Genomic DNA, 143067 nt, shown 5'->3' with positions numbered 1-143067 from the left:
AAATTAATATCTAACAATCAGATTGGCTATGTCTGAAGTTATGTGACTAGTACGCTACGGCGTGGAGGAGCGTAACTAACTGCAACACATGCAGACACTTATACACACATTTACACAAACATATACACTTGTAATTAGCTCACATTTAAATTAGTTGCAACACATAGTTATTTGTACTAAAATGTAGCAGAGTTTATGGTGAAATATTGTAATGTTATATACACGTTATTTGAGATCTAAGGTTCAGGTCACAGGAAACGTATCTTGTCTGGTATCATTCTAATCCCCTATTTATCCGCAGACGTCCGGTTCAATCGCCGAAAGGTTCACACCTTGCATATGCTAGTTATGGATTATAGGGAATAAATAATCATGTATGGTATTGTGTGTGTAATGCTAATAGACCAGTTTGAACTAGTTCTTGGCGGTAAAATTAAGCATGCATCAGGCTTATAAGAAGGAGTTGGCGCAATATAGACTGGTGTTAAATTACCTTAAGTCTATTACTGGTGGATATTGTGTGACTTTGGCCACCCAGTTCGGTGTCAAATGTTGCACGTACATCACCAATAATACTGACGACCCCAAGGAAGTCGTAGACCGGAAAATGGACGAAATTCTGCAACTAAAATGGGAATTTTGGAGGAAGCATAATTCTTCATTATATGAGGTTGGAGAAAAGGTGGCAGGATGGTTCTCATGGTTGAATCCTGCAAAGTGGTTCTCTGGTCTAGGAGAGTGGGTACAGGAAATGTATGCTAGCATAGGTAAGCGCCTTATCCTTATACTTGGTATCATCTTAGTAATTGGCTTATGTGTCCGATGTGTTCCTACTGTGTTGAAGTGTGGAAAAAGTTCTAATGAGGAAAACACTGAAAATGAAACTGTAATAGTGGTGAGGGATACATGTGTCCTTGGTCAATGAAGAACTGCATTACAATCCTGACATCGAGAACATAATTAGGAGATAGTTTTGTTTACTATCAAAGGGTGGAGCTGTCGAAGTCAGATAATTGGATATGGTCAACGCAAATTAATATCTAACAATCTGATTGTCTATGTCTGAAGTTATGAGACTAGTACACTATGGCATGGAGGAGCGTAACTAACCACAATACATGCAGACACTTATACATGCATTTACACGTATTAGCGCACATTAAAATTAGTTGCAACACATAGTTATTTGTAATGAAATGTAGCAGAGTTTATGGTGAAATATTATAATGTTATATACACGTTAGTGTGATCTAAGGTTCAGGTCACAGGAAACATATCATGTCTGGTATCATTCTAATCCCCTATTTATCCGCAGACGTCCGGTTCAATCGCCAAAAGGTTCGCACCTTGCATATGCTAGTTATGGTTTATAGGGAATAAATGATCATGTATGGTATTGTCTGTGTAATGCTAATAGACCAGTATGAACTAGTTCTTGGCGGGAAGATTAGTATGCATCTTCTGGAGAGCTGACCCCCACCCTTGGATGGCATGGTTTGAACTGGCCAATAACCTGCATTACACTGGACCTTCCTGAAGCCTGAACCTATGGAAACATGCCAAATCATCTGTATTGTTTTCACTGTATCACTGACTGTATATAACCAGGGGCTCTGGGACCAGTGTTCGGTCACATTGACCACAGACTTCAGGACTGAATGACTGTACACTGGATCCAGGGCACCTGCAATAGTAACGGCTGTACTTATTTTATTCTGACTTGTTATTCTGCTACTTTTTGCTATTAAATCACATTGTGCTTTAGAAACACATCACTGGATGTGGACAATCGTTATTGGATAGCGACCAGACGTACATAACAGCAGAATGGGGGGGAGAAGTGACTTTTCCAATTTTGAGCTATGGCAGCTCTGGCTGCTATTAGGAAATGACCCAGAAGATAGCTATCCTGTTTAGAGACAGAAGTGGGAGAGGTGAAGCAATGCTAACGCCTCCTGCCAAAGTGGTTGTATAAGTAGCAGTGTCCTAAAGACATGCAAAATATCAGCTATTTGAGCGCATTGGCGACAACAAAATTTTGTTTGGGAGGGCCAGATGAGAGCCTGACAGGAGTAAGGTAAAGCATGTTAAATAGTTTAACATGCATCTCGGTGTGCCAGCTCCTCTGCGGTACCCTGTATAAAATCTATCACATTGAGGATGTGTCTACTATTGTCTGACATCTGGAAACCAGGTATAATTCCCACCTGGCCTGGATGAATGAGATGGGGGAAGAAACGGATTTAAGCGGGTAGCAATGATTTTGGCAAATATCTTCAAATCAGCCCTCCTTAGGGCTATTGGTCTGTAATTTTTACACTCAGAGGGTCGGAGTCATTAATGAGAGCAAAGCATGAAAAAGGAGTAACTTTGCATCTGGGCAAAACCAAAATGGCTGCTTTTCCATGTAGCACACAAATACTAGCCACATCAGTCTGACTATTTTCAACAGATAAATGACACTTGCATAAGTTCAAACTCATGTCATTTAGCAAAGCACACATTGAGATTGCATTACAAGGTTACATACAATATACATTGTCATACATGAATTCAACAGAAAATAACAGTCATTAGATATACTACATAATCGTCACAGACGCGTCTGATTTTGAAGCTCTAAAGAAGTAAATTCAAGATCTTTTTGGTGATGGAAGTACTGCTTTTTCTTAGGGGCACCTATTTGTATAGCTTTACCCCATAAGACAGCCTTCAAGGCACGCCAATGCGTGGACACAGACATATAATCTGGGTTATTGGTTTTGGTGTAAAAGCATCATGGCCTCCGAGAGGTCGGTGCTTAGTTCTAGAGAGGAGATACGGCAGCATTCTCCAGGGTCTAGGGAAAATTTCTACTGTTTTAACATTTTTACTTTCAAAGATAAAAGCTTTGGATGAAAGGTTTTGGGTACAGTTGTGTCTCAGTGTACCTTCTCCTATCGGCAGCTTTGGAATGTCCCGACGGTGAAGGAGTGTCCCTCTGAATGGATGAAAGAGAAAGGAGAATTTTTGTACTTACATTAAATCCAGATTCTATCTGGGGGACACTGTGCTCCCTCAATTTACGCTCATTGGTTCAGTTAGTGGAGTATTTTCGCTTGTTCTTTCTTTGCCCTATTCTTAGGGTTTTCTTGGTTATAATTGTTAGGAACTCCCAAGCCAGTACAGTGAAACTCGGGGACTACTCTGAAGGCCCGGTGTTCGCTGGAGCCCCTAGTGGTGGGGACAGACTGGGCTGCAGACCGACCGAGGGTCGAGTAACGTATACTGGCTTAAAGGAGTACCCAGGAGTGGAGTGATTGGCGGGCTGCAGTTAAGAAGAATCCTAGGTCAAAGGGTCACAAGCACAGATGCAAAATCCAGAGACAAGTGAAGGGTCAGGCACACAGGCAGAGAAGCAAAATCCGAAATCCAGGCAAAAGGTCGAGGTCAGAAGAGAAGGGTCACAGGTCCAAGAACAAGCAGGGGTCAAAACGCGGGTAGTCAAATCCAAGGTAGCAAGAACCAAACGGATAGCACAAGCAGGCAGCAGGACTGAGGACAGAACGCTATAACCGGCAGTGAGGCTGCAGACCTCACTGCCTTAAATGTACAGGTGAGCCAATCAGAGTCTAGCTCTGCAAATACTCCCAGGAGCTGACTAATGAATTAATTATAGCCTAATAGCCAGCAGGCTATTAGATTCCTCTGCGCACACGCCCAGCTGTCCCCTGTTGCCGGGACGCGGCGCTACACTGCTGGGCGTCCGGCCGTTGCCTCAGCAACGGTCGGGAGTTAGAAGGAAGTGACTTCCTGGTCGTCATGGTGACGACCGGGACGCTGGGGCAGGCAGGAAGCGAGTACCGCTGCGGCTCGTGACAGTACCCCCCCTTGAGGAGGGGTTAAGGAACCCCAACATCCAGGCTTAGTGGGAAACTTCCTAAAAAATTCTTTAATGAGTCTTCCAGCGTGTAGACGTCTCTGTGGTATCCAAGAACGCTCCTCAGGGCCATAAGCCTTCCAATGTATGAGGAATTGAACTTGACCCTGAACCCTCCTTGAGTCAAGGATTTTTTCAATAGCATATTCGTGGTCTCCGTTCACCATCAGAGGCCTGGGCCTGTTAGAGAGAGACCGATTAAACTTGCTGGGAGCAGCGACTTTCTTCAGAAGCGAACAATGAAAGGTCGCAGGTATTTTTAAGGAAGTGGGAAGTTTTAATCTAAATGCCACTGGATTAATTTTCCTCTCAATTGGAAACGGTCCAATGTATCGGGGCCCCAGCTTCCTACAAGGTTGCCGCAACTTGATGTTCCGTGTGGATAACCAAACATGATCCCCCACTTTCAATGAACAGGGTCTACGGTGACGGTCAGCGAAGATCTTGGATTTTCGGGAAGCTTGACCTAGTGCAGCGTGCACCTTTTTCCAGACGGACCTTAGCCTGGCCATAAAAGCAGGCGTTCCGGAATCCCCACAGGGAACAGTAGTAGAGAATGAGTTGGATTTTGGGTGAAACCCGAAGTTGCAGAAAAACGGGGATGTATGAATAGTGGAATGGCAAGAATTATTGTACGCAAATTCTGCCCAGGGCAAAAGAGAGGACCAATTATCGTGGAATTTAGACACATAGATGCACAAAAACTGTTCGAGCTTGGTTCGTCCTCTCTGTCTGTCCATTCGACTGGGGATGATATGCTGAGGACAGACTGATAGAGATCCCGATGGACTTACAAAAGGCTTTCCAAAACCAGGCAATAAACTGGGATCCTCGATCCGATACGATATCTTCAGGAGTCCCATGAAGACGAAAAATATGCGTCAAAAACAAGGTGGCCAGGGTCCTGGCATCCGGTAACTTGGGCAAAGATATAAAATGTGCCATCTTACTGAACCGATCGACAACTAGCAGGATGGTGTTATGTCCTGCGGATACTGGTAGGTCGACAATGAAATCCATCGACAAATGGGTCCAAGGCCTGCTCGGCGCCGGCAAGGGTAACAATAGCCCAGAAGGACGGTTCCTATCGGTTTTGTTTTTAGCACACTCAGGACAAGCCCGAACATAATTCTCCACATCGTCTGACAAAGTGGGCCACCACAACCAACGAGAAAGAACCTCAATAGTCCTACGGATTCCCGGATGGCCAGCAGAGCAGTTGTTGTGGCCTTCAATGAGAACAGATTTCCTTAAATGGACTGGGACAAATAATTTGTTGACCGGTGTCTGAACTGGAGCGATTCTCTGGAAGCGCCGGATAGTTGCTCCTAGATCCTGGGTGAGTCCGAGATGAACAGTAGTTGTAGGAACAATAGGCAACGGGTCAGGAGACTGAGGATGATGGGCCAAAAAACTTCGAGACAAGGAATCGGCCTTAGTATTTTTAGAACCTGGACGGAATGTAATAATGAAGTTAAATCTGGTGAAAAATAAGGCCCAGCGGGCCTGCCTAGGATTCAGGGTTTTAGCGGTCTGGATGTATTGGAGGTTTTTATGGTCCGTGAAGATGGTGATGGTATGAGTAGCTCCCTCTAACCAATGTCACCATTCCTCCAGTGCCAACTTAATGGCCAACAATTCACGATTGCCGACATCATAATTACATTCGGCAGATACATTTTTTTTAGAAAAAAATGCACAAGGATGTAATTTTTTGCTTCTTGGATCTTTCTGAGAAAGGATGGCGCCAGCACCGATATCAGAAGAGTCCACCTCTACAATGAACGGAAGTTCCGGATCAGGATGTCTCAGCACTGGAGCAGAAATGAAAGCAGCTTTGAGTGCCGAGAAACACACCAATGCCTCCGAAGGCCACTTTGCTGGGTTAGCTCCCTTTCGAGTGAGGGCAGTGATAGGAGCCACTAATGAGGAAAAAGAATCAATAAACCTACGGTAATAATTTGCGAATCCGAGGAACCTCTGGATCGCCTTCAGATTAGTAGGGAGGACCCAATCCTGGATTGCTCGAACTTTGGCAGGGTCCATTGCGAATCCTGATGAGGAGATGATATATCCCAGGAATGACACAGTGGCCACCTCAAATTCGCATTTCTCCCTTTTTGCATATAGGTGATGTTCCCGTAATTTCAGCAGAACTTGGCGAACATGCTGACGGTGCTGAAGTAAAGACTCAGAGTAGATTAAAATATCATCCAGATACACAACTACTGTTTTACCCAGGAACTCTCGTAAAACGTCGTTGATCAGGTCCTGGAAAACTGCCAGAGCGTTGCATAACCCGAATGGCATCACGAGATATTCATAATGTCCCGACTGGGTATTGAAAGCAGTCTTCCATTCATCCCCTTTCTTGATTCGAATAAGATTGTAAGCCCCTCTGAGGTCAATCTTCTAAAATATAGTGGCAGATTTTAATTGATCAAACAACACCGAAATTAACGGTAACGGGTACATATTCTTAATAGTGATGTTATTCAGTCCACGGTAATCAATGCATGGTCTAAGACTGCCATCTTTTTTTGACACAAAAAAGCAGCCTGCGCCTACATGATTTAGAAGGACGTATGAATCCTTTTTTCAGGTTTTCCTCCACGTATAGCTCCATGGCCTGAGTCTCTGGAATGGACAAGGAGTATAACCGCCCTTTGGGCAACTTGGAACCCGGGACTAAATCAATGGCGCAGTCATATTCTCGATGTGGTGGAAGGGAATCAGCTTTCCTTTTGCAGAACACATCAGAGAAGTCCTGGTAGGGTACCGGCAACAAGTCTGGACTAGGCTGTAGGATTCTAAGCGGCAGGGTCAAGCAAGACGTGGAACACTCGGGACTCCAACAAATAATCTCTCCACTTTTCCAGTCAATAAGGGGATTATGACTGCGAAGCCAGGGATACCCCAATATCAAAGGAGCAGAGGGACAACTAATAAGATAGGAGAGCTCCTCCGTATGGAGGACTCCTACAGACAACAGAACCATTGGAGTCCTAGCGAGAATCCTTCCCCCAGGCAAGGGGTTACTATCCAAACCACATGTGGTGATGCTTGATCCTAACTTGATATGCGGAATATCAAGCGTCTGAGCCAAATGTATATCCAGGAAATTACCAGCCGCACCACTGTCAAGAAAAGCTTTCAGGTCCATGGATCTCCCACGGAAAATTAGACGTCCAGGGACTAATAAAGAATTTTCTGAAGAGGTAATCTGAAGACCCAAGCGCACCTCTTCACCTGCACTTAGGCTTTGGAGTTTCCCGGCTTGTTGGGACATGAGCGAACTAAGTGGCCTGGTTGACCACAATACATACACAGGCCTAGTGAGCGTCTTCTGGAGCGTTCCTCCGGAGGCAAGCGGTAAGCGCCCAACTGCATGGGTTCAGAGGAATCGGGCAAAGTGTTATCAAAGCTAGTGAACATAGGAGCAGAGGACTCCCGTTCAGCCTTCCTCTCTCTGATCCGACGATCAATTTTTATAACAAGTTGCATCAAGTTCTCCAGCGTGTCGGATATCGGATACTGGACTAAGGAATCCTTAATCTGATTGGTAAGACCTAAGCAAAATGGACTTCGCAATGCTGGGTCATTCCAGGCGCTATCAGTGGACCATCGCCGAAATTCCGCACAATACTCCTCCGCTGAGCGACGTCCTTGCCTTAGCGTTCGGAGATGAGCCTCAGCTGAGGCTACCCTGTCCGGGTCATCCTACAATAACCCCAGAGCTTGGAAAAAGGCATCCACTGACTGCAAGGCTGGGCTTGTTGAAGGCAAGGAGAAGGCCCAAGACTGAGGGTCACCCTGGAGTAAAGAGATGATGATCCCTACCCTTTGTTGTTCTGAACCAGAGGAACGTGGTTTCAAACGAAAGTACAACTTGCAGCTCTCTTTGAAATTATGGAAGGCTGGCCTGCTTCCAGAGAATCGGTCAGGCAAATTCATCTTAGGCTCCAGTGTGTCACCAGCGGGAACTTGCTGGAGCTGCAGGTCTCTAGAAGCCCCTTCTTGGACTACCAGGCGCTGGGATAAATTCTGCACCACTTGGGAAATCGCCTGTATCTGGTTGGCCAGAATCTGGGCTGGGGACAGATTCGACTCCTCGCTGTCCATGGCCGTATGATACCAATCTTCCTTGGCCAGTTATAATGTTAGGAACTCCCAAGCCAGTACAGTGAAACTCGGGGACTACTCTGAAGGCCTGGTGTTCGCTGGAGCCCCTAGTGGTGGGGACAGACTGGGCTGCAGACCGACCGAGGGTCGAGTAACGTATACTGGCTTAAAGGAGTACTCAGGAGTGGAGTGATTGGCGGGCTGCAGTTAAGAAGAATCCTAGGTCAAAGGGTCACAAGCACAGATGCAAAATCCAGAGACAAGCGAAGGGTCAGGCACACAGGCAGAGAAGCAAAATCCGAAATCCAGGCAAAAGGTCGAGGTCAGAAGAGAAGGGTCACAGGTCCAAGAACAAGCAGGGGTCAAAACACGGGTAGTCAAATCCAAGGTAGCAAGAACCAAACGGATAGCACAAGCAGGCAGCAGGACTGAGGACAGAACGCTATAACCGGCAGTGAGGCTGCAGGCTTAAATGTACAGGTGAGCCAATCAGAGTCTAGCTCTGCAAATACTCCCAGGAGCGGACTAATGAATTAATTATAGCCTAATAGCCAGCAGGCTATTAGATTCCTCTGCGCACGCGCCCAGCTGTCCCCTGTTGCCGGGACGCGGCGCTACACTGCTGGGCGTCCGGCCGTTGCCTCAGCAACGGTCGGGAGTTAGAAGGAAGTGACGTCCCGGTCGTTATGGTGACGGCCGGGGCGCTGGGGCAGGCAGGAAGCGAGCCGCCGCGGGTGTGAGTACCGCCACGACTCGTGACAATCTGAAGTTTCTGTCTGTGGTAGTGTTGGGGAGCCTCCCTTATAATAGCTCCTAAGTGTCCAGCTCCAGCGTTGCTTCTATATCTCCAAGCAGTGTCCCCAGATCAAATCCAAGAAATGGATTTAATGTAAGTACAAAAAGCCTCTCTTTCTTTGCTTAAAGGGTACCTTTTAAATTGTAATTTTGGCAAACGGTTTATCTCACATCCTATGGGGGACACTAGAGTATATTTGTGGCATGTTACATAAATCTTTAATAGCAAGTATCTTACCCTGTATATCTCTAATAGCTAATAACTCCTGCTTAGATTAAGTGAATGCAGGAGCTGGAACATTTTCTGGGACTGCTTAAGACACCCTACCTTTTCATTGTTTGTTTTTATTCTTTTATTTTCAACTTATTGTGCTGGGACATATCTTGGTGCTGGGAGACACGGCCACGACAAAATCACAGGAGCAGGTGGCCTACCAACACTCCTCCAAGAGCACATCAACGGCTCATCCAAGTCGTCGCAAAAGAACCCAGATGAACATTAAGGAACTGTGGGCCTCGCTGACCTTAGTTAATGTCAGTGTTCATTCTACCATAAGAATGAAACTGGGCAGAAATGGTATCCATGGGAGAGTTGCAGGGTGAAAACCACTGCTAGCCAAAAGGAACATAAATGCTTGTCTCACATTTGACAAAAACACATTAATATGTTGACACTTATGAGTAAAAAATGTAACTTGTTGAAAGATGTGGGTCCAGTTACATCTGGCGTCAAGTTAACACAGCATTCCACAATAAGAATATTGGTTTGGTACAATCTATCAACAATTAACCTGTCGACAGTCAGACTGTTGACACCAAATGTCTTCTATATGGAGACCTGACTCAACTTCCAATCTGGTTCTACAATGGAGCTAGACTATCTGGACAAAAGTATTTGGCCACACCTGTTAATTATTTAATGGCAGTAATTCAATCAGACCAGAGGTGTATACAATCAAGCACCTAGCCATGCAATCTCCCTTTGCAAACATTTGTGATACAAAATGGGCTGTTCTGGAGAGCTCCATGACTTTAAGTGTGGTACTGTGGGAGGATGCCACCTTTGCAATAAGATTTGTTTATGAAATTTCATCCCTGCTGCATGTTCCCCGGTCAACTGTGATATTAGTAAAGTGAAAGCTGTGGCTAGATCACTTATAACTTATGGTATATATTTATTTAAAGGAAATAGCGCAGGGCGCTTATTCTATATAATTGCAAATGTACTTATTTTGGATGTTGTATTTTGGTATAAGAAAGGTCTTGTTTGGGGTTTTGTAACTTTGCTAGAGGAAATCTCCAATTAGGCATATGTGAGGAGGGTCTGTTTTGCTGATAACAGGAAATGTTAACTAAGTCTTTTGATGCGAAGTGTCAAATGCCTGCTCTGGCCTGAAGGCCGCTACCTGTATCCCGGTTAAAATGAATGGAAATCTCTGATTAATGTGATTTAAGATATCACAGTTTACTGCAAATTTTGTTAAGTATAAATTGCATTTTAAATCCATGTTTGGGTAAACTAAAAATAACTCAGACTTCAGGGGACTGGCTTACCCCCTGCGAGACTGTGTCGAAAACTGTATAAAACAGCACGGGTTTGTACTGAAATGTATCATTCTTGTTTTTTCTGACCTCTTGATCACTGGTACCTTAAACCATTGTGAAAGCAAATAAACATCACTTGCTTCAAATACCTGCTTGACAACTTCTTCCACACTGAAATTCCTATGACCTACAGATTAGACCCAACTCTAATCCGTTCCCGACTGTACTGAGGTGTGTACCCAGCTTTCCGGTACCATCCCTCTGCCAGCTACCCAGCAGCTCTGGCTAGCGTGATAGGCCAGAGGGGATCCATCCACAGCAACCCTGATCTACAGGAAGAGGTCAGGGATACCAACCCAGGTACATCAGCAAGGGGGTACCCTAGCAGCGACAGTTAGCCAGAAAGAATGCGGTTCTGGATGCTGTGAAGGAGTCCAGTGGTGTCAGCATTTGTAAGCCCCTCCTACTGCTGTTAGGGGGTGCATTTGGGATAACAAAAGGATACAGTGGCATAGTAAGCCCAGCAAGTTTCCAGCAACAACAGACAGGGTGGCATAGGTGGTCCATCCTGTCACATATTTCTGGTGGAAAGCGGTGGGATAACCCCAGGCAACGTTTTGTGCACCAGTCAGGAGAGCAGAGTTATTCAGGAGAGAGGAGAATGCACAGGATGTCTAAGTGCAGTGCAATGTCTAAGACGGTCCTCGAGATACTGTGCCAAGCAAAGATAGATATTCCTTATACGGCAAAAGAATGCGAAATGAAACAGGCTCTGAAGGCCTGGGAGGAGCAGCACAGGACAGCAGATAAGCCTGACAGTGACCAGAAGGAGACGGGAACGTCAGCCCTAGAGGCATCTGCAGTGACATCCCAGGACACAGCACCTGTTCTCAACAGCCCCCTCCCACAGAGTGAACCAGTGGCGCAAGTTCAACATCATAATGAGGGTAACTTTTCTGTACTGATGCAACAGCTGGGGTCTCTGGGAGACAAAACAACTGAGGCGAAAGTTGCTTATTGTCAAGTTGTGGGGTAATCAGTGGGCACCGCCTCCTGCAGCGGCCCATGAACAGTCATCTGCTGTGCCCAGATTGGGCGCTCTCCACCGAATTTGATAATGTTAGTGTTACAACTCTGTCTGTTGTTTGTACCTAGCAGCAGTGCCTCATACCACCAGAGGTGCTGCTGTTCTGTTCCTGAACTCTTCTACTTGCCTGAAGGAGTTAATCTCCTTGCATTACGCCTGATTAGAACTGCACCTGCCGCACTGCTTTAAGTACTAGCTGTGCTCTGTGCAGTTCATCCGTTCCTGGCTGCTGCTAACCTGCTCCTGTGCTGTTTGGTATATACCTGCTGGACTGAACTTTGTGTATGACCCCTGCCTGTACCTTGGACCTTGCCTGCTTGCCTGAGACCCCGAATCGTTTGCCTGTACATTGGATCACGCTGTTTTGCCTGTTGCCCTGAACTTTTGGACAGATTTCTGGACCTCGCTAATTTGCTTGATCTCTGCCTGGCTATTTGGATTTGTTTGTCTGATCACTGCTTTATCCCTGGACTCTGTCTGCTTTCCTGGACAGCCTTGTGCCTTCTGGACTGGGGTAAAACTTATAATACCTGTTCCTGCCATTTTTACTATACAGTCTCCTTAGGAACCTGTTCTTATCAGTGGATCAGAGTAATCTTTGTTTGTGTATTTACCTGAATAAAGACACTTTGCTTTACACTTCTGTTGCTCTTCGTGAATACACTGGGATTCATAACAGTTGGAGATATTGATGGACATTTGCAGGTGTTCGAAATGTCTTGTAACCTCCATGACTTGCCCAAACAGGAGTGGGTCAAGTATCTGGTTCCCATGCTACAAGGTCATGCAGTGGAAGCTTTTTGCGGTGTGGCCCCAGACGACTGTGCGCACGACGACATGGTGAAACGGGCCCTCACTAAGCACTGTTATTACCCCGGAGACCTACTGCCAGAAGTTTCGGGACTTGCCTAAAAGCACCCATATCAGCCATGAGGAATGTGCCAACCAGGTGTGGCAGTTGGCAATAAGATGGAGTAATGGATCTGACACCAAAGCCTAGGAAGAATTAGTGGAGTTAATTTGCAGAGAGCAGTTTCACCACCGGTGTGCAATGGAGAAGGAGCAGGTATTTGACCGTAGCCCAGAAACCCTGGAGAAAGCGGCCCAGTTGGTGGATCAGTATGTGGCTGTCAGGCCACATTGGCAGAAGCACCAGGTTAACAGCCAACCCCAAAGAACTGTACAATCGGGGACACCCCTCTCTTCTACTCCTCTCCAAAAGCAAGTACCTAATCCTGAAGAGGAAGTGCTACAACTGTGGAAAAAACGGTCACCTGCGGATGAACTGTCTCACACCACAGACTCGTGCCCCTAATCCGAGTCCTGGGGCCTGGTGGACCTGCTTAATTAGCGAAGGTGAGCCATTAGAAACTGTTTCCACCCCTGCCAGTCCATCGAAGAGTGGCGTGTCTGAAGGTGACTTGGAGGGAAGAGTCAAAAATGACCCCCCAAAAACATGTGAAGGAAACTGCAGTCAGTCCAAGTGGGACCCCTGCAGGGAGAAGGACTGAGAGACTCAGCGACATCTATAACTGTAGTCAGCCCCCATCTTATTGATCCTACTGCAGTATTGCAGAGTTGCACTGCCGTTACTGTGGCAGATGGACTGGACTGGAGGAGGAAGTGTCTGTAGCAAGGGTGTATCTGGACTAGGGAGATGGACGAGAGTTGCAAGATGTTGCAGTTATGCATGGTCTCCAAACTGATGTGATCTTGGGCAACGATGTTGGGGGTGCATTTCTCAACTCTATTATCTGGAGCCAAGCTGCCAAACAGTCTTCAGGATCTACACCTGCACAACTCAATCCAGAGGAAAAGACCACAATTGTTAGACAATAGTCATCGCCAGCAACAACAGCTTCAGCCAGCCCAGAGGACAAGACCACATCTGCTATTTCCTCAGCCCTTTGCCTCTGTAAAGACTACGTACCCTAGCGACGCAGAGGATGTTGTCTCTTGCCAACTTGATCTTGTAGGGGTGCCCGGTGATGCTCCTGTACCTTGCAGTATGCCAGCACCAGCGGGGAGTATAAGTGACCACAGTGACTCCACTTTGACTGACCCTAGTAACCCCAACATGGACCCCCTTGCAGCGTATCCTGACTTAGACGATAGTGAGGGCCGCAGGGAAGAGTTCAGGGCAGGTCAGCTCTCTGATCCCTCAGTTGAAGGCATGAGGCGCCAGGATGGCGGCAGCCTTCCAGCAATGGAGGTGGGGAGTGTGACCTGGCGTAAAGGGTTGTTGTACCGTGTAGCTAGGTAGATGGGGATAGACCAGTCCAGGAATAAGTTCAACTGGTGATACCATAGGGCTTTCGCGTGCAACTAATGTCAGTTGCCCATGAAATCCCTATGGCGGGACACCAGGGAAGAGACCGAACACTGAAGCGCCCGACACAGAACTTTTTCGGTCCGGGAATGTCGGATGACGTCCGGGCCTACTGTAAGTTCTGTGATGTATGTCAGCGTCTTGGGCGCCCCAGTGCTCATGTTCCCCTCAGGTCCTTGCCAATATTTGGGGAACCGTTTCAGCAAGTGGCTGTGGACATAGCGGGTCCCCTGCCTGTGCCCAGTAGATCAGGGAAGAGGTACTTAGTTCAGTAGGAAGCCCGGCCGGACTTCCTTGGTGATGCACCATGAGGACACTGGTGAGCATAGGCCGGTTAGGCAACCCGCTTATCGGGTCTCACCAGAGGCCAAAGAATGTATATACAAGGAGGTACAGGAAATGCTTGAGCTAGGGATGATCCAGCCATTGCATAGTCCGTGGGTGTCCTCTGTTGTATTGGTTCCCAAGAAGAAGAAGGACAAGACAATGTGGTTTTGCGTAGACTACCGCCGGTTGAACGAGGTGACTGTGTCTGATGCTTATCTCCTGCCCCAAATTGACGCTCTGTTAGACAAGTTAGCTAGAGCAAAGTATATTTTCACCTTTGACTTAAGCAAGAGGTATTGGCAGATACCATTAACCCCGGAGGCTCAGGAACTGTCGGCTTTCAGCACCCCATTTCGTCTGTTCGAGTTTAAGTCCAAGTCATTTGGGATGAAGAACGCGCCAGCCACCTTCCAGCGTATGGTTTATTACCTGCTGGAACGGTGTAAAGGCTTTGCTCAGGATTACTTGGATGACATTGCCATTTTCAGTAAATCCTGGGAGGACCATCTGAAACATGTAGGGCAAGTGTTGGAGAAAATTCAGTGGGCAGTTCTGACCATCAGAGCAGACAAGTGTCAAATGGGGATGTCAGAGGTGCAGTACCTGGGTCATCGTGTGGGGGGAGGTAGGGTTAAGCCAGAACCTGCTAAAGTAGAGGCAATCAGAGACTGGCCCCAGCCTACAACCCAAATACAAGTACTGGCCTTCTTAGGGACCTCAGGGTACTACAGACGTTTCATCCCAGACTTTAGCACTGTAGCAAAGATTCTGACAGATCTCACTAAGAAGAAACTCCCTAAAGTAGTTGACTGGACACCCACTTGTGAGCTGGCATTTCAGCCATTGAAGGAAGGCCTGATACGTGCTCCAATACTGTTGGCGCCCAATTATGACAAGGACTTTATTGTGCAGACCGATGCGTAACAGTATGGACTGGGAGCAGTACTTAGCCAGGTGGGGCCAGATGGGCAGGAGCACCCTGTGGCCTATTTGAGCAGAACACTGCTGAACCGGGAGGTGGGGTATGCCATGATTGAAAAGGAATGTTTGGCCATTGTTTGGGCAGTAAAAAAACTTCAACCTTATTTGTATGGACAACATTTTACTGTGATGACTGATCATAATCCTTTAAAGTGACTGCAACACACTTCAGGGGAAAATGGGCGAAGATTGCACTGGAGCCTTGCACTTCAAATTTATAGCATATGACATAATTCACAAGAAAGAAAAGGATCACAGCAATGCGGATGGATTGTCTCAGCAGGAAGATACGGACCCCCCTGGCTCACCTCAGATAAGCTCAAGAGACTGCAGAACCATGGCCCAAATCGTGGGGATCATGGATAAGGGGAGGAATGTGGCTGGATCACTTATAAATAACTTATGGTATAAATTTACTTAAAGGAAATAGTGCAGGGCGCTTATTATATATAATTGCATATATATTTATTTTGAATATTGTGTGTATTTTGGTAGAGGAGATGTCTTGTTTGGGGTTTGTAACTTTGCTAGAGGAAATCTCCAATTAGGCATATGTGGGGAGGGAGTCTGTTTTGCCGATAGCAGGAAATGCTAACTAAGACTTTTGATGTGAAGTGTCAAATGCCTCCTCTGGCCTGAAGGCCCAGCTGCAAGCCGCTACCTGTATCCTGGTTAAAGTGAAAGGAAATCTCTGATTAATGTGATTTAGGATATCACAGATAACTGCAAATTTTGTTAATTATAAATTGCATTTAAATCCATGTTTGGAGAAACACTTTTACATCCTGATACTAAAAAAAACTTAGACTTCAGGGGACTGGCTTACCCCCTGTGATACTGTTTCCAAAACTGTATAAAACAGCACGGGTTTGTACTAAAATGTATCATTCTTGTTTCTTCTGACCTCTTGATCACGGGTACCTTAACCAGTGTGAAAGAAAATAAACATCACTTGCTTGAAAGACCTGCTTGACAACTTCTTCCACGCTGAAATTCCTGTGACCTACAGATTAGACCCAACTCTAATCCGTTCCCGGCTGTACTGAGGTTTGGATCCAGATTTCCGGTACCACCACTGTGCCCGCTATCCAGCAGCTCTGGCCGGTGTGATAGGCCCGAGGGGATCCATCCACAGCAACCCTGAATAGGTTAGGATTACCAGCCCAGGTAGACCAGCAAGGGGGTACCCTAGCAGCAAGCTACCCAGAAGGAACACAAATCTGGATGCTGTGGAGGAGACCAGTGGTGGCAGCATTTATAAGCCCCTCCTACTGTGGTTAGAGGGCGCATTTGGATAACAAAAGGGAACCGCGGCAAAGTAAGCCCAGCCTGTTTCCAGCGCAGAAAGGGTAGCATAGGCGGTTCATCCTGTCACAGAAGCATTTCGGAACAACAGCAACTCAGCCACAAAGCGGAAGACCACGTAAAATCCCAGAGCGGAGTTAAAGACTGCTAAGGCACATGTTCTGCTGATTCTATAGCTAAAGAGTTCCGAACTTCCACTGGCATTGATGTAAACACAAAAACTGTGCGGCGGGAGCTTAATAGAATGGGTTTCCATGGCCGAGCAGCTGCATTCAAGCTTCACATCACAAAAACCAATGCCAAGCGTCAGATGAAGTGGTGTCAAGCACACCAACACTGGACAGTGGAGCAGTGGAAACGTCTTCTGTGGAGTGACAAATCACACTTCTCTGTTTGGCAGTCAGATGGGCGAGTCTGGGTTCGGTGGATGCCGGGAGAACGCTACCTGCTTGACTGCATTATGCCAAGTTTGATGGAGGAGGGATAATGGTATGGGGCTGATTTTCAGGGTTTGGGCTAGGCCCCTTATCTCCAGTGAATGACAATCATAATGCTTCAGCATACCAAGTCATTTTGGACAATGCTATGCTTCCAATTTTGTGGCAACAGTTTGGGAAAGGCCCTTTTCTATTCCAATATGACTGTGCCCCAGTGCACAAACCAAGGACTACAAAGAAATGGTTTCATGAGTCTGTTGTGGAAGAAATTGACTGGCCTGCACAGAACCCTGACCTCAACCCCATCAAACACCTCTGGGATTAACTGGAACAGAGATTTGGAGCCAGGCCTTCTCATCCAACATTAGTGACTGACTTCATAAATGCTCTACACAATGGCTGTGCACAACATTCCCACAGAAACTCTCCAACATCTTATGGAAAGCTTTTCAAGAAGAGTAGAAGCTATTATCACTGCAACAGGGGAACCAACTCCATATTAAAGTATTTGAATACAATGTCATTACAGTCCCTTTTGGTGTAATGGTCAAGCCTCTGAATACTTTTGTCCATTTAGTGTATATTGAGTTGTAATATGTTTGTTTCAGCTACCACATTTTGCTGAATGGAAACCAAAAGGGAGAGCCAGATCATAAGCTAAGGTAGAGCATAAAACATTATCCACACAATAGTTAATGGTAGAAAACATTTGTCCCCAAACACAGTGACATCCTGTTTAGAAGTCCCTGTTACATGGTGTACTAAGCAACATCAAATATTAACTTGTGCCCCCCCCAGTCCCTACTTGCCATACCAGTGTGCTCCAACTTTGTATTTTCTCTCCGGGCTCAGCTATTTCATTCACAAACATGGAACATTTGCTGAGCCTGCAAACAAACCAATAAAGGTAATTTATAAAAGTGCAGCACTTTTATAAATTGTTGTTTATGTAGTCGCAAGTCTATTTTTATGCATATGCATCATTTTTTAAGAGGAAAATTATGCATTTGCTGGATAAGATGATGGCAACATAAGATCATGACATTCCTTGTTAAATGCATGACTGCAACTATTTTTCTTGTCTAGAAATGCCTCACGAGCTTCCTCACTTCTTTTATGACCCTCTACAATCTGATGATAATCTGACAATTCAAAGGTTCTCTTTTCTCCATGCTCATCCTCCTGGACCTCTTACAGCTTTTGACATTATGGACCACCCTTCACTCCGTTGGTGTTCACTTAATTTTTCTCTACTGATGCACTTTCACTCTCTCCAATGGACTTCAGCTCCTCTTCTTCCTATATCAATTGGGGTTCCACAAAGTTCTATCCATGGTCCTTTTCTCTTCTCACTGTACAGCTCCTCCCTCGGCCTCCAGTGCTGATTACATTCACATCTACCTCTCCTCCTTTTTCTTGTTTGTCAAGTTGTTTCTCTGCTATCTCCATAAAGCTCAACATGTCAAACTCATGATCTTCCCTCCCAGGAGTCTCCAAACCTCTACACATTTCTCTACCCATGGATACTACACTTAGTTCTTCACTTTTTACGCTGCCTGGGTGTCACCCTTGACTCCACCCTCTCCTTCACGTCTCACTTCCGGTCGCTCATCCACCTTCAACATCACTAAGATTAGATCCTTCCTCACCCATGATGCTATGAAAAGTCTCAGCTCCTGCCTCTATTAATGCAACCTCTTTCTGTATGGTCTGCGAATGACTGTTGCCTCAACTCCCCACTGAAAACCACATAAAATTCATTGGTCTATTATACATTTCCATGTCCAATCAAACTGCATCTGCCTCCAATGTTTTAAACGCTCATTAAAAACCCACCAGTTCATCAGAGCCTACCGGTCTCTCACCTAACGCCTCTCTCTCTGGTCATCGGCTTCAGCCTTGTCCCTGTCCATTAGAGTATAAGCTCTCGTATCTTCTCTGCTACAACCTATTCATTCTTGTGCTCTCCCATGTCCTTACACTTCTTTTGCACATTGGTCCACTACATCTTTGTAATATGCTTTACACTACACTACTGTACTGCTCTTCGGATTCTTGTGGCATCTTATATACAAACAATAATTGTAATAGGCCGAACTTGGAAGGGACATATTGACTCGATCAATAGTCTAGGAGGACAAATTAGGAAAAGAGCATTTTTACACTTCCAGAAATTACCTTTAATGTCTATCTTCACATGCCTGTTCTTGTCTGGTCTGTGTGTCCAAGGACACCGACCTAAGCTGAAAAATCCATGAGGCAGAAAGGCACCAGTGCCAGCAGAACTTGTGTCAATAAATGTAAGGGAGCAGGTGTAGACCAGAGAGCACAACCCGCAGAGTCCTTCAGCATGACATAATTTCCCTACTCCCCATAACATCTGCAGAACACTTCCTTGGCTCTATGCAGCTCTTCCTTCATACCTTCACATGTATACACAGACAGGCATCCAGTAAGGTGTATGTATGTATTGCGCATATAGCACCTTACCTTCCTTGTGTATCTATTTTGTAGTATACAACCTCACATTTCTATTTATCTGTATCTATTTTATTTAGACTGTAAGCTCCAATGGGGCAGGGAATGATGTGAATGAGTTCTCTGTACAGCGCTGTGGAATTAGTGGTGCTATATAAATAAATGGTGATGATGAGGATTGGTTCTCTCAATTCGGTCTGTCTGTACCGTGCCTCAACATACAGTGATCGCAGGAGGAAATGCACGGTGACACCAGGAGCCATCTGGGTCCTTTATCTTAGTACTCCTTAGTACTAATTAATTCATACAACTCTCCATTATCAGACCCTTTCACAGTTCCAATTATAGATCCCCACCCTCCTTGATAGGATTTTTTACAGGTGGCCACAAGCATTGTGCCACCAATTAATATGAATCACAAGTCGCACACACTTTCTGAAAGGTGGGATATTTTATTATGCAGTGGTTGTTTATTCATTAGTCAGCCTAACATATGACATACATATTAAAAAGGAAGGGTTCCACTTTGTGGCATGTCAGTGCACTTAGCATTTAATAATACCATGGGGTTTACTGTGTTATAGACAATTTGGTGGTTTCTGTAAATGATGGGGACTGCCTGCTAAACACATCACATCTTATGACAAAAACATTCTACAAATTATAATTAAAACCACATTTACTGATAAAGAAAGCACTGTAAGTAACAATAAATATTTTATATATTATATATATGTTTATTGAAATTTCTCATCTGCTTAAAATAGCCAAGTGCAGCTGCAGATGTCTATAGTAGGGGCTGCTTTGGAGTGCAAGGAGGAGGCTGTGGAGTGGAGGACGGATGGAGGTACGACGCAGCTCAGTAGTGCAAAGGGTGGAGGATGCTAGTATTTTGCCGCTCTGTCCTGTCTGTGGGCGTGGGCACAGGGCCTTGCAAAGTGGATTTAGTGTTTGGATTTGTTTGGGGATGACCACCTAGGCCATGTATTTATCACAGGCTGATTGTAAGTCTAGATTTATGGTCCGATTTTAGCATTATAGTGTTATTTGCAGTCTCATCACCAGTGTCTGTCATGGATTAGTTAGGGGCTATTCTGATACCTTTTGAAACACATATATTAACCTATATCTGATCCCAGTGCCTGTAAAGTGTGCATGTGTTTTACCTGAGTTAGTGGGAATAAAGCGAAACATGTGTAGGATATACGCTCCGCCAAGAAGCCAGCGTTTACTGACCTGTACTTGTGGCTTTAGTAAGCAGAGGAGTGCCCCCTGGTGGTATCTCATCTACACCAGGTCTTGCAGGAGTTGGGACATCTGTACATGTAAACAGGACCCTCACAGTCCAAAATCAGAAACAACTCATACAAAAAATACACGTTGGCTGTAGGTAAAGCTGTTGGAAGGAATGGTTTAGCAAAGGCAAAAAATAAAGTAAAATATATATATATCAGAATTAAAAGCACCACAGAAATTATACAAATAAAATAGGCTGCTATGTCTTGTTCTGATGTAAAGAAGAAAAAAAATCAAGTCTAGCTGTAGAGAGCGTGGCCGTTTTGAAAATGAGGTCAGAAGAAAATTGGATTTCAATTAGCCACAAATTGCTGGGTGAAAATTGTGCTACCGCCATGTTCTTTACACAAAGTACAGGGCAGCCGCTTCCTGTACTTGTACAAGATAAGTATAAGCAGACGCAAACCCACCAGCAGCAGTAAAACCGCAGTTACCTCAAGTGATGCAGGTCACAGCTAAGGACCACCTAGCTAGGACAAGGTAAAGACAAAGTTCTAAATCATCCCTGAAAAGGACCCAAGGAAAACCCATTCATGGGAAAGTGCTCGACTGACATGAACTGGGGGAAAAGGACAATTTGAGATGGAATGGTTTAACAGTGTAAGGAAACAAATATATAGAAGACACAAACATTTAAACAAATCATGAACAGAAGGCATTTGTTGGAATGTTCAAGAATCATGCTGAAATGGTGTGGACCTACACTGGAACAACAGATTGAATGTGGACAGGAATGTTGAGAACATGTAAAGTCAGTCTGATTACAGAATCGGAAGTGCAGATTGAGTGTTGAGCCGGTTGTCTGCCTGAGTTGTGTGAAGCAAAAGGTACTATTTGCTATGTTCTGTGCAAAACCTGTAGAAACGATAGCAAGCAGGAGAGGTCAGATGGTCAATATGTGCCTTGGGAAGCTGCGTTTACCTGAAAAAAAGGTGAAATATAGCAGCAATAAGCCAACAGTGTATTAATGATTCAGCTTCCCAGGGATGAATGATGTAGGTTAATATCAGAACTCAATGTTGTCTTGGTTAATGCTCGAACTAGTGTGAAACAACCTGTGTGCAGAATGGTATGGTCCGAGTATGGAAGATGACAAAAAGGTCCTAGGAAACAATGGGAAAATGAACCTGGCTCTGGGTGGAGTGTTTTTTGAGAGAAGAAATAAGGTGAAATGGTGCAGTGAAGCAAGAGAAACTGTGCCATAGTGGAATGGTTCCAGCCAAGGTAGCAGATGGCACCACTGCTGGAGAGATGGAATGACTGTTCAATGCTACAGTTAATTAAAGCAGACCTGTCACCTGCACACAGTAGAGGCAGCCATTTTGTTGACTGACCCAATATTAATGAGCAAATAGTCGATCAATTCACCAGAATTAGTTACATCAGTCATGTATTAATGACAAATTCCTGGTGAATTGTATATTAAATATTGGTTCATCCCACAAATATGGTGTCTCCATTTTTAAAACAGATCCAAATAATTATTTTGTATAAATGAAATAGAAAAACAAACAAAACATTTTCAGAAAAATAAATTACTAAAAGAAGAAATTCGGTTCTCAATAAATATGCAATCGCTGTCCCCTGTGCTGGACAGACCTCAATCTAACAGTAGGGTGCAAAAAGGAAATCTCTTAGTGCAGACACAGAGTCCCCCGATTTCCCAGCAAAACAAAGTATGGCTCCTACTCTGAGAGCAGGTTCAGTGTCTGCGACTATCTGAGGGGCAAAGAGACATCTTTGTCTTATCTCAGTCTTTAGAGCTTGAAGTTGAGGTTGAAGGTCAGCCTGAAACATCAATCAGTTCTGCTGCAATATCAAGTTTTCCAGTTCATCGGCAGAACGCAACAGGAAAGCGGCCGACTCCCGGTACCCAGCTATCAGCTGCCGCACTGCCCCAATCTCAGTAGGGCTTAGCTGGGCACATGGCACTGCCCTGTTGGTAGCGTTAGTATGGGTGCTACCAGAAGCCAAACCTTTAATGCTGAGATCAGTTGGACCTGGTCAGAGAAAGGGGACAATTCAGTGATGAAAGCAATAATAACAGTTTTGCAGCCAAATCCAACCCAGAGATCAGAGTAATGAATATAAAATCTCTGCTTATAGTAGGGATAACAACATGTCTAGTATACCCCAGAGTCACAGATGGCTCCCTTACCATTGCAATGGTTTCCAGTTTGCAGTGAAGTTGGTGGTGGCAGGCTACCTCCAATGGACCCATATCCACGATAAGTATAGTGAAGGCTGCCATTCATGGAGGCCGAATCCTGGTTGTAAGTGCCTGTTGGCAGCGCATATGCAGACTGTGTGAGCCCTGTGGGCTTCTCCACTGAGACGTTCTCGTCCTGTGTGGGACATATAACTACACAGTGACCATGATCCCAATGTGCTATAGCAGCCAGTATTACACATAGAACAGGAATCTGCGAAGAACTGCAAAATGTTGTACACATTTTCAGCTGAATCATTGCCCTTTTTTAATTTTCCATCATGACTCTTCTGAGATTCTGGGCTTAAAGAGGACTTATTACTCTAAAAGCCTAGAAAATAAGTAAACAGTGACCCTTACCCAGTAATGTGTATTACCTGAGCAGTCTGGTAAATCTCTAGTCTCATTCTCTTGGCAGCTTTCCTTGATTCACTCTCACAAGCAGCGGCCAGAATATTTTCTGCCATGGCTGAGGTCAGATGAGGGGGAGTTGGCCTGGCCTGAAAAAGAGAGTAGTAAGTATATCACACCTCTGTTATATCACATACATCTGTTTTATATCATACACAGACAAGTTATACACCCACATGGTAACTAACACACAGGGTTATACATCTGTATACCTGCCCGGCACCGCGCAGAGACACGTTGTGCACCTGCCCGGTACCGCGCAGAGACATGTATGGTATCACACAGAGAAAAAGTTATACACCTTTACTATATCACACACAGACATGTTATACACCTGTTGTTAACTCACATAGACCCTGCAAGTATCCGGTTCGGTTCTCACCATCTCCATGCCGTTCTTCTTCATGCGACGGCAGGATTTCAGGTAAGTGCGGATGCGCTTTCTTGCACGCTCTTGGAATTCTGGGAACTGTCGGCTGCAAGACTCAATGATGGCCTGTATCTTCTCCTTGGGCTGCTTGGAGATTGGAACCATTCGGTCAAGGTTTTCATCCACAAAGAGGCGTACAAACATCTGAAAAAATAAACAAAATGCCCTTTACAGTGACAGTCATTACAGCTAGTGGAACATACAGTGATTAACCTACAGTTGCAGGAACTACTGATCATGTTCCTGTATGAAGGGACAAGAACCTGTCACTTACATTAAAAGCTTTCAGACGTTCAGGGTCCAGCCCTTCTGTGTCTGTGATACGATCATTATCTTCATGGTCGTCGTCGTCATCATCATCAACTGCTGGGGTTCTACCCACCGACAGATCCTCTGCACAGCCACTTACTTCAGTCACTTCTGTCTTAATGGAATCATAACTTCCTGAGCTGTAAGGAGGGGACTGAAATAAAGCAATACAAGTTTAAAAAGCATGCCCACCCATCTGGACCCGCCCCCATATTAGCATTACATTAGAACTCTCACATTTCACTAAGACTAGGGAGGAAATGCTGCCTGGAAAACTAAAAGGTGCACAAAAATAAGCCAACATTTGTTACCAGTGCAAGTGGGTGTCACCAAGACCTAAGATTATGTAAAACAATTTCTATTCTCCAGACAGAGATTTGACTAGAATTACCTCAGATGTGGCTTTAAGGGCATATTTTCCATGGTTGCGTAGGGCCTCAGTGGTACAAGCATCAGAAGGATATGGTGGGACCCCCAGAGTAGGACGTATCTTGTCACTGAGATTGATGGGCTGCTCATCGGATGTGGCAGTGAGCTCCAGAGCAGAGCCAGAGGTATTCCCATTCATGTCCGGGAGAGTGCGGCTTAGGGCAGTGCTGGCAGGGATGGTGGACGGATTTAGCACTGAAAAGACATTCCCATTGCAGCTCTCCGAGGAAGAGTCATCTGAAAGAGGCAATTGAGTGAGTTAGGTGTTCTACGACCATGAGAGTGAGTCCAGCATTATTTTATAACCTAATGCTTGTCATCATCATCTGCCAGGATTCAACTGTGTCATACTTAACCCTGCCGTCTTATATTAAACATAGTTTAATATCTCTAACTCCACAGGTGGACCATGTTCCCGAGATCTGTGGACTAGTCACAGAACAATGAGTGGATTTGTGGGTCACTAAGCAGGGAAAGAAAATATCTGGCATATACTTGTTTATACATTTCATTTAAAAATACTGGTCTGTAGTAATAGTAATAAGGTATATTATTGTCCACATTAAAAACATAAATGAGCAGACTACTGTGTGCATTGTAACAGAGGATTTAATATTTTCCAGTATGAACTAGTCCAGTCTCATTACAAATGTTAAAAACACTTATCTGAGTATGTCTATGAAGTAGTTATTTATATCATACAAGTGTATAACTAGAAAATATTAGGAGCTGTTACACATTAAACTAGGATGTCAGTGTCTATTGTATTCAGTCTGACACTTGTGATGTCTGAGATGGGAAAACAAGTTTCATTATCTTCTACGAGAGGGCTGAAACTGTTGCACCCCAGAAACCTCACACAATACCCATACACCCCCAAAGAAGGGAAGGCCAAAAAAGTTATGTAAAAACTCAAACAAATTTAAAAGAAACCAGACAGGCTCCGTGTGAGGTAGCACGATAAAATAACCCATAGCTTAGCTGACTAATGTGTTGGGGAGGGGAGTCCTCTGGCCTTATGTTGGCAGTCCTACCTGGAGCAACATAGTGCGGTGTGAGAACATGAAGGAAGGAACAGATCATCCTGGGTCTATATAGTGTGGTGTGGGGGTACGAGTCATGTTAATGGCCCCTAGCCTCATGTTGTAGGCTCTAAGCCTTCTGAAGTCGGAGAGGACAGGGTGAAAAAGACGGCTCCCAGCTTAGACAGTCCTATATAAGCAGTGATGCAGAGCACTGAGCAGCAAGTTCAATTCTAGAAACATTCACTGTGCAGCAGAATAAACTGTGAAAATGAGCCTCAAGTAATAAACAACACAGTTGCCATGTTACTCTTGTCTGTTCTAGTGATAATCAGCCTGAGACTACAGCTGGGGTAAGTTATCAAATCTGCAGGGTGGACCACACAGTCCATTTCAAAAAACAAAAATTATTATAAAAAGAGCTGTGTATAACAAAACTTATCTGGAAAGTCTTGAAGATCTGAACATGTACAGCTTAGAGAAGAGAAGGGTCAGCTGTCATATACAGGAATGATATACAGAGTTCAGGAAGGCAGGATTTTTAAACATAATGATTTGTAGAACAAGAAGATACAAGGAAGATTGAAAGGTAATGGGTTTTTGTTTTTTTTGGTTTATAGAAAGTATGAGAGACCCATGGACAATTCTTCCAGCACCTGTGATGGGTACTCAAACCATAATTTAAAAACGCATGCGACAATGATATTACTGTTTAAGAGTTAGACCTAAAATATGAACAAAAAACCTACATACACACAGTTATTATCTATTGTTAATAAGAGAACAATGGATCCTCCTCAGCACATCAAAAATGTGCAAAATATGCACTGAAAACACATATATTTCCGACATGCTTTCAATGCGCTTTTCACACAGTCATGATGCACTGAACCACCTCCCTGCCTTTAAACTTAACTGTGTAGAGGCACATGGGCAACACACCCTCTGTATGAAATCACGTTCATACAACTTGCTCAAGAGCTATTAGCAGACAAAAATACTTGCTGAGGAATGCTGCAGCTTCTTTCCACACCGGCCTGTCCCTCTGGCTGGTACTAACACTGGCTGTTGCACCAACTGTCACCAAGCAAAACATGGAGGAGATTCTATAGCTGCAGTTACTATGGGAAGCTGCGTGTGCACCTGCTATAAATTAAAGGAAAAGGGACCCTGCAACTCCTTGTCATTAACTCCTTGTCATTAATTATTTGGGTCTGTGTGAAAATCCTGGTCGCTAAGAGAATGCAATAATATTCTATAGAAAGTAATAAGCTGGGCAGGTGAAGCTACTTAAATGGCTTGACCACTTTTGGACAACCCCAGCACAATTTAACTTGCCCCTCCTGTAACCTGAAATCAATAGATCATGATGCTGGAGGACTTAATTCTTCCATGCATCTTCATTAGAGCTCACTAGAGGTCCTCCCTGCGTCATGATCCTGATCCAGACCCTGACTTCTGGCAACAAGGGCGGTGTCTGGGGTATATGTGAGGTGCCATTCCAACCTGGGGGCGGCACAGTAAGGGAAGGGGGCAGTCACATACTGTGTTTCTCATATATATATATATATATATATATATATATATATATACACACACACACACATATATACATACATGTACTTTCTCTGTGTGAATATACACACACTCACCCTCTTCCCTTACTGTGCTGCCAATTTAGGACACATTCCAGCAAGTTGTGTGAGCACTGTAGCCTAACATCTGGCTGAATGTCTGTGGCCAAATAACTGGACCCCAGCCCCAGTAGTGGGACTCGATGAGTGGGAGAGTATAAATCAGATTACAGCAAAATACAATCTTATTCATTTCATGTCTACAGTTCCGACAGGATTTAGCCAATTCTGGAATAGAAGAACGAACATGAGATTATTTCCTAGAGACACCGGCTGTTGAAGATCTGAGGGAGAAGGAAGGAAACAAAGGGGGAGGGGAAATCCTGGGGAATCTGTAACATGGATACAAACACTCCAGAATGAACCTTCATAAGTTACATCCTGTTCATCTATATAACAATGTGACATCTGCACCTTATATTAAAATCAACCTATAATCTTCACATGTGGGCAGCACAGTGGCCTAGTGGTTAGCACTTCTGCCTCACAGCACTGGGGTCATGAGTTTGATTCTCGAACATTGCCTTATCTGTGTGGAGTTTATATGTTCTCCCTGTGTTTGCGTGGGTTTCCGTCGGGTGCTCCGGTTTCCTCCCACACTCCAAAAACATACTGGTAGGTTAATTGGCTGCTATCAAAATTAACCCTAGTCTCTCCCTCTCTGTCTGTCTTTGTCCCTCTCTCTGTCTGTCTGTGAGTGTGTGTTTATAGTAAGGAATTTAGACTAAGCTCCAGTGGGGCAGGAACTGATGTGAGTGAGTTCTCTGTACAGCGCCGCGGAATAAGTGGCACTATATAAATAAATGATGATGATGATGATGATGATGATGATGATACAAGCACTCTGGGGGCTTTACTACTGTCAAAATTGCAAGGAACTACTGTATTACGCTATTCTTTTCCTAAAGTTATAATAATAGAGACTTGCTTTTTCCCCCCTGCTAAACATGTCTCTTCCCTCTCATTTGCATAGTGTCACTGGCATTAGGGAGGGGCATGCAGCAAAGCAGAAGCGGATATAGAAAAATATAATTGTAAACATTTATGGGAAATGTGTCCGACATGATAATGAAATGGAAATATGGTATTGTGTACTAGTGAAGCACATAATAGAATTTCATATACCTTTATCTGTTTAAGGACCGGAGGGCTTTTACTTCTTCATGTCTAGACCAATATTTATGTTTAAGAGATGTTGGTTTCACCGGGAATAAATTTTCTATTTTTCAGTCAATTTTTAAACAAATTTTTGTATAGATTTTTTTTCTTGCTTCAGGACAGATGTTGCTTTTTCTGTGGCAGCATACTGGAATAAGTATCTTTTAATTTCAGGTGCTTGACATGACAAGTAATAAAACTACTTCTAGGTAACTACAATGGAACCATCTAATTATAGGGATACCCAATGTGTGTACTTTGTACAAGGTCTGATGCAGTTTTAGGGCCCAGAGACAAAAGGTATAGATTTTATATTTAGAAGTGCTTTATCCTTTTAAAGTAACATAGCTGAGTGCATGAGTCCTTGGCAACAGAGTGAGTTTCAAGCCAGGGGTTGGCCCACAAAAATTTGGAGTGCTGGCACCTATTTTTGTGTATTCTGAGAATGGGTGACATCATTATGGGAGGCTGGGAAGGGACCTAGCGTGGAGACTGGGACCATTGTTCAAGTAATTTTTTTTTATAGTATTTTTAAATGTGTATTTTCTGGAGGATAATATAGGGCAATAGAGGTCTCCTCTGCATCTCTGCAGCAATAGATGTTTTGTAGTAATGGTCTAATGTCAGCTGATATGCTCGCTAACAACAGATCACTATTATCCATACTTGCCGATCTTATGTTGGCCGGGTCCGGGAGATACTGGAGGTCATGAGGGGTGTATGGGCAGGGCTTCGCGAATTGCATCATTTTGGCCCCGGCCCATGTTACGTAATGCCTGTTTTGGGTCTTTTTACAGTGGTAAAAAGACCCCAAACAAGCATTACATCATTGGGGGTGGGGCCAAAATGACACAAATCACGAAGCCCCCCCCCCCCCTCCGCCAGTACATGCTGACTCTAATTTAGTGAAGTGGGCAGATGTGGGAGAATCGCCAGCTCTCCCGGGAGACGTACCTGAAATTCGGGAGTCTCCCGGACATTCCGGCAGAGTTAGCATATATGCTATTATCAATGATCTATTAGTGCATTTCTATTAAACGCAGTGAAACAGTGAAAACATTAGTTTCTGGGCACAGCGTCAGAACGTGAGGCTATCATTGACTGCTTCATCTAGCACTTGATCTGCAACCATGTTTAAGCAATGTTTTAAAAACCGCACTTCAGACTTAACTGAAATCCGAACTGCCACTGTAAGGCGTTTGGGAAGTAGTTACAGTGGTACCATAAAAGGAAAAGTCAGTGGCTAATGCGTGAATAAAAGAGTTACCTATTTCTATTTTTGCAGATATACCAAAAAACAAAACAGAAACAAAATTATAAGGGTTTTTTTGTGCCCAATCGATCAATCCAAAACAATTCATGCTGCAACAGGACACATTTAATGTTACTAACCTCAGGGCAAAATGCTTCCAAATAATCCATTTACTGTCCGATTTAGAGCTGTACATAAAAATGCGTCCGTACAGTTTTAGTGGTATTATTTTGAGTCGCCCGTCTTCATCAATGTGCAAACTTACTGCAGGTTAAAAGGCGTATCTTAAAGTCAAAAGTGAACGCATCTCTAAGGGGCCTGGTTGACTTATGTCTCCACGCCCCTGCTGTAATGGACTTTAATTTGAGTTGGATAAGTAGGTCAGGTGCATTCGTGTTAGACACAAGCTGTGCACATTTTCCGCAAATGGATTTTTGTGCCTTTGTGCATAGGCATATTACTATCTTTGATTTTTAAGGCGTCACAGTGCTTCGCAAAACCAGATAGTGGGGAAAATATGGACATAAAAGATAGGCAAAATAAATTCAGATACGAAAACGAAGGGTTCAGAAGAGGGCACAGTTTAGTGCTTAGGTGTGGGTTATATTGGTGGGAGTAGGGTAATTTCTCAGAGAGTGTTTAAAGATTTGAAGGTTGTGGCAGAGTCTAATCAGATGTGGTAGGGAATTCCATTAAGTGGGTAGCAGCACAGGAGAAGTCTTGAAGTCTTTGTAGGTAAGGGCGAGTAATTTGAATTAGATTATTATCAAAGTGTTCGCCAAGGGAGAAGTAACATCTGTTTATGAGATTTTTTTGTCCATATTTGAGGAGGTAGGAGATATGATCCAAAGTTTTTAGGTCTTAATAGTGCTATACGCTAAGAATGTTAAAACTTCTGATAGATCAAACATTTTTTTCAGTTTGACTGGAAAATATTTCAAATATATTGCACTTATATATGTGATGTGCAGACAAACATTGGCACACTTGCTGCTGTATCTCGCCACTGTCAAAGATGTACCAGGTTATTTGGGTAAGGAATCCACCTCCTACGTGTTTCATGAAGAAACAATGTGGGGCACTGTAGTCAACTGTATGTTGCCTAAGTTGAAGACAAGCACAACATAAAATATTGGGAGCAAATGTTAATGTGTCTCGCTCATGGCAAATGTGTGATTGGATGTTTTATAGGCTTCAGAATTGTAACTTGATAAAACCCCAATTATCTGCTCCTACAATGATATTGATTAGTGCATTTTTTTGCATTTAGGATAAGCTTCCTCCTGCACAGAAATAGTGTCCCCCATATGTAGCATATAGGTGCCTCCACCCTCTTCCTCATAATATTACGCATTTGACTGAGTGTATATGGTCGTCCTCTCCTTTCGCATATAGCATTGTGTGCATGACACAATGTAACAGTACATAGCGGTGTATGTGTGTGAGTGAATTACTGTATAACAGTACACAGCAACGTGGGATAAAGTATTAATGTAACATGTATGGCACAGTGTAACAATACACAAAAGTGTGTTTGTATGTTCTACAATGTAACAATAAATATCATTGTGTGTGTGACACAGCATAACAGAACATAGCATTGTGTGTGTGAGACACAAAGTGACAGCATTCTGTGTGGGCTGTAGCTCAGCATACAGCAGGACGGGAGAGTGACTGAAGAACCACCCCTCCCCCATGTTCTTCTTTCACAGAATTCTCACTTGATCTTACATGGATTAAGCTGCATAATCCCAACTCCTCTAACAATGCACCCAGCTCCCCTACAACTGACAGGGGCTTGCTGACAATGCCACATGTCTGCCTGCAGTAAGTACAAAATAATACAAAACTGTGTCTGCTGTACTTGGACAGTACAAAGGAATATCCTTAGCCACGGTGAAGAAAATTAACCTGCTTCTCTCCCCCTCAGCCACCAACATGGTGCCTCAATCCCAAATTTACACCTCCTATCCTACAGCCCACTACATTAACCATAACCTCACTTCACATATTCTGTACCCCACTACCTCAGCCTCCACACCTCACTGTAACTATCATGAACACCACTGCCTCAACACTGCCCCCAAACATCACTACACCTCACTGCCTTAGTTCTCATTTCATTGTATTTACCTTGCAGCCTACTGCCTAAACACTCGCTGCACAGCACCTACCCTGCACTTCACTGCCTCAACTTACACCTCACTACATCTATATTGCACCTAGACATCCCACTACACCCCCAATGCCTCAACTCTCACCATGCTGAACCTATCTTGCATCTCACTGTTTCAGCCCTCACCTCACTGCACCTATCATGCACCCAATTCCCTCAACCAACCCCCCCACCTTACAATACCTATACTGCAGTCCACTGTCTCAAACCTCCCCTCAGTGCACCCTACTGCCTCAACTTTCACATCACTACTTCTATCCTGCCCCCCACCCCAGTGTATCTATACTGCACTAACTGCCTCAACTCTCATCCCATTGCTCCATCCTGCACCCATTTGCTTATATTCTTAATCTCCATGCAACCAACTTTCCCACACCAATCTCCCCACCTCACTTTAGCTCTCCTGTAACCCACCACATCTATCTAACTCAATCCTTAATGCACCTATTCTGCACCCCACTACTTTAACTCTCATCTAACTGCACCTATCCAACATTCTATTGCCCCCACATCTAACCGCATCTATACTGCACTCTACCTCAAAACACCCCACCACCTCAGTGCCCCTATCCTACATCCCAGAGACTCAACCCTCATCTTGTTGCTTCTATCCTGCACCCCACTATCTCACCTGTGACCTCACTACAACAATCCTACAACCAGTGCCTCAACAATCATTTCACATATCCTGCATCCCACTAACTCAACTTTCATCTGACTGCTTTAATTCTGCTCACCCCTGCATATCTACTGCATTCCACAGTATCATTTCTAACTCTTTCAGCCTAAATACTAGGTTATAACAGATGATTAAGCTGTTTTGGTTACTGAGCATTGTCCAACACCTTCAATGGAGCATTTTTTTATTTTATGTTTTTAACATTAAGGTAAATTAGGTGTAAGTACCTGCTTTAAGTATATAAATACCTATTACAAAAATACAAAAAATTGTTTTTCCAGTTTCATGAGAATACATGAACAACACTGGAACAAGTAAGGCTGAACGTTGTAGTGACATTTCACTCCCACTATGTGCATTGCAGCTTAACCTGCAATCGTGCAAAAAAAGTCACAGGGTGATTTTACAGGGGCAGTTCCCAAAAGTGAAATGTAACCGTGCACCATTGCATGTTTGAGGCGGGTAGATATACACATTTCCACAAATAGAAATGCACACCAGGGGTGCATTTTTGCATGGAAATGACATTGAATGTGTATATTTAGCCTATAGATATACACTGCAAAACACATACAATACCACAAAATTCTTATCATACCACTAAAAAAAACTTGCACTACAAATAACTGCATAGTCTCTCAGTTCACTGCATAACTCTCCCAGAAACAGAGCACACAAGCAGCGGTCTCCTCCTATCACCACAGCACACAAGCAGCGGTCTCCTCCTATCACCACAGCACACAAGCAGCGGTCTCCTCCTATCACCACAGCACACAAGCAGCGGTCTCCTCCTATCACCACAGCACACGAACAGCGGTCTCCTCCTATCACCACAGCACACAAGCAGCGGTCTCCTCCTATCACCACAGCACACAAGCAGCGGTCTCCTCCTATCACCACAGCACACAAGCAGCGGTCTCCTCCTATCACCACAGCACACGAGCAGCGGTCTCCTCCTATCACCACAGCACACAAGCAGCGGTCTCCTCCTATCACCACAGCACACAAGCAGCGGTCTCCTCCTATCACCACAGCACACAAGCAGCGGTCTCCTCCTATCACCACAGCACACAAGCAGCGGTCTCCTCCTATCACCACAGCACACAAGCAGCGGTCTCCTCCTATCACCACAGCACACAAGCAGCGGTCTCCTCCTATCACAGCACACAAGCAGCGGTCTCCTCCTATCACCACAGCACACAAGCAGCGGTCTCCTCCTATCACCACAGCACACAAACAGCGGTCTCCTCCTATCACCACAGCACACACGCAGCGGTCTCCTCCTATCACCACAGCACACAAGCAGCGGTCTCCTCCTATCACCACAGCACACAAGCAGCGGTCTCCTCCTATCACCACAGCACACAAGCAGCTCTCTTTCTATCACCACAGCACACAAGTAGCGCTCTCTTTCTATCACCACGCACACAAGCAGTGCTCTTTCTATCACCACAGCACACAAGTAGCGCTCTCTTTCTATCACCACGCACACAAGCAGTGCTCTCTTTCTATCAACACAGTACACAAGCAGCGCTCTCCTCCTATCACCACAGCACACATGCAGCGCTCTCCTCCTATCACCACAGCATACAAGCAGCGATCTCCTCCTATCACCACAGCAGACACGCAGAGCTCTCTTCCATTCACCACAGTACACAAGCAGCGCTCTCTTCCACTCACCACAGTACACAAGCAGCGTTCTCTTCCTATTACCACAGTATGCCCCACACAGTTTGGCTACAGCTGGCACCCTTCGTTCACTCCTTCACTCTGTACTATCTCAGCTGCAAAGGAGGCCGGCCCAAACTCCATAGAAACGATCTTTGACCTAAATTGGAATATGTCTATTTACCTTTTACAATCAAGCTCATCCAGATGCAACACACCCCTCCATAGCCCTGACCTCTTCCTCCTGCACATTCCAGACACAGTGTAACCCTTACCTTCCCAAACCAACTGACAATCCATAGTCAATCATCAGGGGCAGGTGGAAAATGCGATATGCTACACTGTACTTGCACACAAAAAAAATATTACACACACACACACATATATATATATATATATACTCACCATCCTCAGGGCCTGGCATATTCTGAGGACTCCTCATCTTTTCGTCCTCACTGGGGCTGCCAGACTTATCTACCCATGTGCGGTCATTCATATCCGGCTTGTTCTCACTCACCGAGATTTCATCCTGAAACATATAGCAGTGTGGTAAGTTCAGCAGTCAAAATAATCCTATAGGCGCTCTCCAGCTGTCTGACAATCCATAGCTTAGAAGAAGTGAGCTGCTTCGTGACCATGTACTTCCGTGGTGCCAAAAAATATGCACTGTGGGGAACAGGCAGAATATCTGTTGGTTGTTATAGATACTTCTCAGACTTTGTCCACCTCACCAGCATGTAATAAAATTTAAATCCGGAAGTTTGGTGCAAGCTAGAGACGTCCCAAAGAGACCTCTGCTCAGACACTTACCAAATTGCCATTCCCAGACAGGAAAAAGAGCAAGAAATAAACTGTGTACTATGAGTCTGATGCTAGTGGATAACTATAATTGTTCACTCTGCCTCTCCATTAGCGGTCACACACTAGCTAACATACATCCCTGCCAAACTTATCTCACAGTACAGCACTTTCCTTTAACTTTTCCACTGTCACTACTCTTCCTGCCATTTCCATGTCAATGCTTTAAGTATCAGCGAACTGTATTTCTTCATAACTAAACCATTCCTACCAGCCTCTTTCATTTAAACCTACTCCAATCTCTACTCACCACCCCTGTTCTCTCCCCTCACCTTTTTCACAGATGAATCTTCATGACCTTCTACAGTGCACACATCCTTTACACAGCTAAACCTGTTGTCATCTTTCTCACTGTCCAAACATATAATTGTCCAATGTGGCCAAATATCCCATCAATTTCCTCAATGTCCAAGCTCTTAGCGTCGGTTTTCACAGCTATCCCTGTACCAGATGTCAAAGTACTTCAAGTCACTTTCCTCACTTCTTTGGTGCCACCTTTCTAATAACATGCCCAAATCTGCAGCCACCCTCAAAGCCAGCCTTTTTCTTACCGCTTTCATTATTCCAATGTTATACCAAATAATTCACTTTTTATTCAAATTATCAAACAAACTGGACCATCCAATTAACCAGTAGTATCTTTTACTGTAGTCAAATGTATTAAAATAATTTCGGCCATATGGAGTATAGACCAGAGATATGCAAATCTGGATAACAGCTCCAATGATCTATACAGTATCCATATTTACTTATGACACCAAATTATGTATGGTTATTAACATAGAGCAGGTGAATTTTGTACTCATTGTTACACCCCTTTTCTACAAGACACAGATGATGAGTTTACCCTTAGGTAAAAAAAACAAAAAAAACAAAACAAGACACATACATTCCTGGGTAGGTTGGTCTATATACCTCTCCAGCCTTGGAGAAAGAGGTTTAATGGCAAGTTGGAAAATGTAGTTTTCTCGTCAACAGTAGAAACCTCCCTTAATGAAAACATCCTGGAGGACATTCCTTCAAAAGGCAACATTTCAACAGAGAAAGCAATCCTCAGCATCACCATTTATTTATATAGCGCCACCAATTCCTCAGTGCTGTACAGAGAATATTTGTATATTTTCCATCACTCCCTGCCCCAATGGAGGCAAACACACACACATACTTGGGTTAATTTTGTCAGCAGCCAATTAACCAATTAGTATGTTTTTGGAGTGTGGGAGGACACTGGAGCACCTGGAGAGACCCCACGCAAACACAGGGAGAACAATGTAGACTTTCTACATTTTAGGAAAGGCACCCCATGACGTTCGGCCCAAGAAAGACCAAAAACCTTGGTTACATATCAGCCAAGACAGGATCACAGAACAGACGTGTCAGATTGCCATCCTGATTCAGTGGGAGAACTCCTGAATCCTGAACTCCTGAATCCTGGACATAAAGATCTATAAACCATTTAACACATTAAAGGAGTAAAATGCTGCCTCCTTGGAATTACTAGGATGAGGGCACAAGGAGACTTATGGGAAGGAGCTGCCAGTTCAGAAACCAGCCTAGCCAAAACACTAGCTAAAATAAAAACAAACTTCCAATTGAAAAAATAAAGGGAACAGATTTAATGGGGCTCACATAGATCAAGTTGAATGTTCAGTGTTAGTTTCTCTGGATGGACCTTCTCTTCGCTTCCTTTATCAGTTGGAGAACCACAAGGCTCAGTCCCAAGTCCTTTGCTCTTCTCTTTCTACACCTTACTCTTGGAAAACGAACTCCTTTGGATTTCAGTATAATTTCTATGCGGATGATACCCAAATTTATCTAACCTCTCCGAATCTCTCACCGTCGGTGTTGGACTATGTTACTGTCTTTCCTCTATTTCATCTTAAATGTCCCAATTGTAAAGCGCTACGGAATTTGCTGGCGCTATATAAATAAATGTTGATGATGATGATGAAATGTCCTCTGACCAACTCAAACTCAATCTTTCAAAAACAGAACTAATAATATTACAACCAGCCATCAGATGTTACCTACTTGACATTTTTCTCTCTGTTGACAACAGGACAATAAATTATACCCCACAAGCTCACTGCCTAGGTGTAATCCTTGACTCAGAACTATCCTATTTTCCCCACATCCAATCTATATCAAAATCCTGTTACATACATCTAAAAAACATTTCCAGAATATGCACATTTCTCACAAGACACTGCAAAAAACTTTAATTAATGCACTCATGATCTCCCACATTGACAATACCATCATTACTGGTCTTCCCGGAATCAAACTCTTACTCCTACAATTTATTTTGCACACAGCGGATAGAATGAATTTCTTTGCAAATCGATCTTCCACTGCTGATCCACTCTGTCAGTTTGTATATTGGTTGCCTGTCTATTACCAAATCCAAAATAAAATACTTCTACTAACATACAAAACCATCAAAACTGCATCAGCACGCTCACTTGTTTCAAAATTGTCTCACTACTTGTCTCCTAATATCTTCCAACTCGATACCTCCATTCTGCGTCTCTCATCACCTGCTCCCATTCCTGGTTAAAAGACTTTTTTCAGGCTACACCCAGTTTGTATAATTCCCTCCCTCACACAAAAAAGACTTTCCTCTAGTCTTCAAACCTTCTCTGAAAACCCACCTCTTCAGGCAAGTTTATGAAATTTCTCAACCACCCTCTTAACCTCCCTATTACCACCCTTTACAGATCACACAAGACAACAGCTCTCCAACCAGGCGCGGGCTGGCAGATGTCAGCCCGGGGGGCGCAGAGGCAGCCGCATCCCATGACACGCGATGCGACCGCGTCATTGATGACGCGGCCGCATCGCGTGTCAGGGGATGCGGCCGCCTATGAGCTGACGCGGCCGCATCCTGTGTCATTGGATGCGGCCGCCGGTAAAAACAGGAGACAATTTATCCGGGAAGCGGCCGGCCTACCGCCCGGCCCTATCAGCGGCCCCTGTCTCCAACCCCCTGACCAACATTGCTGTATGGCTGGATCATACTGTCCCTAAGCACTCTTTACCTTTGCAATCCGGTGGGACCAATATGCAAAATGCAGCACTTATCCTCATGTATCAAACTCCTATTTTCCTATAGATTGTAAGCTTGCGAGCATGGTCTTCTTACCTCTCTGTCTGTATTACCCAATATTGTTTTACTTCTGTGTTTGTTCCCAATTGTAAAGCGCTATAAAATATATTAGCGCTATACAAATTGATGATAATGATGATTCATGATTGATGATAATGACAAATGGAACGACAGCCTAACATGCCCAACTTCTTGTAAAAACACTAACATTAGGAAATAGCACTGACTGGAGCTGAGAAACCATGAGAGGGCAGAAAACTATACATTGAAGGAGCTCAGAGACATTTTTTTCCAGGTAGCACTGGAGGAAAAAGTAGTAAAAAAAAAAGAAAATATGAAAAATCTCAGGTGAAAAACTCACAGCAAACAAATTAGGATTTTCATACCCTATGAAAGACACAGGAAAGCTATATACAGGCTTCTGTATATGCAGCAAGGCTTCAATAACCAGGGCAGCAAGACCCTTAGTCTTAAGGATCATGGCTTAAAGAGCCATAGCGTCAAAGCAAGCTCTGACAGTCCTTGTCTAAAAAGGACCCCGAGACAGTACGGCTGGCTAAAGAGGAAGAAGCTGAGGATGACTAATTAAGAGAATCAGCGGAACAGATTGAAAACATAAAACAGCTAAAGAACCACCTGTGCATCAATGAGGAACTTTTTATAAATTTAGTTGAGTATGCCAACAGATCTATTTCCGAAGGTGTTGGCTGCTCAGAATGTCTGCCTCCCAGCTGTCCACCCCCAGAATGTAGGTAGGTGATATGGTCGGAACAAAGCCTTTTGTCTACTTCAGGATGCAAGTTGCTCCTCTCATGGCCTGAGGACTCCATATTGCTCCCTGACGGTTCATCAGGGCAGCACAGTGGCTCAGTGGTTAGCAGTTCTTCCTCACAGCTCTGGGGTCATTAGTTCAATTCCCAACCAGGGCCTTATCTGTGTGGAGTTTGTATCTTCTCCCCATATTTGAGTGAGTTTCCTCCGGCTGTACAGTGCTGTGGAATTGGTGGCATTATATAAATAAATGATACAGGTCACTGCTTTGGCATTTTCCATCAGGACTAGGAGTGCATGAGACTTATGGAGCAATATCTTGGTGCTTAAGGCCAGGTAGATGGCTCGGAATTCCATAACATTAAAAGGGACTTCTGAGCAGAAGAGGTACATGAGGAACATGTAAAATCACTCCCTGTCAGAGGAGACTGTGTTCACAGTGACTAACTGCCAAATAAGTAGAGTATGATGCTTGGCCGTGCTGATTGTGTTAAAACACAATCAGAGAGGCCAGACAGGACTCTCTGTCTGTCAGCTGCCGGGAACATGAGTATAGTGAGTTGCTGCTAGATGCCACTGGTGCTAGAGGGGTCATTGCCCTTCCTGCCACTGCCTTGCCACCAAACACTTGCCCACCGTGAATGCCAACTGAGCAATAGTTGTAGGAGAATCTCGCTGCCACAACTCGTGGCATCTAGAACCGCTCACCTCTGGAGTTGCCTCTTTCTTGCGGGTTGACTGGTACCTCCTGACTGCTTACTATGGATCAGAATAGCTGGGTAGTGGGCAGAGCGTTGGCATAGAGATGCTGGGTTCAACACAGGACAGCTGGTGAAAGGATTAGAATGTAAGCTCGTATCTGTTGGTCACAGGATACAGCAGGCCATAACGGTCCGACAGAATCTTCAGACAGTGATGATTATTTTCTCAAGGGGCCCTTACAAGGACCATTACACACTAGTTGGAGGTACTAGTGGTCATCCAGAAGTACAGATGGTATAATACATTACATGGTCAAACAGAGCTCTTTATATACTGTTTCTGACACACGTTAGCAGGGGATAAACCAGCCCCTTTCCTACCCGGCACCACAATGTCTGAGATATTACATTCAATGATTAGCATCAGGGTGTAATATGTTCTCTAGACTTGGATTTAACAGCAACTTAACAAATTTAACAAAAGTTACATCAATCCGTGATTCCCTATCTCTCTAAGACACAGGATAAAAGTCCAACACCCCCCTCCCCAGTGCATTCAGGCTAAAGGATGTCTTGGTCACTCACAAATGAAAGGGCCTAATTAGCATGGGATTTTCCTTTTTCCCTTCTTAAAAAAAACACATTTTCTCCAACACATGCCCACTGCATCAGAAATCAATACATTTCTAATACAAAAATCAGTACATCTGCAATGATATACATCGGCGCACTGCACCAATAATTGAAAGAAATGTATACAATGAGTTACTTATAAGTGATACAGCCACAGGTATTAATAAGATGATGACGGTCAGCATTGAATGACACAGTTATATGATTTGTGGGATCATACCAGCATAAACACATACAGGTAATCCCAAAGGGAAAGCTGGGAAAATAGGGGAAAGGGAAAAACCGCTCCGCACTAGACAACAACCAACCTCACTCTTGAATTAACTTTGCTATGTGAGGGGGTGCTAAGGTCATATATATAAAACATATGAGTTTGAAAAGAGAACAGAATCTTTACCTATGTAGCACTCCAGGAGTGCTACATAGGATTCTGTTCTCTTTTCAAACTCATAAACACATACAGGTCCAGGAGGTGTAGGGGGAGGAGCACAACACATACAGGTCCAGGAGTTGTAGGGGGAGGAGCACAACACATACAGGTCCAGGAGGTGTAAGAGGAGGGGAGCAAAACCAGGCGCGGGCTGGCAGGTTTCAGCCCGGGGAGCGCTGACGCGGCCACATCACATGACAAGTTAACGGTTAAATTAAGATATTACTCCGTCCACGGGGGGGGGGAGTAAGGGGAGGGGAGCACAACACACACAGGTCCAGGAGGTGTAGGGGGAGGGGAGCACAACACACACAGGTGCAGGAGGTGTAGGGGGAGGGGAGCACAACACACACAGGTCCAGGAGGTGTAAGGGGGAGGAAGCACAACACACACAGGTCCAGGAGGTGTAAGGGGAAGGGAGCACAACACATACAGGTCCAGGAGGGGGAAGGGAGCACCACACACACACAGGTACAGGAGGGGGAAGGGAGCACCACACACACACAGGTACAGGAGGGGGAGGGGAGAGGAAGCACAGCACACACACAGGTACAGGAGGGGGAGGGGAGAGGAAGCACAGCACACACACAGGTACAGGAGGGGGAGGGGAGAGGAAGCACAGCACACACACACACAGGTACAGGAGGGGGAGGGGAGAGGAAGCACAGCATACACACACACACAGGTACAGGAGGGGGAGGGGAGAGGAAGCACAGCACACACACAGGTACAGGAGGGGGAGGGGAGCGGAAGCACAGCACACACAGGTACAGGAGGTGTAGGGGGGAGGAAGCACAACACACACAGGTACAGGAGGTGTAGGGGGGAGGAAGCACAACACACACAGGTACAGGAGGTGTAGGGGGGAGGAAAAACAACACACACAGGTACAGGATGTGTAGAATCACTATAAGACACACCCGCTATGGGAAGTGTAGGATTAGTATAACACTGACAGGTATGGGAAGTATAGTGTCAGTGTAACACAGGCAGGTATAGGATATATAGTGTCAGTATAACACAGGCAGGTATAGGATGTATAGTGTCAGTATAACACAGGCAGGTATAGGATGTATTGTGCCAGTATAACACAGACAGGTATAGGATGTATAGTGTCAGTGTAACACAGACAGGTATAGGATGTATAGTGTCAGTGTAACACAGACAGGTATGGGATGTATAGTGTCAGTATAACACAGACAGGTATGGGATGTATAGTGTCAGCATAACACAGACAGGTATGGGATGTATAGTGTCAGTAGAACACAGACAGGTATAGAATCAGTACAATAAAAACATGTAAACACTATAGGGCCAGTATAATACACACGCATAAAATGTGTAGGATTAGTATAAGACAAATGTAAAGGATGTGTAGGGTGAAGATAATACACACATGTATTGTTGGGATTTAAATGCCTGAAATGGATCCTCCCCCTACACAATGCCGGTGGTACACGCAGTACAATTATGATATAACACGATAGGAACATGCAGTTATTATGCACACACCCGTCAAACCCGGCCTGTACTCTACACATGATGACCGAGTATGTTCTCTGGGCTCCGTACACCCCTCACTGCTGCCCCAGGCCCTGCTAGTCACAGTTCTATGTACCCAGCCTGCTGCCCTTTACACACCCGACCATGTTCATCCGTCATTCTCCCTCCCATCACCCGGGTCGCACCTCAGGCCGGATCCGGGTGTTCGGGCACCGTGTGACAGCTGCGGCTGGGCAGGGACTGCGTGACGTCACAAGCGGCTTGTCCCACCCCGGCCACCGTACATAACGCAGGGCGGGGTTCCAACTTACGCTATACAGCACTCCATATACACTGCCCCTGTAATCTCTGTATATACTGACTTCAATGTAGAATGCCACATGTGTATTGTACTCTGTGTATACCCACATAACTCGATATACACTACTCCCTGTAATCTTTGTATATAATGTGCTCAATGTATACTACCTCCCGTATACTGTACTCTGTATACAATGCACTCAATATACACTGCCTCTATACTGTATGTAAACACTACATTCCATATATCCTACTCCCTGTAATCTTATTACAGTTAACTCTATACACTGCCCTCAATAAACTCTGCTACTTGTATACAGTACCCTGTTGTATACACTCCACTCAATATGCACACACCCCCCCCCCCCCCCTTCCTATATCCTGTACTCAATATACACTGCCCCCTGTATACTGTCGAAGTCAGCTAATTGGATATGGCCATTTCAAATCAATATCTAACAATCAGATTGTCTATGTCTGAAGTTATGCAAATAGCTACGCTACAGCGTGGAGGAGTGTAACTAACCACAACACGTGCAAATACTTATACATGCATTTACACGAATGCATACTCATGTAATTAGCTCACATTAAAATTAGTTGCAACACATAGTTATTTGTAATGAAATGTAGCAGAGTTTATGGTGAAATATTCTAATGTTATATACACGTTAGTGAGATCTAAGGTTCAGGTCACAGGAAACATATCATGTCTGGTATCATTCTAATCCCCTATTTATCTGCAGTCGTCTGGTTTAATCGCCTAAAGGATCGCACCTTCCGTATGCTAGATATGAATTATAGGGAATAAATTATTTGAAATGGTATTTTCTGTGTAATGTAAATAGACCAGTTTGAACTAGTTCTTGGTGGGAAGATTAGTATGCATCTTCTGGAGAGCTGACACCCACCCTTGGATGGCATCGTTTGAACTGGCCAATGACCTGCATTACACTGGACCGTCCTGAAGCCTGAACCTATGGAAACATGCCAAATCATCTGTTTTGTTTTCACTATATCACTGACTGTATATAAGCAGCGGCTCTGAGACCTGTATTCAGTCACTTTGACCACAGACTTCAGGACTGTATGCTGGATCCAGGGCACCTGCATAAGTAACGGTTGTACTTATTTTATTTTGAATTGTTACTCTGCTGCTTTTTGCTATTAAATTGCATTGTGCTTTGGAACCACATCAATGGAAGTGGACAATCGTTATTGGATAGCCACTAGACGTACATAACAATATTCTACTCTGTGCATACAATGCAATCAATATACTATGCCTGTGTAATCTGTATATACCTTTCACTCAATATACACTACCCCCAATACTGTGCGTACACTGCATTCAATATACGCTGGCACTTGTTAATAAACTGCACTCAATATATATATATTGCTTACTGTATATTATACTTTGTGTACACTGGCTCCTGTAATCAGTTTATACACTGCACTCAATATACACTAACCCCTTTAATCTGTGTGTACAATGTACTCAATATACACTGCCCCTGATTTGTGTGTACACTGCACCCTATACTTTACTATGTATAAACTACAATCAATATACACTGTCCCTTGTAGTCTGTATATACAGGGTGATTCAAAAGTCGCAGTACACCCTTTTATTTCAAAAACTCTACAGGAATTGGGCCTATTGGCCGATTTCAAGATGGCGCCCATGTTTGGTACATACCGTAAAAGAGACCACGTCACCCATACCTTACAGGAGTATTCAGGTTTCCCAATTTCCTGTAGAGTTTTTGAAATAAAAGGGTGTACTGTGACTTTTGAATCACCCTGTACATTTCAGTCAATACACAATGTACCCAATATACACTGCCCCGTGTCTACATTGCACTCATTATACACTGCTCACTGTACTGTTTCCTGTAATCGGTTTATACAATGCGGTCAATATACACTGCACCCTGTATAATGTACTATGTGTATACACTCCCTCAATATGCACTGGCTCCCTAATCTGTGTATGCAATGTACTCCATATATACTGCCCCCTGTAACGTGTGTATACAATACACTCTATACAGACTCTCCCTGTGTGTATACTGCCTCAATATACATTGCTTCCCATATAATAAACTATGTCTACAATGTACACTTTATGTTGTATACATTGCACTACATATAAAATGCGCCTTGTATACATACACTGTGCTCTGCATTTACACTGAACTTAATATCCACTGCCCCGTCTACTACATCCTATGTATACCCTGTACATTGTACTCTGCACATACACTGTCCCCCTGCACATAGTACTGTGCATATATATTACACTCAATATTCACTGCCCTGATACAGGGTACTCTGTGCATACACTGTACTGAATATCCATTGCACTCGTATATTGCACCATGAGTATTCACTGTCCCCCGGTACTGTGTGTACACTACACTCAATATACACTGCCCCCGATACTATACTGTGTACTCTGTGCATACAATGCACTTCACATACACTACGCCCCTGTACAGTGTATTCTTCGTATTATACTGCCTGCCCTCATGTACAATGTACTCTATGTATACACTGCCCCCTGTATACTGTACTCTGTGTATAAAATACACTCACAATATACACAGCTTCCTCTATATTGTACTCGGTTTATACACTACCCTCAGTGTCTTTCCAATTGTTTTTACATTAGAAATTCCGAACTCACGGAGATACAGAGTACCCTCAGCTACCACATAAGGCTGTCTCCGGTGGACCAGCTAGGCTGTGTACACAAAAGAGCTCACATAAGACTGGTATCCTCACACACACACCCATGCAATTTTCACTTTTCTTCCCCCCATCCATGCACTGCCTCGCTCCCTCTCCTCCATGTGTCCATATCTTCCCCGATGCACTCTCCTGTCCCCATTTTTCCCCCCATGCATTCCACTACCTACACTTCATGTGATACAGTGACATTCCAATGATGATTGCCAGACATGAAGTCAATTAATGGTAGAGCTTAGTTCATAGTGCTATCGCAAGAAAAGAATGACATCAAATCGGAATGCAAGTTGCAGTTTAAAAAATAGCATGGAACGACTGCATGCAAATCCAAGCGGATATCAAGATGAGTTTCAATTTCAATCTAGGTGGAAGTACGCTCTGCCTAAACGGTTCTTGCCATATGTTGACAGAACAGAGTGCAATATACGTACAAAAATATGTACAATATAAGGTCATATCAGAACGTATAAAAATATTATAAAATAAATAAACAACTCTAAACAGTATAATCCTTAATAAAAATATGGTTGGTTTACAAAATCTATAAATATTTTTACATTAAAAACATAAATCAAGATTTTCTTAATGCGTACTGTACATACAGTGCATTTTCTATAATATATCTTAGTTGCATACACATGTTCTGAGCTAACAAGTGGCGCACATACGTGTACTTTCCCAAAGAAAGACTATGCCGTGCCAGTCCTCATTCGGCACACCGGCCCTGTAGCAGGTGCAAATGATACAGCTGAAACAAGTGTACTTAAGAGAACCCCAGAATTTGAATTGTCCGCACCTGTGTCGGCATGCCTTTACTGTACAATGCCTACATCCATCTGCCCATTCTGCCCTTCAAGGCGTAGGCAGGTGGAAGTGTCATTTGCATTCGGACATGAATTGCATGCAATTGCGCTCACTGGTGTAAGGTACATATCTGAGCACGAGCAGAGCTATTTCACGTAAATTATAGGCTACGCAAACTTACATCCAAACATGAATGAATACATTTTTATTATTCAACATAATTTTTATAGCACAAATTATAAAATCAACTTATAACATGCATAAAAAATAACATTTAACTGTAGTTATTTTCTATGTATTCCACATAATTTGCATTTCATTATTTTTTTTTATTTACTTTAAATCAAAACTGACAGGGGTACCCTCCTGTCTTCTGCTTGCTCATCATGGTGTTGTTGAGCTGGAAAAAAGGGGAAAAAATGTGTAAATACCAAATCTAAACATCACAACATTACTACATCTTACAAACATATCTTTGCTCTATGGGTGAAGTTTGTTCCCACATTTCTCAAGGCCTAGAGAGTTGACAGGTGTTATATTATTATAAATTATCTTAAAGATTCATCTTATTGGTAACACAGTATTAGCCAGAGGACTTCATTTTGGATGCATGTGCAGATGTCGTTGTTGTGGTGATGTTTAACTTAAGGGCAAACAGTTATTATGCCTGTTAAATTCATACACCTGCTATTAAGCTAGGCTATTTAGGAATCACTATACACAAAATTTTACTTTTCAACACAAACAACACACTAAAATATATTACTATATTATTAAATCAAGATGCTTACATTCTGCCTCAAGGGCCTGGGACTGCTCCCGGCTCCTCATGGCCCTCCAGTTGGGCCTTCAGGCACCTCCTTTGTCTCCTCCCCATGCCCTCCTGGTGAATATACATACAGACATACACACACACTATATGAACAAAAGTATTCGGACGCTTGGCCATTACATCAATAGGGACTGTAATGACCTTGTGTTCAAATACATATACTTTAATATGGAGTTGGTCCTTCTTTTGCAGCGATAACAGCTTCCACTCTTCTTGGAAGGCTTTCCACAAAACTTGGGAGTGGTTCTGTGGGAATTTGCAGCCATTCATTCGGTAGAGCATTTATGAGGTCAGGCACTGATGTTGGACGTGAAGGCAAGGCTCTCAATCTCCATTCCAGTTCATTCCAAAGGTGTTCGATGGGATTGAGGTCAGGGCTCTGTGCGGGCCAGTTAAGCTCTTCCACACCGAACTCATGAAACCATGTCTTTGTAGTCCTTGCTTTGTGCACTGGGGCACAGTCATGTTGGAATAGAAAAGGGCCTTCCCCAAACATTGTCCAAAATGACTTGGTATGCTGAAGCATTAAGATTGTCCTTCACTGGAGATAAGGGGCCTAGCCCAAACCCTGAAAAACAGCCCCATACCATTATCCCTCCTCCACCAAACTTCACATTTGGCATAAAGCAGTCAGGCAGGTAACGTTCTCCCGGCATTCGCCAAACCCAGACTCGCCCATCTGACTGCCAAACAGAGAAGCGTGATTCGTCACTTCACAGAAGACGTTTCCACTGCTCCACTGTCGGTGTGCTTTACACCACTCCATCCAACGCTTAGCACTGGCCTTTGTGATGTGAGACTTGCAGCTGCTCAGCCATGGAAACTCATTCCATTAAGCTCCCGCCACAGTTTTTGTGCTTACATTAATGCCAGTGAAAGTTCAGAACTCTTCAGCTATGGAATCAGCAGAGCGTTGGCGACTTTTACGCATCATGCGCCTTAGCAGTCGTTGACCCTGCTCTGTGATTTTACATTGTCTTCAGAGTTGCTGTTGTTCCTAAACGCTTGCACTTTCTAATAATATCACTTACAGTTGGCCGTGTAATACCAAGCAGGGATGAAATTTCACGAACCGTGTTATTGCAAAGATGTCATCTATCACAGTACCACACTTGAAGTCACTAAGCTCTTCAGAACGACCTAATTTGTATAACAAATGTTTGCAAATGGAGATTGCATGGGTAAGTGCTTGATTTTATTCACCTCTGGCAACTGGTCTGATTGAAATACCTCCATTCAATAATTATTGTGTGGCTACAAACAAACACCACACATGGAGCATTACTCCAACATTGCACAATCTTTTAACCACTTGCATATGAACTTAGCATAAGAGCTGTTATTAGAATTAAACATCTTTTTTTTGTGGAAACGTTTTTTTATTGGTTTTCAAATGAATACATTCGGTAATAGCAAACATATAAATTGGGTATGCAGAATGGAAGGCTCAGGACAGAGATTCTGGTGAGGCTATGTAATATTCTAAGCAGTATGTATTTTGAAAGGTTCAAATACAAGCAAAGGAGGAAATAAAATGGGGACAAGAAGGCAAACATGGGAGGTAGATCATTAAGGGGGAAGTGGGGGGAAGCTGATTTCAAAATACCCATGGTATGAGGGTTAGGAGAATAGATGTAAGATAATAGCCAAGTCATAGATTGTCTATGTGACAATAGAGACGGCCAGGTTCTGCTCTATTGAACATGAGAAGAGAGATTTAAAAAAAATAAAAAAAATAAAGGGGGTGGGGGGCTTGGTGCACTTAGAACATCATCAGAACAAGAATATATCTACAATCAATTGGTGGTAGGAGAGAGGTAGGAACTGTAAAGAGTCCTTAAAATCTAACCAGCGAAACAAGGTGTCACAAAAGGATTTATAATTGTCGCCTGCAGCAGAAGGTCATCCATATCCATAAAGAAGTCAATTTTGGAAAACCAATCAGATATATTTGGAGTAGAGGAGGACTTCCAACAGGCTGGAATCACCACCGCACCAGCATTATAAAGGTGTTTTAAGAGGGCTATTTATAAATCTGGAGATTGGCATCTTTGACCAATTTGGGAGCAAAAACATTGGGTCGTCAGGAAAAACTACCCCAGGGTTCTCACCAGAGAAATGCAGTATCCCAGAAGGGTTCCAGTGTCAAACAGCCCCATCAAATATGAAGAGGTTGCCGGATTCTTTAAGAGATCACCAACATAAGTTTGGTACGCCTATGCCCACGGACGTAGACCCAGTGACGTGCAGCCGATGCAAGTAATCACATGGGACGGCACCTGTCACGAGGTGCGCGTCCCACATTATTACGTGCATAGGCCGCACATGACTGAATATCCGTCTGCTGAGTAGCGTGCAGGCAGGTGCTGCTGCTTGAGGCGGACATGCGGATGGCTGGATCGTGAAGTGAAGCAGACTGTGCGTGTACGGATGTAACAAGGTAAAGTGTGTGTGTGCGGCCATGTTAATATAGCATGTGTGCGCAGCAATGTTAATATAGAGTGTGTGTGCGCAGTATTTTAATATAGCGTGTATGTGGGTGCAGTATTTTAATATAATATTTGAGGGAAGGGAGGATCTTAATATAGTGTGGGAGGTAGGTTATTTAATGGTGGAGTGTAGGTGGGGGCTAATTGTTTAAGATGAGGTAACAGAACCTTTAATTTAATGGTGGGGTGGTTTGGAGCTATTAATTGAACATAGGGCTGATTTTGGGGTGGAGGGCTGTTTATTAAATATGAATATGAATTTTTTAATGCCAGTGATGGTTGTGGAAAATAGCTATATTTATTAAACGTTAATGCTATTTAATTTAATGCTGGGACTGTTTGGAAGGAGTGAAATAGGTTTTTTAGCAAATGGGTATACTGTTCATTTAATGTTGGGGCTGGTTGGAGAGAAATGGGTCTACTTATTAAATGTGAATATTATTATTGTTGGGAATGGAGGGAAAACTAATTATAAAACGTGAGTGATATTGATTTAACACTGGGGCTGGTTGTAGTTTTTTAAATCTCATGTACACTTTTTTTTTTTTCAAAATAGTGCATCCAACATTCCAGGATCAAGACAAGCAGGAACTAAGCTGAAGAACCAGTTGCAACAAGTGGTGAAAGTGACAAGAACAGGTAGTAGAGAGCAAGACAGTGTCAGGCGCCGACTCCGCACTGACACTTGGTGCAGGAGACGGACGCCTGCACCTTCCAAGCAACCACGTCCTGTTGCCTAGCAGCGGGACGCTATCTCTGCTCACCTGTCTGCAGCCAGCATGTCTTACCGCCAAAATCTCCCTAACCCTATCAGGAGGCACCTTAGGCTATATAAGGCAGCCTCTGACACATGTCTAGTGCCAGAGTATTTGGTCTTTAGCCTTGCTCCAGCATTTGTTCCTGTGTTGCTGTTATTTGGATTCTGACCCCGGCTTGTTCCTGACTTCTCCTTGGTTCCTGATTCTGGCTTAGACTTGTATTTGGTATTGACCCGGCTTCCTGACCATTCTCCTGCTTCTGATTTGGCTATATCTGTTCCTCTAGTTTTGACCCGGCTTGCTGACTACTCTTCCATCCTGCATCCTGGTGGGCTCTCACCGCTTGCCTCAATTGTTACCTCGCCAGCTGACTGATACTGAGGGCCGCGACCTGCACGTCCCTTGCAACGAAGTCCATACCTCCTTGCGGGGGTTCCTGGTGAAAACCAGGGACGTGTTAGACTCCGCGCCTCAGTACTCAGTAGCGCCAACTGCTGGCAGGTATCATCAATTCCACCTAGTGATTCTGACAGACAGTCTGCCAACTGTTCTGAATCTGGTGGGGAAGTTCAGAATTTGGGTGACTGTCTCGCTTATTCAGGATTTAGTCCGACTGCAAGGATAGTTGGGAGGTATGTCCAGCTTCACAACGTACTGCTTGTGAAGGCAGAGCTGTGTGCATCTAACAGTAGTGCACACAGTATTGCCTGTGTATTTGTCTAAAATGATAACCATGTTACATAATAGGGGCCCTGCTGTATTAAAAACTCTGGGGCCCCCCGAGCCTTAATCCAGCTCTGGTTAGGGGAAGGGAGCTGATAGCTGCTCCCAGTCCTTGGACAGGACACAGCCTGCAGAGCAAGCCGAGGAGCTCTAAGTATCATAAGATTTGGTAATCTCGTGAGACAAAGAGCTTCCCTGCTCACTATACAGGAAGTTACTACCCTGATGGATGTCAGCACCATCAGAAGCATAAATAAATACAGTGGACTGGGGCCGGGCGTGTCATAATGGGCTGGAAGGGTGTGATAAATGTAATGTTTTATTACAATATATGTATCAATGCCCCATGTTGACCCCACCCCCAGCACAATGTGGCCACAACATAAACATGACCTTTGCGAAAAGCAATATTATTATTACCATCTGGCACAGAGGTGGGCCTGTGTGCTTTAAATGCCCTGCCTATGCCCATCCTGCTGAGGTATCAGGACATCTGTACCAACTACGGAGCAGTTTGAATTGAGTTTCAACTACGCAGGTACTTGGATAACTAGCGTGCGTCATCTGAAAAAAACACTTATTCTCCCCTATTTCGTGTCCCAAGTCTCTCTCCCAGGCTTTTGTGTATCGTGGCAGAGAGTCGTACAGATCTTATGAGTCTGTATAGTGTAGAAATTGAGTGAGAGGGATTATGAGGGCCAGATCATAATTGTTCAAATGTGTGAGGTCTCTGCGAAGCTCATTGAGAAACACCTAGAAAGCGCTGAAGTTGTGTTTCCACTCTCCCATGTGGGGAAGGTTCCAGTGCAGTCAGATTTTGCTAAAAGGATGTATCCCATTTTTACCCACCAGCAGGACCCCACCTTCAAACAAAGTGGAAAAGAAAAATTAAGCATTCACTACAAATGACATTAAGGGGGAGACCATTGATGAAATAATCTTCCAATATCTTATTTTTTTCAGCAAGCAAGAGTGGGGGAAATGACGGAGTCTGTAATCCAAGGTATAGAAGATGTCCATGGAGTAATCCTAGCTATAATTTCCATGACTTGTTCCTCGATCTCTATCTACTGCTTCGCAGCCCCACCTCTCGTACATTCCTATATCCTAGTTAACTTAGTGGCTTGATAGTGGCCAAAGATATCAAGGATATAGGGGGAGACCTTCTCTGTGTTTCGGTCTATAGACTACTTTCTAGCTTCAAATGGGACTGTCTACCACCCCAAATGAAATCCCATATTATTGTTTGGATGTCCGAGACCAACTTGAGGGAATGTGAATGGGTAACGTCTGAGCAATATATAATATTTTAGGTAGCAAATTCATTTTGAGAATGTTTGTCCTCCCTATCCAGGTAAAGTTCTTAGATTTCCAATCAATTAGCTACTTACGAAATTTGGACAACAGTGGCAAGAAATTCATATGAAAAAGTTGGGTTAAATCGTCTGTGATATACACTCCCAAATATTTGATATGGGATTTAGGCCATACATAGGGGAAGGGATGTTTCAGACACACTAACACAGGCGACGTGGCAAGGATAAGCACCACGGACTAAGAGCAATTCACTTTAAAATTAGATAATGTACTGAATTCTGTAAATTTAATTAACAAATTGCGGAGATATCACCGGTTTAGTGATTGCCGCAAGCAGATCGTCTGCAAAAACATCAAATTTATATTTTTTATTCTTTATTTTAATATCAGTGTTCATTCTGATTGACAATGCTAGAGCTTCCATACAGAGGACAAAGATCAGCGGGGAAAGAGGGCAACCCTCTAAAGGTCGACTGCTTATTTATGTCCCTGGGAGAGCTAGTATGTCCAAGTAAATTATATTTTGGAGTAAAAGAGCAAAAGGACAGTTTCAAGGTGCATTTTGCCCTTATCATCCTTGATGGAATGAAAAATGAAACACTGGAAAAATCTGCTACAACATTTTTGATCTGACAGTTCGATTCCGTGATTAAGTAGTCTGTTGAGTGCAGACCTTGCCGCTGTTAAATCTGCAAATGTGTCCCTAGAAAGGGAGAATTTGTGGAAGGTTTCAAGTATTTTGATTTTCTGTAGTAAAGCTTCCCTCTGGGCCTCTCTTTGTTGCTTAAGGAAGGTACCTAAATGAATACATTTACCCCGAATAACACATTTATGTGCTTCCCAGAGTTTAGATGCATCAGGTTATCATTCAGTTGGAAATATTCATCAATGGTCTCCCCAAGCTGTGTTTTACAGTATGTGTAACAAATATTCATGTAATTTTCATGACCACTGTCAGAGTGGCTTATGGCACAAAGAGAGATAGACGCGCACACGTCTGGCCAATCAAAGCCTCCTGCAATAAGTGTCTATGGCTAAGAAGAATATAGTCTATTCTACAGTAGGACCCATGCGGATGAGAATAGAGTGAAAAATCTTTTACATCCAGATAGAGGATCCTCCAGAAGTCAGCCAGCTGGTAAGTATGAAAAACACGTCTTATCCTGTGAATGATCTTCTTGGCATGGCTCAACCACTAATTAGATGTGTCAAGTTGCGAGTCAAACGTCCAACTGATATCTCCATCGAGAACCAGTACACCCTCTTGAAGAGAATCAACCCGCTTGATCCCATTTTCGAAGAAGACAGACTGACTGATCTTGATTAGGGGTGTAAATAATGACAACAGTGAAAACCTGATTAAAATATTAACTATAATCACAAGGGAAGAAGGAATGAAACAGGGAGGTACAAAAACAGGACAAGAAGACAGAGATTAAAACAGTAAAACAGAGAAATGTGAACAACAACAATCCGTTTCTGGAAATCATGGTGTAGAGAGAAGAAGCCTTGTCCAAAGAGTCTAGCAAAGTAGTGGGGGCAAACTGGGGGGCACCAAATCCGTAAATCTAATTAAATCAGATAAACATACAATAAACAAAAAACAATAGTTGATAGTTGTGAAACACATAAACATGACATTGTAATGTAACATCTAACAGGCTGCTGTATACCCGTTATATAAACAATAGACGTAACACACTATAAGAGGTCCCTGTGGGTGGACACAAGTAATGTAGAACAAGTTATCAGCTGTAAATAAAACAGTAAAGTATGTTTACAGTTGCAATAAAGGATGACCACCAGAGGATTGTCCAGAGGGGGGGGGGGGGGGGCACCTCGAACATTGTCAAGTAATAAGTCCACAACAGTGAAATCCTTGTATTGTGCTGCAATAGATGTGGAAGAAGAAAATATGGCTTCAAAACGTAACAGCGAACAAACAGTAACCAAACCAACAATAAGCCATATATGCTGTAGGAAAAATCGGTGTCCCTGAAAACAATGGGAAGCATAGCGAAATAGCAACTTAAGAAAGTTCATCAATGTTCGCTAACAGTTATAGTAAACTTTTGCCCAATAAAGGAGTTACTGGAAGAAGGACACATTGGTTATGTGCTAGTGAAAAGAAAGATAGCCACGTGTACCCAAAAAGTCTATGAAGATGAAACGTTACACTCCACTGCAACAGAACATTGTGATGTGTTCATTCAGGTAGTGTCAGTGTTTTGGCACACAGCAGAGTTTGCAGAGACTTTTTGGGGTGGCTGGATGTCTGCCACTTCTCCCTCGTTGGCAAGACCACTGGTGTTTCCAAATGAATGTCTAAGTCTTGCCAGTCAGGGACTTCAAACCTGTTCAGACCAAAGGCTGAGCAAAAGTCATCAAGGTCCTTTGGGAACTTATATGGCAGTTTCCCATTATGAATCATGTGAAGACGGAGTAGAAATCTCCATCAGTACTTGATATTGTTTTTATGTAATTTGTCTGTCAAGGGTCTCGGCATTCTGCGTTGCTGCAGTGTGCGCCAAGAAAGATCTTGAAAGATCTAACTTGGTGCCATCTGGATTCCTAATTTTCTACAGAATTTCCACATTTTTTTGTTTTGGAAAACAATGGAGTTGACAAATCACATCTCTCCATTTTTCAATCGGCGGACCCTTTGATTTTAAGGCCCTATGTGCCTAAATCAAATTCAATTTCATTATGAGGGTCTAGCTCTAAAATTTCACCAAAGATCTTGTTTAAAACATTTGTTGGGGTATATCTTCAGGGAGCCCAGGAATTCTAATGTTATTTCGGCAAATCCTGTTCTCAAGATCATTGAATTTTAGCTGCATGGCGCTCAGACCCACGGCTTATTGGTCCACTAAGTCCCTCAACTGTGAAATAAGCATATCGGAGCTATCCTTTTCTTCCTCAAGAGTGGTAAGTCTGTCTTCAGGTGGAAGATGTCGGTTTGAACATGAGCCATCTGTTTTTGTGGGGAATCCTGCAGTCTTTGTTCCAAAGCATTCATATGCTGCTCGGATGGGAGCGCGTTAACATGTGCGAGGATCTCACTGATTTCATGTCTAAGTTGGGGAGTAGCCTGTGAGTGCAGTTCGCTGGATTGTAGAGACTGTTCCATTGATTCAGAATGGGCAGGAGATTGCACAGGTGAATCCACTCTGGTGCCGGCGGGGTTTGGTAATTCCAGAAAGGACCGCATATTTGCACGTGGAGATTGATCACGTGGTTTACCAGACTCCCTCCTGTGCGTAATCTTTTTGTCTTTCCCCACCAGGGAGGAGAAACTCTAAAGTCAGTTTAGAAACAAATCAAAACCAGCAGGTGAGTAGTGTAAAGTATTCAGCAGGAGAGCCCTCTTGTGGTAAGTTGAGAGTGTTATACTCTGAGAACTATGTCTCAAAATGGCTGCAGGAAACCCTAAAGTATGAAGAAGGGTCATTTAAAGCAGGTAGGTCTATGGGTGTATGCTACCAGGAGGATACCCACTGCATGTCTGGAATTTGGTAGGAAGCACCTTGGTCTATAGACAGAAAGGCAAGCAGCTGTAATGATCAGACAGCCTCGGGAGTTGGCAGACCCTCTCAGGCACCCTGCGGTAGGGATCCCAGAAGAAAGTAGCACAATCCGGTGGAGAGAGCAGCAAGGCACTCCAGCTGAGTAGCGCGCTCGACTAGTGGTGGTGGGCCTGGTAGCTTTCTCTAATTATTCTGTGACCTTTATTCAATAACGAGATATATCTATATGTATGTCTGCAGCAGTAATTTTCATATAATAGTCACTATCCCTAGCAACATTCAAACATTTGCACATTTCATACAAGTGGCAAGATTTCAAGCAACACTTAAAAGCAAAGATACAGGAAAACCAGAGGCATGCAAGGGGGACATATGGGGGGACACATGGTGTTGTTGAACCGAACACCTCTGGATCGCACAGCATTGGCCTGCATCAATGAACAACAAGTACAGGATGGATAACGTATTAACACCTCAGAAAGTCCCCCACAAGCCAGAGCAAACACCATCAAGTAAATATCATATCATAATACATGCCTTAACTATTCTCAAAACTTTAATGCTCTGAAGAAAAAACATAGCTACACTTGTAAACCCTTGTGAAACTATGTAAAGGTCTTTTTTATCATCAATAATACATTGCCAAATCATGAATTACTAAAAATATTACATAGTAGCTTAAAAACTTTATAAACACAGTTATGTATTATATCTAAAACAATGTCAAGTTTACTATGTATTCGCTGTGATTAACCCTTGGATAATACACAATTAAAATGGCTGTATATGAAAAATTAACAAAGGGCACAAAATTGCACTTTATAAATATTGTAAATCCATTTGTTTTTTTGGTGCTGTAAAATTCCCCTAGATATACACACACACACGAAAAGGTGTATGCATTTGACAATTTTAAAATTATTAATGTGTGCAATGAGGGTTACCAATAATCAAATCTACATGCAATGTAAAATAAATGTGATGGAACCATGTCAAAGTGCAGATGAGGAAGGAGATGAAAAGAAAGTGCAGTATCACTATCTCCCTGTTGGTTATACCTTCTGATGTTCTCCTCCCCACAGCAACATTGTTTTGCAAAATTGCACCTTCCAGATGGATTTACTTCTAACTCTAAATCAGTCAGACAAAATGCTCATGTGAACTGCCTTAGTGTAACCTGTAACTTTGGTTTAATCAATGGTAACTTATTCTTATTTCTTATTATTCTGTATTATATGACCAAAGCTGTGTTAAAAGCTTGAGAAATGGGAACAGTTATTTAGTGCTTTAACACTGCCACCATGTGTGCAATGTGCAGAGTTGTGTTTCCATTTGAGACAAAAATCATGAAAATGGAGCCTATCAACTCACTAGGAAGCAGTTACAGCACCAAGGCACTCCCTTTATGAATATTGGTTCAGCCCAAAAATGACTGATGCATTTTAATTGAAACCAAGTTTTATCCTCTGCCATTTTACTCAAGAGTCCTGAGTTTTTCTGGAAAGGTCAGTGAATGAATTGTCACTTTCAATAAGAAGCGCAGCTTTACCCCAGCACAGATTTGAAATTCCCAACCTTCTAGGGGTGTGACATAGCAGCACAGTGGGGCAGATGCATGATTAGGCTGCTAGCATACACATAACCAATCAAATTCCAGGGACCCAACTACTAATATGCTCCACACTACCAAAAAGTTTCCTTAACAACTCAGTCACACCAATACACACTACCAATTCATCCCACCTACCACTTGCCAGGCTATAGTAGCAGCTTACCCAATGGACAGAGACCCCTAAGGAACTCCAACAAGCTGGTGCACAGCCCTCAGCAACCCAAGATGGGCACCCCCAGGCAGGTCTTGAGAGAGTGACTTTAAGACCCTTACATTGCAATCGAAATATAAGCCACAGTATAAGTATAGCCACAATAATCACCACAAGGAAGCAAGGGGAAAAGTAATCCCTGGTGGCCCACCCTGTTGCGGTGCAGCTTGGACCCAGCACATCACACCACCAATCAACTTAGCACACAGAGTCTTATAGTCCCATCAGAAGCTAGTTGCAGCCTAGTGTGTACATCTGTTCAAGACAAGTTTCGACATGTATAACATTCTGACAATAATCTAAAGAACCTTTCCCAATGAATACTCTCTTATGTTTGTTAATATGCCCACGTCTATGATGTCCATCAATATTCCTGGTTATTGGTATTCTTGAGAGTCTCCCATCAATACTGGTGTGGCGAGCTATTGTCTGATCAGGTAGGTCAGCTTCCCAATTCTCCAGTCTCTTTTCGTGTGAAAAATTCAGACATAACAATAACCTGTCAGGCGCCGTTCCGCACGGCCGCCTGTCTGCTGACAGCGTGTCTGGTTGCCTAGCAACCAGACGCATCCCTTCCGGATCCCCCTGCCGTCCGACCTCTGGGTGTGATGACGCGCCCCGTTGCTAGGCAACGGGACGCTATGAACAGGATTCCCGGCGGCAGGTATGACAGCGCTGCAGCGCTGATTCTGATTGGGTTACCACAGTAATTAAACCTCTTCCAGCCCTCTCACCAGTGCCAGAGTATCAGGTCTTCCTGTCTCCAGCGTTTGTGTATACCAGTTGCTGTATTCGTTCCTGACTATCCTCGTGCTGCTTGTGACCTTTTGACCCGGACCGTTTGACCACCTCTATTTGGATTCTGCCTTTGTATTGTTCTCCCTGAAAGTTACCGACCTGGCTTGCCTCACCATTCTTCTGGATTTCCCTTTGTACCTCTTCTACCTGAACGTTGCTGACCCAGCCTGTCTGACACCTCCTTGTACCTCGCTGTGGACTCTAGGAAGGACCGCAACCTGCGTGTCCCTGCAGCGGAGTCCATACTTCCTTGCGGGGGTTCCTGGTGAATACCAGGGGCACGTTAGACTTCGCGCCTTCCTCTGAGTTGCGCCAACAACAGCAGGTACCCATTATCAGTCGTGACAGTATACTCTGGCCATGACAACGGAGGGGTCTGGTGAACCGTCTGCTCGAGACCTACTCCTGCATCTGGCTCAGCGAGTGGAGCAACAAGAAGCAGCCCAAGCGCATCTCCTACAATGTGTCCAAGGGATTGCTACCCGCTTCGATACATTTCAGAGTGCTTCACCCGCTACACCAGCCATAACCTCTTCTGCATCCACAGCATCCAGTGTGGTTACGGTCTCTACAGCGACCTCCGGTTTACGCATCCCGACACCCGAAAAGTTTGACGGTGATCCCAAGAAGTGCAGGGGCTTCCTGAACCAATGTGCCATTCAATTTGAGTGCAACCCAGGGGCCTTTTCTTCAGAACGCACCAAAGTAGCCTTTCTCATCTCCCTCATCAGTGGTCAAGCCCTTGCCTGGGCCTCACCTTTATGGGAACGAGGGGATCCACTTCTTAATAGCTCCAACTCCTTCATTGAAGCTTTTAGAAAAGTCTTTGACGATCCCGGAAGAGTTGCTTCTGCAGCTACTAGCTTGTTAAACCTCCGCCAAGGTGACCTGTCCGTGGGGCAATATGCAGTTCAATTTCGGACCCTGGCTTCCAAGTTAAAATGGAATAACGAAGCACTGGTGGCAACCTTTTGGCAAGGTCTGGTTGATCGGATTAAGGATGAGCTAATTTCCAGAGAACTCCCGGCCGAGCTAGATTCCCTCATCTCCATGTGCATAAAGGTGGATTTGCGCTACCAAGAGCGCACGCAGGAACGCTCTTCTGGCAAACGGTTCATATCACGGCTAGCACCCCAGTTCCAAAATCCCATCCTGCCAGTGGACGAACCAATGCAAGTAGGATGCTCTAAATTATCCCTTGAAGAGAGGGAGACACGCTTCAAACAACGCCTGTGTCTGTATTGCGGAGATCCGGGACACCTGCTAAGAGTTTGCCCCAAGAAACCGGGAAACTCTTCCTCCTAAACGGTGGCGGGGAGGCCGTTTTAGGAGAGTCCACAGTTGCTCCCTATTCTAAAGAAAATTCCCCAGAATTTCAGATGGCTGTCATCCTGAGCACCCCTAAAGGTACCTTTTCCACCACGGCCTTTGTGGACTCCGGCTCCTCCGGGAACTTCATTTCGGCGGATCTAGCTTCGCAGCTCCAAATACCTTTAAACCCATTGCCTCAACCGTTATCTCTGACGGCAGTCGACGGTAGTCGTGTTACCCACGGCTCCATCTCCTCCGTGACTTCTCCTGTTCAGTTGATGGTAGGAGTACTTCATAGCGAGATGATCCAACTTTTGGTTTTGCCGAGGTCCATTAACCCCCTCATCTTGGGGCTACCGTGGCTGAGAAAGCATTCTCCTCAGATGGATTGGGACCACGCTCAAGTTATGTCGTGGGGTTCAGGATGTCGCTTTGAATGTCTGTCCAGAGTTTTGCCTTCAAGATGTCAAGTGATGGCTCATTCCGAGCTAACCCATCTTCCTGAGGCCTATATGGAATTCCAAGATGTATTCAGTAAGGTTGAAGCGAAGATCTTGCCTCCTCATCGTCCCTGGGATTGTGCTATTGTTTTGTCTCCTGACCAACCCATCCCCAAAGGGCGGACCAACCCTTTATCTCGTCCAGAGACGTCAGCCATGTCTCAATATATTACGGAAAACCTGAAACGGGGATTTATCCGCAAATCCACTTCCCCAGCGGGTGCAGGGGTTTTTTTTGTTAAGAAGAAGGATGGGTCTCTTTGGCCTTGTATTGATTATCGTCCTCTCAACCGCATCACTGTCAAAAATCGATATCCACTACCTCTCATCTCTGACCTCTTTGACAAGCTCAGTGGATCTCAAATTTTTTCCAAATTAGATCTCCGTGGGGCCTATAATTTGATTCGCATCAAGAAGGGGGACGAATGGAAGACTGCCTTTAACACCAGAGATGGACATTTCGAGTACCTGGTGATGCCCTTCGGCCTCTGCAACGCCCCAGCCATCTTCCAAACCTTTGTTAACGATATCTTTCATGACCTGTTATACACTTCTGTGGTAGTGTATTTAGATGATATATTAATATTTTCTAAAGATCTGAAGACGCATTGGGAACAAGTAAAGGAGGTCTTACATAGACTCCGGAAACATCACCTCTACTGCAAGCTGGAGAAATGTGTGTTTGAGATTAGCCAGGTACCTTTTCTTGGTTTCATTGTGTCGGGTCAAGGTCTTTGTATGGATCCCACCAAGGTGTCAGCTATTCTGGACTGGCCTCAGCCACAAGGCCTTAAAGCGATTCAAAGGTTCATTGGCTTTGCAAACTATTATCACCAATTTATTCAGGGATTCTCCACTATTATAGCTCCCATTACAGCTTTAACCAGGAAGACTGCCAACCCCAGGGTTTGGTCCTCGGAAGCCATGTCTGCCTTCTTAATGTTAAAGAAAGCATTTTCTTCAGCTCCAGTTCTGTCCCAGCCAGATCAAGAACGACCCTTCTTCTTAGAGGTAGATGCATCCTCTGTAGGCATTGGGGCGGTGCTTTTTCAAGAGTCTCCTGCTGGCTCACACAACCCGTGTGGGTTTTTCTCCAGACGATTTCTCCCAAGTGAATGTAATTATGGAATAGGGGACAAGGAGTTACTGGCCATCAAGGCGGCTCTGGAGGAATGGCGACATCTGTTGGAGGGGGCTATATTTCCTGTTACTGTGTTTACCGACCATCGGAACCTAGTGTTCATTCAAGAGGCTCGTTGCCTTAATCCTCGGCAAGCCCGCTGGGCATCCTTCTTTGCTCGATTTAACATGAAGCTCACATTCTGCCCTGGAGCCAAGAACGGACGTGCAGATGCATTATCTCGCTCATTTGACGATTCCGATCGCTTAAGACCGTTGGTTCCTCAGCATATTATTGATCCTTCTAATATTGTAGCCCTCACTAGGACCAAAACGTCCTCTTCTCCTCCAGGCCGGTCATTTGTGGAACCTCATCTCCGGCTCAAGACCCTACAGTGGGCTCATTCATCCCGCATTGCCGGCCATGCTGGAATAAAGAAGACAACATCGTTGCTTTGCCGTCGCTTCTGGTGGCCTACTGTACGTGCCGATATTTGTAAATTTATTGCTTCCTGCACTACTTGTGCTCAACACAAGACTTGTAGAAGAGTCCCGGCAGGCCTTCTTCGTCCACTCCCTATCCCCGATGCTCCTTGGGAAAGTGTGGCCATGGATTTTATCACAGACCTACCCCACAGTGCAGGGTTTACCACTATCTGGGTGGTTATTGATCGATTTTCGAAGATGGCACATTTTATTCCTCTAACTGGACTGCCCACGGCCAGTCGTCTGGCAGATATCTTTATCAAGGAGATATTCAGATTACATGGTTGCCCGAAGGAGATCATTTCGGAACGTGGAGTCCAATTCACATCCCGTTTTTGGAGAACCTTTTGTAGGAAATTGAACATAGAATTGAAATTCTCTTCGGGATATCATCCCCAAACCAATGGACAGACGGAGCGAATCAATCAGGACCTCGAAACATTTCTTCGCTGTTTTACCTCTGACAATCAGAACAAATGGTCTCAATTCCTTCCGTGGGCGGAGTTCTCCCATAACCAACACATTCATGAGTCTACCGGATTCTCCCCATTCTTTATTGTATATGGAAGTCATCCTGTGTTTCCGGATCCTTTTCCAGTGTCCTCTTCACCGGTTCCAGCCGTAGATACTCTTTATCGGGAGTTTTCTCTCATTTGGGCTAAGACTAAGATGGCTTTACTCAAGGCTACTCAGCATCACAAAATCTTTGCAGATCGTCATCGGAGGGCCACTCCTCTCTTAAAGGTGGGAGACCAAGTATGGCTATCCACCCGGGACCTAAGACTAAAAGTTCCTTCTATGAAGATGGCTCCTCGATTTATTGGCCCGTACACCATTATGCAAGTAATTAATCCTGTATGCTTTAAATTGAAACTTCCTCCTTCTCTGAGATGTCATAATACTTTTCATGTCTCATTACTATGACCAGTGGTACTCAATAAATTCTATCGACCTCCCTGTCGTCCCCCACCAATACAAACTTCTTCTGGAACAGAATTCGAAGTCAACCGGATCTTGGCCTCTCGCATTCTTCGTGGCAAACAGCAATTTCTTGTCCATTGGAAAGGATTTGGCCCAGAGGAGAGATCATGGGTGGACAAGCAGGACCTTCACGCTCCTAGAATTCTTAAAAGGTTCCTTCAAACAGGAGGAAGAAGAGGAGGGTATACTGTCAGGCGCCGTTCCGCACGGCCGCCTGTCTGCTGACAGCGCGTCTGGTTGCCTAGCAACCAGACGCATCACTTCCGGATCCCCCTGCCGTCCGACCTCTGGGTGTGATGACGCGCCCCGTTGCTAGGCAACGGGACGCTATGAACAGGATTCCCGGCGGCAGGTATGACAGCGCTGCAGCGCTGATTCTGATTGGGTTACCACAGTATTTAAACCTCTTCCAGCCCTCTCACCAGTGCCAGAGTATCAGGTCTTCCTGCCTCCAGTGTTTGTGTATACCAGTTGCTGTATTCGTTCCTGACTATCCTCGTGCTGCTTGTGACCTTTTGACCCGGACCGTTTGACCACCTCTATTTGGATTCTGCCTTTGTATTGTTCTCGCTGAAAGTTACCGACCCGGCTTGCCTCACCATTCTTCTGGATTTCCCTTTGTACCTCTTCTACCTGAACGTTGCTGACCCAGCCTGTCTGACACCTCCTTGTACCTCGCTGTGGACTCTAGGAAGGACCGCGACCTGCGTGTCCCTGCAGCGGAGTCCATACTTCCTTGCGGGGGTTCCTGGTGAATACCAGGGGCACGTTAGACTCCGCGCCTTCCTCTGAGTTGCGCCAACAGCAGGTACCCATTATCAGTCGTGACATAACCGATCTCTGGAGTATTGGTGAAGCTTTAGACTAGGGGACCTAGTGATATTATATCTCCCTTCTATGGGCCTCCCTCCCTATAATTCGAGGACCTGAGAGATGTTTAGTAGGAATGGTACTAATCCTACATTATTTTGTCCCTGAGGCACAAGAGCACACTCAGCACTCAGTTTGGTTTAAGACCTTACCCACTAGGAAGTGATAATCATCTAAGGGATGCCCGCTCAAATCCAAATTACTATTGGACTGGCATATCTGGATGCAGTTCTCTTCAACTAGGGAGTTACAGTACTTAGATACAATATTCCTCAGACAATAGCACCTCACACTGTATGAGTTCCAGAGTTAGCCCTGAACTGAGTTTGGCAACAGGCTGTTCTGATTGTTTTAACAACTTCTCCTCCAGCTCCACTTCATTAGTATCACTAGACCCATTCTCCATCATCTGTCCTCCATCACAAGAGTAGAATGTCCTAAAAAGAATAAAAATGAGAAAAATCCTGGAAAAAGAAGAGAAGAACCGCCACTCCATGCTGGGATGATAGTTTGTACAACGTCTTTGGCTCAGGCGTCAGTAGCTGCAGTCTTTAGGTCTCTCCGGATTATTGACTTTCATGCAGTGAGTAGAATGGACCAAAGTGTCTCTTTCTGCTACTTTCGGAGATGTGGTGCTGGTCATCAACACTTGGTACGGGCCTTCCCATTGGTCTGTTAAACAACCTGAGCGTAAGAAATTGCGGATCATGACATATTCCCTAGGTTCAACATCGTGACAGTTTGTTTCTGGCATACCAGGTAACAGCATTTTGAGTTTCTGTTGCTTTAGTTGTTTGCTCATTTTTATGAGATATTGAACAATCACTTCATTGTTACATTTTAAATCATCCGGTGGACCTATGATCAAATGAGGTTGTCTGCCAAAAAGTATCCCAAAGGGGCACAAATTAAGAGGAGGTCTGGAGGATAAGGAGGACTAGTGGCAAAGCTTCTGGCCACACCAATCCAGTTTCAGCCATTATTTTACTCATTTTGTTCTTAATGGTACCGTTTACCCTTTCCAACTCACCACTGGCTTGTGGTCGGTAAGTAGTATGAAGTCTTCTATCAATTCCCATAAGTTTACACGTTCCGAAAGATATCGCCAGTAAATTGAGTGTGGGGGGGGCTCTCGTTCGAGAGCTTACCTTGGACGTCTGCGCTTGTCAGGGGTTTGGTAGGGATTGGTGCCGCCGTTACGGATACTTCGGGTGTTCCGATTGCCGATCTGTTTGTTTCTGTTCTTGGTTTTGCCGTGGCGCAGCCTGTGGATAGAGAAGAGATGGGGGGGGGGGTGGGGAGAGAGAGGAGGGAGAAGGAGGGACGAAGTCTAAGGACGAAACGCGTTGGACCCCCACACACTACAGAATACGACCACGTGAAAAGCTACCTCCACCCTGGAAATCACTTCCCCATTCAGCTCCAGGAACAAAGGGGTAAGCAAACTCACAAAGGAAACAAGCAGGAACCGCAGTGGAACGCAGTCTGCGCTCCACCAAAACCGGAAGTCCTGCACAGGAAACCACAGAAAAAGAAAAGAGGAAAAAAAACAGCCCAGTTTAATCCACAGCCACAACATCGCCGCTTAAAACACCAAGAAGACCCGTTTTTTCCGCAGCGCTCAAACCACAGTTCAACAAGACCAGCTGTAAGATACCAAATGCTCTTATAAGAGCTCCTCAGCAAAAGCCAAACAGCTCTCTTTACACCACTCATCCCCACTCACCACCACGCATATTATATAGCGCCTATCCCATACACACAGCAACACAACATATTAATAGAGGCCAGCACACCTAACACTGCCTCTTTATCTCAGCTCTAGCCATATAAGAGCTCTTTAATACCCCTCATCGTTCTACCACACCCCTCACAGGAGGTACCTTACCCCCACAATATACAGTGCCAATAGGGCCGCCAAACAGGGCTAACTAACTCACAACAGCAAAAGAGCTATAAACTTATATAAGCCCTATAAGTATATTGTAAGGTACTAGGAATCTGTGTTCTCCACAACACATCCCTATCACCCCCACATATCCCCCCTCTCTCTCTCCCCCCCCCTCTCTTTCTCTCTCTCTCTCTCTCTCTCCTTCTCCCTCCTCTCTCTCCCCACCCCCCCCCCCATCTCTTCTCTATCCACAGGCTGCGCCACGGCAAAACCAAGAACAGTAAATTGAGTACCTCTATCACTTTCTATAATTCTAGGGATACCCTATCTGCATACAAATTCCTGAACAACTTTTTTAGCAGTAAAAACTGCAGTATTAGTGGAAGCTGGAAATGCCTCTACCCAGTTAGAAAATACATCAGTATACACGAATGCATATTTGAGACTCCTGCAAGGTGGTAAATGAAGTCAGTTTGTATTACCTGGAAAGATCCATCTGTAGAAGAGATATGGGATGGCTCCGTTGGTATTGTCTTCCCGACATTTTTCCTCAAACAGGTAAGACAAGACATTGCCTTCTTATTGGCTTTAGAAGAAAAGCCTGGTGCACACCAGTATGCTCTAACCAGCTTACACATACCTTCTTTACCCAGATGAGTCAGACCAAGTGCTTTCTCAGATGGATCTACCTTGTCCATCTCTCCAGAGGACTCTTGATCACATCCCTTCGCCTTCCAGGCCGCCTTTTCCTGTAGGGAACACAAATCTTGTATTTTTTGTCAGTTGACATGTTTACAAATAACCCTGCTGTCCACTTGTCAGCTTCATCTGCCCTGCTATTGCCCACTGACACCAGGGGCTAGATTTACTAAGCTGCGGGTTTCAAAAAGTGGGGATGTTGCCTATAGCAACCAATCAGATTTTAGCTGTCATTTTGTAGAAAGTACTAAATAAATGAAAGCTAGAATCTGATTGGTTGCTATAGGCAACATCCCCACTTTTTCAAACCCGCAGCTTAGTAAATCTAGCCCCAGGTCTTCTTCGTATGTGTGGGCTTTGCACTTGATGATGGCTACTGCCTTAGTTAACTGTATCGCAGACAAGAGACCTTTTATGTGCTGTGAGTGTGCTACTGGTGTGCCTGCCGCTGTCATAAAGTTTCTAAGACGCCAAAGGGCCCCAAAAGCGTACCTAGAGTCCGTGTATATATTAGCTGATTTACCCTCTGCCATCTCACACACTTTCCTCAGTGCCACGAGTTCGGCCACTTTGGCTTAGTGACGTGGGCCAAGGGGTTTAGCTTTTTTAACATCCTCATCATCTACGACAGTGTAACCAGTAAATAGTTTTCCTGTGTCTGTCTATGACAACTCCCATCCGTGTAAAACGTAAAATCTACATTTTTTAAGGGGGTGTCACGTGTGTCAGGTCTCGCAGTAAAAGTCTGGTTCAGATATTCCATACAGTCATGTGTATCAGTATACCTGCAAAATTCACCTTCAGCTAGTCTCCTCTCCTTCCACCCTTTGTGCATCTCAAGGCACATATGGAAGGTATGTAGCTGGAATTGGTGATGTTTGCAGGTGCCATCAGAGCTAGTTCCCACTTTGTGAACCTTACTGAGGAGCAGGCCCGGCGCTACCATTAGGCAGCGTTAGGCAGCTGCCTAGGGCGCCGGGCTCTAGAGGGCGCCACTGGTGTCCGGGTCTGTTCTGTTATCCTATGCAGGGGGCAGGGCAGCTGAACTGAAGCTGCTACAGCTTCAGATCCATGGTGGGTGGGGCGAGTGATCGCGCCCCGCCCGCACTCTGCCAATGGGAGGCTGAGAAGGTCTCATCTCTCAGTTCCATTCACCCCCCTCCCCCTCACTGCCTGTCAGCGTGACTTCATCACGTCCCGACAGGGACAGTGAGAAATGCAGCATAGAGGAGCAGCTGTGAAGAGATGACAGGTAAGTAAAGAATGCTAGGGGGGAGGGGCAGTGTGAAGGATAGGGGACAGGATTAAGCAGGTAGAGGCAGTGTGAAGGAGAGGGGACAGTTTGATTCAAGGGGAGGCAGTGTGAAGCAGGAAGGGGAACAGTGATGGAGGGGGGTGTGTGAGGCAGGAGGGGGAGTGTAAGGGATGGGGGACACTGATGAAGGGGGGGGCAGTGTGCTGGATGGGGCACATTATGAAGCAAGGGGGGACAGTGTGCTGGATAGGGGACATTTTGATGCAAGGGGGGCAGTGTGCTGCAGGGGGGGGGAGGACATGGTGCTGCAGGGGGGAGGACATGTCAAGCAGGGGGGGAGGCAGTGTGCTGCGGGGATGAGGACATGGTGCTGCAGGGGAGAGGACATGGTGCTGCAGGGGGGGGACATGGCCAAGCGGGGGGGCAGTGTGCTGCAGGAGGGGACATGGTCAAGCAGGGGGGGCAGTGTGCTGCAGGGGGGTACATGGTCAAGCAGGATGGGTAGTGTGCTGCAGGGGGGGGGGACATGGTCAAGCGGGGGGGCAGTGTGCTGCAGGAGGGGACATGGTCAAGCAGGGGGGGCAGATTGCTGCAGGAGGGGACATGGTCAAGCAGGGGGGGGCAGTGTGCTGCAGGAGGGGACATGGTCAAGCGGGGGGGGGGCAGTGTGCTGCAGGAGGGGACATGGTCAAGCAGGGGGGTACATGGTCAAGCAGGGTGGGTAGTGTGCTGCAGGGGGGGACATGGTCAAGCAGGAGGGGCAGTGTGCTGCAGGGGGGACATGGTCAAGCAGGGGGGCAATGTGCTGCAGGGGGGCAGTGTGCTGCAGGGGGGTACATGGTCAAGCAGATGGCGTGGTGTGCTGCGGGGGGACATTGTCAAGGGAGGGCGGGGCACTGTGGGGGGGGCATAGTCAAGCAGGGGGGGCAGTGTGCTGCAGGGGGAGCAGTGTGATAAGTAATTCTCAAAAGTTTTTTATCCCACATCTAACACTTGGATACTTACCCTCTAGAAATCCTGTGCCCCTGGACAGCAGTGGAGTCTGGACAGCGTTCTACATAAAACATCACTGCATCCAGATCGCTGGAGGAGGTAAGGCTCATCTTTTTTTTTTTTTTTATAACAAAAGTGAAGTGTGTGAGGGTCTGGGAAGTGGGTATTTTGTGTGTCGAGGGGGGAGGGGGGGGTTAGTTTGAAATTTTGCCTAGGGTGCCGAGAAACCTTACACCGGCCCTGCTGAGGAGACATGTCTAGTTTAGCTGAATTTAACAGAACAGATACTGCATGTGGTGCATAGACAATTGAAATGTGTCCTAGTACTACATCCTCGTGTGTGTAACATGCTCAGGCTTTGAGGATGAGACTAATTCCTGCAATGGTAATACCAGAATAGAAAAACCTGGAATCCATGATCTACAATATCCACACATATCTAAGAAGGTACGTATCTGCTGTTGATTCTGCAGCAGGGTCATGTTTTGTATTGCTTGAATTCTATCTGTTGTCAGGTGTCTTAGCCCCTGGGTGAGACAGTGTCCTAAGTATTTAACCTTGGTCTGACATGGCTGTAATTTATCCTATGCAACCTTGTGTCCCGTTTGTGAGAGATGGAGAAACAACAGTTTATAATCATGCACAGATGACATAAACGAATCAGAGCACAGCAACAAATTGTCTACATATCGAATTAGAACAGACCCATTGCTTGGTTGAAAGGATTGTTAACAGTCATGTAAGGCCTGGGAGAAGATACTGGGGGCTGTCAATGAACCCCTGGGGTAATCTTTTCCATGTATACTGGAACCCACTATAGGAGAATGCAAAGAGATATTGACAGTCAAGATGAAGAGGGACAGAGAAGGCAGAACAAATATCAATGACAGTAAATTAACTAGCAGATGGTGGAATCTGCATAAGGATAACAGCTGGATTGGGCACTACGGGAATTGGCTCTCAACTACTTTATTAATTCCCCTTAGGTCTTGGATTAATCTGTATCCCCTCCCCCCATTCTTCTTCACTGGGGAAATTGGACTATTGGCTGTGCTGGATATTCGAATTAAGATCCCTTGTTGTAGCAGCCTTTCAATTACAGGATACACCTCTAATTTCACCTCCGGTTTTAATGGGTACTGTGGGATTTTTGGACCTAGTCTGCCACTTTTCAGGTGAACCATTACAGGAGCTACATTTGCCATCAATCTAGTGTCCTGTCCATCTTTGTTCCATAGGGAATACGGTATTTGTGACATTTCCTCTACCTGAGATGGACCTTGTTCTAGAATGGTCGAGTGCAGCATTAGCCTTTGTGGTTTGTCTAATATGTCCTGTACCTCATGTGCAACCTTCCCTGGTATTTTTAGAAATACACCATTAGTAGTGCAGTAAATGACACATGCCATTTTACACAATAACTCCCTGCCCAGTAGGTTAGTAGGAGCCGCAGCAGCCAAGAAAAATGAATGTTTGGTGTGCAGGTTTCTGAGAGTAACCTCTGCAGGCTTAGTCAAAGGGTAATGTACCACTCTCCCCGCTACTCCCATAGCTGGAACAGTTTTGTTAGTAACCTGTAGACTTGAAGGAGAATTTATCACTGACCTGGCCACCCCTGTAACTACAAAAAGAGTTTGTTTTACACCAGGATCATCAACTGTCACTATGGGGTTTTCCCTAAAGTTTTCAGTTAACCTAACTTGTTGTAGGTTACAGGTATGACCTAACCCCTAGTGTTGGCTATTATCCTGCCGCAAAGCATTTGCTGCTATGATGTGTGCAGCAACTGTTGGGAAATCTCTGAGGATTGTGTATGCTTCCTATCTTGTTGGTATCTATGTGATCCTCTTCTGGGTAGCCTGAATCATCTATTGTCCCTCAGTTCCCCTCTATCTGTTCTCTCTTGACAGATTCTTGCTACATGTCAATTTTTAAAACATTTAAAACACCTCATTGGCTCTTGCTTTTTTCGCTCCCCATTATAAGTGTTGTTATATTGTAGATGTGTGTGTAGTCCTAACGCCTGGATACTCACCTATCACTTTGCGCCTCTTTCTTCTTACCTATATTTTTGTCATACTCCTCAGCTGACTCCCTAAGAGCATCTACCGTGAATCCCTTCCAATTAGGTAAAGAGGTTTGTACCCTAGTCTTTAGATTTTCCCTGAGACCATCCATTAGTACTGTAAGAGCCACTTCCCTGTGATGCATATCATCCTTTGTCTGATATACCAGTGTAGCTGTCGGGGCTCTGGCAAAGTAATCCGATTCATTACTGAAAAGTATATGGCAAATTGAAAAGTCATATTTTTAATATTTACCTGATTATCGTCATCTGTTAATGACTTGTCTTCCTCTAGCATACAATCCTTTATAAACTTTTGTATGTCAGTATTGGGAGGAAGACAGGCCCTCAACACTACTCGCCAATCTTTCTTAGTTGGTTCATGAGCATTGCCCAGGTCTTTGACAAATTTCTGACATCAGGCCAAATCTTTCCTAGGGTCTGAGAAGTCAGACATAATTGAATGCAGCTCAGAAATAGTCCATGGACAATGCATTGCTACAAGTTTTATGGGAACTACACCATCTTTGTCCGCTTTCCCATTGAGAACTGCTATTGAACAGACAAGATGTAAACCTACCAAATCACTACATGCTGGACTAATTGCTGTTTCAGTACAATGAATGTTCCCTGCCTATTGATTTCTACACTACTATCACCAATTTCAGCTGCCGTCTCTGCTGGTGGGACCGCTCCCTTTCCTTGCCTGCATGGCACCTCTTGTATGTTAAATGCATGGGCAATGGCTGAAATAACAGTGGGTTCATCATCTTTTTCAGAAACATTACCTTTTAAATTACTCAATATAGGATATAAATTGCTTGTTTTATTTTTATCATTTTTGGTATCGGCTGTACTTTTCCCCCAGTTCGCATATGGCGGCGGGGGCATGCTTCCATTCCCTTCTCTTCACTTTGCAATGCTTCCTTACGCTACACATGCGCTACCCTGCCACGTGTTCCCTTCCTGTTGCCACAGTTTTATACAGTTGTTGTGTTTAATTCTCAGTTTTAAAGACTTAATCAAACAGATTTTATCTCTAATAGTACTTAATACCTCTGGATCGAAACTACCAACCTTAGGAAAGGGTTTCACACATTCATTGGTCATCTTGACCCACATATCACAGTACGCCGTTGCGTACACACCATATTTCTTACACATAATATACTTTGCAGATCCTATTGGTCCTGCTTTGCCCTGTACGTCTGTCATATCGGCCATCTTACACGTTTGTTTAGCATCCATGTGGAAACGGAATCCTCAACACTTCGCAGTGCAAAAACTCCTGAGAGAGATTTGTGGTGGCCGTGGACGAATTTTATAAGCTGCGTCCACTCACTTCTTCTCCACTGTGTACTACTAAGCAATACACGCGATTGCCACATACCCAGCGATTTCCCCAACCCAGTCACGCTCATCTGGTAGCACGAGAATATCAGCATAGCAATACCCCGCCTTTCCAGTGACGTTCCTGTTGAGTACTCTACCACTGGGAGCACTAAATATTGAATAATACCAGCCTTTCCAGTGTATTTTCTCCCACCAATCACTTGTTATGTATGTAATACGTGCGGTCCAACTGTGTAGCATACAGATACTAAGCTATCTATATTCCAGGCGATTACAATTGCGATTGGTCACAAAATTACCCTGCTTTTGTAAACACAGTATACCTTCTCTGTATACCTTTCCTCGGTTATCGTTTATACCCTGGTTCGTCAAACAGCAAACGGCATCAACTTTACTTTGTCTTTACAATCGCTCAATTCACAATTCAAATACACTCTTGTTTTCTGCACAGAAAAATACTTTCCCCAAATGGTTGTAATAACTTCTCAGAGGTTTTAACAATTCACATCAATATAAAATACAACAGGACTATCAATTCAACTGTTTAAACATGTGGCAAATATACAGGGAAATATATATATATGCGTGTGCTATGCAAACAATAAAATGACAATAAAAAGAAACAGTTTTCTTTCTTGTCCCTAAGTTTTAACCAGCGCCCCTTGGATTAATCAAAGCGGATATTCGGTTTTGCATCAGGATGATAAAACAAGGCACAGAGCTATATGCGTTCTTACCCAATTATGATGCATCTTCCACCCTTTGTTGAGAAACCGAAATCCGTAGGTTTTGCGAATTTTCCGGTAGCGCGATTTAGCCGAGCTAGAGAGACAACTAAATAATACCACATATCAGGCCCTAGTAGGAGATCCCACTATCACTTACCAAAAGCAACTAGAAAAGCTTTTGAACCAAACCGCACTAAAAGATATTCTTAACAAGAATGAAAAACAATATTTTTGTGTAAAAAATCCAAGACTTCCAGTTATTTATCAAATGCCCAAGATCCACAAAAAGCTTGTAAATCCGCCAGGTAGACCAATCGTTTCAAATTACTTACTTCCATTTCCTTACTACAAATATATCTAGCTAGATTGTTACTTACAACCCATGGTGTTGCAACAGAAAAGTTATATGAGGGAGACCGGTCATTTACTTGAAATCCTAAAGGATATAAAATGGGAGTCTAATTAGTTTCTCATGACGTGCGATGTGGTATCTCTATACACCATAATAAAACATCAAGTGGGCTGTAACCATGTAAGAGCCATATTAGAAAAATAATCAGACCTCCCTCAAGAACAGGTCAATTTTGTTCTTTATCACAACTATTTCTGGTCCAGTTGTAAATACTACAGACATGTTTGCGGGACTGCGATGGGTGCGATTTTCACGCCTAGTTACGCTTTCCTGTTTGTTACCCACTGGGAGGAACTGGATGTCTGGAGCAACATCCCGTTTTCTGGCAAAATTTTAAAATGTTGTTGATACAAAGATGATGTGTTCTGTATCTAGATGGGAGATCGAGAATTGAACCAATTTGTTGAACTTATCAAGTACAACAATTTAAACATTGTATTTATGAGTAATATTAGGAGCCAGAAAGTAGAATTCCTTGATTTGGAAACTTTTGTCAAGGATGGTGAATTTGCATCTAAGACCTTTTTTAAGCAGGTTGACTGCAATTCTTTTATACCAACATCTAGTAGCCATTATAAGAACCGGCTTAGTAATATTCCTAGGGGACAGTATACCAGACTAAGATGCAACTGCTCGGACTTACTACAATATGATGAGCAGGCTAGGATTCTTTTTTTTTTTTTTAAATAATTTTTTATTGGGCTTTAATACACAAACAGGTTATAAATGCAGATTCACCAAAATGGCATGGTAGGCTATTGATAATGGACAAATAGCATCATGGCACCAGGCCAATATGGACTCAAGTACATAGAAAAGAGATATACCAAACCATACATATAGCTGATAATAACCTCTTAACATAAAACACACAGACAAAAACACGGGGAAACAGGAGAGGAAGGTTAACATAATAAGGGAGGATGAGGGGAAAATCTGACAACAATCCTCACTCAAAAGCTCAATTTAGGGCACCACTAACCCAGCACATTATGTATCTACCAAATACAAAACAGACCTATGTGACCCACATAACAAAATCAACATTCGAATGCACAGTAGGAACAGTACCAATTGATTAGTCAGGTCAGGCTAGGATTCTTAAAGAGAGATTTTTTAAATAAATTCTATGAGGAAGACACAACAGCAAAAAACTATTTGCACCAGAGAGGGACAGTCTTTTTAATAAAAAAAATAACTGATCAGAAGGTGGACTCCAATTCCATAGGTGTAATAAATCTCCCCTTCATCAACAAATTCAGTAGAGATTCCAAGAAGGTAGAACATATAATTAGGAAACACTGGAATATTCTACTGGGTGACAATGAATAAACAAAAATCCTGCCCCCCCAAACCCAGGTTTGTGTACAAAAGGGCTGAAAATCTGAAAACCAGGATAGTGAAAAGCACCATTCTCCCTAAAAAGGTAGAAAAGGATGGCATCTGGTTAAATGAAAAGGCGAAAGGCTACGTTTATTGTAACAAATGTGCGGCATGTAAAACCAGCTAGATCAGAGACACCAAACCAGTGACAACCTTTACATCTAATGTCACTGGGGAAAGCTTTAATATAAAAGATTACATGTGACAGATCTGGCATAGTCTATCTGCTGGAGTGCCCCTGAGGAAAGCAATACGTGTGGAGGACAATCAAGAAATTGTCTATTAGAATCGCAGAACATCAGAGAAACATTAAAAACTAGCTTAACACACATAGGGCCCGATTCATTATGGAAAGTAAAGCAAAAAAATGAGTAACTTTGAACTTTGGCAAAACTATGTTGCAATGCAAGGGGTGCAAATGAGTTTATTGTTTTTCAGATAAGGAAAAAATTGGCTGTTTTTTCATGTAGGAAGCAAATACTTGACAGCTTTATTTTTACACTGACATTAAAAGTTGATCTAGGATATGCTCTACCCCAATTATAAATCTGTCCACACATTTTAAATTTACCTCCCCTCCAATACAACATTGTTCTGCCAAGGTTCAAAGTTTCATTTTTTTGCTTTACTTTCCTTAATGAATCAGGCCAGACCACTTTCTTAAGTATCATAACCATGACCCTACCAAGCAAAATTTTGTAGGTATCCAAACAGTTGGTAATCCATGGCGAGTGGGTGACTATATGAGACACATATCTCAGAAGGAAGCACATGGATCTAGTCTTAAAACCCTTGCACCAAGAGGTCTAAATATAGACTTTGAATTGAATACCTTTTTATAACACAGAATTTTGTGACATCTATATACTCCACCCAGCCTTAGATTATGCTTTTGACTGAATATATTTATTGCTAAAAATAAACCAAAATGATTATATATGTACTTTTGCCGGTTGGTTAACATATGTTTATTTCTGTTTTTATAAGTGCTATAGTTTTATGGAATTGCTGTACCTGTCACTTTTGTCACTTGTGGACTTTTTCTACATCACCCTTAACTGGAACCAATTAGAGACCTTCATTCAGTTCCTAAGACTGCCATTCAAAGACTAGAGCCAATCATTGAGCAGATATGCAAATTGGAAACATTTATAATAAGGAACAAGTACCATCTCAATCTGACTTTGCTTTTATTAATCCCTGAGGAAGCCCATAAGGGCAAAACACATAGGATCCTACTTCTGAACCATTTACACCTTTGACATCTATCAGACTGTATTGTGAGTAGTACACAGCGGTACACTGTTCGTTGCCAAGCCTGTTTTCCAACGTGCGCTCCAAGACCAGGAATGACACGACAAAGACCGGTGAGAAGGTAAGGCCAGCTGACGAGTGTTTTAGAGTATTGCATGCAATCAGAGATGCGAAACTGAACAGACTAAGGTAAGGATTTAACAGAGGACCAGATTATCAGGTTGGATTGTATTCCTCCGAATTACATCATTCTACAATTTAATCTCAGGATTATTGCTGCTGCTTCTGCCACCTGATGCTTTTCTTCCCGGACTATTCAGCCTTGGTCTTTATTGTGATTGCCGATATTTGCAAGCTCTTCATGTAGAGCTAATTAGGTCCAGGACTTTCCAATTTGGAACATTGGGATAGTTATTTCTCTTACTACTGTGATCCGGTATTTTTACGGACTTTTGCACTGTTGGGACTATTGTTCTTTTGTGCAAACTTTTATCTATTAAGCATTGCAATATGTATTTGTTGATCACTAGAATGGCTTGTAGATGACAAGTTATTACTAGCTAGTATTTATGTGTGTGCTCATCAATACAGTTCCATAGAATGTTTAATGTGTTCATCTTTGAATTCCAATAATCATTGCATTTATAACTTGATGGTCCAGACCACATTTCTTTCTGAAATAAGGTTGTATGTTTATTATAATAAACTGCTTTTTATTCTTCACATATACAAGTGGACATTCTGTGTCCATATTATTGCGCCTAGGAGCCTTTTGAACTATTATTGTCTATATTGCACCCAAACACTGCTTATTATCACAAACCTTCATATATCACACCTAAATCTCATTAAACTATTATGGTTTATTACTAGATACATTCTAAGCCCCTTTCACATTAGCTACACTACACCATGTAATATTCACGGTACTTCAGTCATGTTACTCATGCACACATCTAACTGATTTACAACAGGAAACAACAAAGTCATGGTTTATCATTTTAAGGCTACCAACTAAGGCTCATTTTGTTTTTCAGATTCTTTTGAAAAAACAAAATATTCAAAATATATGCTGAAACAGAATTACAATGACCAGATATCATATATATTGCCCTAATGAGTATCAGATCAAAACCAAATAGGAGAACTGGGCCGTACAAGATAATTATGGGTAGAGAGACTACCATCATCACCTCCCGTACCTTTGCTCTTGAATTGCAATTGATCAACTAATTTTTTATCCGATATGCAATTTATTTTCATGCACAGGTTTACGGATCACAGGGAAAGGAACCAGACCAGCCACGCTACTACACTGAAACAGATTGGGTCAACATATAAAGATGCACCAGAGTGAATCTGCACTTATCCCAGGTGGACTACTGTCCAGGTTGAAAAACATCTGGATCAATGCACTTTAACAGGAAGGAACAAGGAAAATAATGCTGCTTCTCCATCAACGTCATCAACCAAGGTGCTCATTACCATACATCAGGCAGAGTGAACATTTCTGTTTCAGCTTCTTGTAAAACACACTAGTTTGTGAAGTAAGAGTACCAGACTTTCCACACTGGAGGCCATGTGAGTTCACATTGGGGACACAATTATATCCTTTTCTCTTGTATCCATCTAAGTCTCTGTGACAAGAAAGTTCCTTATGTGTTTCCATTCCTTTTTCTTTTGCAACTATTTTGTCCATACAGGATGTGCCATATGGGCAGACAACAAATGGATGAGAATGGTTACGCAGAATTCTCATTACAGCCCACTAACTGTGCTAATGTCCCCATTTCTTAGTTCCTCTTTCTTGTTCTCTATTTTATTATTAAAAAATGTATCTGCGCACCTTACTTTCAACTTTCTAGGCTGACAATGTATTTATATTTTGTCAAATTTTGTTTGCATTTATTACATTATATGTTTAATAATTTAAGAGACACTTGTGTTCTTGACATTTTGCCTACCTTTGTCAAATGTTGTAAAATGGTGGTCTGTGAATAAAGTAAGAAAGAAAAAAAAAACAAGTCCTGATTAAACTGCAGTATGGCTTTTAGAAACACTACAGAGCACGAGGGAAAATGAGCGGAGAGGCGCGAGATGTCCACATGCCCCATCACCAGCAATTGAAACTTTCCAAACCAATCATTTTTTTCTTTGGGTTCCCATACATGACACATTTAACAGTTCCAAGATAGTAACAGTCAGTGGGTTCATAATAGTGGGTCAGTTAAGAATCTTGCATTCCCCATGCCAGAGATATTGAGCACTCCTCGAACCCCAATATTATTCTCTTAGCCATGATGTACGCAATTCATTTTTATGCAAGTAGGAACAATGCTTATAAGTGAGCCCCATAAAATTGGTCAGAGCTATGTTTTATCAGAAATGAGACACACGCCACCCCTACACCCCACCCAAGAAATAATTAGTAACTTTAGGACTATTTTAGCAAGTTGGAGCCCAGGGAGTTAAACTTGTAACAATGGATCTATTTTTTTTGCTTTATGCTTGAATGCCTTTATTTGCTTGTTGTAATTACCAAATACTATATTGCTAAACATGTAAGCACTTGCTGGATGTTGATATACATGGGCAAAAAGAACAGATAGCACAGATTGATCATCATCATCATCACCATTTATTTATATAGCGCCACTTATTCCGCAGCTCTGTACAGAGAACTCATTCACATCAGTCCCTGCCCCATTGGAGCTTACAGCCTAAATTCCCTAGCATACACACACAGAAAGACAGACAGAGATAGAGAGACTAGGGTCAATTTTGATAGCAGCCAATTAACCTACTAGTATGTTTTTGGCGTGTGGGAGGAAACCGGAGCACCCAGAGGAAACCCACACAAACACAGGGAGAACATACAAAACTCCACACAGATAAGGCCATGGTCGGAAATTGAACTCATGACCCCAGCGCTGCGAGGCAGAAGTGCTAACCACTTAGCCAACGTGCTGCCCCAGATTGATGTTGCCATACAAAGGAAGCAAGAGAATAACGAACTGGAAGTGTATAAAAGTATAGAGAATATAGTCCTAATACATGTATAAAAGCAGCAAATTTTAGAATGCATTTTATGGGCCTAAAACTGTAGGTAAAGATGGAAACCACCAAACATACGCTACTTTATATGGTGACAGACATTCTATTCTAGTCTGTTTAAGATGGTTTGAAATAGTCCTTAAGACAGCAAATGTAAAACTTGTAAAAACTTTTAAATACATATTTATTACTATTTATGTATTTGTTACTTATCCTGTTCTGGACTGAGCCCTATCCCCTCCAGAGAGCAGAGCCATTGAAACTCCTTCCAGGTCTTGTAAGTGAATAGAAGATAGATTTATTACCCTCAATTCACCCAGTCTTCCTCTTGTACTGCTGCCTGTAAAATACAGTCACATCTATGTATTTATTCAAAAACGCAGTGCAGAAGATGGCCTGCTCTACCTACTTTACAAGTGTCAAGTAGAAAAGTAGTTGCTGTGATGACATCAGTGCAATAATGCAGAGTAAGTACAGGCAGTCACTTTGCAGGTTTGATTCCCAGAGTCAGATGAGAGCTGAACATTAATCAAAGTGGGACAGGTGCAGGATAATAGTAATACTGCTACAGAATTCCTTCTCCCAGCTCGTCTTATTCTACAGAGAGCCCCCCCCCCCCCGACCCGACACAAATACAGGGACCTGGCTTCCACATTTACCCTCAAACATAGCAGCTCTGAGAGAACATAAGAGACATAATTATTGTTAACACTGGCTGATGCCAAAAGGTAAGTGCCATTTAAAAATTACTCATATACAGTTAGTTATGTTCATTGCATGGTAAGATCGGCTGCAGTATAAACTCTTATTATCATTGAAATTCCCCTCTAGTAAATCCTGTCAAGCCAGCAACACCAGTTATGTTTTTCAGGTTGCTGTATCTGATTTAGGTCTATTCTGGGGTCGCAGAAGATGATGTTTCGTCCGTGCAGTTGGAGGTACAATATTCCCATTAAATAAGGTGTAGCTGTTAAAAATACGCCCAAAAGATCTGCCCCGTCACATTTAAACAATAATAAGGCATTCTACCTGTGGTCCCTGTGTTGTGACGCCAGCTAAGAATAAAAATATAAAAAAAACATGTTTTCCTAAATGCATAGGTTGCTGTGTGCAAGTTTGTTTACTTTTACTGGAAAGATGCCAAGCAGGAAATTATGCCATAGTGACACTGTTGTTTGTTTCACCGAACCAAATATGTTAAGTGTATACTAGACTAGTAAGGACAAGATAAACAATATCACAACATTTTGTTTTGACTTAAAGAGGAATTAAGTGATTTCTCTGTGAATTATGAGCATCCTTGTCTGTACTCCTATTGATGTACCTCTGGTCTATAACAGGATCCAGGCTGTTGCAAGACAAAAACTTTTTTTTTCTCACCTTTTGTCTCTCCTTCCTTATTGCCCGTCTGGGTTGTGTAGCAGCACAATATGAGGCAGTCAATCATAAAAGTATACGTCCCTCTGCGGCTGAAAACATATTTCTCAGTTTGCATTAATGCAAAACAAATAAAACAGATCGTTTGATTGTGGGGGGAGTGTTTTTAACTATGCCCATTATACTTTCTGTAGTGGTGGAACGGGGCTGGTATGCAATACCATCACTTGTCCTACTGCCTTCATTGCAAAACCATCAAATTCCATTCACTTACATTTTCTGTACTGGCACCTCTAAATTTCCACTACAAGTCTAAGAATGCTGATAATAGTGAATAACTTGTTTTCAACTTGCTTGATTTGGCTGCTTCATCTGAACCAATTTATTAAATATTAATGTTTTTTTCTTTAAATATTTTAAACAATCACCAAGTTTACGTTAGTCACTTTAATAATGATCTCTTAATGGCAACAGTATTTGTTGGCGTGCAGAACTTACTGCAATGCTCCTCCACAACTTGCAAAAGGTACTGCTTCTGTTCTTCGCTTCGTGTTATCGAAGCATTGAATTCTTGGATTAGCGCCACACCTCTCTCAGCAAGATCCTTTACTACCTTCACCGAGTCTGCAATCTTCTGATTGTTTTGGTATGATTCAAGGTTTTGCATTCCGCCGGGTCATACTCCAAGAATTCCTCAGTCAGACCAAGAATTTTGATCAAACTCAGCGTTGATCTTGTGACGAAGTTATGTAAACCATTTGTTGCTGGCTGAAGAACTGGTGGAATACGTTTCAGAGGATTGTCAGATCCATTTGTGTGTTTGATAGCAGCAGCCATAAGTTGTTTCTTTTTTCTGTTGACACTTCATCATTAAAGAAACAAACTGACCAGTATTTCTGAAAGATACCATTGTTGGTTGTTAAATGCCTTTTTGGCTACCGTTGCAACTTCTTTGTTTGGATACACAGACAGTGCATGTAACAAGGCAAGGTCATTCCTTGGAGCTACAGTTGGTGATGAGCTCTGGAACCAGTATCTCACATAAATGGCAATAATGAACAGACAACTTCCTGCAGATGATGCCAAACTTTGCCACACTACGATATCCCGCGAGTCTTCCGTGACTCGCTGAACCCTGGCTGCTGTTGGATTGTACTGGTTGTGGAACAGCCACATCTTGATGGAGTAAATGGCCCGGGCCATCCTGCGAGCCTGATGGATAGCTCCAGGAAATACGAAATGTACTCCATGTGGAGGAATGCCTCCCAAGGATATTATGGCGAGTTCCAATAGCTCATGGTAATCATCTCTCGGTTGGAATTTCTCCAAATGAGCAACTGCAAACTTAATGATGTCATCTTTCCAGGGAGCAACCACAGCTGATGTCTTTTCATCTTCAATTGCTGTGCTGAATGAAGCTTGATCGATTCTAGGCCAAAAGTCTCGAAAGCGGACGTAAAGCTCCATGTTTGGAGATTTAGAAACATCATGGATACTGAAGACCTTTTCCAGCATTATTTCAGAAATGTGATGTCGACAAACCAAATTTAGTAGTGGTCGGCCAATCTCAGACTCCAGCAGCACAGATACTCCACCTTTCACTAGAGTGTTAGATGCTCTGGTATCAAAACATAGCCCCTGGATGTTTTCCCGCAATCCCTACTCATCTATGGTTTCCACCATTGCCTTAGCTATAGTTTTTGTGGTTCCATCCTGAAGTTTCAGAACTGAGAGCAGCTTTATTACACGGTAATAACAATAAATATCTCTCATATTATTACTCACTGACATGACTGCAGTGCATTAGGTTATTAATGTTCACTTCTATTTGTTCCTGCAATTATACAGCATTAATATAAATATTTATAATGCATATTCTTAACATAAATTGTGTATTGGCAAAGTCACTAAGTCTGATAATGTGTAAAATCGTATAACATCAAACTTTGACCATATTGTGCTAGTTAAAAATATACACTGAATAAAAAAATATTTATGATTCAATGTCAGTATACCAAGTGGAACTGAACGATGGGTATGAATGATTAAGTATGACAAAACAAAATTGGCCATTGGAGATGGAATCACCCTAATATATTATAAATATATATATATATATATATATATATATATATATATATATATATATATATATATATATCTATAATATAAATGCTTAGTGGCGTGTGTTAGTCTGTCTGTGTGTGGAAAAAATAAAACCAAGCTGCAGCGCCACCTGCTGGGCGGAGTTATACACTGACATACTAAATTCTTAGTGTGTGTGGAAAAAAAAATTCAGAAAGGGCTGATATTTTGTATACTAAGATGTTTTTAATTTGTTAATTTAATTTGTTAATTGTTAAAAGTGTTTATAAAGATTTAAAAAAAATATATATATATTTCTTGAAGGAGAAGTGACAGTTGGGAGTGGTTGCCGGGGGTGACAGTGGGGAGTGGTTGGTGGTTGCCAGGGGTGACAGAGTGGGAGGAGTGTGATACTCAGGACCGCTGAGAGAGATCCCTGTGTCTGGATAGACATCTGGATAGATGTGGCGATGAAAATGAAGGATGAGGTCATGGAGAAGAATGATGAGGTGGTGACATGTGGACAAAACCACGTTAAAAAAGGGCGCTTACATCGGGAAGTAACGCTCTTCCCCTGAGGAGGCCTGGCCTAGCCCCAAATGCATGACAAGAACCTTTTTTAACACCTTAAGTAGCTTGATTTGACTAGAATGCATGAGTATCATGCACGGGTTAACATACATACATACATACATACATATATATATATATCTATAACATCAAAAAGACAGGGGCGCTTCCATGGTGTAAAATCCAAGTAAAATGTTTATTCCCAAAACATAAAAATTACACGTACCTGTTTTATGTTTTGGGAATAAACATTTTACTTGGATTTTACACCATGGAAGCGCCCCTGTCTTTTTGATGTTATAGGTGTGTTGCTGTTTCCCCGTGGAGATCGGGTGTTTGAAGGGAATGACGCGCAGAGTACGGTCTGCTGGTGTTCAAAGTATCGTGGACTTATACAACGATTAAGAATTTACACTACCAAATACTGAACTTTTAACTTTTGTGCGCACCGTCTCTATATTTAATATATATATATATATATATATATATATATCTATATATATCTCCATATCCACATACATACACACTACAATGCTGAGTCAGTAACTTCAGATGTGTCACATACAGAGATATATCAGCAGTCACTGAGCAACTAATGTTTCAGCATAGGGAGACGTATAAGCTACATCATATGCTATAAATTAAAATATTTGTGTCATGTTTCATTATAGTTTAAGGTGTGAACCTATGAAGTAAGGGAATATTGTTAAATTCTAATAAATATTGAACAGCAGAGTTGTGTAACACACAAGATATACAAAATATTTTATTTGGGGTACAATGTAATTGTGTCTGCAGATTAGAATGACATGAATTATCCATAAACAACCATTAACCAGACAAGTGTCAGTGTACAGGAAGATCTCATCCTGTACCAATGATATTCAAATTCTAAGATGATCTAGATGGATAAAATTTAGAAACACACAGTCCCCCCGCCCCCCCCCCCCCCCACACCGGTGGCGGTGACTCATCACGTGAAGCATTCCAGGCTGCTCTTGGCACGTTCCATCTCATGCAGGAAACTGTAGAACTGGGGCAGGGTCAGTTCTATGGAGAAACATTCAGTCAACCACCAATTCATCACACTAAATACAGTGTACCGCTTTCTATAGTACTACTCTGCCAAGGCAGGCGTAAGCTCACTTTCTATAGTACTACTCTGCCAAGGCAGGCGCAAGCTCACTTTCTGTAGTACTACTCTGCCAAGGCAGACGTGAACTTACTTTTTATAGTCCTGCTGTGGCACAGTGGGCGTGACCTCACTTTCTATAGTCCTACTCTGACACAGCACGACCTCACTCTATATTGTAGCAACATATGACATCCGACAGCAGGTTGCCAACCAACCATACTGTGAAATCTCAAGCATTATGATTTTTTCTTGAATACATTTTATTTTTGCACACATTTTACTAATATACAAGTCTGCACTCATCTCAAACTCACCTACATAGACTGGCTCCAGATGGTGGCCTCTTTTAATAACCATCTTCAGCTGAGAGATAACATGCAAAAGATATTTTCTATCACATCAAAAACAACCAAATACAAAGCCAAGTACAGACAACTTTAAAGAACAGATATTGCATACAATACAGTGTAGATGGTGTGTTGGCTACATCAATATTTATGAGAACGCAGCCTATGAATTCATCAACAATCAGTGATATCAGGAATCATGGTCATAATGTTCCTCCGAGATATCATTAGCGATCAATGCATTGTCACGAGTACACATTTAACTCATTAAACGGCTGCTTTCCCCGTGTGTATAGAACAGATGCTCTTTAGAAGGGCTACACCACACTTATTTTGGTGCCACATAGCCCAACATTATACCGCTAGGCTCAGTACAGATACTTTACATATTGTTGATAATTAAATCCACAACAGGTCTTGTTGCTTTGCATGGTTATTTTACTATTAGTATTTTTTATTGTTATAAAAAATATTTTATTATGTTGTGTACCCAATACACAACTTTTTAATGCAATGACCTATTCACATTTGACACGTATAAGATATACCTGTAGAAAAATACTTCCAGCTTTTTCCAGTTCACTGCTCGCTGCTGTAACTACAACGAAAAATGACGATCATTACACTTGTACAAAGAGAATGGTCCTAGTAGATCTGCCATTGACACTCACCTCCGAACTTCCACTCCATATCCACCAGCTGGTTAATACTGAGAGTGCGTCCAACTGCTAGACGTGTGAGAACAGCCGCATCACAGCTCCACTGAAATAAAAATACTCAAGCTTAAATTTAACTTGGTTATCACACAGCGGTCAGTTACAAATGGATATGTGAATATTTCGGGAACTTGCCATCTCGTTACAAACAAGCTTGTAAACCCTAAAGTTAAGCAGAAGTAAAAAAAACAAACACAATTATAATGAACATTAAGCTACCCCCAGTTTTTAAGATAAAGCCAAAAACATTATAAAAACAAACAAAAAAAAAAAAAACACAAAAATTATGGTTTCACTTTAAACAAAGATCTAAGCTCTCGTCTACCTTTATGGCAGAAGGGAATATGTGACATATTAGAGTGACACCTTCTAATTGTGCCAGAACAGTGTAGTCACTTATAGCAAGCAGACATTTGCTTTGAGCAACAGGCCGCCATTGGGCCTCATGCAGCCCTCCAAGCCTTCATCTTTGGCACCCAGCTCCTTCCTGCTTTATTGACAGATTTGTAATTTTGTAGCTTGTAACACTTGTTTAATATGCTTACTGATATGGGTCTCTTTCTTTGATTAAATGTAACTTATTACAGAGATTAAGGGTAATTTGCCGCCATTTTGAAGGTAAGAGGGCTGCACCATTCGGCCTCTGAAGTGTATCGGGTCTCCCATCACTGCACAAGATGAATTGTTTGTTATGGGTTACAGACCATTTAGACCAGTGAAAGCAACATGTGGGTCGTAGGCCGCCAGCAACCCAGTGAACATTCACCTGCGGCAACTCAGTTCTGTGCCTCTGACTTATTCTCTGCTTTGTAAAAAGGCAGAGAATAAACCTGAACAGGAGCAGCCGGATTCTGCGTCACATGACCTCCTCTGCACACTTCAGCGGTCATGCAGCACAACCAGTCACGGAAGGAAGAGATGCAGGAATAACTGCACAATGTGCTCACCCTCCTTCCTCTGCTGCCTCCGGGTGTTCAGGTAAGTGATTTTAGACCTGTATGGGAGGGGTTAAGTGGCATGTGGAGGTGGTGCGAGTGGCATGTGAGGGAGGGCTGAGGAGCCTGTGGGGTCATATGAGGTGGTCTTGGGGGTATGCAGGGGAGGGATATGTGAGGAGATTTGAGTGGCATGTGAGGAAGTCTGAATGGTAAGCTGGGTGCATGCAGGGAGGTCTGAATAGCATGTGGGGGAGTGTCAGAGTACATGTAGGATTTGTTCAGTTGTGGGGGTCGGAGGGCATTTTATGACAAACGGAGTCAGAGGGCATGTGGGAGCCCCCATCACTCATCCCAAAATAGTTCCACATGCACTAAGACCCCACTTTGTAGAAAAGCACTTTACAAATAACAAGCTACTTTGAAAGACACATATGGTGAAGCAAAATAGCTGCTTCATCTCAGTCTTTCTGAAATATCAAAATAACTGCTACATTTCCTATAAAAAACATGATGACAGGAGAATATACATAGTATATTTGTAGTTAACCTTCTATAATATTTGGATCTATTTTCCCAGTCCAGTACAATCATTTAAAATGTATTGTTAAGAGCACAAAGCTGAAATAAAGACAGAGAGTCCCCTCTCAACAGGAAGAGATTACCCATATTTGGTTCATATCAAGTATGGAATACATCACGAGCTTGAAGAATAACACAATGAAAACAATTCTGTTTGGGACCAATTGTATGATCAAAGCACCCCAATCCCGGGCAATGAATAAACAAGACTAACATTTTACAGGAAACTGTTTACACCCCCTCCCCCTAAGCTCATCCTCCCCACCCTCCCTCCCCTTGCCCTCCAGTTACATTCTGTTTTATGACTACATTTTATTCAATAAAGCCAACAAATTATAACCACAAAATAGGCACAGTGAATGTTCTGTATGATTTACTCCCTGTGGCTCTTCTTTAAGTAGTTACAACTCCATGTAATTGTTAATAGTTCTGCTTTGCAACTTTGTGATATGTTGATATTTTATAACGTGTAACCCCCTGAAATAACAGCTCTGTACTCGGTGTATATTGTTAAAACATTAAATAAAAAGATTTTTAAAAAAAGTTATTGCCAAAGAACAGGGCAGGCTTAGTCAGCCTTTATTTCCTGTTTGAACTTGTAGCTCAACCATGGGAGACAAGTTACAGGTTGTCTAGTGGTGTATTAAAGAAACATTTGTTCCCACCTCATCTGCAAAACATCCGGCTTTTTCCTCATCCAGCCCTGCAGGTTACACAATAGACAGATCAGGAAACATGTCAGTGCAATGAGGTTAAGAAAAAAAAAGAAAAAAATAAGTCATGTAACAATAATCTCACCTAGGACAATCAAGTCAGCTCGCAGTTCCTCGGACTTCAAATTCCTTTTCAATGCACCTTGAACGGAAAAAGTAAATCAGCGATGGGGCTCTTGTTACAGTCCAATCAAAAACAGAGGACAAATAAACAAAACTTATCTTTTGTAAACTGTACTGATATAACAGATATCATCAACCTTGGTAAATTACATTATGGAACAAATAATGTTTTGCAGCAAAACCCACTTATCTTACTTTATGGAAGCTTCTTGGGAGCACATATGTACAGCACAGAAGAACATTAAAAAAAACGAAAAAAAAAAACAAAAAACTGTTCTCCTTCACTAGCACCATTGTAAAAAAAATTCTGCTACACAGTGTATCACAAGTAGCTAGTTGGATCATTCTCAGGGTGATAAATTGGTATTGTATACTAAATCTATTGGCCTGTGTGTGGTTATAGCCAAACCTGGTAGCAGAGGGGAGCGCAAAGTGGCCAGATGCACAGTACAATCTGATTGCTCAACACGACTCCTGAATGGCACTTCTGACAATATCGCCTAGAGATCCAGCCTATTGAAAACTATGGAAATTGTGTCTAATGACCAAATTTCTCTATATGTGGCCAGCTTAAAAGGGTTGTCCTAATTAAACTTGTCCCTCCCATCTATAGGTATTCCGCCGTTAGCAGAGTCAAAGAGCTGGCTCAAACTTGATTGAGTGCACTACAAGTCACCCATAGCTCTTCAACAGGGCCCTACTGTAGAACTATAGAATGACGGAGAACCACAGAGCAGGCTCAATATCAGATTCACATAACTTTGCTGTACATAGGGAGCATGTTTGATTAAAGAGTAGTTTTCCAAGGAGAAGGTGTTAAACAAATCCATGTTTTTTGGGGGCTTGGAAGGGCTAAAGACAATTTGCATACATAAAGTAATAAAGACATGTACATTTTCTCATTCTGTAACAGTGCTCTTTAATTTGAAAATATATAAAACAATATGTTTTATTGGCAAAGCATAAAACTCATATGTAACATGTATTTACCATGAAATGGAAAATAAATGTGAAAGTGAATTAAAGGACAGGCAGAATATGGTAGAATTCAAAAGTTAACCAAATTTACAAATGAACTTGCTTTCAGTTTGGGATATGAATAGTTCATTAGATCTTAAGCTACACAAGCCCCTAGGTTGACATTTTACTAGGGTCTCCCTCTAACAGGAGCCCTGGGGGTTGCTGTTTTTCCTCCTGATCACCCTCACCTCACCAGTTTTCAGCTGCAGCTGGGAGAAGCAGGGATACCTTAGTGAAATGTTTTACTAGGTGGTAGTGCTGCTTTAAGAATCAGTCTAGTAGGAATGCTATTGCTGAGGGGGAGATGCAGTTGTGAATTTTTATGTAAGCGATTTCCTAATAAGGTGATGAAAAAAAATAACAGTTAACTGAAACAGTTTAACAAGTAGTGAACACCTAAGGACAATTTTCATTTGCTACAGCCACAAACTACAATTCTCATCTCACTACTTTGCACAATGTAACTTCCTTAGTTTATTTATTTATTTTATTTTGTTCATATAACTTAGTTCATTGGCTTATACTCAAATCCATATAAAATCTCACAATGTTTACCAAGCTGATTTTCTTACTACCATTCATTCTAATGTATTATTCAACCAGTTGGCACAAAATAAGGTGAAAACTCATCAAAAAAGTAAAAAGTATCCTGAAATAGAGACAAATATAAAAAGTGACATTCTGATAAAAATCACATCTATTTCTCATAATTAAAATCCTAAAATTAAAAAATCCCTTAAAATAAAATATATCTTTGCAAAATATTAAAAGATAACGTGATCAGTTACAAGAAAGCAAAAATAAGATTAAAAAAAAATAATCAAAAGAGCTCATGTTGGTTCCTCCAACTAAAATAAATATTTAAATAGACCCTTACTGGAAATGAATATTCATTTATTCTTATTAAATTACCCCTTTCCACAATTGCAATATCCAAGGTTTTTATGACTCACAGCAGAGCGTGTTCCAATATACTGCATTCACTTTCAAGGTATCAAATGAAGGATACACTATTTCCAACTTAATTTGGTTTGCATTAGATTGCACTATAGCTATATCACCGTCGACAACGTTCGAGATGCTGAAGTTCAAGAAAATTTAAGCAGTACTTTAATTTAAAGCATGCCCTCTATTATAATAAATGTTGTGCCTGAAAAGTCTATGATCCAAGCAGACATGTACAGATGTGCACAAATCTGTGGGTACCTTTCCAGGAAAAAACGAAGAACCCATAGATTTCATTGAAATAACTTGAAAATGACAAAAGTAATTGGCATCCATCATTGTTTATTCCAGTTAATACACATCAGACTTTGCATTTGGATTCAACTGAATATATCCTTCTGGGAACGTAATGATGCTATTCTATATACTTGTGCTGCTTTCATAAGCCCCTCTCAGACAATTTTTGCTGAATCTGGGCGAATTTCTTCCACTGGTTCCAGCATTTTACACCTCCGCAAAGGCTCCTGGACTGTATATCGATATGTAGTGCAATTCCCCTCACTTTCTTCTGAGCTGCAGTGGAACAATGGGTTTCTTATAGCAGCCTTCTGGCACTTTGAGTTAATTAAGGGGGAATAATGAATCCTTGAATGATCGTGTGGACATTTGCTTTTGGGAACAATCCCAAGAAAAAGAAAAGGGACGAAAATCAGGTTGGCGACTAGATTCCATTCTCCTCAGTCATCTTCTGAAGAACTAATGCAACTTGGATGTTTTAGTATTTGTTCTGAGGAACGGAAAAGTAGATTTAAAAATAAATTGTGCCTTTACTGTGTCGAATCGGGTCATTTGCTTGCCATACGTCCTAAATGTTCGGGAAACGCCAGGATCAAACTGGCTCAGGAGAGGTTAAGTTAGGCTCCATCTTTCTCCTACTCTCCCGGAACATGGGAACTGTTCTGTCAGTTGCCCTTATTTATCCTACTGGATCTATGACACTTCCTGCATGTTTGTACTTCAGAGCTGCAGGAAACTTAATTCCTTCTGAGCTTGTCTTCTGTGTTCTTGATTGCTATTGACAGCATTACCATTCATTGTGGCACTATTCAGTCCTGTACTGCTCCTCTAAACTTTCAGCGTGGGTCTCTGCATAAAGAGACGGTTACATTTCTTGTGTTTCCTCATACTACTAGCCCTATCATTGTGGGTCTTCCCTGGCTTCAATTACATTCACCACACATATACTGGTCTTCTGCTTGAGTCCTGGCCTGGGGATCCTTGTGTCAAAACCATTGTATCCGCAAGATTACAGCCAGTCTAGGAGTATAAGCTCTGTCCACTTAAATTAGTCATTCTATACCACCACAATAGTGGAGCTTTCAGGACGTCTTCAGTAAACAGCACTCTGAAGTTCTGCAACTCCTTTGCATAAGGGACGGATATGGGACTGTTCAATCAATGATCTCCCTGAAAAAAAAAATTCTTGGTGGTCGTGTCTATCAACATTCTCTTCCTCAGATGCAAGCCATGTCCTATTACATTAAATAGAAATTACAATGTGGAGTCAATAGACCATCTTCTTTGCCTGTGTGTAGGATTTTTTTCATAAAGAAAAAAAGATGGAACTTTCAGCCACGTATATAGTACCGTAGGCATAACTCTGTGACCAAAAAAGAATTGTTAACCTCTTCCTCTTACTACAAAATTATGTGATCGTATAAAAGAAGCCTCAAATTCAAAAAGTGAGATCTTCATGGAGCCTAATATTTCATCCATACACGCTAAAGGGTGTAAAATTGCTTTTAAAACCCAAGATGGCTATTATGATTACCTGGTGATGTCATTTGGATTATGTAATGTGCCAATGAAATTTCAGAGTTTCATCAGTAGCAATGATATGCCCTATCATTGTCATCCAAATAAAATTCAACCCAATCTGGGCTGTGGCTTATTTGGATGACATTGCTCATCAAATCCATATGGCAGAAGTGTTTTCTCATCTCCGAAAACATGTTATCAGGTTTACAGAAGGACCCAGAAAAAGTCAGAACTGTTCACGACTGGCCTCCCTTGGATTTGCTATTATTGGCAAATTATCTGTAGGTACATCCCCTTGGAAGCTCCCATCATTTCTTGTACTCATAAGGTGTCATACACCAAAAATTGGACTGCTGTTTCTTGCAAAGCTTTCCATTCTCTGAAACAGGTGCTCTCTTTGGCAACAAATCTCAAGCAACTGGACACATCACAACCTCTCGTCTAGAAGTAGATGCATCTTCCAATGAAGTAGGTGCTATTCTTTCTCAGAGATCCACCCTTGCAACTTCCATTCAGGCAAGTTCATTCCAGGAAACTATGCTATCAGAGACAAAGAACTCTTGGTCATAAAATTTGCCCTCGAAGAATGGCCGTATTCTCTCTAGTGATCCTTGTTCCTGTGACAATTTTTACTGATCATAAAAATCTACTATACCTTCAAAAACGGCCCAGTGTTACAATCCTTACAAGGCCCATTGGTATGTAATTTTTTATTTAACAAGTTGAAATCGTCATATAACTTTTATCCATTGGACTAAATTTAAAAAGCTTAGGCTTTATCTTGTTCTTTTATGGTTGAATTTTGCCTCAGTAGATCCTAAATGTCTACTTGCCACTTCTATCACTCACCCTAGGGGCAAAATCTTTGTTTTACCCAAGCTCCAAAGGCAGCTTCTTCATTGGGCTTACTCTTTTTGCCTTTCTGGACATACCAGTTCTCGGAAAGCTGAGGAAATCCTCTCTCAGAACTATTGGGTGCCGACCCTTCACCAAGACATCAACATTTTTATTTCTGCATGCTCTACCTGTGCACCAGGTAGCACCATTCCTCGTTAAGCACCATTTGGTCCCCTGCATTTCCTATTTCTGTGAGACCATGATCCCATATTGACATGGATTTTATTACCAATCCCCCTCCCAGCAGACAGTATAACACTATTTGAGTAGTGGTAAACTGTTTTCCAAAAATGGTTCATTTCATTCCACTGATCAATTTACCTTCTGTCTCTAACTTGGCTACCTTGTACATTAAGGAAATATTCAAACTTCATGGATACCCTCAAGAAAATGTATCAGATTGTGGGGTGCAAATTCTCTTTAAATTTTGAAGGTCTTTGTGCGAAATTTTGAACATCCGCCTCAACTTCCCCACTGCGTATCCCCACCAATGAAATGGTCAAACTGGCAAATCAGGACCTGGAGACTTTTCTTAGAATATATATTTCAGCCAACAAAGACAACAGGGTAGACCTCCTTACCTGGGCACAAAAATCACTTTTAAGAAACATCATTCTCTACTCCCATGTTAATTGTAGATGGCCTCCATCCTCTGCTGCCAAAAATGTATTTCCTGTGAGCTACTGATGTCCCTACCGTGAATTCATTATGCAGAGATTTTCTGATATCTGGTCTGATGACATGAAAAATCTCAATATTGCCAATTCCCTTCATATCTCTTTGAGCCCCCGATTATAAATCAGTTCTCCCTGTCATCTACTTCTTCTCTTATAAATAAGACTCATGGGGATGAATTTGATGGTTAACAAATTCTTAATTCCAGAATTTCTTGTGGGAAATTTACATTTTTAGTGGATTGGAAGGGTTATGGTCCAGAAGTGTGTGCTTGGGTAAATACTACAGAAGTACGAAGTTCTAGACTCAAATAGGTTCCATCTGAGATTTCCCGACAAACATTTTTAAGGTGTTCTGTGGCCACCCTTAAGAGGACAGGTACTGTCAAGAGCCGGACCTTTCAATACACTTTCTGGGATCCACCCTGCTGAGTGGATGCTTCTCGTATGCCACCAATTCCCCCTGGTCCTGATGGCCGCCACTGTGCTGCTTGCACGCCAGATAGTTGTAATCTTGGCCTTCCTCTCATTGGTTCCTGGCCCCCATGCCTCCTAATTTCCCCTTGCATTATTTAAGTTTGCTGGTGCTGCAGTATGACGACAGATCTTCATGTCAAGGTAGTTCCAGCATCTGACAGTTTGGCTCCTGTCTTGGTATACTCCTAGTAACTGCATCATATCCTAGTATATTCCTGGTATCTGCATCACCTTCCAGTTTAAGCACTGTACTTACACCAATCAAGTGTACTCTTGGTATCACCATCTTCAAGAGTCTAGCTGATATCATCTGATATCCATTATACTTACGAGATACTTTTTGGCTGCATCTTCAGTATCTCCTGACAGAGTCCCTACTAGCTGCCGGTCACACCTGATATATGCTAGATAAGTCAACGACCGGCGTGTGACAGCAGGGAAGACCATACCTTCTTGCAGGGGTCCTTGGCAAAAACCTACACCACATTAGACTCTATGGGGCATATTCAATTGTTGATTTTCCGCGCAGCGGAAAAACCAGTACAGGTAATACGGTAATATGTAGCTGGATTTCAGCTCGCGGCTCCCTGTATTAACTGTTTTTCCTTGCACGATTACCGTAATAACGGTAATTGTGCGCGGACCGCGGGATTTTCGGCGTTTCCGCCAATTGAATACGCCCCTATGCCTCCACCCTGGATAGTATCAAATAAGGATGACTGCCTTGAGTCTACAAATCCTGTGTGCACCTGACATTATTGTTACAGTATTGTTGAATTATATATAATATGTATGACTTTTTTTCTCTAATTTATGAAACACTTTTTTTTCCCCATTAAGTCCCTTCTGAAATTTGAATGCTGACTACTATCACTAAGAAATTAATAAATGTATGTATATGTGCTATTAATACTGAATAACATTGCAAGATATACATAATTACTCTAAATCACAATTAGAGCAACCTAGGAGGAAATTAAGATCCAGATCAATCTGTCATACAATATATATATATATATATATATATATATATATATATATATATATATATATATATATATATATATATATATACACATACATCTTCTAGAAATTACAAACTTTTCCAGCACAGTTAATAATTGTATTGACTTAGGGCATATTTACAAATAAATTGCTGCCTCAATTTTCTTTAAAGGCAATATCTCAAACATCCCTATACTGTACATCTTATTTGAGATTATAACTAATACAACTATAGCCCCTTCTAGTAAAAACTGAACTATGATGGAAACAATGTACACTTTATTTCTATACTTTAATTGAAAACGCACTTTAATTGAGCACACATATATCATCTATTGGATATAAAATGCTAAACAGTGTATCTGATTCGAGAAAGAAAAAAATATATATGTTTGAAGCAGTGTATCCTTAATTTTGAATCCTTAACTGTGTGAAGGCACTTTATTGGAACACACACACAGCACCTCCAAGTCATAAATATATTTGAAATTACAATTGTAGATAGTAATAAATAATATGAATAAATACTTATTTTCCAGATAATTTGAATATTTATAGCAGAATTAAAATGGACCTGCACAATATATTTCATTAATTTTTTTATGTTATTTTCACTCTTTTCAAATTAATCGTGTCAGGTTTAATTATTTTTCATGGAGAGATATATAATAAAGGCATAACTGAATTTCAAATTTAATTGGGGAGAAATAAAGATTAGATTTTTAATAGAATGTCACTGTATTTTTGGATTTCAAGAGTGCCTCTATTTGAGAATAATTTTATTCTTTTATGGACTATTAATATATTCTGGGGTGCAAAATAAATATATGTAAAACACTTGATAATATTTATATGCAAAGTAGGAGTCCTTTCATGTATGGATAGTTACCTATCTATATTATGAAGTCTCCACAAATACACTTTCCCTCACTCTCCCATACTTCATTCTGGTTCGGAAAACTACAGAAATAGAGCAAACCCCAAATTGTATACAGGTTATTCATCACTGATGTAACTTCTAATAACCATAAAAATGTAAAGCATAAAGTGCATTATTCCTTACATTACACCTTTCCCTAATGAACACGGAGATGATGAAACTAAAAACTCACTGTTAATACAGATATTTTTAAAAGGAGTTTACCAACAATTGTATATAATATGTATAATAAGAAATTTGTTTAAATATATTTGGTCTTATTTTGTATCAAATTACACATTATCTTAGACTAATATATATATATATATATATATATATATAGTATATTGAAAAGTGCCTTATATGAGCATTATGTTTTTTTCTATTATTAATAAAGTGTAGTTATTTGGGTGACCACATCTAATTGTTGCTACTAGCGGCTCTGTTTTCACTAAACACATGTATCCACGGTTGTTTGTTTGTTTGTATCCACTTTTTCTATGTATGGTGGTAAATCATGAAGATTGGTTAAACTTCCTGACTGTCTTTGTGAGGTTTTTGGTGCAATACAACATCCTAATACCTACTCAGAGTGGAACTTATTCCCAATATTTAGTCTTCTGTCCTATCCTCACCATTTAGAATAAGCAGGACACTCCTTACTATATTTTTCAAAGGTCCCAAGCTGATTCCATTATGTTTCACAAAGTCTTCCAGTTGAGCAGTGAACTGATCTACCTATAAGAAAATGGAAAGAGATACAAATTTCAATAAAAAAGGACTGGATGAGCCTACAGTTCCCTTCAATACACATATGCCTAGTAGCATATGGTGGGCCTGATGTTATTATAGGTGCTATAATAACACCAGGGATATCATATGCCACTAGGCCTTGCCCCAAAAATATTTGTACTATGAGAGAATATCAAATAAAATATTGACAGGAGCGCTTTGGAAGGACCTAAGCAGAGAATGGGCACACAGAAAAAATTGGTGCTAGAAAAAAAAAAACTACCCACAATTTCTAAGACATTTACTTAAGACCTGAAATAAAAGGATATTTACTGCCAATTATTTGTTAACTGCCTGCAATCCCCTGCCCCCCCCTCCCCCAAACCTTCACTCCCTCCTTTCCTCATCCCCCCCTCAGATTTCCCCCTTTACTATGTTATAAAAATGTAAAAAGATTAAAGGCCCCCTAGAAACCACCACAAAAAACAACACCATAGGTATAAGAATAAAGAAGGCACTGCTAGCAAGCTTAGCAACATCCTTATAGAAGCTACATAAAATGTTGCCACATGAATATTTTAATATGTCCATCTCTTAATATTTGTATTGGACAAATATAGAGGTCATTTTAAATTAGAGGACATATACCAACACAAAAGTTCAAGTAAACAGTGAAACACCTCACATAAGTCAATACCCCAAGCTCACTCTTGGGGCCATAGTGGGGAATGGTGGGCTTCAGGTGTAAATTGGGATTGGTGTCTGTATTACCTCTTTTTGTTCTTTTAAAAAGGAAAAAATCACTTTGCAAAGTCGGGAAACTTGCTGTGGAAGAGAAAATGTCAGTCAGATAATCCTGTAGAGTACATTATAAACAGAATACCTATATTTATATTTTATTATATCCCTTCAGCAATTAACTACTTTAAGTCTAGTGCAAATTAGAGACTGAAAGTAAATGTCTCATTGGTTTCTGTGATTTAGTACAAAATATACACCCCAATCCAGTGTTAGTAAATGAGCCCTAATTTAAAATTCCATTCATTGTGAAGTTAGTGTTATAAAGTTAATTTGAAATATAAACACCATAAAACACACTTATGGAAAGGCAAAAGATCCTTAAGTACAATAACCTAAAACCTTTCTCCAGGAAATAAAGATATTTAACTATATATCACATGGCACTGTTAAACATATTTTTATATGTCTTTTTCTAAAGAGATTGGCATGTTTTAGCGGGTTTTACCACAATCACTCTATTCCAGGGTTTCCCAAACCCAGTCCGGCTCACACGTGACATAATTAGGACCACCTGTGGATCTGTTACAATGTGTCATTCAGTAATGACTACACCTGTGCTCCAGCAAGGAGATATGGAAAACCTGCACTATTCTAAAGATAAAAGTGCTCATGAATGGCACAAACTTTGACTTTCTTGTTTTCAGAATGGATTTGCAAACACGTCATTTCATCGCATAATTCTGCTAAAGCTTTTTTATTCTATAGTAATATGTAGAATAACCTTCCCTTAATGACATCAAATTAAAAAATGGTTCATTTATATTGCTTGCTATCCTGTCAATCAAATGACAAATGTAATTTGTTTGGAATGTCTAGGTGTGACCACTCCGCATTCATCCCCTACAAATATCACTTGTCTCCATCAACTCTCAACTGTCTGTTACTGTCCTATAGCATCGTCACATCTCTGTTGTCACTTGTCTAAATTCACCACGGTCACTATTTCTCTGTTCATTTAATTTGTGCATTATGACCTATTTTTCCATCACATGCTATCACAACTTTACTACTGTCATTTACCTGCCACTTGTCTCTATGACCAACCTCAACATTCACTTATCTGTTATAACTACAGCTGCTTAAACAATTAAACTACATCCCTCTCCATTTGCCTCTTGCTGATTCTATCACATGTTAGTTGTCTCTATCACTGTTTGTTCCCTACATCTTCCACCTGTGTCTCCGTATTCCTACCTCCTCTGAGAGCTGCCTCATATTTTGTATGTCAGAGGCCACCGAGTCTGGCAGTGGAGTCGGGGAACAGCGAAGCGCCATGATTGCTTGAACAGCTACTCCCGAGCAGCAGCTGACCGATCATGTGATTCACAGGCGCTTGTTACTAACAAAACGATGGCTGGGGCTTTGTGTCTCCACAATAGAATACATTTTGCTGGAGCCAAGTCAGTAACTAAATACAGAGGAGATCTTTGAGAAAATGGTCGTTGCTGCGCAAATTTAGCAAAAAAATTGGAGACACAACCTAGAGCACTAGTTTCTGTCTTATACGGACAGATATGAGAACGCGTTAGAACGTTGCTATACTGTATGTTATACATATATTTCATACCTCACAAATGTCCCGAGTCAAGGGCCGTAAAAGGGGCGGGGTAAAGAGGGCGTTTTTGGGCAGGGAAAGTGGGCTTTACTGGGCGCTGTTTGTGTGGATCGGCCAAAATTTATTTTGTCCCAATCCCGTATTGGTATATTTGTAACTATGCTTCTCTATCTAAACAATTACTAGTATACCATGCATTTTAGACAATAATACTCAAACAAAAGTTTAATTCAAAGGGGCTACAATCAGCAATGATAATGCTCATTTGTTCCTTGATCCAGTGATCAAGGGCAATTGTGGGGACCTCTTATCTCGAGATTGTACAGAGCAGCAACAGGTCTATAATACCCCATTCATACTGCACCAAAATCCCGGGTTTTTGCCGGGGCGAGCTCAAACGACCCGGGTCTTGGTGCAGTATGAATGGTACAAGTCAAAAATCCCGGGTCTAAAAACCCGGGATTTATCGAGGGGTAATTCCCATGTCGGACCCAGTTTGCCTGCACTATGAATGGTGCAACCTGGGTTTTTCAACCCGGGTTGCACAGAAAACAAGCTGATTGGCTGTCTGACCTGTAATGCTCACAATATTTACATTAACTGCATACATAAAACCAGGAAAAAAAAAACGAGAGGAAAACAACAGTATGGACTGAAACAACTACTTCTATCATCCACACTATAAGAAACAAACGAAAGAGAAAGGTCGAACATACTTTACATAGGTGACTAAAGTAAAGTACGGAGCGGTGAGCAGTACAAAACGGAATTGGTGGAAACACTGAAGAAATGTGTGATTGTTTACAAATGATACAATGGAACAATAAAAATTAAAATATCTTATAAGATACACTCACACATCTTTATGGACAAAACAGCAGAAAAGCAGACTATTAAAAAAAAAAAAAATGTTTTCAGCCAATGAAAACTGCTCTGGTGATGACTCCCACAAATTGCCAGGGCACAGACTTGTGCAGTATGAATGGGGTCAACCCGGGAAATTCCCGGGTCCGAGGTGCAGTATGAAAAGTGTTTCTGAGCTGGGACGCTCCGAGCCCCGGCAAAAACCCGGCTTGAAAAACCCGGGATATTGCCGGGGCGGCAGTATGAAAGCGGTATAACTCGATACCTAACCAACTAAGACCCACCAATTGGGGTGATCTGAAAGGCTTGTCTCCACCTGTACCAAAACTCTCACTATGGTAATTGGTCAGTATGAGAGGACAACGTTATGGGCCCCCGGGCAAAGCAGTGCACCGGGGCCCCTATATCATATTTGCCAACATTGGCAGGTTAAGGTCTGGGGGTCAGGTGGGTGTGTGGGGGCGGGGCTCGAAAAATTGTGCCATTAGCCCCGCCCCCAAAGCTGTCACAACCTGTTTTGTCCAATAAAACAAGGGGGCGGGGCCACAATGACGCAGTCGTGACGCCGTTAAGCCCCGCCTCCTCCATTTACTTACCACCGCTGCCCAGGAATCGGGAGAATTGCCCTCTTGCCCGGGAGACTGACCCAGATTTCGGGAGTCTCCCGGATATTCCGGGAGAGTTGGCAAGTATGCCCTATATATATATATATATATATATACACGTAAAAAAAAAAAAAGTGATATATATATATATATATCACTTTTTTTTACACATACACATACTGGTCAGCTGTCAGCATCCCTTGAAATAATTTTTTAAAAAAACCTTAACTTACCTTATTCTCCAATATGATCCTCTTCACTCTTCTTCCAAGTCACTGCAGTGCGAAAAAACAACTTTAATCAGCAGGCAGCAGGGGATTCCTCCGTGCTGCGCTCCGCAATGGATGTCGGGCGGCGTGACGTCATGACGACATGTACTGCGAGCGCCGCACGGAGGAGGAGACCAGCGAGTGAGCTGGATCGCCAGCTGACCGCAAGGTATTTTCTTCTTTTTTTTTTTTTTGCAGGATTTTGTTTTTTGCATTGCCTCTGACGGGCCCCCTGGCACCTGCCCATTGTGCCCAATGGAAGAGATGGCCCTGAGTCCAGGGACTGTTCAAAACTTGGTTGACTGAGCACTACTGTTCTTGCTGGAACCACAGCCAATATTGTGAAGTGTGATGTTCAATTTCCTAACAATGTCCCTGCCAAAAGCGAGGTTACATCATGGCAGAACAGCTGCCTTGTTAACCTCTACCTATTGGAATATGTCCTTCACAAATAATTCCAGGGATTGGCTGACGGAGTATGTATTTGTAATGTTACATTCCCTTTCATGTCATATTGTAGTGATATAGTGTGACTGCGTATTTGGCCATAGAAAGAGGTATAGCTCTGCTTGTGAACTTTGTGAAATAGATTTCATATTCTTAATTCAGATATTTGCCTAGGTTTCAAGATACCCATTTAGCAGTACTAGGGCCAATGACATAAGGCTGAAGTGTAGTACAGTAGTGTGGATCATGCTGGAGAGTTGTCTCCAGTAGTCCATAGGTACAATCTCTGTCAGTCTTCACAGGTTAATATCCAAAGGGTAGCCCAGATATTGTGACAGATGGTGTCAGCAGTGGGATTTTATTATTATTATTATTATTATTATTGTTTATTTGTAAGGCGCCACAAGGATTCCGCAGCGCCGTACATGGTACAAACAGTAGACTATACAGGGTAAGACAGTACAGAACAATAAACACAAAGTACCAGTACTTCAGAAACTCCAGGCAGGCAGATACAGTAGAGACGGAGCGGAAGAACAGGTATGGAGACAGGAGGGAAGATGGGCCCTGCTCATACGAGCTTACATCCTAAGGGAGGGTAAACAGAATCAGGTACATAAGGGAGCCAGTGAAGCAACAGGGAGAGAGAAAGGGGGCAGGGGAGAACCAGAAGAGGTGAGAGCTTAAGTGGATGGTTGGTAGGCCTTAAGGAACAGGTGAGTTTTAAGAGCCCGCTTGAAGGAGCACAGATTGGGTGAGAGACGAATGGAGCGAGGGAGGTCGTTTCAGTGAAGGGGGGCAGCACGGGAGAAGTCTTGGATTCTAGAGTGGGAAGAGGTGATCAGAGTGGAGGAGAGGCGGCGATCATTGGCTGAGCGCAGGGAGCGGGCGGGAGTGTGAATGGAGAGGAGGTTAGAGATGTAAGGGGCAGTAGACTGAGAGAGAGCCTTGTAAGTGGTGGTAAAGAGTTTGAAAAGGATTCTATAGGGGAAGGGGAGCCAGTGTAAGGAAAGACAGAGAGGGGAGGCAGAGGAGGAGCGGCGTGAGAGGAAGATGAGTCTCGCAGCCGCATTGAGTATAGAGCGGAGGGGGGCAAGGTGGGAGCAGGGAAGGCCAGTAAGGAGGAGGTTGTAGTAGTCGAGACGGGAGATGATAAGAGCATGGATGATCGTTTTGGTGGCATCTTGAGAGAGGAAGGGACGGATGCGGGCAATGTTACGGAGTTGGAAGTGACAGGCTTGGGCAAGGGATTGAATGTGGGGGGCAAAAGAGAGGGAGGAGTCGAGAGTGACACCTAGGCAGCGGAGTTGGGTGACAGAGGAGATAGTGGAGTTGTTAACCCAGTTCTGGTTAGGCAAGCCAGGAAGAGTTGCAGAGGAACATACTGAAGGTGCGTTTCAGTGCTCTGCAAATATCTGAAGTCAACCACACACTATATATTGTGATATAACCTTCTCAATCTCTTTAAGAATGTCCAGTGAGGCCAATCCCAAATACCAAGCAGATATGGAAAGTAATTAAAAGTGAATTAAAGAGAAATTCCTTTAAAAGTTGTGTCAACTATGGGAATCCCAGCCACAGTAGTAGAGGAGGACCAGCACAAAGAGAAGGGTCCTGATTAGGATATTGTTATATCCCAGTTTTAGCGAAGCAATGATTGACATTTGCAAATCTATTCAGATGTTTGAATCTGACACGAACGCCCAGCCTGTCCCAGATACAGCAATCTGGGACAGCTGACCGTGACTGACGTCACCTTAGTCACTTAGCAATGAATACACCTTTTCTGCCATAATAAAGGATTTATTATGGTGTCCTTACGTTCACCAAAAACACTTATTAATGTTTCACACTTAAATCGCGTACATATGTAGCATGAGCCTCCCTGGGCTTCGTAAGTTCACAAAGAATAACAGAGAAAATGCTACATTAAATGTATTTTAATCCGAAAAATGTTTCCAAGGCTTAGTTACAAAACAGTTAATGACAAGACATACAATAAATTGCACAAGTAAGTGTCAGAAAATAAAATAGGAAATAAAACCAGAGTCACTACTTACTAGTTAAAACTTGGGGGAATATTTACTAAACTGCGAGTTTGAAAAAGTGGAGATGTTGCCTATAGCAACCAATCATATTCTAACTGTCATTTTGTAGAGTGCACTAAATAAATGATAGCTAGATTCTGATTGGTTGCTATAGGCAACATCTCCACTTTTTCAAACCCGCAGTTTAGTAAACCTAGCCCTTGGTGTGTGAGGGAACACAATTGAGAAATATGAGACATTTCGGTCATGATAGACCCCCTCATGAAAATGCACATGCTATTGTCTAAGGCAGAAGATTTTAAACCTTTTTCCACATAGCTCTCACCTTTGGAGTTTAGCTGTCAATAAGGACAGATTGATCTCCCAAATGTCACAGGGCTTTCGAAGTGAGCTAGGGATGCCTTGAGATCGGGAATGTTCACAGGACCTTGAGTTCTCACCTCTGCTCGTTCTGCTTGGCCAATTGGTTTACAACGTTGTGGCTTCAAACTCCTCAGAGATGCCTATCTCTCCCTCGTCTGGCTAATTTCAACAGATTATTGACACTTGCATAGGTTCCAACTCATGTCATCAAGCAAAGCACACGTTGAGATTACATTACAAGGTTACATACAGTATACATTGTCATACAAGAATTCAACAGAAAATACCAATCAGTCATTAGATATACTACATAATCGTCACAGAATCCATTTGCAGAGTGTACGGAATCGTGGAGGCAGAATGGCCCTGATACTTTGGCCCTAGCCAGATTGGGAGCTCCATGAAATCATGTAATGCACTGTGTCCGGCTATCTGATGCATTTATACAGAAATCAAATGCCCTCTGTTGACCAGGATTCTTGTTACTTCAGAAAGATGCCACACTAAGGAGCACCCCTACAAGTGTCAGCCATACCCACATGAACTATGATACCAATCTATAATTGTGCATGAGGTGACTTAAAGGCATTGAGTCTTGTGATGCTAGACTCATCATTTTGGAGCAGTTCTTGCAAAGAGTTCCCAGTGATGTCTGAGACTGGGTAGCCAGAAGAAAACTAGCTACTTCTGAACAGGTGACTTGGCTGAGAGATGAGTACATAGCCAACCACCCAGGCTACAATCAGACACAGGAGCTGATAACCTGACTTCCTGCAAATGGGGACACAACTCCTTACCACCATGTTTCTAGAGATCCATCAAACCCATATCGACCATCAGCCATGGATCACCACTAGTTCCAGTTCTGGGATGAGACTGAGAATCAACGATTTGCCAGACCAGATGCCAGCAAAACGTCCACATCCAGCAGGACTGCCCAAGGCATTGAGTTCTCATCCCACAGACTCAACCAAGTCCAGCACCTGTAGGATACTGCTACGGGGATCTATTTCTTAGCACAGAAGGGCTTCACTATGGATAAAAACCAGAGGGAGAGGAAATGATTTTCCATGTGGAGATTGTGAGGAGGGACCTGGAAAACCATGGCAGAGGGATAAATGAAATACATCCACAGAGCTCACATTGTGGTTTATTGGAAACATTGTCCAGCATTTAAGTGTGGGCATTGGTCCTTATTGGTTGATTTTAGCAGGGTGGGTTTCTCACAGTTTATACAGTCCCTATACAAGATATTTGAGGTAAAAAAAACATTCACACAACCATTTACACGTCACAGATGAATGGACTTTGGAGTGGTTCAATCAGGCCTGAAGCCACAATTAGGCATCTTAAGGCAGCTACATAGAGTACTGGGAGTTGGGGGTCAGCATCTGGTCAGTGAAATTAAGACATTCAATTTCATTTCATGTTGGCGGTGGCAGTGGAGCTTAATTAAAGTGACTTCAAAAGCCTCTGGCTGCAGCACAACTTTTTGGTTACCCAGCTGTCCTGACTTTCACCTAGGACAGACCGAGGAGCCCGTCCTTGCCACACAAACTCCACACCTGGAGGAGATGAAGATACACTCTATGGTGGCCTTGTGAACCAGCAACCACTCCTGACAATTGTAGTGCTGGGTGTAAGGGACTGTAGGCTAAAGCTTTGCCTAGAGTGCCTATAAACTGGGTTTAATGGCAGTTCAGTAGGTAGGGGGAGGGATCTTAATGTGATTTATCTGGGGGGGGGTCTAGGCTATTATTTTTAATGGTGGGGTAGGTGAGGGCTATTTATTTGATGTTGGTTGGTATTTTCTATAATAGTGGCGTCATTGTGCCTATTAACTTAAGGTGGGATGATGTGACTATCAATTTAATGTGGTGCTGAGTTTGGTGAGGAGGGCTATTCATTAAATGTGAATCCTAATTATATCATGTTGGTGCTTTTTGGGATATAAATAGTTCTATTTATCAAATGTGAGTACTATTAATTTAATGTTGTGTCTGGTTGGGATATAAATAGTTCTATTTGTCAAATATGAATGCTATTAATTTAATGTTGAGGCTAGTAGCAGGGAATGAGACCTAATTATTAAACATGGGGGCTAATGATTTAATGTTGGGGGGGCTAGAGTGTTCACTCATTGTTAGATTTTCCATATTTCATGTACCTATCCTTTTTCCAAACAGGGATCCAACATTCCAGGATCCAGAAAAGCAGCAACAGATCTTGAGACACAAGCAGCAACTGGTAATGAAAACTGCAAAAAAACAGGTAGGAGAGAGGAGGATATTCTGCCAACTGTCCTGATTCTGGTGGAGCAGTACCTATCTTGGGTGACTGTCCTGCATATTGAGGACTTTGTCCCGACTGCATAGACAGTTGGGAGGTATGACACGCTTAACACTGCTCTACTAGTGAAGAGGGAGGTGCAAGCAGAGTAGTTTACACAGCACTGCCCATGTATTTGAAGAGTATAGGAAAGGGTCAGAGAGTGGCATAGAGCTGTCTAAAATGATAGCCACACCTATTGCATGCTAGTCATGCAATCTCTGGCAGCATGGTGTGGACCCTCTTTAGAAATAAAAAATCATCATCAATATTTATTTATATAGCGCCAGCAAATTCCGTGGCACTTTACAATTGGGAACAAACAGTAATAAAACAATACTGGGTAATATAGACAGAGAGATAAGAGGGCCCTGCTCGCCAGCTTAAAAATAAATGCAGAATTTGTATTCATTTATTTTCAAAAGTCAAGTGTGCGTGTGAGGGGCTGGGGAGAGGTTTCCTGCAGTGCTGAATTTCCCTCACCCTCATCCTTTCCTAGTAGCTGTGCTTTGAGCTACCTGAGGTATAGTGCTACTTGTTTATTGTACAGTACTGTCGTACCTTGTACTGTCTTGTTTGTTCCTATACGGCACTACGGACTCTTTGTGGCACCCTATAAATAAAAATTAATAATAATAACAACTTTGTTACCACAATTGGCATAAAAAAAAAAGTAAAGGTAAAAAAGATCACCAAGGTTTTTTGTGAGAGCTGACACTCTTATTCAGGACACCTTCAGTAATGCCTTAAAACTAATCTATCACAATTTACTTTAATCAGAGATATCATAAACCAAAATGATCTCCCCTGACCTTGTTACCATAAACCAAATGATCTCCCCTTTTTCAGCTATATAGTGTTTTAACCAAGCTGTCTGACACATGAATTCATAAGAACACAGAGACCTGAATTTATTAAGTATAATTTAATATGGAAAATAAATCTACAATGCTTAAGATAAAATGGTTAACAAATGACATACTAAAACATAATGCAAGTTTCTTGTAAAATAAAAAGTCAGAAAACACCGAACTTATAAACCTACGTATGATCGAGTTTTTGTTGCTGGAAGAAGCAGGTTAAAAGGACACTTTTCAATATCATATTGACTCCCCAAAGATGAAAAATTTCTTAGAGTGACAGGACAGTTTTATAACTGCTGCAGGGCCCACAGCCCCCCTTCCAGTGTCAGAACTAGAAAGTTTGTGTAAATGAAAATTAGGGTTTTATAACTCCTGTTCAAAACACCTTTCAAGTCACGTTTTCTTTACACGTGTCTAACTTTGCACCAGGGGGACCTACAAATATGATTTTACGTCGTCAAAACACGTCATAAGTTTCCCTTCATTTGTATATGACATATGCGTCCTGTACGTATAATATTGGAGAAAATATAAGATATTTTTATGTGTCCCTATTTCACCAGCTTGACATTAACACTAAACCCAGCTATCAGGCTTCACAGTCGAGATGTCTAAGTTTGTTGCATATCACTGTCCTTAAAGAGATATTTCTAAGGATTTAACTTTTGCGACCTGTGCCATAAATTGATACAGGGAGCTTGTCTGTAACAATGGCTCTGTGCTCTGGGGAGAACAGAAGAGTTTAACATAAAAGGGACACATTAATTTAGATTCAGATTTAATGTTTTAACCCCTGGCTTTAAGGTTTTAACCCCACAGCTCCTCTGAGCTATATCAAGTTATTACTAGGAATTAATTCAAAAACATATATTTGCAGTTTATTTGTCTAGAAATTAGCTTGGATATGACAGCTGGTGATTCCGAACCACCCCTCCAAAGGCCCCTGCTCTTCTGCTCAGAAAAGAAGAGCGGGGGCCTTGGGAGGCTAACTCAGCATTGCTGGGTTCCCTTAACTTCATAGTGGCAGCACCCCCTACAGTGGCAGTAGTTCTGCCACTGAAAGTATTACTCCCAAATAGTAATACTTGATATTCTGTTGTATTATACCTAATGTTGCAATAGTACATAACACTTAGTGGGGCATAATCAATTGTTGAATATGCCCGCGGCGTTAAAAGTATTACCGTTATTACAGTAATACTAAGCCGGATTTCAGCTCGCTCTTCCTTGAGCCGCGAGCTGAAATCCAGCGAGAAATGTACCGTAATAACGGTATTTGCGTGCACTATTACTGTAATGACGGTAATAGTGCGCGCGCCCCGTTACTTTAGGCAGTAACGCCAACAATTGAATATGCCCCAGTGAGTGATATGGTGTACTGTTCTTTAGTATTATATTACACCTGATGTGATAATTTAATACATACTTGCCTACTTTTCGGCACTTAAGTTCGGGAAATCCCGTACAGGGGGCGTGACTAGAGGGTGGGGCGTGGTCAATTGCATAATTTTGGCCCCACCCCGTGTCAAAAATGATGTTTTGATGCGAGGGCCGCAAATCGCATTATTTTGGCCAGGTATTTGCCGGATGCAGAATTGCCTGCTCTCCCGGGAGTCCGACCTGGATTTCGGGAGTCTCCCGGAGGCAAGTATGATTTAATAGTATGATACCCAGTCGGTAATACTGAACGCTGGTCTGTAGTATTTGACTACTATGTTAACATATAGTATAATATTATGACACCCACCTAATAATCATCATTTACATATATAGCACCACCAGTCTAAACACACACACACACACACACACAGTAACGCTAGTAATATTGGGTGATGTTCTGTATTATTACACTGCATCATGTGGTAACATACAGAATGTAACTGTGAAACCCAGTTACTAATAGTGGGCGCAGCTGTTTCTGAGTTAACGTGGTTTAACGCTTCTAGTGGTTGTCACTCGATACTGCATCTCTGCAGTACGACATTGGGGCTAGACGTTGCTCTGCAGTACTGTGCTACCCGCCCACCAGCTCAATGCGGTAGTGTCAACCAAAATGTGCATCTAAACCGTCACATCTAGTTCAACAGAAACGAGAGGTGGAAGATATTTTCTCAAAACTGTCTCCATACTACAGCAGTGTGGGTTACTACGACGACCACTTTCCCAGAGACAAATGTGCCCTGGTCCTTAGAGTGCTTGTCTCAGGTAAAATGGCGACTATTAAGAGGGCATTACGTACAGAATTCAGAAGTTGGCTACAGCGAGCTATGTCACGTGACGCTTGGGTGGGGTTTCCAGGGCAGACAAAGTGTCACTTAGCAACTGACCGAAGTATAAATTATTCATGAAGTGACGTCATCTCGCACAGCACGCTCATCTACAGGCGCGTGACATCAGCACGGGTGAGGCCGGTTCGAACGAGACAGAAAAGGTAACGGCCAAGAGTGGGGAGCGGGCAAAGGTTAGGCCCGGGGTCTTGGGGATCGCTGCTTGGGTCTGTATATGTACCAGGTTTATCGTCTGACCTTCATTTCATCTCAGCCTGACATACCACACGTCACATGCCATGTTCCCATACATCTCACCAATATACTGCCCGTGCTGTCACGTCATTTACCACGAATATATTGTCCTGTGTTTCATCTTATACAGCACTATACTAATGTTCAGCACACCCCGCAGAGTATATAGTCCGTATCCCTTCATTTACCCTACCATAGCCCACTACCCCATACATCAACCGATGTCGTCCAGTACCTCTCATTTACTTCAGCAGGGCCCCTTCCCCATACATCACCACCCTGTATTTCCGTAGCTCCCTTTTCCATATATCAATCACTGTATATCACCTAGTAGCCCTCACTTACCTCATCATAGCCCTTCTCTCCATACATCATCAGTGTATATCGCCCTATATCTCCATGGCCTTCCTCTTTCCACGTATACCAAGCAGTGTTTCATAAATTATAGCACTTCTTTTCATACATGAAATGTGTCACCTATACATCACCTATAATGAATTGCTTTTCTTCTCCCTTACCCATAAGTTTCCTTCTGCCTACCCCTCCATACATCACTCACCATATGACATTACTTCCCTCATACCACACATCATGGCCATCCTCCCCATGTATCATCTAGACTATATTGTGCTATATCCCTTCACCTGATCCTGTCATCCTTAACCTGTTATTATCTTGAATATATTACCTTGTAACTCTCTCTGATTTACTTCAATATATCCTTCCTATGCCATATGTTACTGAGTTTCACACTATATCTATGTATCCCTCTGAATATCTTATCTAAATATCTTCATATCCACCTTTCCCATATAGGAACCTGTATGTCCCATACTTCCTTCATTACCTTCTCATATACCCTGCACTTAATTTGCATCCCTCTGCAACTGTGAGTTTGAAATGTTTAGGTGAATTGCTGTAGTGTTTTGCCTACAGGAGTCTGATCCTTGATCTTAACATTTGCTTGCACACAACTGAAGGTCATCAGTGTAGCCTAGTACTAAAATAGATGATACATTTTGCTGTGTTAAGTTATACTTGCAGTACTCAAGTCTTTATTCTCCTTCTATATTTTACCCATATTTAAGCAAGAAACTGTCATCTGTCCCTCTCACCTCTCATTTCCTATTAGATCCCCTTTTCTCATACATCACCATGTTTTCACACTTCATTTATCTTGTCATATGTCTCCTTCCCCATAATTTTCCCTGTATTTAATGCTCATGCCCTATAGCCTATTTTTCTGTTTTGCAAATATCCCCTCAAACTTTTTTTTGTCCCTTCCTTATCATGCTTTTATTAAAATTTTCAATCTCTGTTTGTTCTGTTTTACTTTTCAACATTGAAAGCTGCCCTCAAAGATTCTCTTGAGAATACCCTAAGTCTCACAAACATGATTTACCTCATCCTATCCTCTTTCTTGTACAGCACCTCCTAGCCTGCTAAATTCCAAGTTTGACATTGGTATCCTCATTCCCAAATACCTTGTCTATTCAAATGACATCCACTCTTGAGAGTAAATTTATTAAGCTGGGTTTGAAAAAGTGGAGATATTGCCTATAGTAACCAATCAGATTGTAGCTGTCATTTTGTAGAATGTACTAAACAAAATAACTAGAATCTGGTTGCTCTTTTCAACATTTCCACTTTATCAAACCTGCACCTTGATAAATTTACCTCGTAGTCTTTAAATTCCTAATATTTATAAACCTTCCCACCCTGACTCCACTCCCTGTAATCATTTTTTCTTCCCTTTATCAGGACTTACCTATTTTAGAGCCCATCCTCTTTAAATACTAAATAAATGTTTATTGTTTGTTTCTGTTCAACACACCTGAGAAGCTTTGGGACGCTGTGGTGTTTTTTGTTTTGTTTTTCTTTCCATTTTTTTATTCAATATTTGCGCTTTTGCAGCTTTTATGTTTATTGTTTTTGTATTTATTTTTTGGTTTTTTTTCCAGAACAATGGCAGTAAATGTTTATTCCACATCGGTGACAAGTGACAATTTAAGTCGTCATGACATGCTTGCATGGATTAATGAGTCTCTGCAACTCAACCTGACCAAGATAGAGCATTTGTGTTCAGGTAATGTACAAGTACCATCTGTTAAATGAATGACCTGTTGTAGTTATTACACTTTAGTACTCCGGAAGCACATTTCTTCCTTTGATGTCTTAGGAAAAACCTATTTATCCATACATTATATGAAGGTATTTTCAGTGTAACAGTGTTTGCTGTATGATGTTCTTGCCAATGGTTTGATGTGTAAACCAACATGCCCATAAATTCTAGCTATAGGTTTTATAAATGCGAAAACGAACCTGGAAGACTACTTTAAAAAGTATACTAGGTAGTGAGGACCACTGTACATTGCTGCTGAATTGGTGGTGGTTTATAAATGATGATGAATATAGTAGCATTATGTTGTTAGTCAGGTATTCTAGTACATGATGTAAAGGGAATTCTGGAAATTTTGATGAGGTTTTATTCTGCATTATGTAGTCAGGAAGATCTAAATCACTCGATAGCCGTGCATTCTAGAATAGAATATCTTTACCAAAGATTTTAAGGCAGCAAACTGACGCTCCTTTACAATAGACTTTGAAAAAAGTAATTAAAACATTAACGTTGCAGAAATCACCAGGACCAGATGCAATGGCTAGGGAATCCTATAAGATTTTGGAGGAGCCAATTGGTGAAGGATTATGGGACGTTAAGTATATAATGAGAGAGATCTACTCCCTATTCATTTTATGTTCACTATGATAGCTGTTTACTCAAACCAGGAATGGATTCTGAGTTGCTGGCCTCTTATCGGCCAATATCCCTGCTAAATATTTTCAAGATTATTAAAAATGACTACAATGAATTTTGGTAAAGTGTCATTCATAATGACAAGACAGGCTTCATCTGGGAAAGGAATTTTCTTATAAATATAAGAAAAGTCCTAGCGCTGATGGTGCATTTACATTCATCAGGGAACACGAACCCCATTATAATATTATAGCTTTTGACCTAGTCATCAGGGATCACTTATGTGAAGCTGTTAATAGTTTTGTGTTTCCCAATGAATTTGCGCATATACTTAAAACACTATACAAACTCAGATACTGACAAATGGCTATCTATCTGACCCATTCCTTATGTATAGGGGGGCAAGGCAAGGTACTCACTGTCACCATTATTTGTTCTAGTTTTAGAGACCTTGGCAACAGCTTTAAGAGAAAGTAGAGCATATGAAGGCATAAAAATAGGGGATTTGTAAAATTACCTGCATTCATCGACTATATGCTACTAATCTCTAAACCTGAGCAATCCCTTCCTGACTTCCTACAAATAATACAGTTTGATAATTTACTGGCTGTAAAATCAACATTAACAAATCGGAGGTTCATTCAACAGCCAATATTACCTCACAATATAAAAGTACTGACTCAATTTAAAGTTGTGAAACCTAAACTTAAATATTTAGGTATATATATTCCAACAAACCTAATAGACCTAAATAGATTTAATTATACACCAGTAATAAATAGCATAGCAAAAACATTTAAGAACTGGAAAGATTCAAACCTCTCCTTGTTTGGGAGAAATGCTGTAATTACCAACAGTGGACTTTCTGAAACAAACCTACCCGATGCAGATGCTCCTGGTCTATATATCTAGAGCAGATGCTGCTAAATTAAGGAAGTCCGAATTTTTTGGACCACACAGGAAACCAAAGATGGCAAGGAAGAAGTTACAGTTGGATGGAGGGGTGATGGGTTTCCCAGATATTACGGTCATTGCATACATTATTTAGATAGATATTGGCACGGTTGCTTGGACAAGATTTCCATGTAAATGAAGATGTGGACAGTGAACTTTTAACTCCCTGTTCTGCAGCTGCTATGCTGGATTTACCCAGACATCATCCTCCTAAAATGATGGCACATAATATACTTTTTAGAGATACATTTAACACTTGGCTTGATGTAAGAAAAAAAGTCAAGGGTCTTAATACCTCCTGTTTTTGTACTGTCGCAATAGCCTTTTAGCTCTGCCCTGTACCAGTTTTGAAGCTTTTTTGATATTTGGGAGATTGCAACCCTATAAACTCCAAGGGGTAAATGTATCAAGCTGAGAGTTTTTTGGCGCGTTTGAAAAATGGAGATGTTGCTATAGCAACCAATCAGATTCTAGCTGTCATTTTGTAGAATGTACTGAATAAATGATAGCTAGAATCTGATTGGTTTTTCAAACTTGCCAGAAAACTCTTAGCTTGATATATTTACCTTAAAGTGTGCCTTATTTAATTTGGTCGAAGTATAGTTTCTTTGCATAAGCTACTTTTGAATTCTTTTGCTTTATGCTGTTTTTTTGTTTGTTTTGAAGAGTATGATCCATGGAAAAAAATTTGAATATTGTTTAATATTGCCAGTAATCTTTTCTGTACTTGTCAAATATAATATATGTAGTAATCTCAATTCAGCTGTTGAATAAGTGTTTTGTATCTTCTGAAAATACAAAAACTCTAAAATTCTACTTATAGATAGTAGATGGCTAGTTTTGGAAGCCATTGCAATGTTTGTTTAAAGTAAACAGCAGTTTGAAATGTCTTTGTGCTTTATGGTATGTGCTTCTCTCCCCCCCCAAGTTGTATTGCATTTTCATCATGGTAACCAAAGCTTTAATATACAGTGAAGAAGGCCTCATTGTTCTCTAGGGAGAATGGGCAGGACATGTACACAGGTTTAACTAGATGCTGATGGACTACAGTAATTTTATTTCTCTTCTCTCTCCCATGGCTCATCTAGTCTATTGTATATAGCAGTGTTGGCTAACCTGTGACACTCCAGGTGTTATGAAACTACAAGTCCCAGCATACCCTTCCAGCAATATATGTTGGCGAAGCATGCTGGGGCCTGTAGTTTCACAACTCCTGGAGTATCACAGGTTAGCCAACACTGTTATATAGCATATTTGTCATTTTTAAGATTTGTTTAAATTTTATTGTTACTTGTGATTTGTCTAGGACTGTAAGGAATTGTACACCCTCCTGTTCTGTAAATGTTCAGTGGCTCACATCCTATTGTATGCTCCCCTTTACTGCACTGAATATCATTGCCTCTTTTCAGAACACTGATCTCTGGCAAGGCAGGATTTATGATTTACAGAGATGTTTCACCCCTTTAATTGGTTCATGCGGTTTGCTTCCCAACATAGTTCCTTGTATGATATGTTGTTCACTCTAAAGGGTTCACCTTCAGAGTTAAGTTTTCAGTGTGAACCTGGTGACAGGTTTGCTTTAAGTCTCCCATAACTGCATCAATTTGGGCTTCCTATTAGATCAGATTGGTTCCAAGCTTTCCTTTGTGGGTCCAAAACGAGTAATGTTCCCCATCAACACGTTGTTGTGATTGATTGATAACACTACCTCTATTTTCGAATATTCTAACTGTGCTTGTGATAGCTCTGTTAGTGGGGGTCAAATTGGGCACAGGTCTGGGTTTTTAGGGCTCTTACTTTCATTGAGACCCACTTGCCCCCACAGGTTAAAAGGGAAAGGAAATGTTAGAGATAAGAAGGGGGGGAAAAGAATAGGAGATTAACCTGTTGCGAAAATGAAAGATGTACAGAACAAACAGTCTAGGTTGTATAGTTTTATATGATCATGGCCTTTTAACTGTCTAAGGCAGACGGTCCAGTGAAGTAATTAACAACAATTATGATTAAAGCATCTATGGAGCTTCTGGACTAATTTTAGCCTGATTTTTTTTTTTTTTTTTTTTTTTCCCCTACCAAAAATTCAAAAGCCTAATTTTAATGCTAGATTGTTAACTTGTGTGCTCTCTCTCTGCAGGTAGTGTGTATTGTCAGTTTATGGACATGTTATTTCCTGGATCAGTCACGTTAAAGAAAGTGAAATTTCAAGCAAAGCTTGAACACGAGTACATCCAAAACTTTAAAGTACTACAAGCCGGCTTCAAGAAGATGGGTGTCGATAAAGTGAGTAAGATGGATTTGTGAGTGCACGGGCTTTGATTGTATTGAGCTAAATCATGATCAGATTCTTGACCTGCTCAGTCTCTGGTTTGTAGAAATAAAATTACTTTAATAAGCATTAACCTTGAAATGATAAGAGGCTGGTTCCACATCTACTTTTATTTTTGTTATTCATCCCATCATTTGTGAAAACTGTATTTTACTATAGGGCACTTGCATACTTGCCTTATAATCACATGTCCAGCACTGACAGCTTAGCTGATGACTCTGCACTGCATATAAATCTGGCTGTAACTTGGTATACTTACAACCTTTTTCTCTGTTTTCCATACTTGCAACCTTTACCAGAGATTCTGGTTTGTTTCTCCCGCAAGTTGTACCTGATTCTCAAGTTGATATACTGTTTTTAGAGTATAGCATATTATGAGACATCGTCATGGCATAGTGACAGGTAGTATAATTTCCAGGTCTGGACAATTTTGCCTAAAACTTTGGGAATGTAAAGTAACTTCATACATAGACAATGGCCAGCACTGCCAGGGCAGCTCCACTTCTCCCACCCTCTTTACCTGCCTGTGTCTCCTAATGGTTTTTCTGAAGTACATCTTTTCAAGTTTATTTTGAATTGGATCCCAGTGATTACTGCTTTAGGACCAGTATTACACACTGCCCCTTTACTGTGGCCAGAGCAGCACTACAGTGAAACGCATACTATGATGTCCTCCCTTTCCGACAATTCAATGGTGAGCAGCCTGTCATTCACAAATCACTTCCAATGCTAAGAAGGAGGCAGCATAGATTGGGGCATGGATATAAATGTGGTGAGATAATAAAAATAAGAAAAAAATTTAGTGGGTAACACTTGATTGCTGCCTGTCTTAATTGGCTTAAAATTTGTGGCTTAAAATTTTATCTTGCATATGTCAATGTCTATTTTCTAGGTAACTTTTTGTTGTGCATAGAATATCCTTAAGTACATCAGATTTGCAAGCTGTAGTGTGAAGCATTAGTTGCCCCCCCCCCCCCCCCAATGTTGATGCCCTCATAGCAAATTTATTAAGCACAACTATTCAGATTTCAAGTGCAGTGTTTTGTAAATATTGCACAAATAGACTTTAAAATGGCTTTGTATTTTCTATTTGTTATTCCTGGTGCCTCTCTTAGACCCAATTTAACATCATCTTGGGTTAATAATGTGGTTTGAATAGCTCTTGGAAGAGTTGCAGTCTGGTAAGCCATGGCCTGTATTGACTTTGGTTGACAACATACGGGAAGAATCTGTAACTGGTCAATGCTACTCAATACAGGGGCTAGAATTTCAGAATCTGAGATTTCAGCATGGTCTAACTTAGGGTCTGAGAAGCTGATTGATTCCAAAAGGACTCTTGACTCCTTTTATGGGCAATGTGCTGTTTATCCCTGAACTAGGTAAAATGATCACTCAGGACACAGGGGTCGGAGCTTTTTCCTACCTATTAAGGCCCCCAATAGTTTACTATTTTTGCTTTTCAGGAATAGCTAGGGGTTCCAACTTTAGAGAGCACTTCTGTGGTTCGCGTGAAGGGCCACAAAGAGGGAAATGTGTGTGGTCTAAGGGACAAGCCTCTAAACCCTCAGTTATACTGAGAGGCTCTCTGCCCACCTTCTTTCCTGCCGGGATCAGTGATAGTTCCACTTCAAATGTTTGGTTGAGTCTCTGAAATCGGTCCTAAATGGCATAGAGCAAGTAGAGGTTATGGTCTCCATGAACATGAGAAATGCATACTTGTATGTCCCACTTTGGGAATGTTATCAATACTTTATTATATTCGCAGTGCAGTCTTTTTAAGAATGTTTGTCTCCAGCTTTGGTCTGGCAACAGTGCCTAAGGTATTCACAAAAATCACGGATGTTAAGGATGTTCTTCTGAGATCCAAGGTATTGACAGTTATTCCTTACCAGGACGGCTTATTCTGTGTCTTATTCAGACCTATTTGCAAGTGACACCCCATCATTTAGTGTCACGTGGTGGGTTATAAATGACTAGAAATTCCACCTAGTGCTTGCCCTGCTCTCTACAGAGACTATTAAAGTCTTCAACTCTCTGGATGTTGACTCTGTTATGTATGTAGGTCTTGGGCAGTGTGTTATATTGACCTTAGAGGAGGTGCATTTTGGGGTTCCAGATCAATTTTATTTTGAAATGGAACAAAGTAGACTTGCTAATTCATCAGTCTGTCTCCTGGGGCGTATGTGTTGCTCCTCTTTTGATTGGGGGTTGACAACCTCAATGGGGGTCATCCATTTGCCATTTAGGATTGGACAATTGTGATGGCAGATGGAGAGTTGTAGCTGTACAGAACAGTCTGCAGGGTTTTTGTCTCGGGAGTGAAAACTCCCCATTTATGAAAGTGATCTAATCAAAGGACAGTTTCTTCTATATGGGAAAGCTATAAAAAAATTTAATCTGGCAATGCCATGGCGGTGACATACATCAACCATCTTGGAGTTGCTAAGAGCCGTCCTGATAATAAAGGAAACAATCAATATTATTGTCTGGGCAGGAAAAAATGTGCCAGCACCCTGGATGTCTCTTCTGGTAGATACAATGTCTGTCTCATGGACATATCAGCTTATTTATTTGTTCCCTCTGATGGCAATGCTTTCACGAGTTGTTAAAAAATAAATATATAACATGACAAGCATAGGCTTATAAAATGTAATAAAGTATAAAATACATATTTATAAGAAAAATAAAATTTATTTATAACTAGTGCTTATGTGTTCCTTGGGTCACCTCACTAGCCAAGAAGCACATGACACAGACTTTCTCAAGAGGACTGCAGGCCCAACATGGTGTCTGTCTCTAAGTGCCTCCAATTGAATAAAAGGATTTAACACGCGTTAATAATATCATTTATTTGTTAGGCGCCACAAGATTTCCGCAGCGCCGTACACAGAGCAAACAGTAGACTATACAGGGTGAGACAGTACATAACAATAAACAAAAATACAAATGCTTCAGAAACTCCAGGCAGGTTAATGTGCTACAGGCGGAGTAGAAGAACAGGTGTAAATTGCATGTTGGCAAAAGTTAACTACACATTGCTCAGTGTCCTTCCCAGGCACATTGGACCTCTTTTAAACTGAGCCCTTGGTCAGAATTCATGGTAAATCTTTCTACGTGGTGAATACTTGACCAGCAGCTATATGCAATTTTGCATGCCTCAGTGATGGCAGTTGGCTTATGCAATATTGCTAGTCCCTTCTTGACTGTTACATCATACAGACATTTATTGCACAAATCCACTGCTCAGACCATTTTCGGCAACTCCTAGAGTCTGCCCATTTGTTTGCTGAATTTGCGCTGCCTGCAGCTTCTTGAGTCGGCACGGAGTCGTCATCAACATTTATTTATGTAGCTCCAGCAGATTCCGTAACGTCTTACAATTCGGAACAAACAGTATTAAATACATACTGGGTAGTACGTATGTATGTAGAGGTAAGAAGGCCCTGCCCGCAAGCTTACAATCTATTGGACAATGGTTTGATACACAAGGGTGAGTGATACATTATATTGAATGTTTGTCTTGCTAGATTGCAAAGTATTTGGTGGGCTGTATGCTCAGTCACACAACTATGTTGGTCAGAGGGTTGTTGTCTTGTGTTAGCTGTGTAGAGAGGGTGGTAATAGGGTAATCTAGACAGATTAAGAGGGTAGTAGAGGAATATTATATGCTTGTCTGAAGAGGTGGGTTTTCAGAGAACACTTGAAGACTAAAAGAAAGTCTTGTGGTGCGAGTGGGTGCAGCCCGAAAATGTCCTGCAACTGAGAATGGGAGTTAGTGATGAGAGTGGAATTGATGCAGTTCTTGTGCAGAACAAAGGTGTCCAGTTGGGAGATATTTTGAGACAAGTGAGGAGATGTATGGCTGTGCAATTTTGTTGATCGCCTTGTATGTTGGTAGAAGAATCTGTAAACAGCTGGCAAATGTACATGGGCAATTGCAGTAGTTGCAGGTTTTTTCAAATGTACAAAATCTAGAAGTCCTCTCCCAAAGTTAGAAGCTGATATAGCTCACAGCATCCATATATGGCTTACTATATATCTAATGCCAACTACAGAAAGCTAAACCATATTTCTTACCTTATATAGTGTGCGAAGTCATGTTTGCTGCCAAGTAGAGCCGTCCCTAGTGCACACTGTAATCCTAATCAACATTTATATAGTGTCGGCAAATTCCATAGTACTTTACATTTGGGAACTCTGTAATATGTACAACAGAGCAAATGTTTTGCTTTAGTGTGATTTCTCTGGTCTAGTGCTAAAATTGAGGAAAAACCAAGATGCCACCCATCTTTATGTAAGTGTTCTGCTATTTGAAGGTTCTAAACAACCTTTGGATAAGGTGGTTGTAATAAGTTATGGAATTCTCCAAATGAGATGTAGTATAACGCCATAGAAGATATTACATGTGGTTACAGAAGTGATTTCTACAAATATAGCTGTTCACATCACATTTGTGATCAAACAGCTGAATATTTTCTTTATATAAAGTGAATTTTGACATGATTTCACAATTGGTTGAATTGTTTGTGATTCCTGTAGATAATTCCAGTGGACAAGTTGGTGAAAGGAAAGTTCCAGGACAACTTTGAATTTATACAGTGGTTTAAAAAGTTTTTTGATGCAAATTATGATGGGAAAGACTATGACCCCGTTGCAGCCAGACAAGGACAAGAAACAGCACCTGCTCCAGTTCTCCCAACTCCAGTCCTGAACAAGCCCAAGAAGCCAATGGGATCTACAAACTCTGGTACTGGGAATTACTGCTCTGTTTTTTTGTTTTTTTTTGTGTGGTGGGTTTTTGTTTTTTGCTTCTCCCCAACCCCTGTGTGGCCCTGAAAGTTAGCTGTTTAGTTCTACTCCAGGTAACACAGCTAGGTGTAGTGGGCACACTTATTCTCTTCCTGCCATAGTCTGAGAGCTGCTGGGCCCTCAAAGAGGAGTTTGATTGAAGTAATGGATAAGTACTAAAGAGATCTGTATTTGCGGAATTAAACCTTTTTCACATCCATAATACATATACTGTCATAACAGGAGTCCCCAAAAGAATCTGACATTGCTCTTTAGTTTTTAGTAATAGAAAAAAAACTGCTTCCATGACAGTGGAATGTTGTGTTCTGTGCTCTGTATTGTAACCTAGTGTCCTGGGTGGTGTTTAATACTTTTTTGGTAGTATCTCGTTGGGAGGCGTAGGATTATAAAATGACTGGCTAACTAGATCTGTCATGAAAGGCAGTCAGTATATTTTCCCTCTGCTTCAGACTTCCCTTAAAGTAACCCAGTTTTTATACCTGAAGAGCCCCCTTCCTCTTCATTAGGGTCAACCCTTGGTGCAGTCAGGCTCCATAAAAACTGTAGCAAAGATATCACAGATGGCAAGCATCTGCTGGTGTCTACAATAGCACATATTCTCCATATTCTGGTGCTTTGGTTAGGTACCTACAGCAGATTACACTTTCCCTGTGAGAGCATGTGGGATAAATACTGGACCAATCAACTATTTGCTCCCATAGTTTTGAATAAAGATAATTCCAAAACGTGTGAAAAAAATTGTTTTGTCCTTGTTGCCACAAGTAACAAGTATGGTCTGTCTACATGCAGACTTGGCCTCTGTATGTCTGACTCTGGCAAATATGTACCTCTTCCAGATGACTCAACTGAAGGAAAGCCTCCTAAGGCAGAAATTCAGAGGAAAATGGCCAAAATTGGTACTTATTTGTGTCGGGAGTGGTGTGCACACTTTTTGAGGTGTTTCACAACAGGCTCAGGGCTATGGTGTTTTTGTTGTGGCAAGCACATGTTTGGCATACATTGTGAATTTCTGCAGCCAAGATCTCTTGTATAACTGCTCCATCTATCTCTCAGCTCCACAGAGGGCCGTTCCAGCCCAGAGGACCGCAGTTGCCAACAAACCTGCCCCAGGGATTGGCAGAAAGCCTGCTGCTGTAGGCAATGGAGAGGAGGAATCTGCAGAGTTAATTCAACAGGTACATGATTTCATTAATAAGAGTCTTTCTCTTCCTATTGTTTAAATTGAAAATATACCGGTTTAGTAAAATGTTTACTTACTGTTATGAAATTAAAATTTATTTTTTTGTTTATTTGCAGATAAATGTGCTGAAAATAACAGTTGAAGACTTAGAGAAAGAAAGAGACTTTTATTTTGGCAAGCTAAGGAATATTGAACTGATCTGTCAGGAAAACGAGGGCGAGAGTGATCCAGTCCTGCAAAGGATCATAGAGATTCTGTATGCTACAGATGTATGTATTCCTTATTCAGTCCTGCTCTTGGGGACATTTTATATGCTGTACTGAACTGCCACTAAACAAAATTATTTTGGGGAAAGCCATTATAATAAATTCATAAACATATTTTAAAGGGGCAAATTATTGGCATCACAATCTCTTGGGGGTAGATTTGTGGGATTTGGCAGCAATCTTACAGACCAGAAATAACCTGAATTATATTGCAAGCTTGCATCTGGTGCAAGTAAAATAAAAAATGTGCACAAATGAATTTGCCTGTCTGGAATTCTTGTTTAGTGAGAACCAGACATACAATCTGCCTACCCTACAAAACAGGAACACATCTGTCTTATACCAGTTTAAACTGTTGATCTCAGTTGGAATGTATATATTAGTTATTAGTAACAAAGTCACCTGCGACTCCCAACTCATATTGTTTGGCTGTAGTGGTGTTGAATGGCAGGAAATCTGAGGTGTATTGTGTATGTACACTTGTGGATATTATAGGCTTTGCATTTTAGGTTTTAGTGCTTTAAACCCTAGCTAAATATATATTACATATTTATTCCTGGACAAATAGTATTAATGATTCCAATGAAAAGAGATCCAAACCTACCATGAATCAATACCAGTGGTTGTCTTAATATGAATATAATTGCACTCCTGTTGGTCTTAATGATGGCTAGGTAAATACATAAATGAAGATGGCGAGAGCTGGATGCGTTTTATTTGCACAAAAGTGCCTTTTAGCATAGCCCCTAAACAAATCTTTCCATGTTCTTAGCGGTTTTATTGAAGTTTTATTGAAGTTTTATCAAGTATATGGAGTACAGAAAACAAAAAAGTGGGAAGGGGGGGGGAAAAAGGGAGGTTCAATGGGGTAGGAATACACACAATTCACACGAGGCATATAGACAGTAATGGCAATCTGTGTGTGATCTTTATCTTCATGAAGAGGAGCCAAAGGGCTCCTCCTGCTAGAATTGTGAAGTTTTAATAAGAGCAGGAGCAAGGTGGGTAGCGGTAGAAATCTTTCCATGTTCTAAATACATTGCAGTGACTTCATGTGAGAGGTGAAAACTTAACCTCTTGCCCAATTTGTAATCTCCTATTGACATCTATTATTCCCCCCCGCCCCCCCCCCCCCCCATATCCTAGACAAGCTTCATGCAATCTGGGGGTAAATGTATGAATCTCCGGATTCTTCATCTCCGGCGTGTTCAGCCTCTTCAGCGCTTAAATTTAAAGCGGCGCTGCATTGTAAAGGGAAGTTTCCCTTTACAATGCAGCGCCGCTTTAAGTTTAAGCGCTGAAGAGGCTGAACACGCCGGAGATGAAGAGTCCGGAGATTCATACATTTACCCCCTGGTGTCAATTGGTGCTTAAAATACACCCTTATAGTGCCTATACTGAAACTTCTGTTTTTCTACCAATTGTCTAGCAATGCATACTGGAAGCTAATAATGCCTTTTTTATTTTCTCTAGGAGGGCTTTGTCATACCGGATGAAGGTGCACCCCCAGAGGACCAGGAAGAATATTAATGGCACACTCCTGCCTTGCAGTCATTTTCTTTTTGTTTTGTTTTTTTTGTTTTGTTTTTTTGCCCAAATCATGTGCGTAACTGTAAAAACATCCCTTTTATTCTCAGAGGGCTGGCTCAGCACCTCACTTTTTGAAAATGTACTTTGCCAAAGTTTCACTCATTTTAGTGGTTTAACCTTTGGAGATGTCTTGTTTTGTAGCAAGAAAGTATTAACATATAACTTATTTTTTTTAAACGTTCTTAGAGGAACGTTTGATGAAGACTAATGAAGGTTAATTTGATGGAGGGCAAGAACGTTTTAAATAGTTGCAAAATGAAGAGGAAAAGTAATGGAAGACTTGTCACGTTGTGGTGTTTAAAACAAAAAACTGAAAATGTTCATTGTAATGAGAAAGTGTGGTGGACAGGAGATGAAAATGCCTTACGGAGTTTACATGTGCTTTCATATCTGAGCTCAAAGTGTAACATGGCTTAATGTGTGTGTCTAGCTAGATAGATGCTCGCCATGAAGCGAGCGGGTTCTTCATCTTTTTAATGCTTACAAGTAGCGAAAGAATCCAAAGTGCTGCTCCTGGTGTGAGATGCAGAGGAGAATGGGTTGGTGCTGCTGCCTCTACCTCTGCTGCCTGCATTCTATTGCTCTCTAGGCAGATGGCTTCAGTCTGTGCAGGCCCTTTGGCAGCCAAGAGGATAACAGAAGTTTAAATCAAAATGGTTGTACATAAGATGAGATGACCTTTTACTGAGGCTAAATGATAAATTCCTGTCTGTTCAGCCACCTCCCTATTCATCCCCCCCCCCCCACCCTTTTCACTTTTTTTTTTGTTTGTTTTTCCTTTGTAAAACTATTTTGCTAACATTATTTAATATCTCATTCTCAATGTGTTCTCTATGTATCTGCTGTATTCTCCAGGTCACTGGGTTGTTCACTCCTGGAACAGATGGTTTGGTTATATTTGTTTACATTTTATTTGGTAACAAAAACAAACATGTACTGCATGAAAAGTATGAAGGTCCTCGCCTAAGCAGCTTGTGTCCTTTTGGTAGCCAGCTGACACTGCAGTGCTACACTTTCTAAATCTCTTGTGGCCTTTTTAATACTTGTATTTTTTTTTTCCCCTCCCTTCCTTTGATTTCTCAAATTTAGTCCAAATGTATTTTTATTTTATTTTTTTTCTCAAGTTTTTCTACTTTAAGCCATTTCTAAATAAAACTTCTGTATTTCAAGAGTGTACTGGACTTATATTTGTGTGGGGTTTTTTTTTTATTTTTATTTCCAAGCTATGAACTTTTACAACTACATCCACTCTGTTAGGGTATTGGCTATATTATGGCATGAGAAGTGGTGAATAATTGTTCACTTGTACGAAGTGCTCAAGCATTCATGTGAATGTAGCTGTGGAGGAATTCCATCTTTTAAAATATTATCTCCTTTAATCTAGTATAGAATTTGCTACTTTATGATTTAGTTAGAAGCGAGCCCATCTCCTGTGCACAGTTGTAGTAGCCGTTCTGTGGACTGAACAGCATACCAACTCATTGTGAGCTATTGATGTCAGCGTCAGAAATTGAAGCAATAACATGTATTATCACACATATTTGTTCAGTTCACAAAATGGCCACTTCCACTGTATGTGCTTAGGGATTATTCTTTTACAGCATTCTGACCAAATGAGACTTACAAACTTGCTTTTAACCTGTAATGCAGTTTTTGAATGCTTCTTTAATTTCAGTGCATCTGTGTGTCAATGCATTTGAAAATTTACATTCACCTCCGTTGCAATGAGAAGAATCGGTAAGAAGTGTTTTATAGGTCTTTTGCTTGGTCAAGATCACTACCTGGTTTTTTTTTTTTTGTCAGTTTTAAAAGCGCAGTTGGATAGGTTTGTAAACACATTTTAAAAAAGACAGTATTTTTCTCCTTGAGACTCCATGGCAGCTATGAATATGGGTAGCTTACTTTGCCTGGTTAGGCCGAGACAGGTAACAAAAACCACATCCTGTGTGGTTTTTATAAGGTAGCGCCCCTTCTGTCCCCTTGGTCTGTTTCTGTCTGTAGCATAGGTAGTGCAGGATGTATTTGTTAATTTTCTGTAAGTAAGAGCTTGTCTTACTTGGAGATCCCAGAGACGCAAGTTGTGCATGCTGGAGGTGGGGGGATGGCTACCCGAGGTGTATCAGGTTGGTGCTCATTCAGTAAGTTTGAATTTGACGCTGAATTGTTTGTGCTGGCAGTCCACTCGTGCATGGAGATTGTGTGTTCCTCAAGTATGGAGGAAAAGGCTGTGTATTTGCACAGGGCTATTTGAAGCTGTTCCTGCAAAAGGCTCAATTAATGAACAATGTGTAGCAGATTCAACTTAAACGGTTTCTGCGTCTGAATCACTAATGGCTGAATAACACCCACAGTAGGTAAGCCTCTAAACTTATGAGTGCTTTTATGAGATATATTTTTATAGTTAGTAATTTAGGTCTCTTCAGTACTCTTATAGAGCCTGGAGAAAGCAATGACCAAAAGATGCAAAGAATATGTTGCGCCTGCCTCCTTTGAGGAGAATGTAGTGTAGGGCAAAAAACAGCCACTCGACTAACATAAGGATTTTGTAAGTATGAGTGAGGTGCTTGTCACGAAGGAGGATTTGTTAGAGGCAGTCGTGTAAGAAATCGTACACTGATTTCCCAGCAGATGTGGAGGATTCCTCTAGTCTGGGGAAAGTTTGTTAAACATTTTTATAAATTTTTGGGTATGAATTTATATATTTTTTTGAATATCTCTTCTCCAATGCTTCTCTATCTCTTTGGATAATGTAATGTAAAAAGTATACATTTTTCTTGCACAGGCATTTGGGGGAACACTGCTTACCATGGGGTATAGAGGGTGTTGTGCTGGGAGAAAGGCACTAATTTCTAACAACTTGTCTACTCTCCCCTTTATGCTCCCTGGATGGAGGAGAATCTTTTTATATATATATATATGTGTATATATATGTATGTGCGTGCCTAGGGCACTTGACAGTTCTATTTTATTTTCATTTAATTTCAACTTTTCAATTATTTCTGTTACACATGGGGGTATTCACAAAAGTGAGAGGGGAGATACTGACAGCACTCCCATGCTGCCCCCCCCCCCCCCCCCCACTCCCAACGCTTGCTACCTTGCAAAAGGGGCATTCGGACATAGAGATGCTGCATTGGTAGCCATGGCATGTAGCCCTAATCTCCCAGTAGTGCAGCTGAGACTGGGCTGCCGGGGGTTCACACCAGCTACTGTTGACACAGCGATGACTTCCAAGGTAGCAGGGAGTGTTAAGTCCTGGTAAGGGGGCTGTAATGGTTATGGCTTCCATTAGAATATGCGTTTCACAGGAATAACTCATGTTGATGAAGACACATCTCTGCCTCAACTGTCATACCTAAGTGGGTGGCCCTTCCCTTTATGCAAGCTATCCATTTCAAACTGTACCTCTGCTGTACCTGGTCCACATTATACCTGGGGGTAAATTGTTTCTACTGCTGTTTGATTGTAACTACTCAGGCAGTGTATCACTCTTATGATATTGTTGTACTATTTTCTTATCTGAGTACCTTTCTTTCTCAGATTGTCACTATACTATCTCTGTATATCTAGATAGAGTACTGACCCTTTCTCATATTATGTGACAGTACTCTGTTTATTGAAAATTTTGTGCTAATTTTTCTATATACTTTGTATGTATGACCAGGTGGAGCCATCCTCCGCTAAGGAACGGCAAGATCTATTGCTGAACTTGGATGAGAAGTAGCACGTCCAGGGCCGTAGGTGACAATAGCTTTCCTACTACTTCCATAGGAGCTCTGCCTACAGATAGCCCTCTTCAGGGAGAAGTGTTTCTGCGAGTTCTTGATACCAGGGTTGCTTCCCTTGAGCCACCCTGGAGGTGAAACCTAGAGAGGTTGGTTCAGTGGTTGTTTAGGGTATCTTCCCTGGAGAAGATATTGGAGATATAGTCTTCCAACAGACCGTGTAAATGTCGCTCATCCACAGGATCAAGGGTTAGTAGCATCTGATTTGGACCATTTCCTTCAGGAGGAAGAGGCGTTTCATGACGACTTGGATTAAAAGGACCTGACAGCATGGGAGGAAGTTTCCTCAAGGGAGTAGAGGACCTGATTTTAGTAGTCCGACAGACCCTGAGTATTCTTGATGTGGAACTAGTGGTTCCAGATATTTATCTGTTCAAACGTAAAAATAAAGAAACTTTCTTTTTCCGTCCTCATAGTTCCCTAAAATTTGGAGAGGCAAGACAGAACCCTGATAGCTGATTTTAGGTTCTGAGATTGGTGTTTTTAGATAGAGGGATAGAAGGAATTTTTATACCCCTTTCTGTATACAGATGTTGCAACATCGGAGACTCGCCCAAATGTGGATGCTCCTATTGCACACCTGGCAAAATTCACTGCCTTTCCTATTAGTACTGCTTCCTTAAAAGATAGCTTGGATAGGAAATGGGAGGGGATTTATTTAGCTTCTGGTTCTTCGCTTCAACCCTTAATGGCTGCTATCTGGCTGATCAAAGGGGTAGAGAAAATGGACTACTGCATATAGTCGGAGAAGCCTAGATCTGAATTGTCTCCGTTAGCCAAACATATTAAGGAAGCATCTGCATATTTGCAAGACAGCCTTGGCTGTAGGTCAGGATCTGTGCAAGACCTCGTCCTTAGCCAGAATATACATCTTGATGCCACTGCCAAGATCTTGAAATGGGTGCTGAATCCAAAAAGGCCTTTGAGGCATTGCCCTATGATGGATTGGTACTATTTGGTTAGGAATTGGACAGGATTGTTTCCCAGCCCATTGGAGGAAAGATCTGTTACTTTCCAGTCAAGGGGCCTGAGATTTGTCATTTCGGTTTGTTAGAAGATCTAGGGGTGCTTCCAAGCAGGGTCATTATTCTGCCCCTTGGAGAGCAACTCAGAGGGGTAGGTGTTAGGGCGCACGACCACAAAGATGATCTTTTAGAACGATAGTGTTTAGGTCTTCACCTCAAGCAGCCGCCCTTCCCGTAGATCTTTATGCTCACAGATACTTGAATGCCTCCAGGTCTTAAGCTTAGTGTAGTAAAAGCTCATCTAGGGTGGCTGTAGCGCAGGTGGAACCAGAGGCGCTAGCGCAGGCTGGAGCGGATGGTCAGAGGCAGGCTGAGGTCAGGGGTCCATAGCAGATAGGCAGATCTGTGTCCAAGCCAAAAGGTCAGGCAAACAGACAAGGTCCAAGGTACAGTCAAGGGTCACAACAGATCAGTCAAACAGGAGTCCAACAGCAGGTCAGCAAAAGCACAGGATAGCAAACGCTGTAACCGGGAAGGAGGCCCAGTGCTCCCTGCCTTAAATACCCAGAGCAGCCCATAGGAGCAGAGCAGCCCAGCCTAACCTAATCGGCCACAGGAGGCTGAAAATTATCAATTCATACGCACGTGCCCGGCTAATTCCCCTGCCGGGACACTGCGTTTTGACAGCACATGGTTTGGCCATTGCCGTTCGGGCTGGAAGTGACGCCCTGGTCGTCAAGGAGATGGCAGGGGGCAGAGGAGAGCGTGCCACGGCGGCTATGGACAACGCCGCGGCTTGTAACAGTAAGCGGTCTTGGACAGGAAGACGTCCTGCTCCTAAACCGACGGACACACAGCTTACGTGACATTCCTCTTCCTCCAGCTAGAACTTCTGTGGTGGGGGCTCGCCTCTTGCTCTTTTGGCACCAATGTTTCAGTTCTTCTCTAGATGCCCGGGTGAAGGGCATTGTGGTCAGAGGTTACATTCTAGACTTGTTGGGGATGCCTTTGCAGCGTTTCTTTTCCATCCCCTTCCACGAGGCAAAGCTAGGAGTGTGACCCTTCAGGAAGTCATTTAATCCCTGTTGTCAGGAGTGATTTGTCCCAGTCCCAAGGGAGCAAAGTGGGTTGGGTTATTACTCAAATCTCTCTAGTCCAAAACCGGATTTGTCCTTTTGCCCCATTCTGAACCTGAAATCCCTCAACTTACATTTGAGGGTAGCCAGCTTCCAGGTGGAGTCTGTTTGTTCTGTGATCAAAGCAATTGGAACATATTTCTTGCATTCTTGGATATCAATATCGGGAGGCCCCCCACAATCTTCTCAGGTTTGCGGTGGATGAGTCTCATTACCAGTTCAGGGCTCTACTCTCTGCTCTAGCAATAGCACCAAGGGTATTTTATGAAGGTGATGGCAGTCATGACTGAGCTTTAACGACAAAGGGGTGACAATCTAGGTACGGTATTACCATCTCCTGATAAAAGTGAATTCTGCCCCTCACCTGTGCCATGTGCACTTGAGGGTGAAAATGCTACAATCGCATGGATGTGTCATATATTTCAAAAAGTCCCTACCCAGTGCATGGTGTTTCTGTGTCTCCTGTTTGACACCAGTTGTCAGTGATTTTGCCCCAATGCAAGATTCAGACTGTTCAAAAACCCTGAAACAGGTTTCCATCCTTCAGTGCATGAAACTGATTGGATCAATGCTGTCTTGTTTCGAAGTGGTGCACTTTGTTTGCTTCCAAAACGAGATACTCGCCAAGTGCTCAAGGTCCAATCCTCCGTTGGTGAGTTGTTGTTTTTTAGTTGGCTGCAGACGAGGAATCTCACTCAGAGCCCATAGTAACCAGCCTACTAGGCTGGGGCACAGTGACCCTAAACCTCCATTTTCAGGGACTTTGGACTGAGTAAGAGGCATGGCTTCTGGAGTTATAGGCAGTATTCAAGGCTCTGGTTCAGGTGCAACTCTTACTGGGGCAGAAACCCATTTGTGTCCAGTCTGACAATGCCACAGAGATGGGGTATATCAAGGGGAGATCAGAGGTTATATTTACTAAACTGGGTTTGAAAAAGTGGATATGTTGCCCATAGCAGCAAATCAGATTCTAACTGTCACTTTGTAGAATGTAGTAAATAACTATAATCTGGTTGCTATAGCTAACATTGCCACTTTTTCAAACCCACAGTTTAGTAAATATAACCCCTGGTCTCCCCTTGACTGGCATGATGGCCTCTCACCTGAACCACAAAGTGGACAGGTATTGTAAAAAAAACTAAATAAAAAACTGGTAGTTGCTCAAATCAATTTATAGGCTATAACAGGTGCATGAAAGGGTGGGGTTATCCTAAAAGGAAAAAACAGAGGAATTCCCCCAGCACACTGCTATAGCCAGCAACAGATCTGCTATTTCTACTGTAGATAAAAATGCAAAAGTCTCAGTTGCACACATTTGCAAATGTATGTTGAAGCCACCCACCACGCCAAGGTGCTTTTGCTAATAGGGTGGTCCTACTCTAAACAATGAGAGTCCCCTTGATGTAATGGAAGAGAGGATTTTTGTACTCACCGTAAAATCTGTTTCTCTTAACCAATTTGGGGGACACTAGTTACCATGGGGTACAGAAGGCACTTTGCTGGGAGTAAGGCACTAAATTTTAACAACTTGTCTGGCCTGCTCCCTCCCCTCTATGCTTCCTGGACAGAGGAGAATCTGTTTAACAAAGCCTTAAGAAGGATAGGACTAAAAACCACATACAAACAAGAAACATGCAACCCAAAAAACTTGAAACAACAAAAATGTGTGCACAGTGCCCACAAATGGGTTAAGAGAAACAGATTTTATAGTACAAAAATCCGCTTTTATGCACAGCCATTTGGGGCGACACCGATTACCATGATGCCTTTAGGCTTCTCTATCAGAGGGATCTCCTGTTCCAGATGGGATTACGGCTCATTCCACCAGGTCGGTCAGCGCTTGAGTGGAGCTTATGCCGAACAAGTGAGTCGGGCAGCTTCCTGGTCTGCCAGCTACACGTTTTTAAATGTTATGAACTTCTAACGTCTCAACGTCATTGTTTCTAAAGATGCTAGCATATGATATTGAAGAAATGGACACAGATGGATAAGTGTCGCCTTAACTTAGGCAGGTTTTGATGCTTTAGTGGCAAGTCTATTCCAGGATTACAGTTCCTATTTTGGGTGGAGTTTCTCTTAGAAACACCATGAATAGTTTTAATTAAGATTGTCGTCTGTGGAACCAGCCTGCGGGCAATCATAACATTGTTCCGTGGTCCCTAAGCTAAAGGTTTTAGTAATGGGTTTCTATCTTCAACGTTAACATCTCAAATGGAACACGCCAAGGATGTCCCTTACCACCCTTTAGCAATAGAACCACTGGATCATTTAAAGGCTTTTTCCCTGGTGGGATTACCCACAGTCTGTCTCTTTGCAGATTAAGTTATGATATTGATACCAGACCCAGAAACATTTCTAATGGCTACAGCAATGCATGAGGAAATACAGCCCAGTGTCATAGACTGAACACCACCAATCCGAAAGCGCTTCCCCTTACTATCACTATAGAATCATTGACCTGTTTAAAGACCAGGTATAAATCATCACCATTTATTTATATAGCGCCACTGAGTCCACAGCGCTGTACAGAGAACTCATTCACATCAGTCCTTGCCCCATTGGAGCTTACAGTATAAATTCCCTAACATATACATACATACACAGAGAGAAAGAGACTAGGGTCAATTTTTGGTAGTAGCCAATTAACCTACCAGTATGTTAATGGAGTGTGGGAGGAAACCCACGCAAACACGGGAGAACATACAAACTACACAGGTATGGTCGGGAATTGAACTCATGACCCCAGCGCTGTGAGGCAGATGTGCTAACCACTTAGCCACCGTGCTGCCCTAAATATGTTCGGAAAGAGAAATCACTTGCTTAGCTAGGGTTTCACATTCCTGCAAATAGTTCAGAGATCGTTGAGGTTAACTACACCTCTTTAACATTTGACAAAGCAAATTATCTAACACCTGGACGCCATATGAAATACCATGGTTAGGCCGAGTGGCAGCCTTTAAGATGATGCTCCTGCCCAAGCTTATGTACTTATTTAGGACTATCCCTTACATAATTCCAAAAAATGTCATGATTGCTCTGCTTTCTCTAATGATTTATTATGTCTGGAGAGCATTACCAGACCTTTCTAAATATCAGGAAGCATGTACATTTCACAGATTAGAGATTGGTCCCTTCCTGTCTTGCAAAAACTTTGGGTAGATATGTAGAGAGCCTTTTGCAGCTGAACTTTCCTGCCTGATCTACTTTGGTTCTCCAATTCACTGAGGCCTCATTTGTTCAACCCACTGACCTTTATTAATGAGGCACTAAGGGTCTGGGACAGAACGATAGGTACATCTCCAGAGCATGTTTCTCAAACCAGGCAGGAGGCGGACCTTACCATCTCTTTACCCTGACCAATTACCTAAACACCACAGATATGTATGGGGGCACGTTTTAATAGCCACAAGAGCAGTGATAGCGTAGCTTTGGAAACAACCGTCACCCCCTATGCTCCACAAAGTGATTGCAAAAATCCACTTTAGCTTCTGTATGGAATCAGTAGACGCCCCCATACTCTGTCATCGTTATCCCCCCATTGTCAAGTTGAATGCTATATGGTTAGAAGCATAATGTTTTGTCTGCCCCTCACTCTCTACCCCTCTCCCCCTCTCCCCTTTTCCCCTTTTTATTTCTGTACCCTCCCACGTGAAACACTAAAAATCTAATAAAATTATTGATGTTAGAAACACCATGAATAGGACTAATCTAGAGTTATTTTTAAGATGTTTCTTCTGGCGTTGTTATGAAGTGTGGACTAACTAGTTTCACTGGGGGAGAGCACTTACATTGTAGGGTGAGACACTTTATACAGATATCCAAGGGACAGTTCAAAAGCATTCAGTATATGCAAAAAGGCATAGAATATGTATTTGAAGCAGATCTGGATAGCATTGTTTTTGCACCCAGAACAATGGCCTCAACAGCACTGGCTAGAGGAGACCTTTGGCTGCGCTCCCTCTACAGCAGATGCTCAATTGAAAAATAGCCTGCCCAGTCTTTCATTTATAGGAGCGCTGCTCTTTGGAGGTAAATCAGATGTTATACAGAAGATCTTTGGCGCTAGGTCTAACCTCTTGCACAGGATAGTAGGTCTAAAACCCGTCTTTGGGTAATTGGCACTTTAAAGATGTGAGTAGTTCTAAGCCAGTAAAGCATTATGGGAAACAGAATATGTGAACTTTAGCTAGGCAATTGTTTTATGTCTTAAGAACAATGGAAGGTCAAATTTGAGCACTCTGCAATGACAATAACTAAAATCCGTCCACTGTAATTCCAGTATGGGGGTAGGTACAATAACACATTATGCAGTCCTATTCCATCACATATCAGTAGGTGCTGAATCTTGTAAGGAATGAGTACAAAATAGAAGCTCATTTCTACAGTCTTACGCATAGTCTCTTGTTCCAGCGTGTCAAGAAGGCAAACGTACCTCCTGGTCAGAAAAACAGCTGGATATTTTGTACAATTCTGGATTTTAAAAGGCTCAGCAACTTTGTCCATACCAGGCAGTGGAGTCTTTGAATTTCATCCACATGGCCATAAGAAGGCTTTCTCACATCCATAGAGCTTCAGAATGACTATTTTCATATCCTTGTGGTTGTTCATCATAGAAAGTTTCTCAGATTTTGTATACTGGGCAAATACTTTCAGTTCACTTGTCTGTCCTACGGGTTGGCAATATCTCCGAGGACATTTACCAAGGTACAGGTAACCTTTACAGCGGAACTAAGGAAAAAAAGGGTTCAAGAATTGTCCTTATTTTGATGACATTCTTGTGGTGGGGAGTTCAAAAATCTGTATCCGTTTCATGTCTCAATAAACAAAGGTCTGAGATTGGTGGGGATATTCTCGCTCATCACAGGAATAATACCAGGGGCAGTTCATAAGAAAATTTAGCTACAAGTATGTCTGTCTGAACCAGGTCATTGCCATTTCAAGAATCACCAGTCACTCAGATGAATGCTTAAGATCAAAAGGGATGTCACTGCTGGAACCAGAATGAATCAGCAGTATGGAAAGTGGTTCAACACATTTATTCCCATCTAAAAGGGACAGAACAGTGGTAACCTTCATAAATGGGCACCAAAAGTCTATCCTTGATAGAAGTGAAAAATATAATCTCATTGTCAAGAGCCGTCGTCTCCAGGACGACCGGGACATCACTTCCTGTATCCGGCCCGACCGGTGCCAGGGCAACGGCCAGACGCCGAGCGCTTCATTAGCACGCCCCAGCAATTCTAAACCCCTGGGCGCGTGCGCTAGGTTTGTACAGCCTGCAGGCTGATTTACCCTTATTAATTAATTACCCTGAGCCTGATGGTTATTACAGGGCTATGCCCTGATTGGCTAGTTTCAGTATATAAGGCAGGGAGGGCTTAGCCTCCCTGCCGGTTATAGCGTCCAGTTTCCCTGTCAGCTAACCTGCTCCTGTGTTGTGTTTGGTGTATACCTTCTGGATTGAACTTCTGTGTATGAACTCTGCCTGTACCTTGGACCTTGCTTGCCTGTGACCCTGACCTTTGGAGTGTTATCTGATTATTCTGCTTGCTAGTGACCTCTGACCTCTGCTTTCGTCTGACCATCCGCTGCCATCTACGCTGCCTCCTGGCCTGCCGCAACAATTTTGTATTACAAACTTGCACTACATCTGGAGTTAAGTCCTGGGGGCATCTGAGTACCGGTGAGCGTATAAAGCTCTATGGCAAAGGCGGCTGCTAAAGGTGAAGACCTCCGCCAACTAGTTCTATGAGTTTGTGAACAGACCATTAGCGTAAAACTCATGGGCAGAAATGAATCTGATGTCCTCTCCACATTATATATGGCCGATGATATCAACCTTACCACATTGTCCTCCATTTTGTGGCTACTCCCTACCTTAGCAATCCAATTTGGCTTCCATATTTTCCACTTAGTGGCTGGCAGGTGGCATCAGATTCCTTAGCCGTATAGTTTGATCATTCACATTTCTCCTATTTTTTTTATCTTTACTTTCATTTTTCGTATCCAGATAGGGAGCCACAGGCCCCAATTTCTGTTAAGAGGGTTGGAAGAGAGCATTGTGGTTGGGCAATTATGAGGAGAATATCATTGAAGTATAACGCAATCATGTTCAATTTATTTGATTTGATGGCAAAAATATTATTCGAGCGTATGGCCAGGGCTGCCATCAGGGAGGTACTGTGGAAGGGGGTTACTAGTGTATGGGGCCCAGGCTCACCAGGAACCGAGTCCGGCCAACACTGCAGACCTCCAATTTTTTATTTTGCTACTTTTTTTTAATTTTTTTCCTACGCCTGGTGGTCCAGTGGGAAGGCAATGCAGGCAGCCTGTGCGTTTCGTGCACAGGCTGTCACATCGCATAGTGCTCACTGCAGCCACATCATTCATTGATGCATACATTATAACAAAACATTACATTTATCACGCCCTCCTAGCAACATCATGTCATCCCCACAGGCACATTATGACACCCCCAGGCCACTGTTCTTATCTATGCTTCTGGTGCTGCTGACATCCATCAGGGTGGGAACTTCCTGTAGAGTGAGTAGGGAAGCTCTTAGTCTCACGAGATTACCAAATCTTGTGAGACTTAGAGCTCCTCAGCTTGCTCTGCAGGCTGTGTTCTATCCAGGGGCTGGGAGCAGCTATCTACTCCCTCCTGCTAATCAGAGCTGGATTAATGCTCGGAGAGCCCGGGGTATTTAAGACAGGGGGCCCCTATTATTTAACATGTTTATCATTTTAGACAAATGTTAGACAAATACACAGGCAATACTGTTAATTGCACGCAGCTCTGCCTTCACAAGCAGTACAGTGTGAAGTGGTACATACCTCCCAACTGTCCTTGTAGTCGGACCAAATTTCACTAAACGAGGCACCAAAATTCGGGACCGTTGGCAGACAGTCCTGCTCTCTCCTACCTGTTCTTGTCACTTTTACCACCTGTCTCTGCTGGTGTCTGTAGTTGCTGCTTGTCTGGATCCTGGAATGTTAGAGGCCTTATTTGAAAAAAAAATGGGTACATGTAATTTGGAAAACTCCAACCAGCCCTGGAGTTTAATCAATACAACCCATGTTTTATTAATAGGCCTCCCTCCAGCCTCAACATTAAAATACTAGTATTCGCATTTAATTTCCCTTCCTCCAAACAACCCCAGCAATAAATTAAATAGCATTTACGTTTAAGAAATATACCTATTTCCCGCAACCATCACTGCCATTAAATAATTCCTATTCACATTTAATAAATAGACGTTATTTTTTTCCCAAACAGCCCCACTTTCAATTAATAGCTCCCAAACCACCCCAGGATTAAATTAAAGGTCCAATCACCCCTACTTAAATTGCTAGGCCGCAATATTAAATTAAAGTGACCCACATCACCCCACAAATAAAATAGCACCAATTAAATTATTAGCCCCACCTAAACTCCAGCATTAAATTAATAGCCTACCTCCTACATTATATTAACACTCTCCCCTTCCCTCATGCCTGAGTACATGCCCCCAATTGATATTTAGCCCCCATAGAGCCCACAAATCATATTATGCCATACAGTTGTGCCCCCAGTTCATATTATGCCACAATAGTGCCCCCAAATCATATTATGCCATACAGCAGTTACCCAAATCATATTATGCTGTACAGTAGTGCCCCCAAATCATATTATGCCATACAGTAGTGCCCCAAATCATATTCTGCTATACAGTAATGCCCCTAAATTATGTTATGCCACAGAATGAACATATTACCACCACTAAATTATATTTGCATAAACTGTGAGTTTATTTAAATATTCATTAGGAATAATTATGGACTATACAGCATCCCCTCTGATTTTCTGTGTGGCATCCTTTCTCTCTCCCCCTTTTTCCTGTGTGGCATCCTTTCTCTCTCCCCCTTTTTTCTGTGCGGCATCCTTTCTCTTTCCCCCTTTACTCTGTGTGGCATCCTTTCTCTTTCCCCCTTTTTTCTGTGCTGCATCCTTTCTCTTTCCCCTTAGTCTGTGTGGCATCCTTTCTCTTTCCCCCTTTTTTCTGTGCGGCATCCTTTCTCTTTCCCCCTTTACTCTGTGTGGCATCCTGTCCATGGATGGATCTCTGACCATATTGAATTCTACTCCATTAATTAAATTCTGTCCACTCCCTCTTCCTTTTGTAGACATTGGAAGATGTCTACAAAAAGAGTGGTTAGAGCAGTGGTTCCCAATCTTTTTCAGTTCGCGGCACCCTTAGAGTCTCCATAATTTTTTCAAGGCACCCCTCCAAAATTATTACTGAGCAGTCTCGTTTTTTTAAGTATTTGAGTCAAAATAACGTAATAAGTATTTAGGTCAGGAAAGAAATACTTAGTAAGTTGTTTGCAAAAATAATACACATAAATCCAAGGGAAAAGAATATTTTTATATTTTTTTTTTTAATTATATTTCTCTCAGAATAATTTACAGCTAATATGAAGAGGAATAAGATCAAACAAAATAAAACATGTACAAAAATCATCACACTGTGCCCCTTCACCTTTACACTGTGCCCCTTCATCCACACACTCTGTGCCCTTCTTCATCCACACACACTGCCCCTCTTCATCCTCACTTTCTGCCCCTCTTCATCCTCACTATCTGCCCCTCTTCATCCACACACTGTCTGGCCTACTTCAACCTCACACTGTCTGCCCCTCTTCATCCCCACACTATCTGCCCCTCTTCATCCCCACACTATCTGCCCCTCTTCATCCACACACTGTCTGCCCCTCTTCATCCACACACTGTCTGCCCCTCTTCATCCACACACTGTCTGCCCCTCTTCATCCACACACTGTCTGCCCCTCTTCATCCACACACTGTCTGCCCCTCTTCATCCACACACTGTCTGCCCCTCTTCATCCACACACTGTCTGCCCCTCTTCATCCACTCACTGTCTGCCCCTCTTCATCCACTCACTGTCTGCCCCTCTTCATCCACTCACTGTCTGTCCCTCTTCATCCACACACTGTCTACCCCTCTTCTTCCACACACTGCCCTTCATCCTCACACTGTCTGCCCCTCTTCATCCACACACTATCTACCCCTCTTCATCCACACACTGCCCTTCATCCTCTCACTGTCTGCCCCTCTTCATCCTCACACTGTCTGCCCCTCTTCATCCACACACTGCCCCTCTTCATCCACACACTGCCCCTTTTCATCCACACACTGTCTGCCCCTCTTCATCCACTCACTGTCTGCCCCTCTTCATCCGCACACTGTCTGCCCCTCTTCATCCGCACACTGTCTGCCCCTCTTCATCCGCACACTGTCTGCCCCTCTTCATCCGCACACTGTCTGCCCCTCTTCTTCCACACACTGCCCTTCATCCTCACACTGTCTGCCCCTCTTCATCCACACACTATCTACCCCTCTTCATCCACACACTGCCCTTCATCCTCTCACTGTCTGCCCCTCTTCATCCTCACACTGTCTGCCCCTCTTCATCCACACACTGCCCCTCTTCATCCACACACTGCCCCTTTTCATCCACACACTGTCTGCCCCTCTTCATCCACTCACTGTCTGCCCCTCTTCATCCGCACACTGTCTGCCCCTCTTCATCCGCACACTGTCTGCCCCTCTTCATCCGCACACTGTCTGCCCCTCTTCATCCACACACTGCCCTTCATCCTCACACTGTCTGCCCCTCTTCATCCTCACACTGTCTGCCCCTCTTCATCCACACACTGCCTGCCCCTCTTCATCCACACACTGCCTGCCCCTCTTCATCCACACACTGCCTGCCCCTCTTCATCCACACACTGCCTGCCCCTCTTCATCCACACACTGTCTACCCCTCTTCTTCCACACACTGCCCTTCATCCGCACACTGTCTGCCCCTCTTCATCCTCACACTGTCTGCCCCTCTTCATCCGCACACTGCCTGCCCCTCTTCATCCGCACACTGCCTGCCCCTCTTCATCCGCACACTGCCTGCCCCTCTTCATCCGCACACTGTCTGCCCCTCTTCATCCGCACACTGTCTGCCCCTCTTCATCCGCACACTGCCTGCCCCTCTTCATCCGCACACTGTCTGCCCCTCTTCATCCGCACACTGTCTGCCCCTCTTCATCCCCACACTGTCTGCCCCTCTTCATCCGCACACTGTCTGCCCCTCTTCATCTGCACACTGTCTGCCCCTCTTCATCCGCACACTGTCTGCCCCTCTTCATCCGCTCACTGTCTGCCCCTCTTCATCCACTCACTGTCTGCCCCTCTTCATCCACACACTGTCTGCCCCTCTTCATCCGCACACAGTCTGCCCCTCTTCATCCGCACACAGTCTGCCCCTCTTCATCCACTCGCTGTCTGCCCCTCTTCATCCACTCGCTGTCTGCCCCTCTTCATCCACTCGCTGTCTGCCCCTCTTCATCCTCACTCCGCCTCCTTCATTCTTTTGGCCCTCCATTGCTGTTTCCTTTCACCTTCCCTTCCGTTTCTTTACTTACCATACTTGGCCTTCTTTCTTCTATTTCTTCTGTCTTCTCTTCTATCTTTTTACTAATGCGATGGTGCCCGGGACCCAGCATCCTCCTCTCTCCTGCAATGACATATCTACCATTAGGATCTGTCAGTTTTCAGTCCATAGAATACATAAGTGCTTTATTAAATAAAATTGCAGTCCCTCTTTTTTATTTGCATATGCAGTGGAATTGCAGTCCCCTATCTGTGAACAAATGGATATTCACAGCGCTCAATCTCTGACTCTCTATATCTAAAAGCGCAAAGTTCTAAATATCTGTATCAAAAGATACAATTTAATATGTCCTTTATAAAGAATTACCTGTATATTGGTTGTAGTGCCATTATGTATTATATATGTACAATACAAATGAGATTACATACAGTTCATGCAAATGTTCATATTCCTGGAGTGTAGTATGAAGCTGTGTTCTTTCTTCCCCTTTTGTGTATCACAGAGAATTCTTGGATTTCATATACAATATGACAGAAATGAAGAATGGTGTGTTAGAGGAATCGGTATTAACAAACAAAAATATGCACTTACACTGTAGTCGTGCAGCCAGTGAAAGGATCCTTTATGTGATGGTTCCGTATGTAGATTATATCTGCATCCCACTAGGATGTCCCATGAAATCGTGGACCTATTCTGGTCACTTATATCGTAGTTACCGCAAAGGGAAATGATTGGTAGGGCTCCGGTAGGAGGTTGAGATAGAAGCAGGGATCCAAGTTAACAAAGAAACAATTTATTGGTAAAAAAAAGGAAACACTTACATGTAAGTTACAAACACCAGATGAATGATCAAACTTTCCCATAGTATATATAATTACTCAACGCATTTCGTCACTTGCTGACTTTTCAAGAGGATAGATGAAGTGATCGATAGTGTCTGTTTTTATAGTGGTCCCGCTGGCCATTTGACGCATACGTCCAAAGGTCGGCATATTGCACATGTGTACTCGGACACCATCCATAAATATAAAGTTATATGTGGAGTATTACTTAGGAATTAGGAACCACATCACACTGGACAATAAAACAGGGTCTACATGGTTAAATCAAATGACCCCCACCAATGTTTTTTTTTTATTGTGGGACATGTGGCAATTGTAAGAAACTAGGCTATAGAAGTATGAAACCACTGAATTTTAAATCCAGTCAAACTCAAGATGTTTTTTTAAATGAAACCACTCCTAACATGCAACACATTTACCTACTAGAGTGTTCCTGAAACAAACAATATATTGGTAGGACCATAAGAAAACTAAAAGTCAGGATAGTGGAACATCTCACGAACATACAGAAAGGTTATGAATTGCATAGTGTGTCGCAACATTTTCTGCAAAAACACAATTAAGAGACTAAAGATTTAAGATTTATGGCCATCAAAAAGGTTGCACAGAATTGGACAGAAGACTTTCTGAGGAAGATTAATAAGAAAGAGGCATCCTGGATATTTAAACTTAGTATCTAGAGGGCTTAATATAGATTGGAAAATACCATCCATTATCTTTGCAGATTGAGTAATAGGAAATATACTGGCTATACACTGGATTAGCATTTATCAACAGCATGTGAGGCATATATATTATTCTATATTGGACTCCATATACGCCAATCATTAGGCAGTTCATGATTAGAAAATGTTATATGTAGTATTATCATCATGTAGTGTTAACATTATGAATTGATCAATAATGGTGGTATATGTATATATCCTTATGGTAATAAGCAACATGTATGTGAACATTTTAAGTGTCTAATTGTTTTTAATTGCTGACATTTTGATCACAGATTTGTAAATATTATTTTTTTCCATCAGCCAGATATGTTATCAAAATTATATTGAGAATTTTGCCCACAACTAAGATGTTCACTAGAACATCATATAATGTCAATAACCAGTACTATATTTAGATGTAAATTTATATACTCTTTGATTATGGAAGCCATATATCTGTGTGTATGTGGCTCCATTTTAAGTAATAATCCACATATAACTATGTATTTATGGATTGTGTCCGGGTACACATGCGCAATATGCCGACCTTCGGATGCATGCGCAAAATGGCCGCTGGGACCACTATAAAAACAGACACGATCGATCACTTCATCTATCCTCTTGAAAAGGTCAGCAAGTGATGAAATGCGTTGAGTAATTATATATACTGCAAGAGGGTTTGATCATTCATCTGTTGTTTATCACTTACATGTAAGTGTTTCCATTTTTTACAATAAATTGTTTACCTGTTAACTTGAATCCCTGCTTCTATCTCCACCTCCTACCGGAGCCCTACCAATCACTTCCCTTGGCAGTAACTACGATATAAGTGACCAGAATAGGTCCACGATGGGATATCCTTGTGGGATGCAGATATAATCTATGGAAACATCACATACAGGATCCTTTGACTGGCTGCACGATACTACAGTGTAAGTGCATATTTTTGTTCTTTGATGGTCTTAATACCGATTCCTCTAACACACCATTCTTCATCTCTGTCATATTTTAGATATAGAGAGTCAGAGATTGAGAGCTGTGAATATCCATTTGTTCATTTGCAGCCGCTCTCACTGACTTAGTAGATTCAGTGTGCATGAGCGCATCCTTACCATTTTCCAGTCCCCTATCTGTGTCCATTTCACAGTTATTTTATTTTTCCTTATCCATCCACTTAGTCTCCTGGAGGAAAACTATATATGGGTTGAGCTGCTTAAGATGGGATGCAACTTTTATTCTTTTGACTAGATGACATAAGGCTTCTACATTCCACAATATTAAATGTTCTCTTTGGAACCTCAATGTTTGTGGTGGGTAAAGCATTAGCCAACTGCTATGTTGAACATAGTTAGATATGAAAGGTTTTCAAAAGAGTAGGGTTCCCTTCCATCCAAACGAGCTGAATGGAGTAGTCCATTAATAGCACGGATTTGTACTCTCTGGTGAGCAAAACTGGAGCAAATATTTAACTGAACATTAACTCTTAAGTAAGAGTCACTGGTGTTCGACTGGGAAAACCAGTGTCTAACAGTTTCATGGGTCAACTTTAGTGGTAGCAAGCTTCCATATTCAAGAGATCTACATTTTAGACGGAGAAGCATATCCTGGCCATCCTCAGACTCCTTGCCTGTCAATATGTACTTGGGCCTTATGCTTATTGTCTATGATGATGACCTTCCCAGGTATGCTCTTAACAGGCATTTCCAGCTGCCCAGAAACCCCTCCTGCACTTAAAATGCCACCTCGTGATAGCAGGACTGCGTATATGCAGCATGCCAATGATAGCAACTAACCTCACCAGACAACACATATGTATGGCCCAAATATATGGGACTCTCATGGTTTAGAGTTAGGACCACCCTATTAGCAAAATCACAGTGGAGTGGTGGGTGGCTTTAACATACATTTGCAAATGTGTGCAGCTAAGACTTTTGCATTTTTATCTACAGTAAGAATGGCAGATATGTTGCTGGCTATAGCAGTGTGCCGGTGGGATCTCTCTGTGTTTGTTCCTTTTAGGATAACCCCACCCTTTCATGCACCCTCTATAGCAGGGGTAGGCAACCTGCGGCTCTCCAGGTGTTGTGAAACTACAAATCCCAGCATGCTTTGCCAGTAGATAACCAGCAGATAGGTGGCAAGGCATGCTGGGATTTGTAGTTTCACAACACCTGGAGAGCCGCAGGTTGCCTACCCCTGCTCTATAGCCTATAAATTGATTTGAGCAACTTCCATTTCTTTATTTGTCTGAGAGGCATGTTAGTGTCAGTAGCTGAGGGGGAGTGCTGACATTGGATTGCTATTTGGAGGCTTCTGGGGTACCTCTTTGGTAAGTTAGCTCTCAATTTAAAAACACATATGTATGGCCCAAATATATGGGACTCTCATGGTTTAGAGTTAGGACCACCCTATTAGCAAAAGCACCATGGAGTGGTGGGTGGCTTTAACATACATTTGCAAATGTGTGCAACTAAGACTTTTGCATTTTTATCTACAGTAAGAGTGGCAGATATGTTGTTGGCTATAGCAGTGTGCTGGGGGATCTCTCTGTGTTTGTTCCTTTTAGGATAACCCCATCCTTTCATGCACCTGCTATAGCCTATAAATTGATTTGAGCAACTTCCATTTCTTTATTAATCTCCCTTTGCACATTCACCTCCTAACCCTTTACTTGAATACCTGAAATAAGAAATGGACACAAATTTCAATTTTGGTGCACCAAGGTGACAGTAGTAATTGTATGAATGATGGTGCCAATGAAAGCAAATGCAAGTCTACTAACCAGTTAACACTATACAAACAAACAGGGATGACCAACCCGTCCAGAACCCAACTGCTACTTTAACGGTGTTAGAGAGACTACACTCCTTATGGCCTCAAAAGGCACGGTCACAGAAACAACACCCAGAGCATTTGCAGAAATGACCCTAACAGAGACATGGATCGAAGGGGAAAGAATCCTGTGGCCCAACATAACTCTTGTGCCTTGTATTAGCCGCTGACTGCACTGCTTTCCCGCCGACTGTGCCTCATCTGAATGAGGAAAAAGATAGTTTGAAAAATAATACAAATCACAAACAAATAATATACAA

At 42.4% G+C, this 143067-nt stretch overlaps 3 protein-coding genes across 9 annotated transcripts; 1 reads left to right on the top strand and 2 right to left on the bottom strand.

Annotated features, from left to right (window-relative positions):
* Positions 1–21620: 21620 nt before the first annotated feature.
* NOL4L (nucleolar protein 4 like) lies at positions 21621–42245 on the bottom strand. Of its 4 annotated transcripts, none has more exons than XM_075176513.1 (8): positions 42139–42245; positions 34404–34527; positions 24372–24646; positions 23946–24134; positions 23591–23815; positions 23208–23330; positions 22780–22966; positions 21621–22621 (listed from the first exon to the last, which is right to left on the bottom strand). In XM_075176513.1, exons 1-8 carry the CDS (start codon positions 42169–42171, stop codon positions 22422–22424), a joined length of 1356 nt encoding a protein of 451 aa, XP_075032614.1. In that variant the 5' UTR covers positions 42172–42245; the 3' UTR covers positions 21621–22421. The 4 variants fall into 4 exon arrangements, with proteins under 4 accessions (XP_075032614.1, XP_075032615.1, XP_075032616.1 ...); XM_075176514.1 differs by having other exon boundaries at positions 23624–23815; XM_075176515.1 differs by having other exon boundaries at positions 42116–42243.
* Positions 42246–46040: 3795 nt separating this feature from the next.
* On the bottom strand, positions 46041–97687 carry COMMD7 (COMM domain containing 7). Of its 3 annotated transcripts, XM_075176511.1 has the most exons (10): positions 97545–97687; positions 96321–96374; positions 95453–95555; positions 87025–87081; positions 86892–86929; positions 84665–84755; positions 84542–84591; positions 83961–84009; positions 83469–83561; positions 46041–46258 (listed from the first exon to the last, which is right to left on the bottom strand). In XM_075176511.1, the coding sequence occupies exons 1-9, from the start codon at positions 97623–97625 to the stop codon at positions 83485–83487; spliced, it is 600 nt and encodes a 199-aa protein (XP_075032612.1). In that variant the 5' UTR covers positions 97626–97687; the 3' UTR covers positions 46041–46258; positions 83469–83484. The 3 variants fall into 3 exon arrangements, with proteins under 3 accessions (XP_075032612.1, XP_075032611.1, XP_075032613.1); XM_075176510.1 differs by lacking the exon at positions 46041–46258 and having other exon boundaries at positions 83248–83561; XM_075176512.1 differs by lacking the exon at positions 46041–46258 and having other exon boundaries at positions 83472–83561; positions 83965–84009.
* A 10329-nt stretch (positions 97688–108016) lies between these two features.
* MAPRE1 (microtubule associated protein RP/EB family member 1) lies at positions 108017–123263 on the top strand. 2 transcript variants are annotated; one of them, XM_075176507.1, is made up of 7 exons: positions 108017–108123; positions 110176–110300; positions 114058–114203; positions 118789–118996; positions 120112–120233; positions 120355–120507; positions 121978–123263. In XM_075176507.1, exons 2-7 carry the CDS (start codon positions 110180–110182, stop codon positions 122032–122034), a joined length of 807 nt encoding a protein of 268 aa, XP_075032608.1. In that variant the 5' UTR covers positions 108017–108123; positions 110176–110179; the 3' UTR covers positions 122035–123263. The 2 variants fall into 2 exon arrangements, with proteins under 2 accessions (XP_075032608.1, XP_075032610.1); XM_075176509.1 differs by lacking the exon at positions 108017–108123 and adding an exon at positions 108133–108153.
* The last annotated feature ends 19804 nt before the right edge of the window (positions 123264–143067 follow it).

This window comes from Mixophyes fleayi, chromosome 6 (genome assembly GCF_038048845.1).
Source record: "Mixophyes fleayi isolate aMixFle1 chromosome 6, aMixFle1.hap1, whole genome shotgun sequence".
Taxonomy (NCBI): domain Eukaryota; kingdom Metazoa; phylum Chordata; class Amphibia; order Anura; family Limnodynastidae; genus Mixophyes; species Mixophyes fleayi.
The sequence above is the reverse complement of the archived record's forward strand: the minus strand, read 5'-3'. Positions and strand labels throughout refer to the sequence as shown.

Excerpts from the sequence above, each read along its gene's own strand:
- NOL4L (XM_075176513.1), bottom strand. The coding sequence starts at position 42,171 with ATGGGAGGGAGAATGACGGATGAACATGGTCGG. Across the intron at positions 24,135-24,371 it reads CCCTTAAAGCCACATCTGAG|TCCCCTCCTTACAGCTCAGG; the intron begins GTAATTCTAGTC and ends GCTTTATTTCAG. Across the intron at positions 22,967-23,207 it reads AGATTTACCAGACTGCTCAG|GACGAGAACGTCTCAGTGGA; the intron begins GTAATACACATT and ends TGTCCCACACAG.
- COMMD7 (XM_075176511.1), bottom strand. The coding sequence starts at position 97,625 with ATGGCGCTTCGCTGTTCCCCGACTCCACTGCCAGACTCGGTGGCCTCT. Across the intron at positions 86,930-87,024 it reads AGCTGACTTGATTGTCCTAG|GGCTGGATGAGGAAAAAGCC; the intron begins GTGAGATTATTG and ends TGTAACCTGCAG. Across the intron at positions 84,010-84,541 it reads CTGGAAGTATTTTTCTACAG|CTGAAGATGGTTATTAAAAG; the intron begins GTATATCTTATA and ends GTTATCTCTCAG.
- MAPRE1 (XM_075176507.1), top strand. The coding sequence starts at position 110,180 with ATGGCAGTAAATGTTTATTCCACATCGGTGACAAGTGACAATTTAAGT. Across the intron at positions 118,997-120,111 it reads AATGGGATCTACAAACTCTG|CTCCACAGAGGGCCGTTCCA; the intron begins GTACTGGGAATT and ends TCTATCTCTCAG. Across the intron at positions 120,508-121,977 it reads AGATTCTGTATGCTACAGAT|GAGGGCTTTGTCATACCGGA; the intron begins GTATGTATTCCT and ends TATTTTCTCTAG.